General features: G+C 47.4%; 4 protein-coding genes, 2 long non-coding RNA genes and 2 pseudogenes across 20 annotated transcripts; 4 read left to right on the top strand and 4 right to left on the bottom strand.

Annotated features, from left to right (window-relative positions):
• Positions 1-16,750: 16,750 nt before the first annotated feature.
• Positions 16,751-18,009, bottom strand: LOC148001404 (uncharacterized). The gene is made up of 2 exons (XR_015637490.1): positions 17,399-18,009; positions 16,751-17,036 (listed from the first exon to the last, which is right to left on the bottom strand). It is a non-coding gene; the product is annotated as an uncharacterized LOC148001404 (long non-coding RNA).
• Positions 17,587-23,417, top strand: Grpel1 (GrpE-like 1, mitochondrial). Of its 2 annotated transcripts, XM_087584405.1 has the most exons (5): positions 17,587-17,672; positions 20,286-20,473; positions 21,156-21,318; positions 22,322-22,403; positions 22,766-23,417. In XM_087584405.1, the coding sequence occupies exons 2-5, from the start codon at positions 20,373-20,375 to the stop codon at positions 23,110-23,112; spliced, it is 693 nt and encodes a 230-aa protein (XP_087440531.1). In that variant the 5' UTR covers positions 17,587-17,672; positions 20,286-20,372; the 3' UTR covers positions 23,113-23,417. The 2 variants fall into 2 exon arrangements, with proteins under 2 accessions (XP_087440531.1, NP_077813.1); NM_024487.4 differs by lacking the exon at positions 20,286-20,473 and having other exon boundaries at positions 17,598-17,672; positions 22,766-23,405.
• A 1,609-nt stretch (positions 23,418-25,026) lies between these two features.
• Tada2b (transcriptional adaptor 2B) lies at positions 25,027-36,326 on the bottom strand. 2 transcript variants are annotated; one of them, NM_001170455.1, is made up of 2 exons: positions 36,048-36,326; positions 25,027-28,325 (listed from the first exon to the last, which is right to left on the bottom strand). In NM_001170455.1, exons 1-2 carry the CDS (start codon positions 36,315-36,317, stop codon positions 27,333-27,335), a joined length of 1,263 nt encoding a protein of 420 aa, NP_001163926.1. In that variant the 5' UTR covers positions 36,318-36,326; the 3' UTR covers positions 25,027-27,332. The 2 variants fall into 2 exon arrangements, with proteins under 2 accessions (NP_001163926.1, XP_087438682.1); XM_087582556.1 differs by lacking the exon at positions 36,048-36,326 and adding an exon at positions 28,574-30,141.
• A 539-nt stretch (positions 36,327-36,865) lies between these two features.
• Positions 36,866-39,202, top strand: Cfap184 (cilia and flagella associated protein 184). The gene is given in 1 exon segment (NM_001432795.1): positions 36,866-39,202. A coding segment is annotated over 1 exon segment (1,899 nt). The 5' UTR covers positions 36,866-36,911; the 3' UTR covers positions 38,811-39,202.
• Positions 39,203-40,933: 1,731 nt separating this feature from the next.
• On the bottom strand, positions 40,934-41,468 carry LOC134481852 (large ribosomal subunit protein eL37-like; annotated as a pseudogene).
• Positions 41,469-43,585: 2,117 nt separating this feature from the next.
• Tbc1d14 (TBC1 domain family, member 14) lies at positions 43,586-142,875 on the bottom strand. 13 transcript variants are annotated; one of them, XR_015636717.1, is made up of 15 exons: positions 142,546-142,875; positions 141,462-141,516; positions 126,251-126,992; positions 94,731-94,851; positions 74,716-74,834; positions 72,587-72,669; positions 70,001-70,118; positions 68,772-68,878; positions 62,262-62,342; positions 60,503-60,597; positions 56,577-56,648; positions 55,794-55,922; positions 53,131-53,240; positions 47,914-48,188; positions 43,586-46,094 (listed from the first exon to the last, which is right to left on the bottom strand). XR_015636717.1 is itself a non-coding variant. In XM_087583824.1 (15 exons), exons 2-15 carry the CDS (start codon positions 141,502-141,504, stop codon positions 46,029-46,031), a joined length of 2,145 nt encoding a protein of 714 aa, XP_087439950.1. In that variant the 5' UTR covers positions 141,505-141,516; positions 142,512-142,869; the 3' UTR covers positions 43,586-46,028.
• Selenok-ps3 (selenoprotein K, pseudogene 3) lies at positions 110,497-111,297 on the top strand (annotated as a pseudogene).
• Positions 117,778-124,334, top strand: LOC148001403 (uncharacterized). The gene is made up of 3 exons (XR_015637491.1): positions 117,778-118,133; positions 118,443-118,650; positions 120,574-124,334. It is a non-coding gene; the product is annotated as an uncharacterized LOC148001403 (long non-coding RNA).
• Positions 142,876-143,323: the final 448 nt, after the last annotated feature.

Genomic DNA, 143,323 nt, shown 5'->3' with positions numbered 1-143,323 from the left:
CTAATAGCCCTTCCTTGGCAGCACATCTTCAGGCCTACAAATCGTGCAGAGAGACATCTGGAAACCTCTAGCCTCGGCCTACCAAGACAGGCTTGAACAACCGACAGTGCCGCACCCGTTCCAGATCGGAGACACTGTGTGGGTACGCAGACATCAGACCAAGAATCTCAAGCCTCGGTGGAAAGGACCCTATACAGTTCTCCTGACTACCCCGACAGCCTTGAAGGTAGACGGAATTGCAGCTTGGATCCACACGTCTCATGCCAAGGCAGCCCGACCTGAGGAAACGGCAGATCACAACATCAGGCCCCAGACATGGAAAGCTCAACGCACTCAAAACCCCCTAAAGCTAAGATTTTCACGTTGTTGCTCTTAACTGTCTTATGGACTAGGGGTGGGGCGAGTCTGGGGGCTAGCCCCCACCAGGTATATAATATGTCCTGGATAATAACTAATTTAGAGACGGGCTGGTCTCAAGTCCTAGCTAATGGTAAGCATGCTGAAGGAACCTGGTGGCCCTCTTTGATTTTCGACCTTTGTCAACTGGCTAAGGACTCCTGGGAGCATACTGAGTGGACTCCCCACAACTCATACCCACCCTCCAGACACTCTGATTGGTATACTTGTCCCGGAGGTAAGAGGACACGGGAGTGCGGAGGTCCTGAGACCTTCTACTGCGCTAAGTGGGGGTGTGAGACTTACACTCGAGGATGGTAGGGGACCAAGAAGCGGGACTTAGTGGCCTTCTCCCCTGAGACTCCAGGCAAATCTCGAATTACAATAGAATTCACGGATCAAGGTAAAAACACAGACTGGAAGGTGGGGCATAGGTGGGGGATACGGTTGTATACCCCTGGCCAACTAACCCAGGACTCCTGTTCTCCCTCCAACTGGTGAGAGAATGGGTCAGACAAGAGATTGGTCCAAACCCAGTCCTCATGGATCAAAAGCCCCTTTCCCGACCAGCACTGGCACTGCCCCCGGTCGGACCCCCACTATGGCTAAACACCACTCAGAACTCCGGGGATATCTTGACAACTCCCTCCCCGACTAGGGACCCTTCCACACCGGCCCCTCGGCTGCTAGGAACGGGAGACTGGCTAATCAACTTAGTGACCAGGGCATACTTGGCACTCAATTATTCAGAACCTGACAAGACCCAAGAATGCTGGCTGTGCCTGGTCTCTAGCCCGCCCTATTATGAGGGTGTGGCAGTCATGGGGAATTATACTAATCAGATCACGGCCCCGGCCAGCTGCACAACCCTCCCTAGCCATAGGCTGACGTTGCCAGAAGTCTCAGGACAGGGACTCTGTATAGGGACCATACCCCCCACTCACCAGTTCCTCTGCGCTATCACCAAGAGGATCCCCACTGGAAGCTACTACCTAGCAGCTCCTACAGGCACCTACTGGGCCTGTAACACTGGATTGACACCTTGTATCTCCACCGCAATCCTCCGCAGATCCTCAGACTACTGTGTACTGGTAGAAATTTGGCCTAAGGTCACCTACCATGGGCCCGAGTACTCACATTTTGAGGGGCTGACTCGATTCAGGCGAGAACCAATCACCATGACCCTAGCTCTACTCTTAGGAGGAATCACCTTAGGAGGAATGGCTGCAGGTATAGGGACGGGGACCACCGCCCTCATCGAGATGGGCCACTTTTGTCAGCTACAAGCGGCCATGAATGCAGATCTAAAAGCTATTGAGGAATCCGTGAGTGCATTAGAAAAGTCCTTAACATCTTTGTCTGAAGTAGTCTTACAAAATAGGAGAGGGCTAGACATGCTGTTCCTTCGCGAAGGAGGGCTATGTGCTGCTCTAAAAGAAGAATGTTGTTTCTATGCAGACCATACAGGATTAGTGAGAGATAACATGGCTAAGCTCCGAGAACGCTTGGCCCAGAGACAGAAGCTGTTTGATTCCCAACAAGGCTGGTTCGAGGGGTGGTTTAACCGATCCCCTTGGTTTGCTACCCTGGTGTCCACCTTGATGGGACCCTTAATCATCCTCCTCCTAATCCTCCTCTTTGGCCCCTGCATTCTAAACAGATTGATGCAGTTCATAAAGAACAGACTCTCAGTCATTCAGACGCTTGTTCTCACCCAACAGTACCAGAGGGTAAGACGACAGGAAGAGATTCCTTAGAATTCAATTTGAGTAAAGGATTTTACTCAAGTCTAAAAGAAAATGGGGGAAAATGAAAGACCCACCCCATGAGTCTTAACTCAGAGCTGCAACAGGCTTGAACGAGCCCAGGCACACCCAGATACCTAGGGCCGAGTCACCGTTAAAACTAACAGACCATAAAAGGAAAGGAATACAGAACAGACTAGGAGTACCGGATCTGGCAGGAAGGGATAAGCCCCTAGCCCCCGACATTCAGGACGTCCCAGCCCGCACGTACTCTTTTACCATGTTACAACCTCATTCGAATATGATGCAAACCTGCCAATGTGTGTAGCTATACCTTATTACCTCATCATGTGAAATAACCAACCATATGTGAACATGTCTATATGCCTCGTTTAAATCCACCAATCCCCGTAACTATGCATCTGCTTCTGTACGCCCGCTTCTGCTTCCCCAAACCCTATAAAAGCCCCATGCTGGAGCTGCTGGGCGCGCAAGTCCTCCGAAGAGACTGTGTGCCCGCAGGTACCTGTGTTTTCCAATAAACCCTCTTGCTGATTGCATCCGAGTGGCCTCGGCTCGGTCATTGGGCGCTTGGGGTCTCCTCCTGAGGGAAAGGTCCTCTCCGGAGGTCTTTCAGGGAGAGAAAATAAGTTAGTGTGCTGTGTGGGTATCTTCGTTCAAGTTTCTATTGCCTAAATGACACACTACGACCAAAAAGCAAGTTAGAGGAGGGAAGGGTTTATGTTGGCTTAGATTTTTCAAACCCTACTTTAATTAGGGTTCTTAAGTGCTTCAACCCACTTCTAGCCCACTGCCCAGGGGTAGTGGAGAAAGAAGGTTAATAGGAAAGGCGCCTGTGGACCTGTATAGAAGTAGTCCTTCGGGGGAGGTTCCAATCTTCACTGTCAGGATAGCAGCAGTTCAGTCCACTAGCAAACACCAAACACAAATCAGTAGCAGTGGCTCCATCCACTTGAAACCCCAAGGATTTACAGCACGAGTCAGCAGAATCGGCAAGAGTCAGCCAGAATATCATGAGAAGTTTATAGTTGCATTTCTCTCTACAAAGTGAAGACCAGAGAAGATCAGCAAAGCATTGCACAGCTTAGCAACACGAGGGTGTCTTCTCACTGTCTGCGGGTTATATTTATATTCTGCCTGAACACCGTGCATTCTCTCCAGTGGTAGCTTCAGCAAAATGTATGCTCTCATACGCATCTGCTTCAGCGAAACTTCCTCTCTTGTGTCTGCTTCAGCAAAACATCCTTACAAGACAGCATTCAGAAAAACATGACGTGACACAACCGCGTTTCCAAAAACATTCCAGAAATTTCCACTTCAGGTTTATTTGGTTTCCACTTCCACATTGATGTTCATCATAGAAGGAAATCAGGATAAGAACTCAAGCAGGGCTGAAACCTGGAGGCAGGAGCTGATGCAGAAGTCATGGAAGGGTAATGCTTACTGGCTGGGCCTTCCTCCCTCGATCACTAATTGAAAAATGACTTACAGCTGGGTCTCATGGAGGCATTTTCTCAACTGAGGCTCCTTCCCCCCCAATGTCTCTATCTTATTTTGAACTTTCACATAAAACCAGCCAGAAGAGTAAGAAAGAAAAAGTATCTGTCAGTACATAAGGACAATATATAAGTGTTTACTTCTCGTGATGGCTGTGCCTGCCTGTGAGTATAGTAAAAACCACTGGGTTGTATGTGTATTTTTATTTATCTTGCCTTGGGTGGGCAGGCATATGAAGGCCATGCATGTGAAGGTCAAAGGACAACTTGCAGGACTCTGTGAAAAAGACCCAACCTCAGAGAAGGTAGAGACCTGGGACTCAGAATTAATGGTGTGAGATTCTGACCCAGAGGCAATACTGGACTTCACAGGGCTTTGGGAGTGTTGGGGGTGAAGACATTTTGCAATGTGGGAAGGGTGTGATGGAGGGCAGAAGGTGGGCTGTTATAGGGTAAGTGATATCACAGTCCTCTGCAGTCAGTGTGCGTGACTGAGGGAATGGAGTATCACGTGACTGAGGTGGGTTACACTAGAGCATGATGGAAGCCACCTCCACAGACTCATGTGATGTCTGATGAGAAGAGACAGGGTCCAGAGGGGAGAATATGGCTCTGCCATTGTAAGGTACTTGGATCCCTTCCCACACAAAGGCCTGAGCAATGGTAGTGTATCACTTCACAGTGTCAGAAATCCAGGTTCAAGATGTGGACAGCGCTCTGTCCCCTCCTGAACAGTGCCTAGAGTCTTCCCCCATCCCCCAGGCCAGCCTCTGGTGCCTGCTGACCACGCCCGGTGCCCACTGGGTGTGCAGGCATTGGGACAATCTCTGCCTTTATTGGTCCCTTTCTCCCTAAATGTCATCTCTGCCCCAAATCCTCTTCACAGGGAGACCAAAATGCACCTGATGACTTCATCTTAACTGCATCCCCTCAGAAATGTCCTTATCTCCTTGGGTCACATTCACAGGGCTGAGGTGAGGCCATTCACACAGGAATCAGAGGCATGGCTCACCCGTAGCACCTCTTCAGCCTTCAGAATTGGTCTCCATCGTAATTGAACAGAGAGAACAGTGTGGGTTGGGCAAGTGCCTGCTCAGCCTTCTGTGAGAAAAAGTACAGGGGTCATGGGTTTTATGTACTTCCTGTTTTGGTCATTTACTGAGACCTGGTTTCCAGTATCTCAGGGCAGCCTCGAATTCTGGTCCTTCTGCCTCGGCCTCTCAGGTTTGCGCCACTATGCCGGGCTCTGCAAGTGTTGAGTGTACAGTACAGGGCATGGAGCCATCACAGAGCTGGCCATCACCCCCATCCTGCTGCAGAGAATGTCCACCTCCCCATACTGTGCAGGCCACCGGTAAGCACCTTCCCACCCCTGCTGACTGCCTCTGCTCTCTGTCCTGGGTATTTCAGACCCTGAGCCAAGATTTGCCTCTTCACAACCAGGTTGTCTCACTTGGTACAGTGACTTCCAGGTTGCAGCATGCATTACTTTTCCTCCCTCCCTCCCTTCTCAGGCTGACCTGTATCCCTAGAAAATGGCCACTCTTTGCCCATGCATCATGAGACAGACCTGCAGGCTGCTGCCTCTTTCCAACATGGTGCTGTAGAGGACAGAGACCACACTCGATGGGTGGAGCCTAGCGCTTTGTTGGTTTGAAGTGTGTCTGAGGTAGACTCTGTCAAAAGTAGAGCGGGTGTGGGGTTGGGGATTTAGCTCAGTGGTAGAGCGCTTGCCTAGCAAGCGTAAGGCTCTGGGTTCAGTCCACAGCTCTGGAATAAAAAAGAAAAAAGAAAAAAAAAAGTAGAGCAGGTGTTCTTGGCTTTTGTTTTAGCATGGAGCTTTGACTTTCACTTGACAAGCGGGGGGGGGGGGGGGGGGGAGGGCGGAGCCTATTGGTCCCTGTTGATGTCCAATCGGGCCTCCGGAGAAACACAGACCTGTTCCCCCAGGGAATGCACTCTTGCTGCTTGTGTGATCCTGGGGCAGTGATGACAATGGCAGATGACTCTAAATAAGCCTCCAAGCAGCCACCCCACCATCCAACTATTAGACCACAGCAGGCCCAAACCATGCTCTGAGCAAGGACTGATTTCATTTGGGATAAAAAAAATCAACAGGTGTGGGTGTGGGGTGGAGAGTAGAGGAGGGGCTGGCCCAGAAACTGAGTAAAGTATTTGTCCCACAGAGGGTAAGGACCTGAGTTCAGATCTCTAGCACTCACTTTAAAAAGGTGGCCCCAGAGGGGCTGGGGATTTAGCTCAGTGGTAGAGCGCTTACCTAGGAAGCGCAAGGCCCTGGGTTCGGTCCCCCAGCTCCGGAAAAAAAAGAACCAAAAAAAAAAAAAAAAAAAAAAAAAGGTGGCCCCAGAACTGGGACAGGAGGATCTCTGGAGCTCACCGGCCAGTCTAACCAAAACCAAGGAACTCCAGGCCCATTGTCTCAAAAAGTTACACAGTAACTGAGAACTTGAACCGCTGGCTTCTACACTCACGGGCATGCACACACAAAGTCAGCAAAGGGGCAAGAACTCTTAAGGTCAAGAGTGGTAGCCAAACACGGAGAGAACTAGACCTGGTTTATATTTAAGTTGATCATGCAAGATACACACAATGCACAGAGAGAGAGAGAGAGAGAGAGAGAGAGAGAGAGAGAGAGAGAGAGAGAGAGAGAAGAAGGAGGAGGAGGAGGAGAAGGAGGAGGAGGAGGAGGGAAAGGTTTGGGAAAGCATATATGCACACACAGAAAAGGGGTTGTGTGATGCTGGAACCCCAGAATGAAGGTTAGCAGCTAAGCTGTGTGTGGAAGACACCAAAGACCTTCTGTGACTCGTAAAGGGTATGTGGGTTAGAGACAGGAGATGGAAATGGGGTTTAGGAGGTAGAGGGAGGCGACCAAAGTAGCCTGTGACCCTGGGTTCCCCAAGCAGAGAGGAGGTGAGGAGGTGGCCCTGTATCTCACACACACACACACACACACACACACACACACACACACATGCTGACAGCCCTGGCTGACTGTGCACAGTTATCCAACTGTGCTCTCTCCCCACTCAGCCACCAACCAATATTCCTGAAGGGGACCTCTCTATGCCCCCAGGGATGTGGAGAACAAGCCAAGCCACAGCAGCCACTCTCTTCCAGCAAGAGCCTGGCATGACACCATGGTCACCGATGTCCCTCCTATGACTGGTTGTGGCCAGAGACAGAAACTTGAACCCCCTTCTGAAGGACCTTCTTCCTTTTTGAGATCATCTATCCCCACAGTAAACCCTCTGTCCACCTGAACTTCTGCGTGACCTGGGGGCAGAGCCTCAACTTCACACACAGAAGGGAATGTCCTATTCAGGAGTCAGGGTATCCTCTGGTATGAAGGGACAGTGAGCAGCAACTGTCTTCTCCAGCATGCTAGCAAGTTTGGTCAACGTAGGGGAGCACTTCCTGTTTAAAATGCAATCTGGTCCTGCCAGGTTGTGGGGCCCACAAAGGTGGTCATGGTGGCAGCTGTGTTATAGGTGTGTACCACAGCACTTCCCTCTGCCCTGGTCTCCTAATGCCATACACTTCAGAAGCCATAATCCTTCTCCTGGGGGCTGCTGCAAGCTGGCCAGAATTACCCTTCCCTCCCCTGAGCCTGGGATGAGTCACAGGAGAGGGTTCCTGCTCTTTAAAACACAGCCAAAAATCTGCCTGACAGACTAGCTGGGCTAGTTCCTGCCCTTGCTGGGTCCCATCAAGGACAGTCATGGCATCTGTGGGCAAGGCTGTGGCAATGAAATGGGTCCCGAGTAGAAGGCTCTAGGGACGCAGCAAGGTTTGATCATGCCAAGGGCAGCAGCAGACTAGGCAGCTGGTGAGCTCCCCAAAGCTCGTGCCGTGTGTCCCATAAGGGGTGGCTCCTGGTTCAGCTTGCGTCTGTGCAGATAATTGGTTTTAAAGGTCAGACCCCCATCTCTGTGACACGCCGGTGCACGTTTGCCTGCGAGCATTTTCTCGCATGAATTGTCTTCGCTCCTCACCATCCAGCACAGGGCAGGGAAGCTTCAGGGAAGCACTGACCCAGAGTAGCCAGAGCTCTCCAGGGCTGGGAAGAAATCTGCAGTTTGAAGCAGAGTCAGCCTTAGCCCAGGAAAGTGGGGATCACAGCCATTATGAAGAAATTCAATTAAAATTAAAAGTCCACCCAAAAGTTTAATGTGTTCAATGCTTTTTTTGGTTTTTTTAAGATATGTCTCACTGTGTAGCCCAGGCTGACCTCAAACTTACAGTCTTCCTGTCTACCATCCCAGTACTAGGATCACAGGGTGCCCTGCACACTGCATCCAAATAGGAAATAGCGGTCAACTCTAAAACCCCGAGGCCCAGTGGGCTGGAGAGATGACTCAGTGATTGAGAATGCACTGCTCTTGCAGGAGACTTAAGCTCAGGTCCTAGTGCCCATATCCGGCGATTTACAACCACCTTTAACCCTGCTCCAAGGGGTCTGATGCCCTCTGGAGTTCTCCTGTACCTGCACCCATTGCAACGCCCCCCCCCCACATACACATATAATTTAAAAATAAGTCTCTAAGACCCCTACTCCGAAAGGTATCCCTGCCGCCCTCTAAACCGCCTTCCCAGATGAGTGCAAGCTACAGCTATGAAACCGATAACCCCAAATCTAATAGCCTAAGGTGACACCCCACGCAATGCTGCTGTCTGACCTCAGCCATTGGAAGAGCGGGGAGTGGCTTCATCACGATCTGCTTTGCATCCTGTTCACGGCTAATGAAATGCAGCGCTCTTCCACATTCTTTGCCTATATCGCTGAGTGATAGTTTATCCTGCTGTCAGCTTGATGAGATTTAGACTCCACATGGAAACACACTGCTGGGTCTAGCTGCAGAGGGTTTCTGGATTAGTCTACTTGGGGTGGGAAGACCCAGTCTCATGAGTGGTACCATCCACGGACTGGGGTCCTGGACTGAGTCAAAGGAGAAAGCAAAACAGGCACCAGCATTCGTGGCTCTGCTTCCTAGTTCTAGGCACACACTTTCCCCACCATGATGGACCGGACCCTTGAACTGAGACCCAGAACAAACTCTTTTTTTAAGTTGCTCTGTCAGGTAACAACGAAAATAATTAACACACATTCTGAGCCGTGTAGTGTCTCTCCGTGGGGCTGTCTTTTCTGTGAACTATGATTCCGTTTCTGGACACGAATCCTCACATAGGTTACAGCTATAACCAACTAACCCCCACTTTAAGCATTCCTGTCACCCCTTGGTTGACAGCCTGGCTGATAATGGCTCGCTTGAAGAGTAGCCCTTCCCAGGCTTAGGAGGTTTTTGCTCTCATGACCCACACAGATCTACAGCTGTGTGAAAAGCGCTTTCTGAGCAGACATGAGGCAGACGTCACAGTCAGTCTTCCCTAGGTTGCCATCCAGTTCACCTGGAAGCATTCTGGGTGAAGGCCATTTTTTCTCAGACAGGCTTCCTTTATGTTTTTTGCTTTCTATATTCTGGATGGCCAGAAGTCTCTTTGGCACGTCTATACCATTTCTGTAATTTAACCATGTGTACATATGTGGATGTGTGTTCAAAAAGACTTGGAAATTTTTTGTTTGCCTTGTTTCGTTGAGATAGGGTCTTGCTACATTGCTCTCTGGCTGTCCCAGAACTCACTACGTAGATCGGCTAGCCTTGAACTCACAGCAATTCACCTGCTTCTGCCTACCAAGTGCTGAGATTAAAGATATACATCATTATGCCGGGCTGGTAAGGATTGGGAGCGTTTCGAACGTCCCTGGATGGGGGTCAGATGAGCTGAATCAGCATTAAGACAGCAGGGCAGCATAAGCGCCCTTGCAAACCGGAACAGCCGTGAGGGGTTTTGGAAGGAAGAATGAGCAATGTGGTATAGGTAAAACTTGGAGTCTGTGGGGAACACAGGTCTGGTACATGCGCAACATCCCAGAACTGGGAGGTGGTCTGCCTGCAGGTGTCTCTAGGAAATCAAACTGCAGGGATCCTGGGAGGAGCCTGCATGGACACAGCCTGTCTCTGTCAGCTGCAGTTTTACAAGGTAGGATCACACACACACACACACACACACACACACACACACACACACACACGCCTTTATGTTGTACCTCTTTAAAAGTTGGGTATAGCCAAACCCATAGAAAAGAAACCTTGTCCCTACCCACAGATCATTTCTAGGTGACTCCACACCCCACCCCACCCCACCCCACCTTGGGGTGTCATGCCTGGAAGAGCATCATCAGGAAGGATATTGCAGGAAGAGCTTGCCACGTTGCTGCTAACTGTCCTTCATTTCTGGAACATGCTGTTTTCCTCAGTTCCCCACCACAGTGACGAGCACACAGAACATCTTAGAGGGACTATTGGATTTGTTTCCCAGTTCCTAGGGTTCAGACCTCGGCTCTGTTGAGAGCCTGTAGTGAGGTGGAACATCTTGGTGGGTGGAGTTATAGAAAGACTGCTTACCTGAAGAAGTCTGGAAGGAGGAAGGCAAAGAGGGATGGAGGGGAGGAGAGAGGGAAGGGGAAGGAGGGAGACAGAGACAAAGAGACAGAGGGATGCAACGGGGAAATGGGAAGAAGGGAAGGGAGAGAAGGAGAAAATGTGAAAGTGTTGGGTCTGGGGTGGAAGCTGAGAAAACTCACTTCAGAGACAGAGGCTTAAAAATGGAAGCTTTGGGCTGGAGAGATGGCTCAGCCGTTAAAGGCTAGGCTCACAACCAAAAATGGAAGCTTTATTTTCTGCACTTTCAGGGAAGTGGCCAGCTCAGGATTTGAAGTCCCTGAAGGGAGATTGCATAGCTCCCATTCAATATGAACTGAATGTAGAGGACGCTGGGGAAGATGGATGGGCACTGAGTGAGAATGGGGAACAAGTCACCCCACGAGGTGAGTAAATAATAATACACTGTTGAAGGGCTCTATCAGGCCCCAACATGGCAAAACATCCTGCCCACAGGTTTTACCCTTCTCCCCCTTACTAAAACCCCTCAGATTCCGTTCCTAAAGCTAGCCCCCAAGGCCTATTCCCTTAATGACCCCTGACTCATTCCTGAGACAAAACACTGAGGTCTAACAATCAAAAAACACTATTTGGCTAACGTGTCCAGTCAGGATTTAGCAACTTGCCCTAGCACACACTCCCCTTTTCCTCCTCTAAGACCTCACTCCTGCAGAAACGCCTGTTCTTGTGTGCTACTGCCTCACTAAGTCTGCCTTTGCAGCCCCCACCCCACCCCACCCTACCCCTGCCTTCCCCTCCAAAGTTATAAATCTCGTTTGTGCTAAGAATTTGGTGTCTCGGTATGTCCTGAGCTGACTCTGAGGCGGCTAACTTCCCTTGCAGCTATATTCCCCCCCAAACACCTTAAAGGCTTTGAGTTTCCACCACCAAGAATTATAGACATGATAGACAGGCTTATCTCAATCTAATGTCACACAACGTGGGCATGGGTGGCACCGTCACAAACACCCCACAAGTAAGCACAATTTTTATGCATCCAGACAAACAAAAGATTTCCTAAATAAGCTTGGAGGGACGCAAGACCTTGGCCAGCCTGGGCTACATGACAAAATAATAAAGATTTCAATTTGAAGCCATCAACACTGAACAGGCAAATGCAGTAAGAAAATGAAACGAGGTGTAAGTGAGGGAAGGCATGTCATGAGGAAGACAGAGCTGACCAAGCGGCTACTTCGAAAACACCTTTGGGGGGCTGGGGAGATGGTGCGACAGTTGGCTTACTGCACAAGCGTGGGAACCTGAGTTCAATCCCGGAATCCAAAAGAAAAAGAAAGAAAAACGAACAACAAAACTGAAAGCAAGTAGGACCGAGGTTTTAATCCTGGGAAAAGGAAGGTGAAAATTAGCCTGACCAGTGAGCGCCAGGTCCCGGTAGTAGGTCCTGCCTTAAAAGCAAAGGGGTCTATTTGACATCTGATGCCACATGTGGTCTCTACATGCATTCCCATACACAGGACCAGCTCATACCCGGACATGCACATTTGTGTGAGCATACATATACATGTGAGTGCACACATGCACACAAACACACATGGGCATACAATTAATGGACTGAAAACAATTTTAAGTGGCAACAATAAATATTGGTAAGACAAATGAAATGAAGGTGTGGCCACCAGATGGCAGTAGCGCTCAGAGGCTGTTTGGCTGATCTTAGCAGGAAGTAAAGGCATGTGAAAGTAACTACAAAGAAGTACACCTTTCTATTAAAGTATGTATTTTATTGTTTAGATATATTTTTAAATGTAGTGTGTGTGTGTGTGTGTGTGTGTGTGTGTGTACATGCGTGTAAGAGGACAACTCTCAGGACTTGGTTCTATCCACCTACTGCAGAATTCAGGAATCAAAGTCAGATGGCGAGGTCTATCTCTAAACACTGATATCCCTAGTGTGGTGGTGCATAATTTTAATCCCAGCATTCTGGAGAGCACCCTGCAGAGGCAGGGTGATCTCTATGAATTCCAGGCCAGTCCTGACTACATCATGAGAGCCTGTCTCACACAAGAAAAAAAAAAAAAAAAAAAGATTCTACCCCATGTCAGGCTTTGTGCTCATAGCGATTAAGGACAGAGGAGCACTTGGAGAGGAGCCTGAAAATGCAGGGGTGAGCCCACAGGAAGCAGAGGGCCCCAAGGTCCAGCCCCTGCAGACATATCCCCCTGCCTTCCTAGGTGGGCAGGTAGAAAGCCAGCTCCCCACACTACCTCTTAACACACTAAGAAGTGGGGTTCACTCATGGGTTCTGCTGGAGGACCTGTGTGTTGTCCATTTTCCATGGCTGTGATAAAATACCCAAGACAACCAGTTAAAGGGGGAAGGGTCTATTCTGACATGATTTCACCTCTGGCCACTAGGCTCCATTCATTCTAGCCTGTGATGAGGCGAGAATGCATGGCTGGCAGCATGTGGTGGGACAGATGCTCACCTAATGGTCTTCAGGAAGTGCGGGAGGGGGGAGGGGAGCGAGCGAGAGAACAAGAGAGCGAGAGAGCACAAACAAAGTTAGAAGTAGCACCATGATTGTCATCCCCCAACCTCTGAATACTGCTGCCCTAGAAACCAAGGTTCCAACACATACACTTTGGGAGACAGCAGATTGAAACTCTGGTCCTGTCCTCCCTCAGAGCTAAACAATGGTACCCAAATGTGCCCCTATCCTAAGCACTTGGCCTATAAACATGGAACTATGCAAGGTGGTCAAATGAAGGAACTGAGACAAAGACCCATCTGGATCACTGAGGGCTCAGGATAAGCACTGGGCTCTTATGGGAGGGCTCCAGGAGGGCTAGAGGGAGCCATAGGAAAGGGCAGGGGATGGTGATGAGGGATACAAGGGTCACACACAGCTAAGAAGGCCTCATGCACCACTCCCTGGGGCCACATCCTGTCTGGCTCCATTGACTTCTGCCCCCCACCCAGAGTGAGAGAGCAGATGCCAGTTCCTTCCTAGTGCTTGTGTAATGATTGTCTATGCAGCCATCTCCCTCACAATGGGTGACCTGGCATGGCAGGCATGCAGAGACCAGTGACCAAGAAAAAGGGAGCCCACGAGGGAAAAGCTGTCATCTTTACATAATTCCATGAGTCAGTTTCCAGCACTCCCATGGTAACACTATTGTATAGGACACACACACACACACACACACACACACACACACACATTCTGTATGCCCTTGGCACTTTCCCACTTCTGAAATTTTTCTGCCTGAGTGATCCCATCACCACACAGGAGGGTTCACGGTGCATGGGCTTTCAACCAGACAATGTAACCAGTTTTACAGTCAAATGTTCTCTCACACCCACCAGCTTTAGAAGATGTGGTCGTCAGAATCCTGGGACTTCAACACCTCCAACTCTCCTTTGGGCAAGCTAAGGTCACTTGACACCCACTCCTGCGGCTACTCTGGAGTTGTCTGGGAACCCAGATGCCACCATCACTGAAATGTTCCCAGAGAAATGGAGGCTAATGTTGTGTTTGCTCATCTCTAGTGCACCCGCCAGCCCAAATGAAAGACCTCACAGGAAGTCTCTTTCTGCAGCAGGTGACTTGAAGTCACCCGACCATTTGAAGCCTTGCCTCCTCCCATGGTGGTATTTTTCCTACCAAAAGCATCTCTTTCCATTTGGAACCCATGTACCTGGGTGGGGTGGAGAAAGCCAAGTTTCTATGAGTCAGAAGTTGTAAGGGCAACCAAGAAACCAAGGTTTAAGACACATTTCCACGATATGCATCGAAGTCCACAGTGAGGGTACAACAAAGTGGGGAGAAGGCAGTGCTGTGGCTTCTGTGAGATAAATCAACTCTCCTCCCCAGAGTTCTCCAGGCTCTGGGGAAGGGCCCACTTTCAGGCTCCACCTAGTGACTGGTTATTTCCACTCTTCCAGTCCTGCAGGTTTGAAGTGCTCATACTGACTGGCTTCCTCTGGGGGTTGCCGCTCTGCTCCTAGATCACCTGTCTACCTTCCAGTCTGTGATGGGAATTCTAGGCTTTTTCCTGACTTTATCTGGACTTTACTTCTGGCTGCTTTTTAAGGACTTAAACTCTCAAACCTACAAGTCAATCTCTACCTCAGGGACAATGGACTTGGGACAGGGATGCTGAGTACAAGCTCCTACCCAGCAGTATCTTGAGTGTCTGACTGAGTGATGGGAAAGGTGTGGGATGGTCCTTGGAGTCCATCTATAGAACTGGTTACCTCTTCCATTGCTAGGACAAAACAGCAACAAGCACCCTGAGGGAAGAAGGGCTCTATTTTTGTTTTTGTTTTTGTTTTTGTTTTTTTTTTTTTTGCTTCATGAAGGTTACAGTCCATCCTGGTGAGGGAGGCACGCAGCAGTAGCTTGAGGCTGCCTGCTCACAGGACCAGGAAGCAGAGGGAAGCGACAGCCAGTGTTCCTCAGGCTTTCTTCTTCTCCACTTTGGCTTCAGTCCACAGGATGGTGCTACTCACATTTAGAGTGGATCTTCCCTCAGTTAAACCTCTCTGCAGGTTCCCTGTGATAGTGTCATAGACACGCCCCCACGTGTCCCCGTAGGTGATTCCAATCCTGTCAAGTTGATGAAGAAAGTGAAGCCCCCCCCCCCAATCCATTGATTCCTGGATGTTTCCAAACTGGACGACCTCCAAGTTGCATGAGGGGATGAAGAGCCACCCCTGGCTGAGGTACCGCCCCCATGCAGCTGAAGGCGGTAATGGACACTATTGGGAGACAGTGCTCTCCCACCCAGTGCATGCTGGGCAATATGAAGGAATACTCAAGAGCCCTGTCTTTTAGCTGTGTGATTCACCTAACCTGGCCAACTATTCCTCTCCTCAGCAAGTCTTGGGTCTGATCCCTAAGAGGACATCTTAAAGCACCTGGCACCTAGAACATATCATGCTATAATGCATACCATGCCCACAGCCAAGCTGGTGAGTCATCTGCATGACCTTCTGAGGACTGCTTTTCTCTGTAAACACCCCTTCATCCTCTCTGGAACCCCACCCCACGTGTTCATTCGATCTGCTGGTATCCCTGTCTCTGCTGGGCCGTCCATGATCACCGTTGAATGTGAACTCGGACAGCTAATCCAAGTGTTTTCTCCAGGCGACTCCATCTCTGTGTGTAGATTGCTGGCCAGGTGGATGGTGAAGTTCTGGACCTCAGGGGGACCACACAACTGCCTAAGACAGTATTGTCTGTGGTGGCTTCCATTCAAGTAGTTCCCGAGTGGGCCACCAGGTGGCAGCACAGGCCAGTATGCCTCCTAGCGGGAAAACCTGGGACTGAGAAGGTAGTTCCCAGGGGCCTCATCCCTGGAAAAACCCATACCTCCATACACAGCGGCTTGAACTCTTCATCTGTCTCTGCTTACAGACGTGCTGGTACTGGGCATTATCATCTCTCTGAAGCCTTACGGCAAGTGAGAAGACCCAAGATTTAAGAGTAACCATGTTCCACAAAACAGATGCAGTTTGGTGACCCGCTGCTACTACCAGGGAAAGCCACAGGAGGTTTAAGTCTTATCCCAGAAAGCTTCAAAGGAAATTGTACAAGCCCCATGGTATTCATCCGCCGGCTTCAGCACTGTCAACACTTTTCCACAGTCTTACAAGAAACCTCACCTTTTAAAACTAGAGTACTTTTTTTCCTTTTTTTTTTTTTTCCAGAGCTGGGGAACGAACCCAGGGCCTTGCGCTTGCTAGGCAAGCGCTCTACCACTGAGCTAAATCCCCAACCCCAAAACTAGAGTACTTTTAAAGCCATTCCCAAACAACATGACAATTTACCATAAATATGCCCATTCACAGCCCTGCCCATTGGCCCGTATCATTCCCTAACAAAAGGGCCAGTGGCACCGCACTATCATCTGATACCCGTCACACTCAATTTCCCTTTTCACAGTTGGTCTGTTCCATCACCACCGAGTGCCATAGACTCAATCCAATTATGCCTTTTCATTTCGTTAGTGCTCTAACGGTATCCCCTCTCCCCCTACTCGACCCCAGCCCTAATGAATTAACAAATCAGGCCACTTGTCCTACAACACACCAATGAACCAGGATTCCTGGAAACTGCAGCAAAGGCTGAATAAAGAATTAAAACCTCTATGACTGTGGAGAGGCTGAATCGTTGCAGGTGCAGGGCCTAATTGCAATTTATCTTGGGCTATCTTTAGTCCATTAAATAGATTCTTTGCCCCACTCTGTGTCAGACCTAACATCAAGATAAACAGATTAAAATCTTGGTGACGCGTAGTAACAAAACCCTTATTCCCCACCAATCAAAGGGCGAAGAATGAGGCCTGCAGCTGAGGTTCCGGTTTGCTGTAATCACCTACCGAACATTTCCACTAATACATTTTTCGACTTGAATTGTGGCTTTCTTTGTTCTGCTACTATGCAAACGTCCTGAAACTGTTTTCCCATTGGAACGTAGGATTTGGGGTGTCCTAAAACTGTTTCTGCACTCATTATTGGCTCCAGAATTAACTTATTCCCCATGAGGTGAGTGCTGTGCTTTTGGGTGGACATGTTCCCCAGGCCACCGACAAAAAGCAGCATGTGTTGAGGAAATGGTTTTAATAAAAGCGAAGTTAAATAATAGACTTTTTGGTCCTTTTGAGGGCACTCGCAAACTGTAGTCCACAGACGAAGCGTGGAATTCCGTCTCGGAATTTGAAGGAGCGGGGAGAGGAAGGAAGCAGTTGCATATACAAGAAAGCATCCTCAGACATCTCTCAGCTTTGCGACCTCCCCCATAGTACTGACCAAACATCTGCACCAAATCCTCGAAGCTCTCCTGCACACACTGCTGTTAGTTCATTTTCTTATGTTGCATTCTGAGCAAACTGGAGGTGGCAGAAAGCACAAAACTAAGTCATGCTCATCGGGCGGTCCACAGGCAGCCTGCTGACATAGCGTGCTTGCGGCAGACGTAGTAGAGATGGGGTCCGTCCCTTCCCGGGACGCCACCCCCCACCCCCCAAAAAAAAAAAACGTTGGCAGAATGTAGCCGGAGCCTAGAGCGAACACCAGTCAACTGGCATGCGTTCCACGGTCCCCAGCCCAGCGCTCGCCGCCTCCCGCCCCGCCCCGCCCCGCCCCGGCGCTCTTCCTCTTCATTGGCTATCTCCGGGCGCGCCCACGCCCACAGAAGCTCCGTTTCCCTCCACCCCCTCCACCCCTCCCGCTTCACCTTTCACCTCCTCACCTTCCGGGACTCCCAGAAGCCTCAGTCCCCGCCCACCAGAGAAGGGGGAACCGGTACTCTGTCATGACTCGCAATTATTGGTGGAAATTATCTGTCCATCAGAACAACGGCGATCACGGATTAGCTAAACAACAGCAGTAGGTGGGGAAGCCGGTGTAGGGGCTTTCGCGCATGCGCAGTGTGAGTGCAGTGACGCGACCCCGGGGGTAGTCATGGCGGCTCGGTGCGTGAGGCTGGCGCGGCGCAGCCTCCCGGCTTTGGCGCTGTCGTTCAGGTAAGAGAGCACTGCTCCTCCGCGTCGGCCCCACTCTTGGCCCAGAGCTCTGGCGAGGACATTAGCAGCAGGTCTGGTCCCCGCATCGGTGCCCGTGCGCCCTGAAGTCTCATCCTCACAGTCGGATCCCCGTGCCTGGCCTCAACGCGCGGGTGTCCCGGTGTTTGCTGTGCGGCGCTGCACGAACTGGGCCCGAGGGCCGAGGAGTGGGGCCGCTGGGGCGTAAATGTGGGGATCTGGGTGATGCGTCAGGTGGAAGGCTCCGCCATTTGCTTGTCAGGCGACACACGGTACTCTCACCGGCATAGGGGCACCACCCCTCCTGGAATTGCAAAAGACAACAAGCGGGAGACTTGCCCAAGGTCAGGCAGCCAGGCAGAAGCCCGCCTGCCTAGGGGCTGGGGTTACTGATCCCTAATCCAAACCAGAATGTGTGCTGCCTGGTTATGGGCTTTTCCCACTGTCCCTCACATTTTGTCCTCCGCGGAATGTGAAGTCCAAGGAGCAACAAAGACAGTGTGCGCAGTTTAATTAGATAAATGCCCATTTTTTTGGCAATCTTTACCTTAACTCGTGGCTTCCGGCTTTTGAGTCGCACCTCCAAAGTTAGGCAGTGCTCAGTTTCTTTAGCTTGTTTCTTCCTGGAACCAAGTTTTTGGTTGATTTAAAAAAAATAAAAAGAGCGACTTTGCCCGAATCTTGTGGAAACTGAGCGGAATGGGAGCGGGCCTTTTCATCTAGTGAGAGTTAACATGTGGATGATCTCTTATACGTGACCACAAGATGAAAACAGGCTTACATTGTGCAAAGAGCTGGGAGCTAAGCAGTGAGCAGTCTGGAGTATTCCCGTGGAAGCATTTCTTACTTGTGGTGCTTAGAGTTGACAGGAAGGATTCCCATCCGGTCCCATCCCCCAGCTTGGTTCATGTCTGTCTCTTAAATTGTGGTTTTGAAGAAAGGTGCTCTAGTAGGAAGGACAGCTGTATAGCTGCTAGTCATAACTCCACAATATCCCTAAGCTTGGCTTCCCTCTTCCCTGAGGGACCTAGTCCTAGTTCCTTACATGAAAGTATCTGTACAGCAAAACTCTTGCTGAAAGGCTGATTGTCACTCCCAGGGGTGGAGATAATTCATACTGTAGGCAGGCTTCACATGTGTATGGGTGTTTTGCCTGAACATAGGTCCATGCACCATGTGTGTGCCTAGTGCCTTCAGAGGTCAGAAGAGTTACAATTAGCTGGTTGTTACCTGGGAATCAAAGTTAGGTCCTCTACAAGAATAACAAATGCTCTCCACCACTGAGCCAACTCCCCAGCCCAGATTCTTAGCTTTTTTAAAAGCATGACAGAATAAAAAATAAAATTAAGAGGTCACTGCTGGGGCCAGGGGTTGGGGGGGTCGGTAGTTAAACACTGGCTGCTTTTGTGGAGGACCTACCTGGGTTTAATTCCCAGCATCCACAGTGGGTCAGAGCCGCCTGTAACTCCAGCTCCAGGAGATCCCATACCTCCTGGCTGCCTCTTCAGGTTCATGTCGAGGATTCATTAGACTTCTCTTTGCCTTTCCTCTGCACAACGCTCATACTCCCACTTCCACCCCTCTGTCCAAGTGATTCCCAGTTCCTGAAATGCACCGCTTACCCACCCTACCCTGTAACTCACCTGGGCCTGCTTTGGATCTGTGCAGAAGAGCGCACTGCAATCCCAGGACTCAGCACCTGGGAGACTGAGGTTAGAAGATTGCAAATTTATTGCCAGACTCAATCTCGGAGTAAACAAATGCATCAGAAAGAAAAACAGGGGCTGGAGAGAAGTCTCAGTGGCTGAGAGTGCTTGCTATTCTTGTAGAGGACTCAAGTTTAGTTCCTAGCACCCACACTTAGACAGAGCACAACTGCCTGCAATTCCAGCTCCAAAGTATCCAGTGGTTTTGGCTTTCATAGGTACCCAAACTCACGTGGCATACACTTACACAGATATACACATACAAAGGCACACATGGACAGACAGACAAACAAGCACATAATAAATATAATAGCAACACATTTTTTTCTTTTTGTTAAATCAGCTTGCGGTCCACACCTTTAACTGAGGCAGAGGCAGTCAGAGCCCTATTGAGTTTGGGGCCAACCTGTTCTACATATCAAATTCCAAGCCAGCCAGGGCCCTGGCTCAGAAAAGAAAAACAAGTGTCCTGGATTTCCCTGCAGCCATAGGTGACTGTGTTTTGGGTGTTTACTTTTTCTGTCTGATGACAAGATTTCTGCTTAGGCCACTGTCATCAGCAGCATGTGCAGTGGGCCTTGTTCTATGAAGGAGTCTGAGTGTTTGGACTCTAGGAGACACCTTAGAACACGATAGATAAGGAACACAGCTAGGCCAAGCGTGGATTACAGATTGTTCATAGTCACATGTCACTTAATGACAGGGCTGCTTTCTGTGAATTGTCTTTTTGTCAGTTGATCTTGTTAGCTGGTGGGTATCAGAGTGCATTAATACCACCTGATGGGACAGCTAGAGCCACCTATGCCATATACTGTTAATTAAAGACTCTTAGGATAGTGGCAGAAGTAGGAGATGGTTCTGTGGTTGAGTCTTTGCTTCTTTTCTGTAGGACCCAAGCTCATATTGGACAGTTTACAACCACCTGTAATTCCAGCTCCAGGGCATCCCTCTTCTGGTCTCCTCGGACACTGCACTCATGTGGCATACACTCATACTGACACACCTAAAAAGGCATCCACATTCTTTGGGTGGTGTATGTGATGTGAGCACATTGGGAAGGCCCAAGGTCAACATCAGGTATCTTTCTTCTATCCCACCCTCATTTTCATATTTGTTGGGGGCCATAGCAAATGTGTGGAAGTCAGGACAACTTGTAGAAATTAGTTTTCTCCTTCCACCATATAGGTCGTGGGAACTGTGTCATGACTGGCTTGGTGACTTGACCCAATAAGCCAGCTTGAAGCTCATGATTTGACTAAGGTGGCTGGCCAGTGGACTTCAGGAATCTGAAGTGCCTGTCTCTGCCACCTCAAGGCTAGGACTTTAGGTGTGCCTCCATACTTGGCTTTCTTATGTGGGTTCTGGGAGTGCAAACTCAGGTCTTAGTATTGTACTGCAGGGTCTTTTGCCTACTGAGACACTTCCCCAGCCCCATAGCACATGCCTTTTGTATGTCACAATTACCTTTGTGAGATCTAAGTCTTTTCTAGCGAATAGTTTGAAATTACCCAAATTTATAATTTTTGTTTTAAACATTTCCTTTGTTAGGGGAAGAGGGTTGAATATTTGTACAGCAAGTGTGTGTCGAGGATGGGGCAGCTTGTGAGAAATTGGCTCTTTCTACCATGTGGTTGTCAGGCTTGGTAGCCAGTATCCTTACCCACTGAGCCATCTCAAAAGCCCAAATGTCTTAAAAATCTGCTCGCTGTCTTTAACATGCTGAAAGGCTGTCTTCACTTATGTGTGGGCTTTTCCTTAGGCCTTCTCCTCGCTTGTTGTGCACAGCTACAAAACAAAAGAACAATGGCCAGAACCTGGAAGAGGACTTGGGGCATTGTGAGCCAAAGACAGATCCATCCTCTGCAGACAAGACCCTCCTGGAAGAGAAGGTGAAGCTGGAAGAGCAGCTGAAGGAGACCATGGTAAGGACCCTCAGTTGGATGGTTGCCTGCATGATCCATACGGCAGCTTCCAAGTTCACAGGGAACAGAGCAGAGCCATTTAATTGTTTACTGCCTGCTGCAGACCCAGGTAGCAAACTAAACTGCCAAATAGGAACTAGAGTTCAAACCCTCTTGGCTCCGCTACTGACCTGGGAGTTTCTGTGTTGGCTGTACAATTCTGATACTATGGTGTTTTCCATATGAATGAGGAAGACTTGTTATGGCTGAGCTGGGACTCAAAGGGAACCAGAAAAGTTTAAACATAGGAGTTGAGTATGGGAGTCAGTGGTAGCAATTACCACCCTATATTGAAAAGCAGGCACCAGTCAAGTTCCTTAAGGATGTGGGCAATTTGTAGTGTCACTCATATAGCTGTCACTGTGGTCCCTTCATTTCCCAAGTCACCAAGGCTAGACCAGGACAAGCTGTCTTAGAACCTTGCCCCATGACTGCCTGAAAACTGAGGTTAGAGGTATAGTAGAGACCTCTGGAGTCCACCAGTGGACATTAAGCTGAAGATGGTCAGAAATAGCTACAGGGACAGTGGAGAGAGGCAAGGATCGTCTCTGACCCCAGTAATAATCTAGCCAGGCATGTGAGCTCAGCCTCCTTGAGATTTCCTACCAGCTGATCTTCCTTCCTCTCTTTGGAGGCAGGAACTGAGGTTGGTGAGCCCTAGTGATGTGCTTCTACCCCCTCAGGTTGGACAGGAAAGTAACATTCTTCCCCCACAGGTGACAGGTATCGGTCAGCACATAAGGACCTTCTAGCTCTTTCCTATTGTGGGCTTGGGTAGAACATTCCCTGCTTCTTGTAGACACTAGCAGGGATATAAATTACTTTTCTACTGTCCTGGTTTTGTCCAAAACCTCAGCTGATGGCAGGTTGTATTTGTGTTGTGATTTGGAATGTGTTTAATTATTTCAAAATCAGAATGGTTGTCTTACAATTTGTTACATAATGTCCCCCCTTGTCCCCCAAGGAAAAATACAAACGTGCTTTGGCAGATACCGAGAATCTACGGCAGAGAAGCCAGAAGCTGGTAGAAGAGGCCAAGTTATATGGTGAGCAGACACTGTGGTCTCTGAGGGAAAGGAGCAGGGCTGCAGCTGTGAGCATGTGGCTGTGATGGGGCTGCCACCACCTTTACCTGTTGGTGTTGCTCAGCTGGCCGTGGCCTGCCACCTTGGTGTGGGAGCCTCAAGGGCACGTTAAGTATTTCCCTTTTTACCTGTTTTCTTCCTTTCCTACTCATTTTTGCACATGTTAACTGCTCTTATCCCAGAGAAGGCTCCTTTGGATGCTTTAAATTATTAAAGTGCAGTGGTTCTTTGGCATATGATTTGACCAGGAATCATAAACATCCATCTGTGTGAGGAACCCATGCAATTGAGACTAAGTGCAGACCATCTTTTCCTCCATGTAGGCATCCAGGGTTTCTGCAAGGACTTGCTGGAGGTTGCAGACATCCTAGAGAAGGCAACCCAGAGTGTTCCAAAGGAGGAGGTCAGCAACAACAACCCTCACCTGAAGAGTCTTTATGAAGGGCTCGTGATGACTGAAGTCCAGATTCAGAAGGTGTTCACAAAACACGGCTTGCTCAGGCTTGACCCCATTGGGGCAAAGTTCGACCCTTATGAACATGAGGCCTTGTTCCACACCCCTGTGGAGGGGAAAGAACCAGGCACTGTGGCACTAGTTAGTAAGGTGGGCTACAAGCTGCATGGACGCACCCTGAGGCCAGCTTTGGTGGGGGTGGTGAAGGACGCTTAGCTCTCTCCCTCAAGGCTCTGGACTTTGTAGGTCACTTGCTAGAACTCAAAGGGTGGGCGGGCTTGTAATTTCTCATCTGTGAACACATCTGACCCTTGCCCAGCCTTGTTGGAAATCTTAAGTAAGCTAAGCAGAACATGAAGCTGCTTGCACACTGTGTCAGAGACTCTGGGAGTCTGGTCATTGAGTTTAGCATTACCTACTTCAGAAGAGGGCCAGCAGGGCCTCAGGAGTAGCATGCTAACGTTGTATCTGTTCCACCTTGTGATTAAGTACTTTACACAAATAAAAGGTCTTTGGCTACATCTGTGCTGCACAGTCTACCTCTGAGTGCCAAGGCGCTGGTGTCACTCAGGCGGTGGTCCTCCCTGGAAGCCGGGAAGGGCCAGAATGGGAACACTTGTTGCCAGCAAAGCTAAGACGTTCAAGAGCACATTCCTTCCAAATACTGGGCTTTCTATGCCTGCCCTTGCTCTGAAATGACAGAGTCCTGGTGTATTTATTAATGAGCTCCTTGCATTACAGCTGGGCGGGGTTCATCAAAACAGGGTTCTATTTTGACTGTAAAACTGCATGGCTGGCATGCTTTAGACATTTCCACTCAGGAGGTTGTGGTTAAGGGAATTAAAAGGCTCATCTTTTATCTTCCACTTTCTGGTATTGGATTTTGTCTCTAATGGAGATCTGGTGAGAAAGCCTAGCTTACTCAGCTGTAGCTCTTCAAGCTTGGAGCTGCATAGGCCTGGGCTGTACACAGGCCTTACAGAGAGTTATAATACAGATCATAGGAGAAAGCCAGGAAGCCAAAGCCACAACACACATGAGAAGCTGAATTTAGGCTCTCACCAGCCAGACTCTTCCCCATTTCTATATTGAGCTCAGAAGAGCTGATGGAATGGTGATCTAAAGGAAGCCATGCAGCAGCAGTGAGTAAGGCATTGATTATACCTGTGTAGAAGCCAGGGTAGAAGAGGTAAAGCCATAGAGGTGTGGGTATTCTGTTGTGTTGTTAAATTTGAAAGATAACGTAATGTTCCCCAAATTCAAGGTTCCATCATCACTGAGTTTCTCCCTTTAAGCTGTTTTGAACTATTTAGACAAAACAAGCCAGATGAAGGGCAGCCTGACACACCGAGAAAATGTGCCTTTACGTGCTGCATTACCGCACACACTGCCAGACTCCTGTGGTTGCATAGTCAGCCCTTTTCAGCTAAAGCTGCTGAACAGCACAAAGCTCTGAAGGTCTAGTCAGCCTTGTTCATAGGCTCCATGTCAGACTGAAGAAAAACTGTCAGAGGCCAGCAAGGTTACTCAGCCAGTATAGGTGCCTGCTGCCAAGTCTAAAAGCCTTGAGCTGAGTCTCTGGAAACCCACGAAGGGAGAGGAATCCCAAGAGTTGCCCTCTGACCTCCACATGCACTCAAACACAGTAATGAGGTCTAAGAATGGTTGACATCAAACATGAACGGGATTTTTAAGTCTGTATATGGCATTGTGGAGAATGCATAGCTATATGCTATTTTATATAAGCCACTTGCATACCCTGGTTTTAGTTTCCTGGAACCAGTCAGGTATGACTAGCCTGACTAGTGATATTTATAAATCAGTCAGCACTAACAGGAGATATGCACACATTTCCCCTTGAAATTCAGGTCTTGCTCAGCCACATGCAAGTCTAATGACTGGAAGCAGCTGGCTAAGTTGTTGAGTTCGGCTAACCAGAGGCAGCTGGAAATGGGCCCTGCTCCATGGAAATCTTTGGCCCTTTCAGGATCAGACTCCCTGTGATGTGTAGCTGCATGGCCCACAAGGCCTTCTGCTCTGCCGACAGCAGCTTACCACCTTGGGTCAAAAGCTGGTTTAACAGCAGAGTGTGCTATGAAGCTGGAGGATCAAGAAGCAAACAGACACAACTCTGTTCTCAACAATTTAATGTAAAAGAATAATAAAAATGGTAGGGTTTCAGTTCTTAATACATTCTTGGAATGTTGGCCTCCCAGAGAGCATTATTTCAAACAGTTGAAGAATTATCTAACTTTTCTGACTCAAAGACAGTTTGTTTAAATTTGAAAAGACTTGGTTCCATGGGGATGTAGTAGCTAATTTATCAAGAGAATTAAATACAAACATGTCAATGTCTGAGCTAACAAAGAGTAATATGCCAGAAACAGCTGGGGCAGACAGGAGAGCAAACAATCCTAATATTACTTTTCCCTTGTAACAATATTAATACTTGAACATAAATTAATTATACATTCATTATGGTGTTTTAAAACAGTCACGCCCAAATAAATTTATATCATCGAAAGATGTACACACACTATATGCCTGCTTAAGCACAGCTTTTTGTCCAACAGCCCTTGGCCACTTGTTGACAGAATCCTCTGCTTCTCAAGCTAATGTAGGTCTGGCTGTCATTTTGTAGAAGACACACTGAAACTTCAAACCTCACCAAGCTGGGACTGGTGCTGGAGACACCAGGACAAAACCAGTGGTTCTCAAACTTAAGCTTGCATCCCAGCCATGGGAACGGTTTGAAAAACACCCTGCTAGTTCCTGTTAATGAAGCCCCCAAATCTCTGCTTCGAGAGTTACATGGGGTATGACTGTATTTCTGACAGTGCCTGGGGAACCCTACTTTGAGAACCACTGGCTTAACTAGGCACTGAGCACCAACCACCCCATCGCTGTTCAGCAACACCAACTAGGTCCACTATTCAGCTGCAGGGGGCAGTGTGGAGCTGGTCCTGACACCACTGCTCAGCATCTTCTGGTGTCAAGAGGAATCTGGGCCTGGCTCACAGGGCACTCCCCTGCTAGCCCACAATGCACTTTACAACTAAAGCCATATACGGTATATTTGAAATGTTTTATTTAATGCTGAAAAACTTACCCTAGGGGACAGAGGATGTAAAATGAAAAGGCACGTCGTCATGTCGTCCTTGGAAATGAGTTGTTTTCTTCAAAATAACTTCACTTTTACTTCCGAGCCCAAACACTCTATGAGGTAAACAGGCTCTTGTACCTCAGGGACAGGGGGTAGGGGCTGTGGTCACTCCAGGACTCTAAAGCAGGGTCTGGGCGTGAAAGCCCTGAGCAGCCGGAAGACAAACGCCTTCCTCAAGTTTAGAAGGAAGGTACCATGAATCCTTGAAGGAGGCCCCAGAAACAAGCTTTTCAGTAGGGCTGGGAAGGAGCCATTTCTGAGTTTGTTTCAAGATCACAAATCAAAGCAGTGCACAGGCTCCAAGGCACAAGCAGGGTGCTCTGTGCTTCCAGGCCCCCTGCCATGCCCTGATCAGCTCACTGAGCCAGGCTAGCTAGCACATCTTAATAGTTAGTGAACGGGAATCCGCAATGGTGGTAGAAGTCCTCAGCACCTACTGCCCCATCTCAGCACTGCACACCCTGCCTTGAACTCAAAAGGGCCTTCCAAGTCAGGTGTACTCTAAGCGTTCACAGCAGCGAAAGGCAGCCCTCACCTGACCCTGTGGCCCTTCCATTAACTGCTTTCCCAATTACAGGGGACAAGAATGTGCCAAGAGAGCCTGCCCAGGGAGCCCAGGCTAGGCCAGGCTAAGATGAAGCACTATTGAGGGCCTGAAATGGCTGTAGTCAGGCAAGTGGAAGTTCATGTGGTCACTGTGTGCAAACGAAGGGCTCATTCTAAGTGGCTCAGTGGGGAGCGGGCCTGGTGGTGGTCTCTGGCCTCCACAGCAGAGGGTTCTGTGCACAGCCTGCCTCCCGGTAAAGTGCGGTGTGCCGGGGCTGTGCTTGGGGTGTCAGCTGGGGGTGGAGGGGGGGTAAGCAGTGGGCTCAGCAAAGGGGTGCCAACACCAGCCCACCTGAGTAAAAGCTTGTGTCACCAAGGAAAAGCTGATGGTAGGAACACACAGCTCCTGGCTCCCACAGCATAACAGCTTCTAAACCCAAACGGGGAAAGGCTCATGAAATAAAGGGTACTCGCTCAAGGTGGGGGACAGTCTTCAGAGGAACACAAAGGCAGGCTGTCTTCTGAAAGGATTACCTTAGGACTAAGTTAAAAAGACACACGCTTATCTCCCCCATGAGTCAAATTTAAGATTGCTACTATTGCTTCTTCCAGAGGGTTATGAAAAAAATTAAGCCTTGAAAAAAGGATTCGATTTGTTTAAAAGAGCAACAATGTTGGGGGAAGCCCCCGATCATTTGGCTCACAAGCTGCTTTAGCATCGTCTGCCTCAGGAAGCATCCCTAGATATCCACCCACTTTCTGTGAGGAAATTTAAAATCCTTTTCTTTAGGACCTTGTCCAGATAACTGGGAAGGCGACTTTTAGAGGGGATCCCTTGCCGCTTCTGGAGGTGATCTTTAATTATAATAGTCTTCACAGTCACATAGCGTGCAGGACTCAAGTTCAAAGAGCTACAGAGAACCTTCTCCCGATCTGACAGCAGCTCAAACCCTGGAAGATTCTCGATGGCTGCAAACTCGCTGTCTTTGCCATCCTCCTTCCCCCTTTTAGAGCTGGCCAGGTTTTTGTTCTCCTTCCTCCTCTCCCGTTTGTGTCTGGCAGCCTCGTATTCAGCCGACTCCTCCATCTTCGTAATGCCATTGCGCCGGTACCGCTGCAGCTCTCTGATCTTGGCGCGGAGCATCTTCTCTTTGTGCATGTTTTCAAATAAATCGTCAAATTCTTTGCAGGACATGAACTGGTAGAGTGGCCGTAGTTTCAGCCGCAGCTCTTTCTCCTCCTTGGTGATCTTTCTCTTCAATGTCTTCTCTTTCTCCTTCTTGTCCTTGCCCAGGAAGGCTGGTACCAAGTTATAGTCTCGGGCAATATTCTTCCGGCGCTGCCTCTCCTTCAGCTTCCGCACATACATGTCTACATGAGCACGTTTGAGCTCAATCTCCACATCATCATCATCATAGTTCACAGACAGCCCACTGATGAGCGTCTCAGCATCCTGGTCGTACTCGATCTCATAGTCATCTCGCAGCGGCATGTAGCCCAGCTGCTGCTGCTCAGCCACTGAGATGTCCAATGGGGGCAATGGTGTGGTAAGGCTGGGTGAGAGAGGACCTCCACTGGGGCAGGTATGATCTGTCACCCGGTTGGGGATGGTGTCAGGGATACAGGCTTTGCCCAAGTTCCCATGGATATACATACTAACGTAGTGCTCCATCACTTCCTGGGGAGTCCGAGAAGCACCAACATGAGCAGCCATGTCTTCCTATAACGACAAAAGCCAGACCATCAAGCCACTTCACTCAGATTCCTCCCACCATCTCACAAAGCTTTATTTGGGCTACTTACACACAGACACAGACACAGACACAGACACAGACACAGACACACACAGACACACACACACACACACAGACACAGACACACACACACACACACACAAACACACACACACACACACACACACAATTATCCCCTGAAAGATCTTTAGGTATGCATCGCATCCAGATGTACCTGAGTAGGAAGATCCAGACTTGTGCAAGGCGATGGGGGAACTAGTGACAGAGCTGGCTAAAATTCATTCTTTGTTCTTTGACTTCTTAAAGAGAAACCAGACATGTGCTATTGGACATTTTACCCACTGAAAACCCTGAAGAACATTTGAAGACAATCTGGTGTCAGAGGACACACTTCTCACTCAGACTAGAAAGCAGACTTGCCAACTTGCCCAAGGGCAAGCAAGTCCACACAGAATGACTACAAAGGGGACCGTTTCTTTTTGCATTTCTAGGACAAGAGGCCAGAACTCCTTTAGCTTTGTCCCAGCCTTGGGTTCTAGAATGGAAACGTGTTCCTCTTAGATGGCTGGAGATGATGTGTATTCAGAGGCTAACTGCAGTGCCGCCACTGCTGAATGCATTCTCCACTTCTGCCAAGAGAGGAAACTGAATGGCTCCCTCAATCTTTTCCTTTTGCCAAGAGGCCTCTTCCTTAAAGTCAACCACTAAAGCCACTTCAGAAAGTAATTGCTCAAAATGCACACTCATTTCCCGGTTGCTATTCTCAACACCAGTTCCAGAACCAGCAATACCTCTTTTGAACTGCAGGCTATACACAGCTTAGTGGGGTCAAGTTGCTTTGGACCCCAAATGGTCATTCCTGATCCAATTTCTATGCCCTTGATGGCCAGTTGGAGCTGATGGCTGTCCTGATCATAAGCTAGGTACTGTGTGAGGTAAAAAGGCCCAATTCAGCTAAGGAGCCCTCAATCTGGGCCTCCTATGGCACATACACCTGGAACACAGAGCTCCTGGACCCTCCCACTGGCCTGAGTCACTGTAGGTTAACCTTAACAAAGCAGAATGAAGAAAGCAGTTCTGAGACGCAGTGGCGGGTTCTCCTAAGACTCCTAAGGAGGAAAGTGAAGATTATAGCAAGGGATAAACTCTGGTCTTCGGAGTTGGGGGTGGGGGGCTTTACATGACTCCAACTTTAAATGTCACTATTAGCCTTCTATTTCCCCCTGCTCGTTCCTCTTAAGCAGTCTAAAACACCAAGGCATCACTATGGCTGGTGCTGCTGATTCTCACAGAGCCTCTGACCCTGTCCAGCAAAGACACAATCACTCAGGTCAGACAGGGTCTAGTTTTCTCAGAGGTGCTCCTTAGTGAGATATTCAGAGAGTGCACAAGGCTTCTCAGTTGCAAAGATTTAGATACATGTGTGTATATGCATGTGGTGCAGGGGCCAGAGGATGACATCAGGTCTATTCCCTAACCATTCTCCACTTTCTTTGGTCTCTCTTTTTTTTTTTTTTTTTTTTTTTTAATTTATTTATTATGTAAGTACACTTGTAGCTGTTTTCAGACACACCAGAAGAGGGCATCAGATCTCATTACAGATGGTTGTGAGCCACCATGTGGTTGCTGGGATTTGAACTCAGGACCTCTGGAAGAGCAGTCAGTGCTCTTAACCACTGAGCCATCTCTCCAGTCCCTTCTTTGGTCTCTTACACAACCTAGAGAGAGGTCACTGATTTGACTGGATTTGCTGACCACTTAGCTCAAGAACTTGAGATTCTCAGCCGAGGTCCCATTCACAAGGCAGTAGGGGAAGGTCAGATGCATTGGGAGGCACAAGCACAGTACCCAGAGCCAGGCAGTCTTATGATCTCCAACATCATCACTCCTGCTATTAGGAACTATTAGGTTCACTCAAACTGTGAGTATACTTGTGTGTAAGTGGTCCAAGTGCACAGTCTTCCAAAGCTTCCCTTGTGGCTCTACCTCTTCTGTTCCCTTCACTTTTGTTGCTTCCCAGTCTGTGATTGCTCCTCTTAGGGGTTTTGTTGTAGTCCAATTAAAAGTAACAGGTAAGTGTACCTACATACATCATCTCACTGAGACCTCGTAGCTGTACCCAAGAGAGCAGTGTTCTCACTGCCCATAGTTCAAGGTCAGTAAACCTTTGGGTGAGCTACCATAGGCCACATGGCAGGTCAATACTGCGCATCTCAAATTTAGCAGTCTGGTCAGGAGTACTACCTGTCACCACATGCTTGGAGCCTCAAGCCTCTCATGATTGTCAGTGCAGCACATGCTGGCGCGTCTTTGCATTACAGACTCCCTGACACTGTGATCACACATCAAGGCTGGACTATAGGCCACTGCTCTTTCCTGGTTCAACCAGCTCTCAAGCCCCACAGCATGGCAGGCCCCCAATCAGACTGGTGGAAGGGTGCTATGCACACAGTTCCTGACATTTCCAGCACCTTGACTGACTCGGGCGGGCCCCACAGTTTCCTTCCTGTCCTTCCTCTTCAGTAGACAACCCCACCACAACCCAGCTGACACTTAACTCCACTGTTGTCTTTATTCTCCCAGCAACTGGACTGTGAGGCACAAATCAGGCTGAGGTTGGCCATAATCAGGGGCTGGGCTTTCTTTCCTAAAAACTTTGAGGCTGGACTTTGGGGTAGGAAGGACTGTGTGTCCTCTGTGTAGAGGGAGCCCTAGCTCCTCTTCCCCCTCTTCAAATGAAAGCCTTTATCCAAAGGGGCAAAATCGAAAGACAAACCCCTTTCCTGGGGAGGTGCATTAAAAGGCTGCCAGGAAACAGGCAGCATCTACAAGGCCAGGAAGAAAAAGGAAACACAATGCCCTTGAAAGAATTTTGAAGCCACCCAGGGAAAGGGCAGGTACAAAGCACTGATCACAGCGTACCCAACAAAGTGCTCCTAGGCAGTTCTACCTCATTCTCTTTGTCCCCAGATGGTCAGTACTGGACAAAGCTGCTGTCAGCCTCTCAAACCCCCAGTGAGTTCTCACAGCTAAGCCACTGCTGCACCTGCTACCCCATCATGGCTCTGTGCACCCTCAGATCACACCCTCCCAGGGTCTTGAGAGGGGCAACAGAACAGTGTGGTCAGGAAAAAGGCAGGTCAGGCCACTACCAATTCCCTGAGATAGTAGCTAGCAGGCTAGCTCTGCCAGTTAATGCAAAGGGACATCTAGACATGACTTTTCTTCCTGCCTTACAGGGCACAGTTGGTCCTTGAGATGGCTGACTCACACTACTCTTCTGAGGTATTGGACAACTCTGAGACCTCATTCCTTGGGCCCTGCTCCAGCCTCTTTTGTATTTAAGTGCACTCTCCTGGTTGTTCTGATTCAGCTAACAATTGGGAGTCAGTGTTTTACATGACCCCTTAGCTGTTTCCCTACTCGGGATCTTTCTTCCTCTAGTCTGTCCTTATCATGTTTACCAATCCTTCTGTCAGACACATAGGCTGGTGACTCACTCCTGCTGCTAACTAAGAAAGTCTTCTGCACTGATGAAAAGGGTGATGGTCCTACAGCCTGAGAGTTCCTACAGATGACAAGTCAGTACCTGGGCTGGTACCTGGCACCAACAGGTCGGTACTATACTGTCAGTGATCTAACAAGGCATGGGCCACAAAGACTTTCAGTACAGTTGGCTTTTCACAGTAAGGGGGTGAGAGGGTGGGGATCTGCCTCAGAGTGTGGGCAATCAGAGGAATAAGGGAATAGTATAACACACCGGCCTTGAGGCCTGGCACCAGGCAATGAACATCCTCATCATAACCCTGTCTAGCACCTGGCACATGGTTCAGCTTGGGTGTAGATGTGCTACCCAGGGTACTCCATTTGTCCCTAGGGACAAGAACCTTCTCTGCTGGTTTCTCTTACTACATTCAAAACCACATACGTTGGTCTAAGCCCCACTTCCCCCTGATGGACACCCCTGTAGAGGAGCTAGTCCTCTCAAACTGCCTCTTCTGTGATAGTCTGATGTCTTCAGAGCCAAGCTTTAAACACCCCAATCACACATTGGCTGGGGCTTAAGGCTTTTCCACTCATGATTCTATACAAGTTCACCTACACTCCTTAACCATTCCATGGGAAGAGTCCTCGTCTCCAGCCTTCTACTCAGTAAAGCCAAACTTCTGCCTAACCCACAAATACAACCAACTCCTAGATCAAAAAATACCTCCTTCCTCCTGGCTACCTTCCCACCTATGCGGCCTTTTCTTGTCCTTCTCCACACTGGATAGAGTTCTACTCAGTCACACCACAAGGTCACAGCTGACCCAGCAGTGTCTCTCCAGAGGGGTTAGCACATAACTGACTGCAGAACACATGCCAGTGGGTAGAGGAATGAATCTGCACATTGGGCATGGTTCAGCCTTTGGGTGTCAACTGTCATCTAAAGAGTCTACTCCACCTGCCCCCAGGGACAAGTACTTTCTCCGTTGGTTCCTCTACTACACTCAAAACCACATACACTTGCCTGAGCCCCGCTTTCCCCTGATGGACGCCCCTGTAGAGGAGCTGGTTCTCTCAAACTGCCTCTTCTGTGACAGTCTGATGTCCTCAGAGCCAAGTAACAAAATTGATGGCTCATCTACTAAAGCTTAGAGTATCCTGAAGCTCTGAATGTCTGCATATTTGTTCTCATGTGTTCCAGAGTTCACACATCACTGAACCAGCAGAGCCCACCACAGGACAGCTGTCTGGAGCCTCTAGGCCTGACCTGTGTGTGTTGCTGAGGGCCACCTCTTCCTCAGTCACTCTCCCTTCTATGGTATGAGCGCTCTGTGACTTCTCTGTGGTACAGGTCTTAGCTATGGCTGGTATGAAAGCCTTCTGGTGGTACTGCACCTCCACTACTGTATCAGTAAGCTTCTGGTCTCCAACCACATTACTTAATGCTCTTAGTGCTGTAGTGGAGGTCCAAATTATAATCACACCTAGTTATCAGGGGCAAAGCTATGGAATTCTTGGCAAGTAGCTTATATTCTCAAAGTTGCCGTCTTTCAACTGCAAACTAAGACCATAAATTCACCCCCACGGTGCTGCTTGTGCAAGTCACACGACATGTACATAAAGGGTACAACGTAGACTGGCATAGGTTCTATACAGGTCCAAAGTGAGACATGCTTCAGTGTAACAGGATATAAGCTCGGAAAAGAGTCACAAATCCAAGATGTAGTGCTTTTGATGGAGAAAAACAAGGCTCAGAGGAGTAAAGCAACTGGCCTAAGAGAGCACAGATAGAGGGGGTCACAGTGCCTCCTATTCCTGAGGCTCAGTGGCTGCATTCTCAGCCTGACCCTGAGACTCCTGCTGCTTCAGCAGGTAGCAGTCCATGTGCTACACACAGGCAGCCAAGCCCCAAGGCTCTTCCCCTTGGGCTTTACTCCTTCCAAAGCTAAGACTGGGCCTTATGAGAACTTGCATCTTAACTTAAGCTCCTCTGGCCTTCAAGCCTGAAAGTACTGCTTCAGAAGAGGCCTTCCCCATCTAGCCTGTTTATTCATCCACGTTTTACATGCTTTAGTTCCTGAGTGCTGTGTGCTTCTGACTGTACTACATGAATGGGGCACAAACATGAGCCCAGGTACAGACTCTACAGACCAAGATTTCTTTCCTTTTTAACAAAATAAGATAGAACAAAAACCATAACATTGAAGTTGGACAAAGCAAACCAACAGAAGCAAAAGAGAAGGCACAAGAATCAGAGACCCACCATTCACACTTGGAAGTCCCATAAAAAATACTAAACTGAAAAGTAAAATACATACACGATAGCCTGGTGCAGACCCATGCCAGCCCTGTGCTTGCTGCTTCAGCTCTGTTCATTTGAGTTCATCTGAGCTGTGCTCAGTTCATTTAGAGGGCCTTGCTCTCCTGGTGTCCTCCCCTCCTCCCCTCTGGTATCTTCCCTCCTCCCCTCCTCCCCTCCTCCCCTCTGGCTCTTATGTTCTTTTCACCTCCTCTTCTGCAGGGGTCCCTGACTACAGCCCATATTTCAAGAGATAAAGTAAGCTCAGGGCTGGAATTAACACTCTGGAAATAAGTGCTGCGGAGGAAAGAAAGGCCCTCCAAAGCAGTGACATGCAAGGACAAAGATCAGTCAGTAAGTAGTCTTGAGGTGAGAGCACCTCAGGCAGAAGAAAGGAAAAATGATCAAGGCAGTAAGCGTGAGCTCACAGAGAACCATAGACACTGTCAGGCCTTGCAGGCATTGTTTGTAGTGTAATTTAAGAAGCAGCAGTACTGCAAGTTGCTGAGGGCCAAAGAGATACTGCTTATGCTTTTAAAGCCCTATGGTTGTATGTGAGAAGGGCTATGAAACAGAAGGAAGAGGCAGGTAAACCATGAGCAGTAATCACAGGAGGTAATCCGCATCTGGTTCTGGCCGGAATTAGCAGCTACCTTCTGCACATCTTTTTAAACAGATGACCACTGACCAACTAGATGTGGATGAAGGCTTTAGGTTGGCTCTGTGTGTAACTGAGTCTTCACAGGCAATCAGGCGGAGAGGGATCATCAGGTATGTGACAAGCTCCAGGAACAGAGCAAATGAATGCCACACTTTCTGCTCTGAGGCTCTTCTTCAAGGTCCTTCATGCTGCCTGATCTGTACAAAGCAAATGCTCAATACACACCAATAAACACCACTTACAGACAAAGTAACCCATTGTTTTTGGAGAGCAGGAGCCATGGTGTTTGCCACTGGGACGACATCTGTGGAGTAGAATCCTTCCTAAGTGGGGAAGTGGGTCCAGAGGGCCACTCATATGATGATCAGGAACAGGAGGGCAGTCGGCTGGAGCAGGGGAAGCTTGGAGAAGCTAGAGTCAGAGGGTCTTAACATACCAGGGAAGATTCTGGACAGGACAGGGTCGTGCTTAGCTCCCTGCTTCTCTGAAAGCCTAAAGAGGCTACATATTCCTGGAGGCAATGGTGACAATGCAGCCAGATCTCTTCCCTAACACAGGTGAGGAATAGAATGGAGAACTCCTTAGATACCCCTAGAGAACACCCAGGAGCCCAGCACACTATCTGGCTGGCACACACGAAGGCTCTTGTCACCAGCAAGCTACCTCTACAGAAACCTGACAGCTAGAAAGCAGACCCCAGGGTCCATGCCTCCTCAGGAAGACGCCTTTGTTCATTCTTTACTGCCCACCCATCACACCGTGTCCTGGGTTCTGTGGAGACTAAGAATTAAGCAAGACACTTCTACTCATAGAGAACCTTAGCACAGGGCACATGCTGACACCTACAGAAAGCACACGAAGCCCCGAATGCAGACTAGTGCAGGCGGTATGGGCAGCCCAGGCTTCTGGCCTTCCCCACCACTATGCTCAGGAGAACGCAACCGTATCAGGGGAACTCAGCAAGCACCGTGGGATCTAGCTCAATGCCATCGGACACAAGGATAAGCCTGGCAAGGCACAGGGCCTACCCTCCACCCGCGTTCAAAGCACACCTCTTGAGGACGAGTGTGAAGGGCAGACAGCTCCGGGTCGGGGCCATGGGTCAAGGCCCTGCTCTACCAGCTGTGTGGCCGCTGGTGACCAACACATTCTGGGCAGAACCGCCTGACCACCTGCGGCCCTCCGCAGCGTGCACCGAGTCAGCCAGCCATGCCCTCCCCCTAGCCATAGTCCGCCGCTCACCCAGTTGCCGAAGCCGAACTGCTCGATGGCGTCCAGTAGCAGCTGCTCCTCGCGGCTGGTCCAGCCGCCCTCTGCCTCAGGACCCCAGAGTGTGAATCGCCCGCCGTCTACCAGCTGGTAGCCGTGGTAGCGGCGGTGGTGGCCGATCTCCGCGCCGGCCGAGAAGCACTCCGGGCACAGCTCGATGTCCTGGCACTCTGTGCAGCGGAAGCGCAGCGGGCTCACCTCGGCCAAGCAGTACACGCAGTACTTCTTACCCAGCTCCGCCATCTTCCCCCGCTCGCCCGCCGCCCGGCCCGCAGCCGCCGCGCCCCCGGCCGTCAGCGCCCCGCCGCCTGCCGGGCTCGCTGCGCCCGCCGCGCCCGCGCCGCTGCCGGCCGCTGCCACGGCCGCCCCCGCCCAGGCGCCGCCGGAGCCGGCCAGGCGGGCCGCGTCCCGCCTCAGCACGCAGGCGCCCTCCGGCCCGGCCCGGCCGCCGCCGCCGCCGCCGCCGTCTCCCCGCCGCATCGCGCAGGCGCCCCGCGCGCGCCCCCTCGCGGACAGCAGAGCTTTTGCTCTGCGCCTGCGCGCGGGCGCCTCCCGCTGCCTCATGGACTGGAGAAGCCGCAAGGCCCCCCCCTAAGCCTGTCAGCCGGCGGGGCGCGGACCGGAAGTCGGCCACGTGAGCCACGCCTCTCGCAAGCCAGCGTCCAATTAGCGCCTCCCTTCACCTGTTCGCAGATCTTCATTGGCCTAATATTACCGGGAGGTGGAGAGAAAGGAAAAGCAAATGACCAATCGCGGGGCCCACCGCGCGCCCTGGTTGCCCCGGGAAACCTAACAGCAGGCATCAGCGGGGCTCAGACCCGGGCCAGCGGGTCGAATATGGACAGCCAAAACGGGGACACCGAGGGCGAAGGCCGAGCCGAGGAAGGCCTGATCAGGCAGCCGCCCGAGATTAAGGTTAGCTCCGAACCTCTGACTCCGGCGGACCCTACGGAGCCGGAGCCGGAGCCGGAGCCGGAGCCGGAGCCGGAGCCGGGACCGGAGCCGGAGCCGGAGTCGGGGCAGGAGCCGGAGCCGGAGCCGGAGCCGGAGCCGGAGCCTGAGCCGGAGCCTGAGCCTGAGCCTGAGCCTGAGCCTGAGCCTGAGCCTGAGCCCGAGCCCGAGCCCGAGCCCGAGCCCGAGACCCAGCCGGTGGCGGACAGCTTAAAAGCAGAGGCTTCAGACGAGCATGAATACACGCCTGTTGAGGCCCCGGAAAGTCCCAGGGACTCTGAGGTCGCGGGCGAGGCAGTAGAGGCTGCGAGCGAGGCGGTATCCCAAGAGCCAGAGAGTCTGCCACAGACCAAGCCCAAGACCGAGGCGGAGCCCAAAGAGCCGGAGGACAAAGACGAGGACGAGGATGAGGATGAGAGCGACGAGGACGAGGATGAGGACGAGGACGAGGACGAGGAACTCGACAAGTCGGAGAAGAAGAAGGGGAAGAGGGAGAAGACGAAGGAGTCACGGTTCCGGCCCTCTCTACCTCTGACCACGATTGTTGAGGAGGCGGCTGCCCCAGCCCCACGAGCTGCGAAAGAGAAAGCAAAGGGGCCACAGAAGAGAGACAGTGAAGAGATCGAGGTGATAGGTGGAGAACCGCGCAAGAAAAGCACAGAAGAGCATCTTCAACCTGGAGAGGAGAAGGAAGAAGGGGAAGAGAAAGTAGAGAAAGTAGAGAAAGAGGCGGACGCTGATGAGTTTGAGTGGTCGGCGGATGTGCGGAAGCTGCAAGAGCAGCAGCTGCGGGGTGAGCTGGTAGAGCAGTATCACTCCCTGCTGGTGGAGCGTAACCGTTATCAGCGCTACAACGTTTACCTACAGCAGAAGATTCATGAGACCCTACGCAAGAAGGGTCTGGAAGCAGCAGCGGAACCTGTGGACAAGGGCGCTGAACCAGAATCTCCTGAGAAAGAGCAAGCATACTTGCGCTATCTGGCCATGCTGGAGGAACTGAAGAAACAAGAGGCAGATGACTTAGAGTGGTACCGTCATGAGGTGCGTGAGCTGAAGCAGCAGTGCCAGGAGAAGCAGGCCAAGGTGGAGAAAGAGTGGAAGCGTTTCCAGGCCCTCAAGAAGCAGGTGGTGATGCAGGTCATGGGCAGTTGCCGCATGCGCGGTGGGCGCCAGGCTGCTCTGAGAGAGGTGGAACAGATTCAGGCTCTGGAGGATAAAAAGGAGAAGGAGATGAGCGCCGTGCGTCTCGAGAACGTGCAGCTGAAGCAGAGCCTGGTACACTTTGAAACCAGGATGAAGGCCCAGGAGGACTTGGCTGAGGGGCTGCTCCTCATCGACTTTGAACAGCTAAAAATTGAGAACCAGACCTTCAATGAGAAAGTAGAGGAACGAAACGAGGAACTTTTAAAACTGCGTACTAAGGTGACCAGCAACGTCCAGATTATAACACACGTGAAGGAAAAGCTGTCTTTCATAGATATGGAGAACTCATGCAAAAAGGCACAACTTTCGGAGGTGGATGCCAAGGTGGCCCTAGGAAGAGACCTATTGACGAAGACAAAACAAGCCCGAGACAGCCTGCGAACCGACAACGTCAAGTTGAGTCAGAAATGTGGGCTTCTGGGTAAGGAATCACTGCTCCGAGACTTGGAAGAAAAGGTGGAGAAGACAGAATTGCTTAATAGGCGCCTGGAATCCCTGAAGCGCCATCACGCCGGGCTCGCCTTGTCCTGCAAAGGGGTGAAGCAAAAAATTAGGGAAGCCAAATCGTTCCTTCCCTCTTGACAGTCCTTGACAGGACAGTTGGCAAAATGTCTGCAACTCCAGAAACTGTCCCTTACTCTCTTCTGCCTCTTGATTGTCATTCTGTGGAACTTGGAATGCAACTTTTTGGTCTGGCTTCCAGCTTTCAAATTTCTGATGAACATATCCATCTAGCAGTAGGTTCTACATGAGGTTAAGTAAAATATATCTAGAGAGTGGGGTAATTAAATTGACTTCTGATGAAAAGCCTTTATAGCCAAGTAGCCCCGTAGTCTAAAGGAACTGTTTCTTGCCTATGTCTAAGGATGGCTTAAAGGTTCAACGAGTGGGCAAGGTACAGAAAACCTCTATGCACTGATCCGATGACTCGGTTGTCTTTGTACTAATTAAACTTAAGAGTATTTAATCACTGACTTGATTAGCTCACAAAGTATCGTCTGTGTGCAGGTGTGTGTGGGCATATGAAGGCCTGAGGAACATATGGGGCATCTCTTGTACTCCACCTTGATTTTTTCAGACAGGGTCTCTTACTCAACTGTGAGCATGTAGTTTGGGCTACACTGTCAAGCTAGCATGATGATCCTGGGATCTGCTTGTCTCTGTTCCCCAACACTGGGGTTACAGGCATGCAAGGCCAAGTCTGGCTTTTTTATGTGGAGGCTAGGGATTTGAATTCAGATCCTCATGCTTTTAAAAGAAGGACTCTTACTCTTTGAGCTGTAAGCTGCATCAGCAATCTGACTGTTGATAAGACCCTGCTTCCTTCAGATGACATACTTTATTTGCTGAAATATATTGGCTTCGAAGTCAATGAAAGTTAAAAGTCCCTTGTCTGACTTTCATGGCTTGAAAACATTTTTTCTCACACCATACAAATGCATTACTGAGAATAGTTCAAAAAGCTGACTCTTTTCATCACCCTCACTGAGTTGCTAGTTTTAGTGTTTCCTCTACCCTATCCTTCAAGGCCAAAGCAGTTGTCTTTGTGCCTCCAACCAAGAGCAGAGGGACTTACAGGGCTATGTAGCTGTGGAGACTCCCAAGTGAAACACTGTCAGTGGTACCAGAGGCATTTTCACTGGGATGGTGTCCTTCAGAGTTTTGGTTCATTCAGCTGATTCCTGTCCATCAGCTACCCAACTGAATGCTTCATCCTGAACATTGAACATGGTGAGCAGTGGATCGTGTCTGGCACCAAGGTCTGCCTTAAGTTACAAATGTATCCTAAGTAACTTATATAGTAAGTCCCCAGTGAGCCCTTGATCACAGCCCCTCATCCTGAAGGCATTGCACTAATTACCAGAAACTCTTCATTTGATTACCTCCCCATTGGTCTGGTCCTAATTAGATCTCGGATGAGTGCCTCATCATGAGATCTCAAGTAGCGCAGGACCTGGAAAAAATGTAGGTACTGAAGACATTCGGCCTGATATTTTAAGTCTTATGAGAAATATCTCCTTCAATATCAAAGGAGGGTCTATAACTCAGCCACCTACTCAGGGACAGCCCAAGGTATTAGAAAAGGAAACTTTATTTTGTTGACGTGCCACAATTAAGATTCTTAAAATTACATAAGTAGAAATAGATTTTATGTAAGTTCATCTGCAGCTGTAACATGAGCTACTATGTCCATAAAGGATCAGTCAATGTCTTCCAGCCCAACTCATGTATTTAACTTCAGAAGGTTCCAGAGTGCAAGTGACAGAGTACATGAAAGGATAGCACCTCAGAGTTGTGCAGTGTCTAGTCTGCCTCCCTCTCAAAATATCCTTATTTTTACTTAATGACAAAATATGTGCATTAATTTTAATAAAATTGAACTCCCTAGGGGTTTTTTTGTTTTCTTTTCTTTTGTTTTTAAGGTTTTGTTTTGTTGTTCAAGCAAGACAGGGTTTCCCTGTGTAGCCCTGGCTTTTCTGGAACCAGCTCTGTAGGTCAGGGTGACCTCAAACTCAGATGTCTGTCGCTATCTCTGCCTCCTGGGTGCTGGTATTAAAGGCTTGTACCACCATCCCAACTCAATAAAATTACATATACACCTAGAAGACACAGAAATGCCCAAACTTTGATCCTACTGACCTAGGATGGACATCTGTCTAAGCCTCATGAAATGGAGAAGCATTTGAAAAAAGGACGAGCCTTCCTTTCAGCAGTAAAATTACAAATATATTTATATAATATATTCTGGTACGCATGTATTTATAAAATATATATAAATATTATAAAATATTCAAGAGAATATTTTTTTGAAACCAGAACATTTATTTTATGACCGATTGAAATCCTCAAGATGAACTGGATGCTGCAACAGCTGCCCTCTTGGGTTTCGGCGTTGTTCCTTCACAGAATCCATGTCTGAATCTTCAGGAGACAATCTTTAGGTGCCTCATCCGACCAGTCCCAGTAGTGTTTCGCCTCTTAGCCTTGGCACTCCAGTTATACTTCCTCTTGAGCTTGGTAGGGTAGCCACATTTGCCACAGGTCGACTTCTGAAGGTGGTAGGCCTTGGAGGCACAGCGGCAGCACAGCGTGTGCGTCTTATTGCGATGCTTTCCAAAGGATGACGTTCCTTTCATCATCTTGCTTCTACCGGTGAGGCCAAAGAAACCGGAAGAGCCAAGGGAACATTTTTAAATCCATGAATTCACAACCAGAAGACACTGAGAGTCCTGGGGAATATAGCTAAGGGATAGTGTGTTGGCGTAGCATGAGAAGGGTCTTGAGTTGATTCCCCAGTGCTGAACTGGAAAATGTACAGCCACATACCAGAATAAGCTGGGCTTGTTGCACACTTGAAATTCCAATGTCACAAGCTACAATGTGAGTCTACGTCTTTTTCCCTCCCCCATTCTCTCATGTACACAAGATACTAAAAGTTTATAAGCTAAGGACACTAATCTAGCTGCCTGGAGAATAGCCATGGATTTATGGGGCAATTCAGTCTCTTATTAATATTTCACAAGCTAGTAGAAAATAGCTAGGTCTCTCAACCTTTAGTTATAAGAGGAGAAAAAATGGCTTGAGAATTTCAGCAAATTCTCCAAGATCACAGAGCTTCTAATGCCAATGCTTGACCACTGACCATGAGATTCAACTCTAGGGCCCTGCTCTTGCCCTCTAGCCAAACTACCTGCAGCCTGGGTTTATTTCCGGTTAGGAGCAGTGTCTACTGGAACTCTTAAGACAGGGACGAGAAGCTATTTGGAGAAGGTGGGTTCTCTCATGCCATATGAAACTCCCTGCAAGGTATAGAAATCCTGGGGGGGGGGGGGTAGATTGTAAGTCGTCCAGGGAGCAGCACATCATCTCAGTATGAGCAAGCTGTGGGGGGTTATAGGCAGTGCTCACGGAAGATACACACACACACACACACACACACACACACGTATGTCATGGCCATGTCTCTTGGGTAGGGAGCTGGAACACCACCAAATGTTTCATAGCACATTTAGTTCCACATATAAGCATATCTACTCTCTTCCATTCAAATCCATCAAAGTGCTTCCAGGTCTGGATGAGGTTCCGTCTAAGAACTGGTTTTAGGTTCTAAAGCTGCCCTCTGCTGGGCAGTCCTTTGCCCTTATCCACCTGAAAGCTCTGCTCAAGGCTCAGTAATATCACTAATACTCGTGCACAGCTCTTCCCCTCTTCAGACAGGCTTATGATGGGCATTGGTGATGGGTGTCTGAACTGCTGGCCCCACATGAAGGCTTCAAGCAATGCATACTGGAAGTACTGGAAGGTATGAAGAATCTGACCTTACCCAGCCCTGTGCTCAGGTTCCAAAAGGCCCCAAAGCAAGCCGACACTTCTCTCGGGGATGGTACGGATGCCAGCTGTTACCAATCTGCTGCAGGAGCCTGAGGAAGCATTTTGTACTATATTCTTGGAATGGGAACAACCAATCTCTTCTATGGGGCTGCTATGGAGATAATAATTCAGGTATCACCCTTGGCCCAGTCAGCCAGCTCTCAGCAGCCCCACAGTCTATCACCTACAGAACAGTGGCTTGGAGAATGAAGCCATTGATTTAAAGGCGGGCTCTGTGTAGGTCCCTGCTGGAGGCTGGAACACTTTAGGCAATCTCCCAGCAGTCTTGGAAGGTTCAGAAGTGACAGCAGTAGGGGTTTGGAAGGAGAGTGACATACATAAGCATTTGTCCTATCTGGTTCCAAGTAGCCTGTGGATCCTACTACACACACAGCTATTTTCCTAAGCAGCTTACAGGAAGGAGCTTACCCCGCTGCACCCCAGAGTTTAGAAGTTAGAGCTTCCAAACTCTAAATAGCTCCAGAGTTGGAAAAAAAAACAAACAAACCCAAAACCAAGAAGCTTAAAAACCTCATAGCCAGGTAGTATGGTACATATCTTTAATCCCAGTACTTGGGAGGCAGAATTGTCCATCTCTGAGTTTGAGGCCAGCCTTGGTCTAGAGTGAGTTCAAAACAGCCATCTCTACACAGAGAAACCCTGTCTGGGATGGGCGGCAGGTGGATTAAAAGCTCAGAGTGTGAAGAGCCTTGGCTCAGCACTAGTACAGCTTAAATAGATGTGGTTGCCTGCTCTTGTGGGCACATGGGCTTACAGTGGGGAAGCCAAGGCTCAGGTTCAGAAAGTGCAACACACTGGGATGCCCGGCAACTCAGAAAGGACACGGTCAACTCTGGAGTCCCCGAGGAAAGTAAACCCCTGCCCTGCTTTGTGTCTCATAAGCCCTGAGTATATATTCTAAAATACTTTCTGCTACACTTCAAAGCAAAAATGTCAGCTAAACCAAAGTACACAGTGAACATAAGTAACAATTTTACATGACTTTATTTTAATAAAACCACATATTTACAATTCAAAAAGTCCTAGTTTGATACACTTTACTAAACAAAATTAAAGGTTAACTGTACAAGCAATTAAAACATGATATGTAGCAAGTGTTATCAGGAGTTTTCTATTGGCAAACTGTTTAAAAATAGTCACAAACTGAGCAGTTAGAAGTACCTTCGAAGTAAGCACTGCTCCCAAGTGACAGGAAGCCTCTCCCGAAAGCTCCCCTAAGAGTGCCAGCTGCCCAGCACCCTCAAGTTTGGGACTGAAAGTCAATGGCAATTGAGATGGGAGGTGCAGACCTCTGTAGGGTCAGTTTCCAGTTTGCCAACAGGAGTATGAGGGACGCCCTCAAAGTAGAGGAACGTGGAACTGTATAGCCTCGAAGGAGGGCACATTAGGCTCACATGAGCCCCAGTCAGTCTATAAAGACCTTGTTTGGACTAGAGATGCAGTCAGTGCTTGGCTGGCATGGAGTCTTGTTGGAGAACTTCATGCATGCCCACAGGTTTATGTCAAACAAGAAAAAGTTAAGGGCTGGGTTGTGAACACACAGAGAATTCCACGATGGCATTCACAACAAGGTGCCCAAGTCCCCTTGTCACAACACTTTCTGTATGACTTAAGGAATGTCTTTATGTACAGTAAGAAAATATATACATCTTGAGAGAACAGATGCCCATGTAGTGGGAGGAAACTAAGTACATCTGCAAGGAAGGACAGCGGACAGGGCTGGGTAGTGCGATTCTCGTGGCCAGCTGGGCCTGGGCTACATTCAGTATCTGATGTCAAGAATGGCTGGGTCTGGAGGCCATTGGATGGCTGGTGAAGACATCCTCCTCCAAGAGGTCAGACATCAGCCTTTCACACTAAGGCAGAGAGCTACATGGAGGGTGCTCTGTGGCCTCCCTGAAGAAGTCACAGACTACAAATGAGACTCCAAGAAAAAAGTGGGAGCATGGGGTGAATAGCATGAACATGACAGCCTGCTGATACACTAGATGATCACCAACAGGCACACCAGATGAAGGGAACCCATGCAAACACAGCGCCATGAGGCTGACCCAAGCCTCCCTGCCACATGCTGTAGTCAGTCAAGGGCTCCCCTACGGCTATCAGAAACTACACCGATTGAGAGGGTGAATTCTGGGGTAGAAGGTATGGCTGTAGAGGGCTGTGCACTACAGACTACACAGGTGTTGGCTGGAGAATATGTCCTCAGCCCTAGGCTAGGACTGGCCTACCTGTATACCTCAGAGTTCAGAATGCCAGTGGATGATCAGGAGGTAACCCGTTTCCATAGATACTGGACTGTCCTATTCTATGTAGAAACTGTTCACTTCTGTGAATTTGGATAATCATTTCTTATACAAAGTTCTTAAGTCAAGGAAAAGCTAGAACCACCACCACCTCCCCAATGAGCTGAGAGGAATCAGCTGCAATGGGGAAGGGCTCGGGACACTGAGAATGTGGAAGACTGCCATACTCCAGTCCTTTCAGCAGTGTGTGAAGCTCATTTTCTAAAGCCAGATGGGGATAGGGGACAATCACTGGCACTTAGAAGGGATCCAACTACTCAGGTGACAAAGGCAAAAAGGGACATTCAGCTTAAGCAAGGAAACCATCTCCTACACAATGGTGTTTTCAGAGGCTGTCATGCTAGCCTCCCCAGAAGCGAGCGGGTAAGAAGAGGAGAGTTTGCAGTCTCGTCCTACATCTCTCTTTACAGGGCCGGCCTCTGTCCCTCTGCAGCAAGTGACTTCCCTGCTCCAACCAGTGTGGCTCCCAAGATGCAGTGAGTGCTACTTTGAAGAGTAGGATCCTAATATGAACTCAGCCTTCTTGCTCTCATGTGTCAAGGCAACAGGGTCAATGTCAGCACAAAGGTCAAGTGCATTTTCGAAGCCTGTGAGCATTCACCAGCAACTGCCCTCCAAGGGCCCGTCTTCCTTACCCTGTCCTTGGTATGAGATTTAAAACACACCCTTCATCTCTGGAAAGCTTATCTCAGTAACTAAATAATTCCTTTCTCACAAGCATATGAGCCAATAACAACTCTGAGGTTTCCTAATAACATTTCTCATGCATCTTGGCTAAGAAAGATTGTAATGTACCTTCCAGTAGTTGGCATAATAGCATTACAATTTAATTGACTGTTGCTGGAATAAAGGTTCAGAGACAGCCTGCCCTTTCTTGAACCCATGTAGAAAATGCAGCGGCTAGCCATGACCAATGACAGTGCATGGGTCCACTGAGCTGCTTAAGGCTAAACCTGGATGTAATTCTGTTTTGTTGTAAGGCCAACTTGAGCATCAGAAAGCCAACATGGAAAGAGCCCTGTTCATGCCAGGCTTCAGTCTGAAAGCACACAGGTCCATGTCGAGCTCTGCTGTAGTGGCAGGTGGGAGTTAGCCCTGAGCCTCAGTGTCTGAGTGATGGGCTTCCTTTCTCCATTTCCCGGCTGTCTTTCTGCAGTGCAGACAGCACCTAGAATCACAGAGAAGACAACTGTGGTTAGACCCACAGGCCACACTGACCCGAGAATCTCATAGAAACATCGGAAAAGCAGCAGTCATCTCACACCCCACCCCAACCCCGCATGCCTGTCTGTTAGCTCCTGAGCACAGCATTGAGGCCCAGGCTTCCTCTGGGGCACTAACAAGATCTTCTCCATGTTGCACATGCAGCTGGTCTCTTTCACTGGGAAGCTGGCCAGAGGTGTGACAGCCTTGAGGTGACTGTGCTCCCCTCTGCTCCCCCAGCTCTTAGTTGACACCTTTCAAAAGCATCCTGCTATACTGCTGCCTAACAGCAGTGACAGTCAAAGGCTCCGTTGCTACACACCCACTGCATGCCAAGCAGAGCCTCTGTGAGGCAGGGCTGCCCTCACCTTCAACTCAACATCTTATTGACCCAGAGTCAGAAGGTCAGTGCCCCTCTGAGGGTCCTGGACTTCTGTCAAATGCACCGAAAAGCTATCCAGTTTCAAAACCCTGGGAATCCCAACAGCACAGGACTTACCTTGCAACACAAGTGATGGGGAGTGAAGCAGAAACCTATTAAGTGAGGTTCAAGAAAATTGGACAAAAGGAGCAATAGCAGACTAAAGCACCCTTTACGCTCAAAAGAACACAACTGCCAATCTAACCTACATAGTGTCTTGTTGTGAAAAGCTCGCACTACCACACACTCTAATACAGGGCTGAAACCGAATGTGCATATCCCTGCGTGAACTCGCCAGTGCCCACTACAATCAGATTATCTGCTACCACTAACCCACTAATGAGACATTGTTTCATGTCAAATAGCCCATGACCTAGTTCTAACCTAATCCCTAAAACATAAGAAACAAAACCTGGACTGACTCCTTCCTTCTGCACGCTGTGTATGTACAGCAGCCAACAGAGGTGAGGCATGAGCCCTGCTATCTCTGGAAAGACCGTGGAAGACAGGCAGTTGTGGCTGTGAGAGCAGGTAGTCAGGGAAGGGCAGGCCTGCCTCTGAGAAAAGGATCATCTCAGAGGATCCTTTCTCTGGATCCAAAAAACCAGAATAAGTGAAGATTCCAAAAGCCCTCCCACAGGCCTCCACACAGCTTTCAAAGTGACTCTTTCTCTTCAGGCTCTGTTGCCACCATCTTAAATTCTAAGCCTAAGTTCAGAGCCAGGACCCCATGTTTCTATTCACACTGTTCTTTACTAATAAAGAAAGGCTCTCCTCTGTCCCTGGATCGTGGATGACAGCACAGTCAGTCCTGCTCCCACTGTGCACACCTTTTTAATTGCTTTGTGGAACCAGAATTCATAGCCGACTCACTCGCATAAAGCATGCAAGTCAGTGGTTTCCCAGGTTTTCAAAGGTGTGTGCAAACCAAAAGTCAGCTTTAAAGCATTTTCACCTCCTTAAGAAACACCTTGGGCTGTTGAGACAGCTCAGAGGTAAAAGCACTTGCCACCCTGAAGACCTGAGTTCAGCCCTGGGACTCACACAGTGGAAGGAGAGAACCAATTTCCATGAGTTGTGTGCTGACCTAAACACTCTCATGGGGCATGTATACTGCTCCTCCCTCATATAGTCATATACACAGAAAATAATAAAGGGAAAAAGTTAGGGAGGAGCAGAGGGTTTTGGCAGAGTCCTACAGACTAGAAGGGCTGACACGTCAGAATGGAGGTGGTCTTCCTACACATACTCCTCCCTCCAGCTGTCAGAACCAGCTCTGCACCGGGCTGCGCACCTCCAGCCTGAGCACTATTTTGAGCAGCACAGTGCTTCAGTCTCATGGCTGTGCTACAGACTCGCTTACCTGTGCCCATTTCTTGTTGCGGCTTTGCATCTGGACTGTAGAGATAGCTGCGAACACGTCGTCTGCTGGCAGGTCCTCAGGCAGCCTGGTCAGAAACTGGGCACTGTGGATGAAGTCCATCCTGGTCAGGATATCCTCAAAAAGCTTCAGGATGCCCAGAGCTGTGCGGAAGAGAAATTCCTCTCCATCTCGACAGAATACATCCCAGATGCGGCAGGCCAAGTCCAAGGGCAGGGACTTACTGTACAAGGTAAAAATCCTGGGGAGAGATGGAACTTCAGATTTGGGATCAAGTAAGGCATTGCACAACACCCGGAGTCTACATCTTTTACAAACTGTGAAGGAAGGACACTGGCCTGCGTTCACTCAGAATGCCAATTTACGTTTTACACAAACAGCACTTCAGCATCCATGTGTTATCAAACACCGCACAGCTTCTAAATCAGACGCTGGATAACTCCTACTTGTGGCAGATGTCCATCAGTCACCTACTATGTGCTTGCTGATACTGAGTCTAGTAAGACATGCCATAGTAGGACACATGTCTAAGACACCCTTAGTAGAGCTTGGAGTCAGCTAGGAAATAAGAAGAGTGAGAAGACGACTCATTTTCCTAATAGGGGTCAGCAAAACAACAAGGTATCATTCTTTCTGTTATCATTGCTTGGGGTTTTGAGACAGAATCAAGTTACACAGCAGACTAGGCTGGACCAGAATTTACTCCTGTTATAACCTCTGAGTAATGGGATTACAGGAGAATGCCACTATGCCTGGCTTTCTCAATAAATCTCACTGTAAATTACTAAAAACTGACCTTATACTTTAATAATGCAAACCATCAGATGAAAGGTATTCTCTTAAGAATGTGAGAATTGGGAGCTGTGGAGATGACTCAGTGGTGAAGGGAGGACCTGCGTTTGATGCCCAGCACCAGGTGCAGTGACAGGCACCTGTAACCTCAGATGCAAAGGCAGGCAGTTCCCGGGGCTTACTGGCCAGCTTAGGCAGTCTACGTGATGAACTCCAGGCTGATAGGAAACCCTGTCTCTAAAAACAAGTTGAACAGCTTCTGAGGAATGACCCCTGGAGCTGACCTCTGGTCCATACTGTCTACACTCAAATACAAGTGATAATTACAATCTAAAATCCCTAACAACTGTGCTAGAGTAACAGTTGTGTCCTGGGGTCAAGCACTTCTAACCTGGACTGTGCCTAAGCTGGATCCATGTGGATCCAGAACACGTGCTTTGTTTGGTAGTACACATGTGTAGTCTCCCATCCTTAGGGGGCTGAGACAGAAGGATGGATGGCAAGTCCAGGCCAGTCCGAGCTATAAAACAGCACTCTGTATAAGAATAACTAACAATCAGAATGCAGAAACCTAACCACACCTCACACACACAGGTTCCAGACCACACACGGCAACGCTGTCTCCTGTCCCCTTAAAGACTGACGGGGCCAACAAGAGCAACACAAAGGATTCCCCTTATAGTCCCAATCCATGAAGTAAACTTGATTCCTTTCTTTTTCTCATGGAGCATAAAACTCCTAAAGTGTATGTGCATGTGGGTCTTCCTCAGCTCCTCCAGGGAGATACGACCAGCACTGAAGAGCAAGGTGTACCCATCCTTTCTGATTCTAAATACATCAGGTCAGACAGCGCTTTTTCTCCCAAGATTTATTTATTGTTTTAAATTATGTGTACGTGTGGGTATGTGCACATGAGTACAGGCACCTGTGGAAGCCAGAGGCATCAGGTCCCCGTGGAGCTGGAGGTATAAGTGACTGTGAACCACCTGATGTAGGTGCTGGGAATCAAACCTGGGTCCTCTGGAAGAGTAGAACATGCTCTTAATCCCTGAGCCACCTCTCCATCCCCTTGGGCCTCTTTAAAAAGAAAAAAGTAGACCAGTATGGCTTCAAACTTGCTATCCTCCTGTGTCAGGTCTCAAAGTCCTAGGTCATAAATACTTCCTAGAAGCCTGCTATATGCAAGTTGCTGCTCACTGGCAATGAAGATCCCAAGCACAGGGTAGACAGACAACTCAGGAACAGAGGGACAGACAAACAGATGGGGTTTAAGGATAGGAAGGGATTGTCAGGACGCTATGCACTAAGCATGCACAGAGGGCTGAATGCATGCGAATGCTCTACATGGTTGGTCAGGAAAGAACACACTGCAGAGGAGAGACCTCTCCATCCACCCTGAAGAGGAAGCTGGGGGCCAGGAGAGGAGCTCCAAGGATTCCCCTATACCTATGGCGGAGTTCATGACAACTACACGTGTGAGGCCGGCATGATGACGGATCGTGCCAGTGGATAAGGAAAGGGTGCTGGAGAAAAGGCTGTCTGGGTAAGAACAGGGCCAGGATGGGCAGGCTGTTCTACAGGCATTGGACTTTATCCTGAGGGAACTCTGAGGGAACAGCTTACTGACAGCTCCTAGAGATGCAGGCTGGACAAGTGGTCCAGACAGTTGCTGTCTTGAATTTGGGCATGGAGCAGAGAGGGAGCAGGGGAACTGGTATACTTCAAGTATGAACCTGGGCAGTTGTGGGGATGCAAAAAAGAAACCCAAGACTTTAGGTCACCAGCTAAGTTACCCAAAGAATGAAACTGTCATTTTATAATCTGAGTTTGAGACACATTATGTGATGAAAGTTGGACATTCAAGTGATACTTGAATTGACTATCAGTTCAAAGGAAAGTTCTGTGCCAGTAACATAGCTGTGCAAACAGTCTGTGGAAAAAGCACTAAGCCAAGAAAAGACCACCAGGATCGAAAGTGAAGGTCATCAAACTGCTTCCAGCCTACACCATACATCTGACTGAGGCTTAGACTATATCACCTGTGTGTGTGTCTCTCTCCCTCTCTCTTGTCTCTCTCCCTCACCCTCTCTCTCCCTCCCTCCCCTTTCTCCCCCCTCCCCCCCACACTCTCTCTCCTCATCCAAATCCCAGCCATAGTGACTTCCTTGGGAGGCTGTTTCCGACACTAGGGTCAGAAAAGGGTAGGTGTTTGCTTGCTGTTTTGTTTGGAGGCATTTTGCTTTGTCTTGTTCATGCTGAAATATGGACATCTATTTCCATACAATTTGGTGTCTTTGTGGGATTAAGATGTAAGCAGGGATGCCCAGCCTCTTCTGAGACCTTCTACCTGGCTTGTAGAAGGCTTGCTCCTCTCTGTGTCTTCACATGGTCATAACCAAGTGTTTCCTGTCAATGTTCACATTGTACCTCATGCATCCCTTCCCTGTCTGCCATTCAATGCAGCCATGACTCTCTGAGACAGTACAGAGCTGGCAAGGAGGGGACCTATCATTATTAATATCGAGTTATTTCTCTGTGCCTTGCAAATCTTTATACCTTCAGTGCTTTGCAGATTCCAGCAGATGCCTCAGTAACATAGTCTGCTTAGGTCAGGGTCAGGGGCTATCTATGCCATGGGCTCCCCTCCTGTCCTTGCTCTAGGCTGCGAGTGCCCCTAGGGCTCAGACCGGCAGTGCTTGGCCGCCCCTTCAGACTTCCTTCCCCCCAGCTCAGATGCTTGGAGGAGGTGCCCCATTCTCTTCTCTCTTACTGCCAGGAATCTAACTGCTTAGCTAGACTTCAAACCACACTCAGACGCAAGAGTCTCTGAACAGAGACTCCTGAGCAGAAACTTCACGGGCCAGGAATTGATGCCAGATTGGCCCTGGTCCTACAGAACTGGATGGAGTGGGAGGGCTGATCTGCGCATAGCCTTCCCCTGATCTTGGGGCTCAAATTAACATCCTCTCTAGGACTAAACCCTCAGACATTAAGTCAAACCCAGAACAATCTCCAGGTTAAGGCAGAAGCTACACAACAGATATCTGACGCTCATTCCCAAGGATATAGGCAGGTCTGCTCTATCAGGTGGTTTGGCTTGGGCTTTGTCAACACTTAGAATTACCTTCTAGGGGTTCTCTTGCCTCCTGAGGAAAAATGAGGAGAAACGCAAACAAGTCAGCTTTCTGTCCAGAGTAGCTAACATGTTCATTTTACCTCTCTGAGTTAGTGTTGCAGTTCAGATAGCTCCCAAAGAGCCCCTTTTCCAAGACAGTAGTCACCATGAAATGCCCTGAACAGCCAATCATCAAGGTCTCTGCAGGAGCACAATTAGAGATTTCCTGGCCCTTGCAGACCATGATGCAGTATGTCATGCCTGGCTGGGACACAGGGTTCCTGAGGCATGTAATTCCACCACATGACAACTGTTTCCTGCAGCACTCAGGTTTCCAGGTCTGTCACCTGGCCCTCAACCTGGTACTCTTGAAGGTGACCCAACTACTTCTCTCCAAAGACTTAACTGATCTACTGCTTAAGCTGATAATTCTGAAGCCTCCTACTCACAGGTCTCTGGAAACTTCTATTTCAATCTCCCAGAGCCCCTCAAAATTCTCACGCTCAAAGTCCGGCCCCTCTGTGTTTTAGATTTCAGCTGCTGATACCAGCAATCCCTCAGCAGCACCACAATCAACACCACGATCCTCTAGCAAATCCACAACACATTCTTAAAACCTGCTAATGACTCCTCTCCCTAATTTCCACCACCCCTGCTTTCCTTCAACTGAGCTCTCACCCAGGAACTCCTACCTCCCAAGCTGCTTCAAGCTGACTTATATAACAAGCACAAACTGTCAACCATGACTTATGGCCCACAGCTTGGCCTCCTTGACCCAGATGCTCTGGCTTCCCAAACTCCCCACCTTTATCCTTAGCCTTTTGCAATGGACCCCAACACCATCAACCTAAGTGCTATGCTATTGTGAGGTCACACATGTTGCTCTCCACACCTCCATGAGCCTAGGTTGAGGTCCACCGCCTTCTCTCTCAGTGTCTCCAACTGGACAGTGTCCAAAGTTATGAGGGCCACATGCTGCTTCTCCTCAAACCCCCATATTACATAGTGGACTTCTAGTAAAAGGTCTGGCACAGACTTGCTGCCCAGAGACATCTTGTTTAATGGATTGTGCTTTAAGAACAGATAGGTCTAAGACTGAGCGAGTCAAGAAGGCCAGTGAAATCGTAGACTGTGACAAAGAGCCTGGAGGATAAACCACAGGTATTCAAAGCAGAGGGGAACTGGGAAGCAGGAGAGGGAAACTCAGATGAGTCCTCCAAGAGGTTGGCAGTGACAACTGGAAGTAAGCAGGGATGAGAAGAACTCTGGAAAACAGAAAAACTGAGTCTTACCAATCAATTAGGTAGATGTCTGCAGTTAAGTTGTTTTTCTTGAAATGCGCAAACAATTTCGGCAAGTTTTCTTCAAAGAATACCTCAAATGCAGCAAAGTAAGTCAACATCTAGGAGACAATTTAAACACATTAGTAAACTAGTCGTCAGCATGATTTTCCAATCCACAAGAGTCAAGAGTTTTGCACACTTAGAATATAATAACCGTTACCCAGGTAACACGCAGATAAGTTTATCTCTGTCCCCAAGCTTCCCAGAGCAGCTCTGTTCAATCCCTTCATTTCTTCAAGTTATAGGGGAGACACCAAAATCCAGAGCAAGTGCTTAACTTGCCACACAGGGGCAAAGCACAGGTACATGGGAGGTGGGACCTGAACCACGCCCTGTGGCGCTATGAAGGGTGCAGGAGCCTGTGTGAGAGAGCTGGGAAAGCAAGGCTGCCTGCTGCCTATGCCTGGCCCATCCAGAGGGAGAGGCAAGACTAGAGTCTGGAGGAAGGGCAACAGCTCCAGCTTAATCATGCAGGCCTTGACTACAATGAGTAAAGACACAACAGGCCAGCTTCGCACAAGCTTTGTAAGAAAGACAGCAGGGTGGGGAGAGACAGCAGGAAGCAATTCCCCCCCAGAAGGAAGAAGAGCCCCTGCTGGGTGGGAGCAGCCGTGCCTGCAGCTCTACAGATGGCCCACCAGGTGCAGGGGCAGAGCCCAGCCCTGACCTTTTACTCATTTTCATGGCAGGACTATACACTGCAGAGTGCAGGGATGTGAGGCAACGTCTACAGACTTGTGTGTAGAAGCCTCCAACGAGCAGGAAACCCCACAGCAGTCATCTGGCCTAAAGGTCGCCAGTGCTGCCCCGAGCAAAGGTCCCATTCAACGCTACATGCTGCTTCGCCCTTTCTCCATTCCATATTCAGGAGAGTAAGCTGAAATTAGCCAAGGCAGGTACCATTACTGTATATTGAATGGGAAAGTTAGAGTGTGGCGTGTTAGCGCACACCCGTGGCTCCAACAGTCAGAAGGCTGAGACAGTAGGCTTATCAGATAAGACCTTGTTCCAAAACAAAACAAACAAATTGATTCAAAGGTGTGAATCTCTCCTGAAGATTTCGCTCTTTTTCTTGGAGAGGAGAGTTTTCATCTGCTTGTTAAGGGAACCCCTGTAACTAGTCAGCTAAGAAAGCGTAAAGCACAGGAACACTGTAAGCCAGGCCTGTGGTACATCCCGATCCCAGAGGGGAGGCTATGGCAGGGGACCAGGAGTTTGAGGCCAGCCAGGGCTACACAGTAAGACATGGCCTCAAAATATTTAACAAAACAATGATTAAAAACACTAATTCATTCATTTTTCTTTTTTTTTTTTTTCTTTTTTTTTCGGAGCTCGGGATCGAACCCAGGGTCTTGTGCTTGCTAGGCAAGCGCTCTACCGCTGAGCTAAATCCCCAACCTTTTTTTTGGTTCTTTTTTTCGGAGCTGGGGACCGAACCCAGGGCCTTGCGCTTCCTAGGTAAGCGCTCTACCACTGAGCTAAATCCCCAGCCCCTAAAAACACTAATTCATGAAGGTCCATAAGTCATAGTGGTTATGAGATTAATCCCCTACTATTACGTGGAGTGACTGCCACACGAGGTGTCCTTCATACTGTCTAAGTGTGACATAGCTGTGCTGGGGGTCTTGGTAGATTTCACTTACCGTCCCATTTCCCCTTACCCCATTTTAAACCCTTCTAATAGTTACAACTATAAATAATCATGTAATAACAATCTCTTTACATAATGCTTTCTTCACAATTAGGACTTTTCTCAGAACCAATTCTTAAAAGAATTTTGTACCAAAGCCACTCTCAGCTACAGAAGTGGAATACCAAACGGTCCTCCTGAAGGGCCATAGCTGACCCTCCCCTAACAGCCAGAGTGAGCAGCAGCTTCAGAACAAGGAATGTCTGAGGAAGAAGTGCCCAGCTGACGTGCACCCTCAGACCACTGAGGTATGGACAGGCAAGTGGTAATGACCAGGACTTCAAAGCAATGCCAACTTAAAGGCTGATGAATTAGTGAGTTTTCTTACAGAGAGAACAAAGGGTTCAGGACCTGGAACGGATTCAAACCTCAGCTCTCCCATGTACCAGATGTGTCTTGGACAAGCCATTTCTTTCCTCAGTCTGTCCCCACATCTGGACTATGCAGAGGACCCAGCTGTGAAATTTGTGGGAGGTTCTTAAAGGCCACCAATGGTAAAGGCCATCTGCACAGCATACTAAAGCACTGCCCCATATGGGAGCACGGTCAGGAGCACACCTTCCTCCTGTGCACGAGTTCACTCTGACAGTGAGCGGCGTAGTCAGCCCTGGCACTCAGCAGCTAAGGAGAACACTGCTGTTATACCTCCCTAACCCAAAGAGCATGAGCTTGCCCAGAAATCACCTTCCACCCTCATTTTAAAGAGTACAGTGTTTCAAACACTCTCTCTCTAGCAGATTGCATTAACCTGTCCATGTGAGAGGTGATGGCCGTGTGCTTCCACACAAGTTCAAGTGTTCCCCTCATTATGAACAGCCCATTAGAAAGGGCATATACATTTCCTGCCTTGAAAAGACAGAATGGTTGGAGAGCTCTTGCTGCGTAAAGACATGGTACTAAGATATACAGACAGCATACTCACAAGGCCATGGTCCACTCGGAAAAACGCCATTTGACAGGGTTTATTCAAAAGATTAGAAAAAGCAATAAAGGCATCTGCAGTATCGAGGTTCAAGATCAACACTGCAGCTATAAAGGACATGCCCTGAACCTGAGGAAGGAGAGAAAGGTTATGTTAACTAATGTGGCCATAAAGGTCAGAGCAGTTTTTATTTATGAGAAACCAGCTTTCCACTAAAAAGGCCCACACAGCTACCCTTTCACCACCTGAATAAACCCTGTCGAACCAGACCCACCCTCTGCAGAGCCACAGCTCTGGCTATCAGCCACCTGCTTCCCCTCTATCCTTTACCCCCTCCTAATGAAAAACCATAAGCCAACCCCACCATAGGCCTTTGGCATCTGAAATATTGCCCTCTGGTATGTGCCATACTGGGTGTGGTGCTGTGGTCACACATGAATTTAGCAGGCTTAAGACCATGCACACATACACATCTGTTAAACCACAGGAATAGCAGCAGCACACTTTCGAAAAATGGTTAATGGTAAAGCTTTTTCTATTTAATGTCAGGAGTAAATCGCGTGCAAAAAGTAAGCATCACATCTAGTTAAAATGCGATGCATACCACAGAGCAGCTGCTTCAACCCAACTTGGCCAAGGAAACTGAAACAACTTATTTATCTCAAGATTTTGCATAGTCCTCAAAAAGCCACAATGAGATTCGATATAAAAGATGGGTAATGTTTTGACTTTTTTTTTTTATAGACGATAACATCATAAAAAAAACTGGAAAACATCACTTACATAACCCACATCCGGCCGGTAACAAGTATAAGCGCCCAAAATACTGTGCAACATGTCATGATATGGACCACCCTAAAAGGATTGACATACAAGATCAACACATGCGTAAGTACTGTTAGTTAGTCTCAGAACATCATCTGGTAACACTGCTGCTACTTCTGCTACTGTTACCCTGCTGGACACGCACGAGGGACTTGGCTGAGCACTCTGCTGGTAGCTCTAGATGCATTATGCAATTAATAAATGAGCTAGTAACTTGCTGTTAATGAAGAAGTCTGCAATTCTGTCTATGAAGCTGCTCTACAAAAGCTGAAGGGTCGGCTGTGCGCAGGACCCTTGTGAACTGCCCTTCCTTTGGCCCCTGTCATAAGTCATGCTCCATTCCGAGTTCAGGAGGTAAGCCAAATGGCCAGGACTCCTCAGAGCATGTGGCCTTGTGCCCACAACAAGTATGGCCCCTCCTGTCTCCCTTCCCTGCCTGTCACTGTTTCCTCTGCATCTTTCTGAACAGCGGCTTTGGAAAGCATGTTTTAAGTCTTAGCTCCTAGTAGATGCCATTTCATTTCAAGCGCTCTCCCAACACCCTCCCCACAGCCTGCTAAGATCTCATTTGTTCTTGTAATTTGTTGCAAAACTGTCTGGTTTCCCCCACTTAATTAAAAAGGGAGACAAGCCCAGGGCTGCCCCACACTGCTTTTAGTGTGTCAGAGACACTCTAAAGGGACGAGCTGGACCCACCTGCAGCTCCAATCACCTACCACACAGCCTCAGTTAATGCAGGAATAAATATGCTTTCTGGCATACGACTAGGAAGTCACTCCACAGGTAGCTCTGGGTGGCTTACAAAGGAATGACAGGAACCAGATGATCACATTTTTTGTTTGGTTTGGATTGGTTGGTTGGTTGGTGATAGGGTCTCACTGTATATCCCAAAATGGGCAAACCCTACTAATCCTGCACTCAGCCCCTTAAGTGCAGGATTTACAAGTCCCAGCACAGACTATTATATTCTCTTCTATAAAAAAGCTATATCAAAGAAGACATACTTTCAAAACACAAAGAGCCAAATAAAGAAAATACAGTGAGGTGGAGGAAGGGCAACATTCAGGGCTGGAGACAATGGTGGCAGATCCATGAGCTGACCTGAGGGCTAGAGTGACTACAGAGATATTCTATGTGATCTGAGACTGAGAAAAACTATACTGATCTTTCCTTAGAGAATTTTCCACCTTGTCATTCCATCCCTCACAGTGCTGCCAGCTCCTTTTCCTGAGTGCTCCTTCTGCTAGGCTCTCAGGCTCCCTCCCCAGCCTTCACATTTACTGTTCTCTATTCCCAAGAGTCTAAAAACCTCGGGCCCACTGACCGAGGAAGTCTCACTTAAAGGAAGCCTGAGAGAAAGAACAAGCTACCCAGAAGGGACCACGGCACTTCCATGTCCCCTTCTTTGAGCTCACCCTGGGCTCTCAGGTAAGCACCAAGGGACTGTCCATTTCAACACTTCTGAAGTATAACTCGGGGACCATGTTTCAGGAGAAGCTCCCTCAGACCCCAGGAATGCAAAGGTGGGCCCTCAGCCTCTGCAGAGCCTTTACCGGCTGTTAGGGCTCCAAGACACTGAGGTGTGGCCCACGGCAGAGAAGGACCTTCAGGAACATGCAGGGAAGCCTGTCCTGCTTTGCTCTGAGTCCCACTTGCTTCTTTGTCTCAAATTTCTAGTTTTACCTCTGCTAATGAAAAAGGTTAGGAAGCCTCTCTCTGGCAGGCAAGAGAACAGGCCACAAGCTCCCCCTGAAGATTCCCATGGTTCCATTTCTGGCTGTCTCTAGTGAAAAGTCTTTAGCCTTTTAGCTAAATGACCTTGCTGTCATTTAGCTTCAAATACAGTCCAGGATAATCAATAGTCGGTACATCACTGATGGCTTCCCTCTGTGCATTAAGTACTATGAACAACCCCGTAAGGCTGTGGAGACCATCCCTAGTCACACATGACAGAAGAAGGGGCAGAGAATGAAATGTTTTTCCTGAGACCAACTACTGGCAAGAAGGCAACTCACTGCAATCAAACCCAAGTCAACCCTCGTAAAGCAGCGCTGCTGATCCCCTTCAAGACCTGGGGCCACAGGAACCCCACTGAGATGGGACAGCCCAAGCATTCTGGACACAGAAGGCCTCCAAGGAGATGACCAAGAAGTGGGCTGAGGCCTACAGACGCGAGCTAGGAGGAGAAAGACAATCCTTCAGAGAGAGTCTTCTGAAGAAGACTGCGCAGTACTCCCAGCGGTTAGACACTCGGCCACAATTCTGGACTTTCTCCATCACCTCGGCTGCAAGCGTCCTGAAGACTCAGTGCAACATTTCCAAATGTATTAGGATACAGGAAGCCAAGAGAAAACAAAGGCCCCATCAGGTACCACGAGGGTCCTCATCTTACCCTCTGATCCAATCCAGAGGCACAGACGCCAGAAGAAACAGTGAGAGAATGCAGGGGGGGGAGCAAGGCAGGCAAGGGACAGCTTATGGTCACTGGCAGCTGACGGTACCCAATGTCTTAAGCTCCTCTACACTTAGACATCGGGTCCCTGCTCTGTAGAATTACTGAGACAGCAATAACCCCATCACTGGAAGCACCCACAGCACTCAGCATGGCGCTACTCTCGAAGCTGGCTAGTCTCTGATGCCTGGCCAAGACATGCCCCCTGCCTGCTTCTTAGACACAGCCAAAGTCCTAGAACTCTGCCCTCTACATTCTCTGCTCTAGTTGAGGAGCAGTCCTCACCAGTGCTGCATTTACCACCACTGGGAACCCCTCTAGGAAAGCTGCAGGGACAACTGTGTCTTCCACACTCAATCTTGCACAGAACCGGGCCCCACACTTCTGCCTGGCACCCACTCGCTGCCAGACTACAGTACTTAAACCCAGTGTATGCACAGACAAGCCTGCTCCCTTCCTCCCGGATACGACCTGACTCTCTTGTGCTGTCAAGGCTGTCCAGCCCAAGCCCACCTACACTCTGTTCTGGGCCTGTTCATTCTGCAGCCACTTCACCACCTCACTCCAGTTTGCTACACCACCCTTTGCTAGTGAGCCTCTGTGTATGAGGCATGTCAACAAACTGGGAACCATGATGCATGACTGGAGATTCCAATAGGATCAGCAAGGTGAGTGGAAGGACACAGGGCAGTCAGGAGAGGTGAAGGAAGCTGCAGTGGTGACCTACAATGCCTAGGCTCGCGAATAAAGCAGAGAACAGAGAAGGGAAAGATGGAGCAGTATTATGAAGGAGAGCTGGTGACGTTCCTAGCTTACAAGAGAAGCCTCAAAGGACACCTCTGGATGTACATCTCCTGGCTCAAAGAACACAAGGCCTTGAGAAGAGGACTCTAAGTCCAAACCCCTCTCATCTGTGCCCAAATGACTGAGGAGAGGCCTTTTTGATGCACTAACACCCAGACAAGAATCCATTTCCAAACCCCGTGGCTCGTCATCTCAGAACCCCACCACCTCTGCTCAGCCACCCATCCTGGCTACCTCAAAGCTATGGGGCACTACTTCCTGACACTCCTTTCAGCACATCCTGAAACCTCACTGAGGCTCCTGCAAAATGAAGACAGCTACCTACAGTCCTCAGAACAGAAAAGCACCAAGACCTCTGACAACACACTACCCCTAAGCCTTCTGCAGTGCCTGTCAAGGCTCGGCATGCACTTTACAAAAAGAACCAATAGCTTTTAACACAGAAGTGCGACCAGGAAGAACCAGCTACACCCATTTTAAGCATCTAAACGCATTGTCCCTGACCCCCCCCCCCCATCTTATTCCCCCTAAAACTCTAACTAACCTTTCAAACACGACTACAAATACATGCGGCTCAGTATTCATAAAACTTAAACAAGGCACACTTGTGACGAACCCCACCACTTACTTGCTGGAAAATGCAGAGATTAGGAAATGTTCTAGAAATGTCCAGTTTAATAAGCTCCAGACTGGCCTCTCTGTCTGCTGCTGAAAACCCAGCATCTGTCAAAAAAAGCAGAAGTCATTGCACCAGGCTCTGACGCTTTAGAACATGACACCCAGAGAGAGGCCTTCCCAAGTACAATCAATTACGCCTTGCCTACAGTGTCCACCATCATAGTGTGTGCACGGCGAGTACAGAACCTCTCACTCCAGGGATCTAAATGCCTCACAGCATGAGCTGGAACATCGAGTCTAAAAATCAAAATCTAATTGATAGTACTTGTTATCATCGACAAGCTGAGAAACACACGCAATGAACCCAGGAGTGGGGAGTCATAACAAAGAGACCTTCCACCTAAACAATCTCTGGTGAAAATGTTACGTATTGCCTCAACATCTTAAAAGCAAAACTACGCACAATCCAGCGATCCCACCCCTGGGTGTGCAACTGAAGGAAGCGGGAGGGTTCTGCAAAGACCACTGCGTGTCATGTTTGCTTCAGCACTATGCATGGCAGCGAGACACTCATCAGCCTACTTGTCTGTCTGCAGGTAAACAGATGAAGAAAAGGTGGCAGATATGGACAGCAGATGAGCTGAGGGGCACTGTGACAAATGAATAAACCAACCCCAGAAAGATACGGACTGTGTGACAGCATTAGTACATTCAATCTAAAAAAAGCTGAACTCCGAGTAGCAGAAAACAGAACAGGTTTACCAGAGGCAGGGGAGGATGGAGCAGGAAGGAACCGGGGAGATACTGGTCAAAAGATAACAAACTTTCAGATAGGAAATCCCTACAACATGATGGCTATAGTTAGTTATACACTGTATCCTTGAAATAGGCCAGAGGAACAGAGGTAAAGTGCTTTCCCCATTAAAACACCCTAAGGAAGGGGTTCAGTTAGGGACACAGGTCAGTAGTAAAATGATGACCTAGCATCTAATTTGATATTACTTATCATCAACAACAATGAGGAAAATATGTGCTGAGATAGAAAGAGGAGCAATCTGTGGGAGGTAATGCATATTATCTTATATAAATTACCTAAACTTATACTTTCATCTTAAATACTGAAATCCCTAAAGTAAAAAATCCTGAAAATAGAATTCTGAATTTTTAAAAACATATTTAAAGGCATTTACTTACATTTTTATCATGCTTCAAAATATGTACATGATAGGTACACACGATCCCGTCAATTTATAAAATAAAAATAGGATCAGCTTGTGTTTAAGTATTCATAACGACAAGACAAGTCACACTGCCTAGCCACTGAGGTATTGCTGTGTCAGTGGACCTTTCCTAATCTCACAGCTACACACTGGTACCTCTGGAAGCTAACACTCAATGAATCAGGCTACTGGGCAACTTTAATTAGAAACAACTGGTTGTGAAGAGACACAAACCCTCTCAGGAGCTGTGGGGTTCTAGTTCTTCTAAAAGTTATTTCCTTTCCATTTTTGTTTTTTATGTATGTGAGTATATTGCTGCTCTCTTCAGACACACCAGAAGAGGGCATCAGATCCCATTACAGATGGCTGTGAGTCATGTGGTTGCTGGGATTTGAACTAAGGACTTCTGGAAGAATAGTCAGTGCTCTTAACCACTGAGCCATCTGTCCAGCCCCCATTTTTGTTTTTTAACAGTCCCTTTGCCACAGGCCACACTAGCCAGTGAGGAGTACGGCCGTGAGTCCCCACTCAGTGAGGGAAGAGCGGTACCTTCATTCTCCACTTCTGAGCCTCCAGTGCTGAGGGACCGCCACCGCTCCTTGGCCCGAGCAAGACAGATGTCAAAGAGCTCTGAAAGAAAAGGTTCTGGTAAGTCTTACATGTACATGTTCCTTCGACAACACCAGAGAACACACAACTATCTCTTTCTCTAAATAGAGTAAGGCATTCTTCTGACAATTCCTCCCGGCTTAGCCTGAAAGAGAGCCATTTACAAAGGAAGGCCACGCACACTGCCACGGGGCTTGGTGCCTCTTCTGCTACACAGCTACCTATTCATATCTTGCTCTGACCTTCTGTGACTGGCCCACTGCCTCTCAGATGACCAGTCTCTTGCTTACCTCGGTATCCAGACTAATGGCCTGGGGACTGAAGAGAACAGTCAGTCAGTGTCTCATCTTTGTATTAAGGGGTGGGTGGACAGAGTCCATCTGGATTCTAACAAGATTGAATCATAATCTTAAAGAAAAAAAAGCTTTAATCTGAAATCCTTAAGACTTAAAATCCTGAAAATATGATTCTTAAAAAAAAAAAAAAAAGACAATTACTTCTTAAGAGATTTGAGAAACACAAAAACAATGGAATACTTCATGTATTGATTTGTGCAACAAAACAGGCATCAATGCTACCTTAAGTGTCACAGTGGATGGAGGACATTATACACCTAAGTCAAAAGCAGATGACCTATATAGACAGAAATGTGCTGAAAAGCAAAGGATATGAATAGCTATCATTATGGTTCATAACTGTGCACTAGGCTTCCTAACTGTGGCCATGTGAAACACTGGCCAGGAGACCTGAATCTTTAATCAAAACTAAGATGGGTTACCACTGCATACACAGTCATCCAAAGACCCGAGACTTTAAAGAATGTTCACAGATGCAGATGTCCAAAAGGACATCTCACTCCACTGTGCTTGCACACAGGGGCCTAGCATACATGTCCTCTGAGAGGCCCCACCCAGCCGCCAATGGAAACAGATGCAGAGACACACAGACAAACATTAGTCAGAGCTCAGAGAGTCTTGAGGAACAGTTGAGGGAAGGACTGAGGGACCCGGAGGGGATAAGACTCCACAAGACCGGGGTTGGGGATTTAGCTCAGTGGTAGAGCACTTGCCCAGCAAGCGCAAGGCCCTGGGTTCGGTCCCCAGCTCCGAAAAAAGAAGAAGAAGAAGAAAAAAAAAAGACTCCACAAGACCAACAGAGTCAACTATTTGAACCCTTAGGGGCTTCCCAGAGACTGAACCACCAACCAAAGAGCAAGCATGGGCTGGACCCAGCCCCCCCCACATATGTAACAGATGTGCAGCTTGGTCTTCATGTGGGTGCCCCAATAACTGGAGTGGGGGCTGTCCCTGACTCTGTTGCCTGCCCAAGGATCCTGTTCCCCTAACTAAGCTGCCCTGTCTGGTCTCAGTGGGAAAGATTTTTCACCTAGTCCTGCAGTGACTTGATGTGCCAGAGTGGGGTGATACCCAGGGGCTCCCCCTTTTCACAGGAGAAGGGGATGGGGGAAGAAGCTATGTGACAGGGGGATCAGGAGGGGGGCTGTGATCAGATGTAAAATGAATAAATTAATTTTAATGAATGAAAAACAAAAGGACATGTCTTTACGGACTAAGAAGATTTTTCATGCATGCACACAAACTCACACATCATCAACACCATAGTAACACACTTTCACATGGTCAAATCTGCAAGAAATTTGTAAAATGAATCACAGTGATCTGAAGTTTATAGATAATTTCTACTTTGAACACTGAAAATGGCATGAAGACATTGCACAGAGCACAGGGGCTGAAGAGATAGCTCAGAAGTTAAGAGCACTGACTGACTTTCTAAAGGACCTAGGTTTGATTCTTAGCATCCATACTGTGGCTCACAAGCATCTGTAACTCCAGTTCTAGGGGTTCTAACACTGCAAATGTGGCTCTCAGACATACATGCAAGCAAAACACCAATAACCATAAAACAAAAATTAACAAAATCTTAAAGCTGTGCACACGCACACACACACAAAACAGCACAACTGCAAAAACAAAACGTTGATAACTTGGGTTACTTAAAGACAAAAGAGAGTAAAGGACAGGAAACCATTTTTCAGTGGTAGAATAGGGACAGCTCTATGAAGGTGGCCCACAGAAGCTGACAGCACATCAAGTTGCTCTGTACTATAGGCCATGGCTCTGCGTGTCACTGCTCCTTCCACACACAGTGGTAAATGTTCCTGCGACCCTTGCTGCATGGCCTCCAGCACATACTTCCCGCACCCACTCCACCTGCACTCAACAAACCACAGAAGCAGAAGCTGCAGAAGCAGAAGCTGCAGAAGCAGAAGCTACAGAAGCAGCACCACCCTCCAGCCTGCAACAATGTTGCCAGCTTCTAGAAGTATCCCAACCAGTAACTGCTGACCTCTTCAGATAAATGCGGCTCGAGTTCCTTAAAAGCTTCTGGATGTCATTAGCTTGGAGAAACACCATCGCTGACAAACACTTAAAAAACAACCCAGGCATTTTAGACCCTGCTGCTTTGCATCTTCCAGAGAACTTGGGTTTCTACCTCTTCTCCATGGGAATTGCTTTGGATTTCTGTTTCCAGGATTTCAATATTGAAATTTTTAAACTTTCAGGCCTATGACTTCTGGGATTAAGATGAGTGCTGCCTTCAAATAAGGACATGGGGAGCTTGCTACACACATATGGCACAGGATTCCTCATCTCGCTGCTGAGGGAGAGGCGTAGAAACTAGTGCTCTGAACAGGCCGAACCCTCAGAGAACAATGATTTCTGCTGTCAGAGAATTGTCACAATAGTCTTGAACTCTCTTCCACATTCAGAAGCCGTGTTATCAGCAGCTTTGCTCCTCAGGCAGTTGCTAATAATCAGGTAACTTCAGCTTCCAAATAACTACCGCAGGCCGGCAGACTGGGCCACTAGAGGACCATAAGCCATGCTCATGACTCTATAGGGCATCATGCCCCATGCACTGGGTTTACCTCTTAGTGTCCCAGCTCCTCCACCGCCCCCACGCTCTATACCTCCCTCTGGCTTGTCTATTCCCAGCTGCCATATGCTGAGGACTGCTAACCAATCACTGCCATTCTCTGAGTGTTTGCCACGTTACCTTTCACATCATTTACTCTGCAGGGTAAAGCCAAGCACAGCTGCCTTCATGTATCTTATTAAGTGTAGCTCATCCTAATGATCCCGTTCTGGCCTTATGACAGCTCTAATGTACATGCAACCTATGCTGGTGTGCCATGGCCAAACAGCAGTTATGACACACAGCTTATATTGTTGTCCTCTAAAGAGAAACACAGAGTGCTCAGGGCTGGGGTCTAGAGCATGACCTCTGCCCTCAAGCTCCGGGTGGGCTGGCAGATTTAGAAGGACATGTTCAGTTTGAGAAAGCCCAGCTTTGTTCTTCTTAAAAGCTGGACAACTGGAAATTTGCTGCATCTTAACCTAATCAGACTATTAAGACTTCCTGGAAAAGTGAGGCTCGGAATCCAAAATTAGGGCTTAGGTCAAAACATTTTGTCACTCTCAGAGGATGCACACAGGACTACTACATGGAATGTTTATTGCTGGACTTTCTTGAACCTGCCAGTGCGCCTCCAAGCACATCAGACTTCCTCTGCATCCTGCAGGAGAATCTTCCCGCCTCTCAATTCTTCTCCCAGAGTCCTTATCTCTGCCTGGAAGTTCCTCCCGCCCTTCCTGATTCAGCTATTGGCTTTATTAAGCCAATCAAAAGTCGAGGAATGTGATGTTTACAAACTATTGAGGCCAGTGAAGGTCCATAAGAATAACAACACCAGAATCTGGACAGCACACTAGAGTAATACCAAGACAACCTCCACACAGGGTATGAAAACGTTACCCCAACAGCACATGCCCATTAGGGCTCCACCTCACAAGTGAAGAACTTGTTTGAAGGAGAGACCGGGTGCCTCAGAATAAAATTATGTCTGTGTCTGAGCCCACAGAATCTCCGCCACAGCCACGGTTTTACTGTCACATGTATAGTCATGGTAGAAAGGCGATGCTTCTCTCAGGACCCCAGCTCCAAACTCTTTTTAAAATTCAACTTATGGGCTGGAGAGATGGCTCAGCGGTTAAGAGCACTGACTGCTTTCCCAGAGGTCCTGAGTTCAATTCCCAGCCACCACATGGTGACTCACAGCCATCTGTAATGGGATCTGATGCCCTCTTCTGGTGTGTCTGAAGACAGCTACAGAATACTCATATACATAAAGAAATCTTTAAAAATAAAATAAAATTCAACTTATTATTATACATACACAAGTGTGTATTGGGGGAAGAACTCCCATGTGCCCCAACATACATATGGAGGCCAGAGGACAATTGGGGTCAGTTCCCTCCCTCTATCCTTCTATGTGTTCCAGGGATCAAACTTATAGCACTAGGTTTGGATGCAAAGTAAGTGCCTTTCCTGCTAAGCAATGCTACCAGGCCCCCAACCCCAATTCCCAAGTGCAAGCCTGTCTTCTCTAGGTGTGAGGTTTGGATGTTTTGCTCTACTGGGGAGAGGGGTTGTTTATGTAATTGGATTTAGTTGTTGTCAACTCCTCCCCCACAACCCCACACCTACACACATCCACCTCAAGGGCCAAGATGAAGGCACGAGCACCACACCCGCTCCAGAGTGAAACTTAGTAGTGCTACTGGACCCTGGGTCTTCAGAACATGTACTTCAGAACCAGCCAAAAGTAGAATGAGAACTTTGACCCCACACACACTGGCCACAGATATGAAACACAATACCTAACCTTTTTCAATAAGAAAATGAGGTCCCAAGAGCTGCCTGAGACCATCACAGCTGACATTTAATGAGACATGAGGTAGTGAACAGCAGCTGGTGCTTGGCACCCAGCAAACCAAAATCACTGTCTCAGACTGGCTGGGACAAACAGTAAGGTGAGGTCAGAAAGGTGCGTTCGTTCACTCAACCAACACTTCAGAGGGGCCTGCCACATCCAGAAGATTAGGCTGGGCACAAATGACAGAGCAGACAGCAGTGCAGTGAGGCCACTATGGTGGGGACAACGGACAGGACATAAGCTACACAGAGTGAGCCTGGACCAAGGCACAGGTCCTGGGCAAGATGTACACACAATTAGGCAGCTGCTCGGCACCATCTCCTCAGCATCTAGCTCTTAACTGAAGTGAATTAAGCCAAGTTAAATACATACGCACTACGTGGGGCATCCAATTAGCCACAGGACTGTGGTGGTGTTGAGAAGATCCTTGAGCACACAGATCTTTGCATGTTCAGCAACTTCTCACCTCTTCTTCTCAGAGGCTAAGAGCTACTTCGACATTACACATCTTCTCACACAAAGATCTTACAGTGAAATTTTGGCAGCAGATTTTAGCCAGAAAAGGAGTTTGGAGAAGAAGGTTCCTCACCCAGCCATCCTCCTTGAAGGAAGCCAGTCACCACAGAGCTGACAGCTCTGCTATTCACCATGGAGACATTGCTCAGAACAAAGCTGCTGCCGTGGCAGAAGCTATGCTGTCAAGATGAACACAGTAACCTAACTGGAGGGGTCAGGCACACCAATCTGCCTTAAATCAGAGTAAAAGCAGCTTGACCTCCATGAGGGGAAGGAGAGGCCGGCCCGCCTGCCTGCCAGAGCAGCTCACTTTCAACAGGAGGAAATAGGGCTCCCCTGCATTAAGGCTTCACCCTTGACCTACGTGCTTCTAGACCTCTGACACCCAGCGCCTGCTGGGAACTACACGTACAAGAGTCAGTCAATCTAGGCTGCTGTGGCAGAGCACACAAAGGCTGAGTACCTGAGAGACTTGAGGATTTGTTTTATCTTAGACACAGGGTCTCACCCTGTAGCCCAGGCTGACCTTGATCTCGAAACAACCCTTTTGCCTTAGCCTCTCATGTGCTGGGATTACAGCTGTGCACCATCACGCCCACTTGTTTTTCTTCCAAGTTCCAATACTGGAGACTGAACCCAGGGCTTTGCTTATGCTAGTCAAGCACCCCACCATGATGCTAGCTGCTTGAGAAGCATCGTAAACAGCTTAAAAACTGGGGGCAGAGGTCTCCCTGCCTCCCTAACATGCTAGCTTCACATGCTAATGCCTACAGATACCAACCCTTGCCTCTCTAGGGCTCAAAACAAAACAAAAACCACCAAAGGGTATCCTGACCAAACACCTCCACTTTCCTGTCCGACTCTGAGGACAGATTCTGCCTACCCCACTGAGCCTTAGAGCCCCGTGTGTGCTGTCTTTCTCTTTAGGAAGCCTTCTCTGACCTGTTGGGAATCTGGAGCAGCCAGCACTGAACCCACTACTCAGATACCCTCTCAGAGAAGACAGATTTACCTGGCCTTTCCACCAGAGCTTCATAGCAGTGGTTACCATACTCTCTAATGTGGCAAAAGGGACAGAAGGGAGTCCCAGAACCCCAGGGTGAACCTCAATGCCTAGAATCACACAAGCCACTCACCGTGAGTGATGTTCAGCTCGTTGCCAATGGCCAAGCTCCAAACTTTGCCTCTTACACTCGGAGGGATTCCCTGCCACCACAAGTCTCGAACCTTCTTAGAGCACCACCTGAACAGAATGGAAGCGAGAGTTTCTAAGTTTGCTCTCAATGGAGGAAGGCTCAGCTGCACACAAGCCTCACCCCCACTTACCCTTTTCCCTCAGGGAGCTTACCCTCCTGACTACTGACATCCAGACAATACTGCTGTGACAGGTACTGAAGGCACAGCACGGAACACCACAGACCAAAGAACAAGAAACCTTCCAGAACCAGGTTTTGATTGATTAGTAGAAGTTTACACACATGAAGAACTGAAAAGACTTTCTGAGCAGAAAACACAGACAGGGGAAACAGAGTGGACTCCTACAGGACTGCAAAGAGCTGTGCACAGGCGAGCAGCACAGGGCTTAGGTCAGGCGTGCTGGGCTCAGGGGAGGCATGCAGGCCGTGCTCTTCTACAGAAATGTAGTGGGAAGGGGCCTCAAAGGGCAGCCACACACTACCACACACTGCAGACAGGATGCTAACTGGGGAGCATCTAAACAACACAGTCATTCAAGACTGCTGGTCACAATGACCATGCCCGTACTGGCCACACAGGAAGAAAACAAGATGTACAGCAGATCCTCAGAACTGAGGATGCCACAGCTGCCAGGCACTGTGGGGTGCCACTCTGTACTGACACTGCAGGTTGACATCAAAGACAAGTGGTTTCCACCCTCAGAAAGAGACAGATGCTCAAGCAGACAGTGCCAGGAGACTCAAGGGAGTCTTCCACAGGTGGGGGCAGGAAATTCTTCCCTGTGAAGACTAAGCCAGAAAAAAACAGGATTTAGGAGGAGGAAAAGGTTCAGGACACTGTAGACAGGGAAAGGGCAGGCAAAGATCCCGAGGTTACAGATTAGCAGCTCCTACTGAGTAATCTTAGGAACAGTCTGCAGAGACAGGGCAGGCCACCTCACACAGAAGCCTGTCCCTTCGGGTACAGAGATCAATTTCATATGGAGACTGACTCACAACAAGCTACCAAAACTTTAAGTATGGAGTGACATAGGCATAAGCTTTACAAACATGGCTCAGGCTCTCAAAAGATAAACTGGGAGAGGCTGTCACCATATCCAGCAACTACAGCTACTGCCCACAGACTCCAGAAAGGAGTGGTCACACAGCACCAGTGAAGCAATGCTTACATGGTTTCCCAGTTAGGCAAGATCTCATTATTCCAGGTGAGGACGGCGTTTCCAATGCTCTCTTCAACCTTGCACCTTTCCTCCAGCTGTTTCTTCCGCCGCTGGGCTTCTTTAAGCTCTATAAATCGTGATTAAAATAAAGAAAACACTGAGCAGAATGCCAGGTTCACCATGCCAGAAAACTAACAGTGAGGGAGGAGTTGGAGATGTGACTTAGTAGTCAAGTGTTTGCTGCAAAAGCATGAGCCTGGGGTTCAGATCGCAGCACCCACATAAAGGCTAAGTATGACTGCATGCCTGTAACCCCAACACTGGGGAGAGTGGACAGGAGGATTGCTGGCTGCCAGTCCAGTAAAAAACATAAGCTTTGAAGTCAGCAAGAGATCTTGCCTCAAAGAGTAAGATGGACAACAGGACACCTGATAGATGCCCCCTCTGGCTTGGGCGCATGTTTTCGAGAGTATACACACACACACACACACACACACACACACACACACACACACACACACACACACACAGGTGGGGGGCTGGGAGGAGGGAGAGAGACAGAGGGACAGACAGAGACAGACTGGTGGTGTGGGTACACAGCAAATGTCTACTCTTGATACTCACTTCAAAACCTATGGGTTTACTATGTGAACTCGGGGTCTTGCTATGTAGTCCAGTTTGGCCTCAAACTCAGTATTTTCCTTTCTCCAGAGTGCAGAGATTACAGGTTTAAGCTATGATAGCCTACTCCTCATAGACTACAGAACATTCTATCCATCCTTCAGTAAATGCTTTAAGTATAGCTTGCTTTTTTTTTTTTTTTTTTAAGATTCTATTTATTTTATGTGAGCACACTGTCGCTGTCTTCATGCACACCAGAAGAGGGCATCAGATCTCATTACAGATGGTTGTGAGCCACCATGCGGTTGCTGGGAATTGAACTCAGGACCTCTGGAAGGGCAATCAGTGCTCTTAACCACTGAGCCATCTCTCCAACCCTAGCTTGCTCCTTTAAAACAACACACAAAGCCTATGAAAGCATCCAATCAAACCAACAGAATACACAAGAACACTGAAAGCCCATTCCATTCCATTCCCCACCCCACTCTTTCTGAATTCAACCCCTGAGCTCACTCTCAACATCCTATGCAATGCTCTTTTTTCTAACTTTATGTGTACAGTATCTTGCCTGCATGTATATTTGTGTATCCTGTACATGCCTGGTACCCTCAGGGGTTTAAAGAAGGCCTCAAACAAACCCAGGAACTAGAATTACAGATGATTATGAGTTATCAAGTGTGTGTTGGGAACCGAGATTGTGTCCCCTACAAGAGCAACAAGTGCCCCAGCCCCTTGTGTTTACTCTTCATTTACCAGCAGCAACAGCAGCAGCAGCAGCAGCAGCAGCAGCAGCAGCAGCAGCAGCAGCAGGGCCGAGGAAAACTAAGCACATCTGCTTAGTTTATACCACGGTAACCTCTGCATTCCTGGGCTCTCTCAGCTAACCAAATCATGTCTGTACCAAACATGTGTAAACTGTCTTCTTGTCATTGTTCCCTGAGCAATCCTCTGATAAGTATGTACATGGTGTAAAACTATTGTGGGTCTACAGATGACCTGAAGTACAGGATGGCGTTCACAGCTTATATGCACATAGAATAGTGCCGTTTTATAAACATGCCAGTGACTAAAGGACAGATCATATTGTGAGCATCTTTAGATGCTGGAACAGCAAAAGGTTCTGCAACCCATTCACTCTGGATACTTGGGAACAGTTAGTTTTTTATTATGGAGAGACATAACACAGAATTTACTATTTTAACCTCTAACTGTATAACTTCATAACATTTATTCTTACTGTGATACACTCCCATCACTATCATATCTAGAACCTTCTCATCTTCTCCTTGACTAAACTTGTCTAACTCTTTGACTAAACCACTAACTCCCTGTCTGCCCCTCCTTAGGTAGCCCTCTGCTGAAAAGACTCTCAGCACACTACCTCATGGCACCCAGAGAAATGACATCGTACTACCTGTCACTTAGTCACAGGCTTGTTTCACTTTGGATTGATCACGTTCAACCATTTTGTACTGTGTTAGACTTTCCTTCTTAAAGGGTGAATGATATTCCATTTATTTATTGTACTTTAAAACACTCCAGAATCACAGCACCATCTAGCTTTTTAAATGCTGCAAAGAACTTATCTAACCCCTCACATCTTATGAAGAGAAGAGTCAAGGAGGGAAAGAGCGGCATGTCACTGTTAGCTGCAATTCTTTCTAGCACACACCTCTTACCCTAGTCTCTTCTCATGTAAATCTATGTCAAGGGGTCTTGTTATATAGTAAAGACTGGCTTTGAACTCATGATTCTCCTGCCTCAGCTTCCCAAGTGCTGGGTTAATAGGTGTGCCTACCACACCTTGCTCTCATGTAAGATTATTAAGCTCCCAGGAGTGGCAACGTATCCTTTTTTTTGTCTGTTTAATGGAAAAGTCATTTATTTCAAAGTATGAATTTGCCTTTGTCAAGGTTAAAGCTAACAAACTTAAACAGAGTAGAAGAGAACAGAGCTGGCTGGCTGTCACAGTACCTCGTTTCTTAGCCTGCACCACCATCTCTTCATACTGCTGTCTGTGCTTTTGAGCTTCTTCAGCTGGCTTTGCTGGGAGATTCCTTGACAGGAAATAAAGAGAGTTGCACTGTTAACAACTAGATAAAAGTCGGAGGGAAAAGCAACACCTGAAGCATTATTGCATAAAATCTCTAAAACCCAAGGTTTAAAATCCATTTCTTAAAGCTACAGTTTTTCAGACACTGAAACTACATTTGTTTTGTTGAGATTTACATGGCCCAGGAGACCCTGCTACCTTAGTCTCTCAAGTGCTGGACTACAGGTGTGTGCTACCTTGCTCAGCTGGGCTCTGAGCATGGGGCCTTACACACACTAGTCAAGCTAGGGCTCTACCACTGAACTATCCCCCCCCCCCCCCCAAAGACATTTCGGACAAAGCAAGCTCCTCAGTGTGAAACACTGGGTTATAAAGATTCATAAAAAGAAGTCAACTTATTCTTCAAAGAAATGGTTCATACTGCAAAGCTGTGTCAACATCTGATCCCTGCATCAGGATGATCTCACAGTGTATATTATATGGCAGCTTAACTGCTTAGCTTCTTTCAGATCAGCTCCTATGATGGTTAATCACACTGCCAGCTACAACCCCTGAAGAAACATTCCCTGGGTGTGCCTGTGAGGGTATTTCCAGACTGGTTTAAAGAAAGAATGTGGTGACACCATTCCAAAGACTGGGAGGAAGCAAGAGAAGTACCAACATTATCTGCTTCCTGCCAGCTGATACCATGTGACCAGCACCTCCTGCCGCCATGCCTTCTCCACCACAATGGACTATATCCTCAAACTGGGAGTCAAGTTAAGCCTTGTTTCCTTGAGGTTTTTTTTCTTTTGGTCAGGTGTTCATCACAGCAATGAGAGCAAAAATCTATATAGTGCTGTAGTTCCTTTGTTCTGTTTTATGCAAACGCACACAGGAGCTCTATGGATCCCATAGAGAATGCCAGTAGACTCTGGCAGCTGACCTAATGGGATGTGATGGCACCTGGCCTGCATTCCTCAAGTACTATAACCACTTTCCCTGTGAGAGACTGCAATACCGACATCTGCCAAAGGTGGCCAGCCTGGTCTACCTTTCAGCACACTAAGAGAGCTTGGTCTCTTTACCCTAGAGTTCCAACCTTCTCTTCAGGGTTTTCTACAACCCTGAAGATATACTCATTAGACTTCACATTTTAATTGTTTAATTACATTTTCTCTTCCTTCTCAGTCCTTCCTCCTCTCCATCCTCCTCCGTGTGTGTGTGTGTGTGTGTGTGTGTGTGTGTGTGTGTATGTGTGAATGCATGTGAGTGTGTGTGTGTATGAGTGCGTGTGTGAGTGTGAGTGAGTGTGAGTGTGTGTGTGTGTGAATGCATGTGAGTGTGAGTGTGTGTGAGTGAGTGAGTGTGTGTGTGTGTGTGTGTGTCTGTGTGAGTCAGAGGCTAACTTGCAGAAGTCAGCTGTCTCTTTCCACCATTCAGATGCCAGGAAGCAGGCTGGGCAGCAAGCATCTTTCTTTACCTACTGACCTTCATGGTTTTCAGTATCAGGGATGGACAGGAGGCTGGAATGAACTAGCCCAGGGCAGGACAACCTGTCGTTCTTGTTCTTCCCCAGGTGGGAAACCTTCTCCCTGACACACTGTTGTGTGTAAATTCAGTAATGAGATCATCTATGAGTCCCATCTCCCAGCATGATTGCCTCATCACACAGTGGGGATTCTAGGCCCAGAGAGGAATCCTGACTCAAACTACCCAAGAAATTCCGCAGGCAAGTCTAAGAGATACCGAAAACAACCAAAAAAGGCACCTCCAAAGCACTACTATGAAGCATGCTTGCAGGGTTCCTGGTACTCCCAAACTAGCCTCACCCTTACAGCAGCTACACAATGCAAACCTGGACAATAAACTACAAGCAAATACTGCCTGAAAGGACGAGTCTGGTTAAATTTCTATGACACAGGACAGTTTCCTAAATCACCATGAGATGTCACACTGAGTGAAAGCCAATAAGGAGGTAGTAAGAGACACTCTTCTCCCCTCTCCTGCCTCCAGAAAAGGAGCGTGTATCCCCACAGCAGACAGCACAGAGGCTCTTCCTCAGACTCACGCGGGTCTGTCCTCAAGGATGAGCGCTGTGGTGGACAGTGGCTCAAAATCCAGGTTCTTCCTCACATTCTGCTTTGGAGAGGGCGGCCTGCTTGGTCTTCCAGCCTTGTCTTCATATTCCTAGGACAAAGAGATCAAGGTGACTTTGAGCCCAGCGAGTTCCGTATCATCAAAAACAGAGCTACTAGGAGCTGAGTTCGTTGTAAGGGTGAGTGCACTTCAAGTCTCCCCTGCTGTTCAGAAGGAAAGCCTTGGGCAGAAGGGGCCACCAGCTCCCTGCTGTGCTGATGCCTTAGGACAGGCCCACACTCCCAGCTGTGGTCACAAACTTACAGGGGTCGGCAGTCCCTGAACCACAATTCCCACATAGTGACAAGCCTGTACTTCTTTTTTTTGGGGGGGGGGGGGTTCTTTTTTTTTTCGGGGCTGGGGACCGAACCCAGGGCCTTGCGCTTCCTAGGCAAGCGCTCTACCACTGAGCTAAATCCCCAACCCCAAGCCTGTACTTCTTAGTAAGAGATGAATGGCTATTGTGATGGCCATTGCTGTGCAGTGACCATCGCTGCACAATGTCCTGTCAATAACTCTACCGTGCCCTGGAAATCTAAATGTGACCTCCAAACCCACTGAGTCACAAATTAGATCCACGGACAGCAGCCACAGCAGCTTAGTCACGCCTAGTGACCCAGATTCCAAACACCCAGTAGAAGGGTTCAGGAGAGTCAGCTTCTGGAATAATGTATGATTTGGGCTCCCTGCAAAATCAAAACATGTTCATCGCTGGTTCTCTGTCACAGGTGAGAAGCATCTCTAAGGAAAATGATCCAGTTGGGAAGAAAGGTAGAGTTGCCACAGATTCATAGCATTCTGGATGCTGAGAGCTATACCATCCTGGGAAAAGGATTTATTGACACTAGCTAGAAAAGTTACTTCACAAGCAATTATTCCCTCACCCAGAAAAGACAGCTACAGCTTCTAAAAAGTATGACAGCTCCCATACATTGGGTGCACAGAGTTAGGATCCTACCTTGCCTAACGTAAGCTGATCCCCACTGAAGAGGGAAATCCTTTTCAGTTACCTAACTCTCTAAAGTTGAAAGACTGATGCTGGCTCATGGACCATCTGCAAGGCTGAGTGGCGACAGTACAGTGCTAGCAGCAGGATGTTCAAGTTAAGTAGGCCTCAACATCTTCATCTCTACCCGAAGCTCTAAGCTGACGGGGATTCTACTGCAAGTGCATCTGGCAAGAATCAGTAACAATCATCCCATTGGGTGCTACCTATCTGCAGAGCCTGGTCTAGTGTAATTTATGCTAAGGCCAGCAATCTTGTGGTAACAAGTCAGATGCCAGAGTCTGGATGCGTCTTCCCATTTGCTGTGGCTCTAGATACTGTCTGTCCTGACCTCCCTAACAATCAGCATGTCACCCCGCCTTACAGACAGGATGCTGCAAGTTCAAAGTGCAGGGTTGGGGTTGCAGGTCCTCTGCACTGCCACTCTAAGGAGACCTAACCTCCTTCGAGACTATACTCAAACAAATGTGTAGTTTGGGAGAGAAAACACCAAGTCCTCTACGGGTTACAGAGGTGCAACACCCAGGTCCACTAATCAGCAGCTAAGATTCAGGCAAAGAATGTTCTTAGAATTCTCAAGCCTGGTTCCCACAGCCACCGAGTGGGCATGAGCACTACCAGAGCAGGCTGCTGCCAGCAACAGGGAGACAGACATACATCAGTCAGTTTAGCAAGTACAGCCCCTGCAGCATAAGGACAGGGCTGCACGCACCACTACATTTTCCCTCAGACCTGAAATGACTGCAGAATGCAAAGGAAAACACTGCAGTTCAAAACACCGATCAAAGAGTCCAGCAAAGTCTGCAAGCCCAAGATATGGGACACAGAAGCAAAAGGAAGGGAATGCCTTGATTCGAGGCCAAAACACCAGATTTTGTCAATAAGCACTTGTTACTAACTCAAGCGGCAGCTGATCAGGCTAATGTACCAACGGCCTCCCAAGCAGAGCTGATTTAACCTGCACACCAATCCAGGGAGGCAAAAGATGCCACCATCACCACCCCAATCCTAAGGGAGATTGGAGGTCCTCAGATTTGCTCTGCAGAGAATGGGGAAATTGATCAGACTCTAAGCACTGGGTTCTTTAGGGACATTTCTCACCCACTGAGTGAGCTGCTCACGGGTAAGACTCCATAGGAAGCAACCTCATTGCATTCAGCCTCAGCAAAGCTTCCATCCCTGACAGAGCTGGTAATATTGAGTCAGTCAGTGCCAAATGGGGTCAAATAGCATGGTTCATTACACAGTGATGCATCATTAAATGATGGTGTCTGGCCTGCCGAAACCTGAAATCCCAGGCAGAGCCTTTATAAAACCCAAATGGGGCTGGAGGGAAGGCTCAATGGTTGGGAGCACTGGCTGTTCTTCTGGAGGACCCAGGTTCGGGTCCAGCACTCACATGGCAGCTCACAACTGTCTGTAACTCCAGCTCCAGGGGATCCAACACCCTTACACAGACATACATGTGGGGAAAACACTAATGTACATAAAATAAAAATATAAATAACTTTAAAAACTCAAACAGTACTTGTAAATACAAGTAGAATGGTACAGCATGGTCACAAGCCCCAAACCTAGTTTTTTCTATAGCCACTAGAGATGTCCACAGTAGGCTCTCTGTGCAACCAAACCAGCTCCAGATACAGGAGGACAATACTCACTACTCTAGGGCCTGAGAAAGGACGCTCGCTACTGGCTAGTGCCAACTAGGGCCATAACAATGCGGCAGGAGCAAAGCCTCAGACAACCAAGATCTAAGTCCTTTTACCTTAGGCAAGTCTGGACTACCTCCTGCTTCCACTCCATCATTATAAACAGAAGTGACTGGTAAGACAGACCACTGTGACAGTTAAACAGGGGAGGATACTGTAATGTCTCCCTGTTCTCTGATGAACTGAGGTCTTCCTGTAGGGTAGGCAAAATCTGTGGGATCTGTCCCGCCTAACTTGTCACAGGATGGAAACAAGTGAGGGAGTCTTTCTGCCTCAAGTTGAGCAATGTGTCTGTGTACCACTGGGCTTATCAAAAGCCCTGCAGACTAATGAGTAAAATAAACTCCCCATACAATCAACTGTGGCCTCACCCACCCTGATCATCCCAGCAGAGAGGAATTTAGAACAGTATTCTTCAAAGTCCTAATGCAAGTCAGTTTAATTGGTTATGAAAGACTTAAAAATGTTGCAAGCCCCTGGTTTGGAAGTACCTGGATGAAATTTCTGACCTGAGCATTTGGTAATAAATCCCAGTGAGGAGGATGAGACCTGGACAACATAGCTGCTAACCATGGGAGAAGCTGGAGGGTGCGGTCTGATAAGTGAGTAAATTCAGAGAAAAAACATCAAGAAGCCGGAGTTAGGCCTCAACTCTAGGCAGCGGCTACGAGCAAAGCAAATTTAGCAGGGAAAAAGGGAAGACCACCACACAAAAGGAGAAGCTCGTTTGTGAAGAGACCATGAGGACTCTTTAAGAGACCCTCACCCACAGCCTTGCAGGAACCCCTCACAGGAAAAGTAGGTATAGGCACAAGCTACTGCACGGCGCAAACCATGAGAAATGCAGAGGGGTAAGAAACAAGAAGGAAAGGGCCAGAAGAAACAGGAGACAGCATCTCAGTACCTGTACCATTTAAGCAAAGACAGGTAAGGTTTATGCCAGAGGCCACAAAAGAGAGAGACCTTCTGACAAGACAAGCAGAAGCCAAGGGGCACACAGTGCTGGTGAGGATGGCCCTCCCTGGACACAGCAGATCATGGCAGGCCCATCCCATGTTGTCTGTCTTCTCAGGTTAGTTTACACTAGCCCAAGTCTCTCCTTCATGGGATGGCCTACTTCAGACACAGATCCTAGTCAGTGGGTTAGTAAGAGCATTTTAAACATTGATACTGAGTCAAAATTGTCCTGCCTAGCCATCATGGTCTCAACACACAGCTACCCACCGCTGGTGGAACAATCCAAAGGAGAGGAGTAGCGTGTGGATGTGGTTAGCCCTTATCTGTATACTGCCTAAGGCTAAGAACCAGGAAACAAAAATCAGTAGACAACAGAATTTGTTTTAAAAAGAGAAAAAGAGAACATGTGTACACGTGCATATATTCGACACCCAGCAACAGAGGAATTTGTATTAAAAGGGAGAGAAGATCAGATCTGAAGCAATGCAAGAATGTCTCCCAGGAGGAAGAGAAGAGAGATGGCTATCCATCAGTACTATCCCTAGAACTAGAGTCATACTAAGAAGATAGCCAAGAATGTCGATAATCTGATCAGACCCCCACTAGCTTCCTCAATTAGTCCACTGAAGAAAGGGCCATCAATCAGGCCTGTGCTCACATCTGACTCAGCCATCTACAGCAGCAGGATCTGTCTGCTGATAAAGTCCAGGGTTCAGGACCTATGTCTGGAATAGGTTATCCCATGGGTACTCGGGCTAGCATAAACTAACTTTCGAGAGAGAGCATAGGGCGGTTCTGCCAACAGCAAGGCAGTGCAGGGAGGAGCTGCAGGATGAGCCAACCCTAGCAGCACTACCTCCCTGGGCACTGTCTTCCCCTCCATGCCTGCTCCTTTGTCTGTTAAGATTAAAAGAGAACAAGTAGGCATGAGACATGTACCCAAAGGAGAGACCAGAAATGTCAGGTGCATGGTTGTCACTGTGTTGCTATAAAAATCACTTCCTGCAACATTTCTCTGAAAGGGTTGTAAGAAAGACAAAGGAGATTCAAGCATGGCATGGCAGACTGGTTTTACTCCTCACGGGCTGGAACAAACGTTTGAGAGACAACTGCTGTTCTAAGACAGGAAGCTGTCCCCCTTCAGGTTTTACAGAGGCTCAGCTTTCCAGAAGACAGTGATGGTGCTCATTCCTTGACCACGGGGCAGGTAGGTAAAGGCTCTAAACACCTGGGAAAGCTCCTCTTCCTCCTCCCCGCTAATCCCCCCCCCCCCCCCCTGGCCGGGACTCTGGTCTCTACCCAGGCACAGTATCCTCCCAGAAGGCATTCTCTCAAGTTCCCAGGAATGCTGGCACCCGGAACAGCAGCTCTCAGGAGACCTTCCCTGGTGGTCAGATTACTCACAAACATCAAGAACACAAAAGTTAACACAGCCACTAGGAACTGAAATGTACCAAAACTGCACTGAGTTCTGAGAAACCCAGCTCCTGTCTGTCCTGAGTCTCCTGTTCTCCAGACGCCTCAAACAAGACTATCCTATCTCTAGTTGGCCCCTGGCCTAAACTGACCTGACTCTGGAAAAGGAGCAGCGACTCTAGGAGTAAGAACGAGGGCTGGAAGGGTGAGTTCTCTGAAGCAACACTGAGCCCTGAAAGAAAATCCTTCGTGCAGCAGACACAAAGAAGGCCATGGGGAGGAGGTGCCTCACTGGTGTCCCCGGCAAGCTCCAGCTAGTGGGTAAAACAAATGCATGTGATGTGCGCTCACCTGCACTCAGGCTTACAGCACACAGCCGCACACACCGCGCACAGGACCAAGCAGGCCTTGAAGGGCAGGCCGAGACTCTAGTGAAGGCCAAGCTGGGCGGCAGACCCGCATAAGACTCACCATGAACGCCAGGCCTCAGAGGCGCGTGGCCGGAGGCTCCATGCCCAGTGAGTGGAGGCCAGCCTCACTCCAGCGTCTGGACCACGGATCTACACGCAGCTCCACACTGGGCGGGTGAGGCGGGCTGGTGGCCGGGACGGCAGGACACTCAATCGCTCACAGATGCAGCGATTCCCGGATCCCTGTTCAGTGTTCCTAGGTTGGGCTGTGCTAGCTGTCAAGGACCTCCTCCACAACAGACGGGGCGGGGCTGGCTGAGTCAATGCTCAGGGGCCTCCGTGCCAATTTTGCAGAGCCCAGCCCCACAGAGGAACCTTGGGGTGCTAACTACAGAAAAGGGAGTTAGCAAAAGGCAGCATGTTAAAGAGAAAGAGCTAAGTTCTACTTTGTAAGATTATAGGAAAAAAAAAAAAAAAAGAAATATGTGTCACCAAAAGAAGCTCCATAAACATAATTAACACTTCTTGGAAGCTGGCCTGGTTATAAGCATAAAGTACATACTGACGGAGTTCATGGTACAGCTTCCTTCTGGAAAGTTACCTGGAGAGTCATCTGACACCTTCCAGAGTGGCTGAATTGTTATCTGAACATGCATTCATTAAAACTGACTAGTACCTTTAGATCAGAAGGTTCCACTGTAAATTATACCTTATAAAAATTTTCACAAATCTGTATAAGGGCCAAAATTATTTCTAGTGAGTAGGCCAGTCCAGTGCACTAGAATAAAGTCAGTAAGAGAGCCACATATTCCTGGACACACACACACACCATGCAGACGCACACATGTATCCTGGACTAGGAATCACAAGGTACCTCACCCAGCACTGGTTTTCTGACAATTCAGCACTTAATTATTCATTCACCAGTAGGAACCTCCTCACAAAGCAGGAGCCCTGGAGATCCACCATTAAAGGAAGCACTGGCAGAGCACACGGTGACACCATGCAGAAAGAAAAGCTGGGCTTCTCTGGTGGCAATACAAAACAGGAGGGCCACTTTGGAAGCAAGTTTCTTAACAGTTCAACATACACCAGCCATACATCTGAGCAGCTCTCTAAAAGAAACCACCCATAAAAAGCCCCATGTGCAAAACTTCACAGAATCTATGTACCAACCAAACAGTAAGACAATCCAAATGTCCGCCAGCTGAGGAATGCATGAACAGCTCTGAGCCAGCAACAAGAGGAAACTACTGACACATGCTGCCGGTCGGTGTGCCTCAGAAACACTGTGGTAAGCAAAAGCTATCAGAAGGAAGCCAGCCAGGGTGGGGCCATGTATATTAAATCTCTTCAGAAGACAAATCTGTAGAGAGAATATTTAGCTGGTATTTGTCTGAAGAAGGGATGGGGACAGACTGCAAACTTTTGAGGATGGAAATCTTCAAAGGTATCATGCAGTGGCAGGTGGGCAATTGTACATTGGGAACCACTAAGCATTTATGTGGATACCATGGAGGCCATGGGTAGCATGCAGGTCCAGTGTGGGAGGCACTGGGATCGGTTTTACTACTTTAAAGGGGGGAGGGGTGTGATTTTTCTGTAGAAGTGCTCAAAAAATAATTTAATGAACACATACACATGCTCCACCCAGAACATAAAATGTTACAGTATTCACCTTACTTACTTTGAAAACATTTACCCTTTGAAAGAGTTTGCAGATATCATGGCTGCTCCTAAAAGTTAAGACGAAGGGGAGAAAGAGGGGAGGCTGGGTACTGCGTGTACCATTATTGCACACCCTTATAGAAATACTCCAAGTATTAACTCAGCAAGGTCCTGCATCCTGGTTTTAGTGACATGTACAACTGTCATTCCATGCTCAACAGACTCACCTTCTCTCACTGATCTGGTGAGGGTCCAGTGAAGCATGTGGCAGAGGCACACAGAACCTGTGGAATCAGTATGCCATCACAAGAGGCCATCTGTCTGCATGCCTGCCTGTCATCCAGCAAGTACACCAAGTGCTTGGCCCTAGCAAAGAAGCGGAACAAGGCCCTTGCCCTAAGTCACTCACAGACAAGCAAACAGGCAATGTCTACCCAGTGCTAGAAGATATGACAGAAAACGGAGGTTGGAAAGGAAGTCCCCACCAAACACTAACATTATCTCCGGGAAGGCAGCCTTTCTGGGAACAATGCTTGTGGAGGAACCCTCTGGTTAACAGTGTGAAGCTTAGTTCTCAATGACAAGAGCAAGTTCTTGGCCTGTCCATACCTGCTATTTGGGTCTCAAAGCTTAGTGCCCACCCAACATTTTTTCAAGTTAGCCAACTGGGGCCAGAACTGAGTACTCGAATTCACTCACATTAAATCCAGTCAAGATGGACATAAAGCATGCCCTAAAATAGTGTTGGCACCTGTGACTTTTGTACCGTATTTTAGAACTGAAGATCATTTATAAAGTTTTGACTGTATATTATACCAGGAGATAGCGAGCAGGGTGACTTCTACTCACATGTGAAACATAAATGACCAAATACATCTTTCAAGGTTTTTTCTCCTTCAAACACTGGCATAGAATCCTGTCTTAACCAGAGCTCATTCCCAGGCTTCGTGCCTCCCCGTTAGTGTGTTTGGTCTCTCTGCTGCTTAGTTTGTGTATCTGTAACACAGACATCTCTACCCACTGAGGTCAGGAAGGCGAGACTGACTCCTGTTCACTTCCTAGCAGATCAAAACCTCAAGGGCCCAACAGGACACTGAACACCATAAGAATCAAATGATGGTTGTAAGAAAAACTTCAATGTCCAATCTAGGGTGCTGGTCAGTAAATTATTAAACAGCAGCTTCAAAGGCCACTATAGAAAAAATGAAATCATGCAACAATATGTAAAGCTATAGAGAAATATATATGTCGTCAAACAGTAGAATTTGTCTTAACCGCATCCTAAAGCTGAGCATCACCCTAAGCCACCGACGAGCAAAGGCGATGTGACTTTACTCCTGAGCGTATGCTGGTGCTGCCTGAGAGACACGCAGTGAACCACAAACGAATGGACAAGGGTCCCAATTCAGAAAAAATGCTGTAGGGGCTGGGGAGATGGCTTAGAGTTAAGAGCACTGACTTTTCTTCCAGAGTTCCTGAGTTCAATTCCCAGCAACCACATGGTGACTCACAACCATCTGTAATGGAATCCAACGCCCTCTTCTGGTGTGTCTGAAGACAGCTACAGTGTGCTCATATAAAATAAATAAATCTTTTAGAAAAGAAAGGAAGGAAGGAAAGAAAGAAAGGGGGAAGGAAGGAGGGAGGAAAGGAAGGAAGGGAGGGAGGGAGGGAGGGAGGGAGGGAGGGAGGGAGGGAGGAAGGAAGATGTTGTACGGGAATACTTGTGAAGCCTGATGGAATCCCTTTAGACTAGGTCAGGTTAACTGAGAAGACATACCTGAGCTGTGACCACCCCTTAAAAACCACACCAAAGGAAGGGCACAAGCAAAGGGGAAGGGAAACAAAGAAAGTCAGGAATCCCAAACGGGGGAAGGAGAAATGTATGATGGGGTGCACTGGGTGGAGGTGGTCCAAGTTCATATTTGGCCCAAATGTGATCAGCAGTCATGAGACAGCCTGTACTGACAGACTTTGTATCTGGAGTCTGCACCAGGATGGACATTAACTTCCTAACAAGAGGTGGTCAATCTGCATTCAGATTCAACCAACTGACTGCAGATCAAAAGCATTCCTCAAGAAAGAAAAACAAAAACCAGAAAACAAAGTTGCCTGGACTGACCACCATACTCCCTGCACAACACAATGCTTCCTACACAGTCGTTACACGGCTATGGAAATGTAAGCAATGTAGAGACAGTTCAAGTGCATGACAGGGTTAAGTTACCATTTTACATGAAGGACTCGAGTGTCCAAGGATCTGAAGCCCCATAGAAGGTTCTGAAACAAGTCTCTCACATGCCACTAAGACAACTCTCTAGGTTTCGTGCTGTAAGAAACCCCACCATGGACATGGTCCTTCCCAGCTGCTGCAGCTGTCTTTGTAGCATCCTCTACCAGGTGAAAAGTTCTGTTTCTACTTTGCTGAGTTTTATCAGAAATGAATGCTGAATTTTGTCAAATACTCTTTGGTCCTCCACAGGACCATGTGGTTTTCTAACCACACAAGTGATGACAGTTTTTCATACATCATGCCACCCTTGCATTCCTAGGACAAATGTTACTTAGTCCTGTGTTGGCTTCAGTACGTTTCTGAGGTTCAGTTTGCTAATAGCCTGCTGGGGGTCATGGTCACTGGCTAGGGTTCAGTGTCAGCAGCATCAAGGATGAATTGGGAAATGTCTTCTTCCTTCTAAACTTGGCAGCATTTTAAGATAATCTTTAAATTTCATCAGTGAAGGGCTGGAGAGATGGCTCAGCGGTTAAGAGCACCCGACTGCTCTTCCAGAGGTCCTGAGTTCAATTCCCAGCAACCACATGGTGGCTCACAACCATCTGTAAGGAGATCCGATGCTCTCTTCTGGTGTGTCTGAAGACATCTACAGTGTACTCATATATAATAAATGAATAAATAAATCTTAAAAAAAATTCATCAGTGAAACCATGTGGGCCTGGAGTTAACTTTTCTGGAAAGTTATGTCTTACCATTCTCCTTGCTGTGCTCAAATTCCCTGACAAAAGCAACTTAAGGAAAAAGGGTTTGTTGTGACTCACAGTTGCAGAGGGATGGAGTCCACCATGGTGGGGAAAGCACGAACAAGAGCAGAAGACCAGCTAATGACACTCATCGACACACAGGAAGCACAAAGCTAATACGAAATGGAACCCCAGCACCTTAAGGCCCACCCAGGGATCCACTTCCTTTACTGAGGCTCCACCTCTGGAAGGTTCCACACCTTTCCCAAACAGCTCTCCAGCAGCTGTGCCCAAGTCTTCAAACACTTGAGCCTGTGGGGAACACTGCACATTCAACCAGCACAGTATTTAGCTGTGATTTCCTGTCCTAAAACAAAAGAGTAAAACTGTAGGAGGAATCTCAGTTCTACCCCCTTTGCTCATCCCTTTTATTGAAAATGTGCCTCTCCTTTCTTGGCAGTTCAGCTAAGGTGCATCAGGACTCAGATCATTCAAAGAGCCCACCCTGCTCCCACCCACACCCTCTACCGTTCTAATTTCACTTCTATGCTTCTGTATCATTCGTTTCCTTCTGCTTTTTAGAGTCTTAAGATAGAAACCTGGCTTACTGATGTGAGACCTTCCTTCTCTCATTTGAATGTTATATATTTCCTATCCAAACTGTATCTTCCAAGCTTTGGTATGTTGTATTTTTATTATGTCAAAATATTTTCTAGTTTTCCTTATGGCTTCCTCAGAAGTTTGCTACTACTTATCCACATTTAAGGAGAAGCTCTTAATATTTGTTACTGCTTTGTTTCACTATGATGAGTAACATATTTTACTTTAGTCCTTTTGAATATTTAAAGTTTCTTTTATGACCCACACATGAGCTGCCTGGTGAGTGTTCCACACACACTTGGGATGGCCACTATTGAGGGGTGGAATGTTTGGCCAGGTCATTCAGCTTCTCCAGGTTTGCTCTGTCTGCAGCTGGTTCTTCTCACGTGTCTCCTCCATTTGTGAAGTAGACAGGTCTAGTTTTGCGCATCTCTGCTTGGATTTGCTGCAGTCGCTAGTGTAGAAAAAAACCCTCCAAGCTATCTGGTCTTCATTAGGCAATAACCCTTTTTATTCCTGGGAACTGCCTTTGAAACCCAGTTCTTACTTTTTATGGCATTAATATCTACCCTAAGGAAGGTGCTGAAGAATGGATCCAGGGCTCATCAAGAACAAACTCTACCACTAAACTACACCCTCAGCCCTATCTTTTCCTACCTCTTAAGTGTTATCTGACATGTTTTGTATTTGAAGAATTCCTTGGCAGTAACAGAACTGGGCCATTTTTTTTTCAAGCCTCCTTAGCACTTGTGGGGGAGTGTGGGGAGCATCTATAGCTCACATAATTTATAGTTTGGTCTGAGTTTAAGGGCCATCTTACTTGCCTTTTTCTTCCCTGTTTCTTCTTTTCCGCCTTCATTTTGAGATTACTGACTTTTTAATTCCATTTTAATTCATCTGTCATGTCACATTTCTGCAGAGTTCACTGATTGGCCTAGGAACTGAATTATATATTTAATTTTCCATGACCTAATTGAATCAGTATTTTATCGATTCAAGTGAAAACCCATTGGTCGCCCTTGCCTTGGTACATGATTGTCTTATATGTTATTTCTACAAACAGTTAAAGACCCACACAATACTAACTTTTGCCATTAACCTATTTTTTAAAGAACCCACTGAGAATTAATTACCTATCTGCAATTATATCTTCTGCCCTACGTCTACCATTTCTATTTCTCTTTCTTCCTGTGTTCCAAGGTTTTTGCTAATGACCCTGCCGTGGCCAACTCTCATGACCTATACAGAAATGATCTCTGAAAGCATAGTCTTCGGCCAACTCTCTTACAACAAGGCTCCTGGCAGCAAACACTTCAGTCTCCACCTGGGAGCACTTTCCTTCCCCTTTGTTCTTGATATAAGATGCTGGGTTGACAGTCCTCTTCTGTTAACAGTCTAAAACTATGGATTCCCTTGGTGAGTTTTTAAAAAGGTTTTTGTTGTATTCTGAACTGTGTGTATGTGGGGCTATGAGCAGGTGTCTGTGGGCACCAGCAGAAGCTCACAGGGGGCACTGGGTCCTTGGAGCCTGAGTTGCAGGCGGCTGAGTCTCCCAACGTGGATGCTGGGAACTCAAGTCTGGTTCTTTGTTAGCACTGTAGCTGCTGATTGTTGGGCTATCGCCTCTCCAGCCCCTCTGGGGTTTCTGATGAGAAATTCACAGACATTCAAATTATTATTCCCAGTAAGCAATGCACTGTCTTTCTCTTGATGACAGTAGACTTCTTTGCCTTTACTCTCAGCAGCTGGGTTATAACTCGTCAGGCCATGAACTTCTTAGGATTCATCCTGTTATAGAGCCACTAACTTGGCTTGAATCTGTGGGTTTATGTCTTTTGCCAAACTTGGGACATATTCCTTTACTTATTCTAACAATTTTTTTGTTAATGAATTCTTCCTCCTGGGATTTCAGTGACACAAATTCAAACGTCAGTGATTCTGGCTTCTTTTTTTTAATTTTTGTTTTATTTATTGGGTATGTGACTGTGGGTGAGTACAGGCACACTCATACAGAATCTGGGAATTCCTCTCAGGTTGTTAAGACCACATACAAGCACCTGGCCCTGCTAAAACTGTCTCCATCTTGTTGGATTTTAAAACATTTTAGTAGTGTCTCCTATGTTCAAGATTATATTATTTTATGGACTTTACTTCGATCTGTACTGGTAAACTGATTGCATTCAGTTGTGCTTTTCTGTTATAAATGTCCATTTCTTTCTTATATTTTCTATTTCTCAACTAATTTTTTTTTTGTCTTTCACTCTTAAGAGTATCTACCCTATTTGCTGTAACATTCTTCTAATTGCTTCTTTAAGGTCTTACCCAATCCAACATGTGTTGATTTTAGGATCAGTGTCTACTGATCATCAAAAGACAGTCTAGTTCTGAAATCCAATAATTCTGAATGGTATTCTAGACCTTTCTTTTTAATATTTTTTAAAGATTTATTATATATATACACATATACATATATATATATATACATATATATATATACATATATACCATTGATGTTTTCACACCAGAAGAGGGCATCAGATCTCATTACAGATAGTTGTGAGCCACCATGTGGTTGCTGGGAATTGGAACTCAGGACCTCTGGAAGAGCAGTCAGTGCTCTTAACCACTGAGCCATCTCTCCAGCCCCTCTTTTTAAAAATTTTAAATATTATTTTATTTTGTGTGTATGTGTAGTTTATTTGCATGTATGTCTGTGCACCACATGTATGTCAGGTGAACCTCCATGTGGATGCTGGGTATCAAATCCAAGTCCTTTGTAAGAACGAGTATTCTTAACCACTGAGCCAATTCTCCAGCCCACAGACTTTTCAAACATTATGTTCCAAGACATGGCCTTGTGTAAATGCTGACAATGTTATAACCTATTCGGATTCCAGACATAAAGACCTCCAAGTGCCAGCCGGCTTTTTTTTTTTTTTTTTTTTTTTTTTAAATCAAATTGATGTTCAGCACTTTGGATTCTGTCTTGCATGTGCACCACCCAGTGGCCAGTCAGAGATTTGCATGTGCTCTATCTATCCAGTTCCTTAAGTTACATGTACCCAGACAGACAGTGGCAGGAAATTCAGGAGTCATAACAACCTTAAAGAAATCACTTTCCGGCATGTCTCTTTGCAACCACCAAGTGCCTCCTAGTTCCCTGAGTCTCCCTGTTGTGGTTAAATAGCCACGCACTTCCCGAAACTGTGTTGAGAGAGGTGCAATCTCCTTTTCTCATCAGCTTCCCCTCCCAAGAGTGTTAGGTCCTCTCAGATACCGTAAGAGCCACCATGAGACTTATGAGGGCTGGAGATTTGGCTCAGCTAAACCAAGTCCAGCCCCCAACACCCATAGACATGGCTGCTCAATACTGTCTGTAACCCCAGCCTCAGAGGTTCTATTACATCTTGGACACCTCCTTGGGCACCAGGCACAGATGTGATACACATACATACAGACAGGCAAAATACATATAAAATGCATACAAATACACAGAAAATAACAACAATTTTTTTAAGAACAGAGGGAAAACAACACAAAGGAGAGTTTCTGCCTATCTCTTTTTTTTTCTTTTCTTTTTTTTCTTTTTTTTTTTCTTTTTTTTTTTTTTTTTTTTTTTTTTTTCGGAGCTGGGGACCGAGCCCAGGGCCTTGTGCTTGCTAGGCAAGCGCTCTACACTGAGCTAAATCCCCAACCCCTGCCTATCTCTTAAGTATTGGACCCACTCTTTCCCCACAAACCCCCTATTGCTGCTCTCTTTGGGTTTGGTCTGCCTCTGTTCAGGCTAAAAATGTCAGAAGGGGAAAATCCATGAATTCAGTTTCAGTCCAGCAGCACTGTGAATCAGTCTTCTTGTGCAGCCCCACTACCACATGCCCTCCCGCACCAGCCAGCGGACGCTCTGCGCACTCGGTCCACAGACACTCTTCCTGGGCACGACGAGGTGCCATATGCTCACTCTGCTTACCTAGAACTGGGCCTGTTCCAAATACTTCTCTTCTAAAATCTTTACATTGTGTGTGTGTGTGTGTGTGTGTGTGTGTGTGTGTGTGTGTGTGTGTGTGCGCGCGCACGCGTGCCTGTGCACATGTGCAGGCACGTACCATAGCTCCCAAGTAGACGTCAGAGGCCAACTTGTAGGAGTTGCTTCTCTCCTTCCAACATGTATGTCCAGGGGTTAGAATTCAGACTTAGTAAGTAGAGTTGATGAAATGAAGGCTGCATTCATTTCTTAGTGTTTTAAACTTTGTAGATTTTCAGCTACCTCTGTTGACCAAACATATCCTTCCTGTAATGTGTGATCTTTTGTATCCCAGACCTCTCAGAAACCAGAGTTCAGGAGAATGAATGTCATTCTAAGCTGCCCTGGATTTACCACTTTCTGGGGTTTTCTAACATCTAAAAACTGACTTGATTCTGTGAAACCATCCGAGATGTTCCTGGGAAAACAAAGCTAACAACAGACCTGGAAGCCTATGGTTGCCGGAACCAGCAGCTGCCTCACCGAGAACCAGCAGCGAGCGCTTCCGCTTTCTGCTCTGCCTCACTCCCAGAGAACCGTGCTGATTCCTTAACAGACAGCAGTAGGGTGCACAGAACAAGACACCCCAGCTTATTCACTATTGACAAGGGACAGGACCGTCCTTCTGAAGTGCTATCACCGCCCCTGCTGAGTGGCCACAGCCCTGTCACTCAGGCCCAGTGGGCGGAGAGCTGAGGGCAGCACTTCACTCTCCAGCTACAGAGCGCATGCTGCTGAGTGAACTCCTGGCCCTGCGTGGAGCCGGCCACAGGGATGACCACCTTCCTCCCAGCAGCCAACGATCTCACTGCACAGCCATCATCCTTAGTATTATCTCCAGTTACTAGAACATGGCTCTGGGTCCCCCAAACCCAGGTTTACTTCAGTGAGCTGGAGATAACGAAGCCTGCAGACTTGCGCTTCTTACATACAGGTAACAAAGACATACCTCATCTCACTTCAAGAATCACGGCTTTAGTTTTATTCTCTATCCTGGGTCATTTTTCATTCCCATAAACAAGTGTCTCTAAAGTCATCATGTAAGCTGATGAAAAAGCAAGACAATTTTCAAGGTTTTTATGAAATTTGAGAAAAAAAAAGAGTAACATTTTAACATCCCTCTTCTCTTCCCCCCAAACCCCCACATGCGTCCAAAGAAACTGAAGTCTCTAAGGCAAAGCCAAGAAATGTGACTCAGATTGAATGAGGTCAGGTGACCTGGGCAAAGCACAGAGAGTTACTTTCATGACAACGTAGCCTATTTATTAGCTGGAAATCACAACAGCATCCCTTGACCAACTCTGGGCAAAATATACCACATACACTAACTATGTCTTATGTTAGAGCAATACTGTATTCTAACGCCCAGTCCACACCTGAGGAGACCCAAAAAAGACAACTGCTCCAAGGCCACACAAGCGCAAGGAATCCAGCTCATGACTGGTGTGCACGCCTTCCCTCTGCTCTACCACAAAGTCGGCAGCCGCATCAGCACACACGCTCTCACGCACCTGGTGCCTGGGACACCACCTAATGCAGCACAGTGCGCACTGTGTGCTGGTGCACAGCATGTACCAACAATGCCTATGTGCAAAGGTCAAAACACAATTCACAGGAGTCAGTTCTCTCCTCCACTGTGTGAGTCTCATAGACTGCACGCGGGGAATTAGACTTGGCAGCAAATGTTCTCTCTCTCTCTCCTTCCCCCCCCCCACATAGTTCCTTCACCTCACCCCCCCCCCATCAAGACAGAGTTTCTTTGTGTAGGCCTGGCTGTCCTGGAATTTGCTCTATAAACCAGGCTGGCCTCGAGCTCAGAGATCCGCCTGCTTCAGTCTCTCAAGTGCTGGAATTAAAGGCATACTTCACCATCACCTGGCCCAAGTTATTTTTTTAAGATTTATTTATTTTATGTATGTGAGTACATTGTTGCTGTCTTCAGACACACGAGAAGAAGGCCTCGGATCCTTTTACAGATGGTTGTGAGCCAACATGTGGTTGCTGGGAATTGAACTCAGGTCCTTTGGAAGAGCAAATGTGCTCTTAACCGATAAGCCATCTCTGCAGTCCTCCCCCCAAGTTATGTTCTTGCAATCCTTTTTTTTTTTTTTTCAGAACTGGGGACCGAACCCAGGGCCTTGTGCTTGCTAGGCAAGTGCTCTACCGCTGAGCTAAATCCCCAACCCCCCAAGTTATGTTCTTAAAGCACGATTTGATGATGCTTCTCCACAGAAAATAATTCTAGAAAGAATGGGGCATTTTGAGAATCCCTGATTATGTTTTAGCGCTAAACAGAGTTACTGTCCCTGTCTCAGATCACACGTGTGGACAATCAAAGACCCAACTAAGGCTTCTGTAAAGTCAGAGCTACCAAGAGTGACAGAAGCCATCTCAAGCCAGTGGTGCCCAACGTATTCACCCCGACTCTTCCTCTCTGGCTTTGCTAGGTTGGGGTCAGACGTAAGATATGAGAGGGCCAGAGACATACAACATATACAAACAGGTCCCAGGCAGGACTGTGTGACTCATGCATGGGGTACAGTTACTCTCCTTCATTAGTGATGGGTAAAGCCAAAGGTCTCTCAGCAGAACCGGTTCCTGAACAGCCAGCTGGCCTCCACAGTCCGTTCACCATAAGACTCCAGAGCAGACAATACAGGAAGCAAGTGATCTCAAGAGCCACATGGATGCCTATTAACTGTCACTCCTAGGTGCGATGAAATAACCTTACCCTATCTCCTAGGAAAGTTACAACTGAGTTCTGCATACATACGCGTATTTAATCGTATGCTCTCTTAATAAGTCTCCATAATGACTAAAAAAAAATCAAAATGTAATTTCTAAGTGAGGTGGTGCACACCTTTAATCCCAGCACTTGAGAGGCAAGTCAGGAGAGTCTAGAGTGAAATTCCAGACCAGCCAGGATACACAGAGAAACCCTGTCTTGAAAAAAATGTGTTTCCAACACCAATAACCTTAGTGAGTTTCCCAGGGAAATGGTAAGCAATATTCTAACAAATTCAATTTGCAAAGACCTTAAAATGCACTGTGTGGAAACCCATCTTATTCTTGCATACCCTACATCTACCTACCAGTCATCCGTCCTGTCCTTTGCACTCACGACCTGAGCCAGAACAGGTGCCTCTTCTCCAATGCGGACTTGCAAGTGAGCTCAGCACACTCAGCTAAGAAGGGGTCAGCCAGAGAGGCACCAGCAGACCTCTCAGGTCACAGCCTGGATCCCCAGGCTCAGCTCTCAGGGCTCACATCAGGCATCACCTGTCCAGCCTGGCTCCTGACTACCTGGAACAGTATTCCGGCCCTGCCACTCTAACGTTGTGACTCTGCACAAGTCACTGAACCTTGGCACCTCCATGCTTCCCCAGTCAGCTGAAGACAATCACCATGTCTTCCTTATAAGGTGGGTGGTTATACGGGCAGGAGAAGGAAATGCTGTGGGAGAAGGGAGAGCTACAGTACTAAGAATAATAGAAAAAGCAATAGGGGAACATGTTATGTTTACTTAAAAATATGTGTGTATGTATATACATATATAAATAATTTAAATGAAGTTCATTTGAGGTGATAGTGCTCTCCCTGACAACCATAGACTAACAAAGACCCCAGTGCCAGATAGGAGAACCCTTCCTTCAAATTTTGAGTCAGGGGAGTCCATGAGACTTCCCAAAGAATAAAAGCTGTTCCCAATGCCTTTGGTTGTCTCCCAAAACTTGGAGATAAGACATTACTAAAGGCACCACATACTCAGACAAAGAACAGTCGGAGGACTCTAACTGGAACTGAGCTGTAAGCCTGAGGACCAGCACTCATGGTATTTCAAAATGCTATGTAAGCTGCCAAGGGAGAAAAACAAAAGTCCTACTCAGCTGCAAAGCCTACAAATGACAACAATGACCACATGGCAAGATACACCCAAGGTCGGATGGTGGCACTTATATCTTAGAAGTAATCAACAGCCACCCCACTGGACTTAAGGCCCACTTCATAGGAGGGAATTTCTGACAGCCTTGTACACCTGGGCAACTATCCATGTCTGGTAAGGTCACGGACCCTACAGGTCAAATACTACTGTCATCTTCTAAACCAGCATAGCTCCCAGTTGAATTCTAAATACCCATCTTTACACCCACGGGTAAGTGTAGACCTTACTCACAAAGAATCTTTTTTACAGCAGGTGACACCATTGCAAAAACCAACACTTAATCAAAATGCAGAGAACAGCTGATGGTAGGGAACATCTATAACGCAACCCACACCTAAGGCTTGGGAAACATCATGGCTCATTATTTAAGATAAACTAGAAGCACAATGCTACAGGTTAAAACTAGCACACAGTAAGCCCTCAGCACACAATCCCCACATCAACATGCCATCTTAAGGAGAAAGACCTGTCTACTTTCCATGCTCTGCCTTAGGTGGGCCATGTCTTTTCTCAAACCCAATGTCAGTCATGAGGACTAGCACTTAGTTGGTTCCCAAGATGACTCAGAGACTCAGCTAACTGCCAGTGAACAGAGCTAAGGTGGGAAGAAAGCTGCTGAGGACAGCTACTTGGCCAACAGTGGACCTTCAAAGTAAGCAGATTCAGAAACTCAGAGAAGTTGCTGGTGCTAAAAGCCAGGGCTGCCTAAGAGCTGTCACCATGTGGCCTGGGCTCCTCCCTGAGATGATAAGCAGGTGCTCCTGCTACAGACAAGGAGCAAGGAAGTCAGTGGGATTTTCGTACAGGCCTGACCTAGCCTAGGCTTGAATCTAAGCAGACATCTAAGAAACCAAGGAGTAAGATCCTCCCAGAGCCTGGGAGCATGGTAGCCTAGCCTGCATGTTCCAGAGCAAAATGAAGGATTAAAGCTCCAAGATAGTGGAGACTGCTTTAGTATCAAAAACAATAAACTTGATTATAAAGACATCTGTAACTGTTACTGGAAAGACTGACTAAAATTTATCAAGTTTAAGCATCTAAAGCCCAGCTGAACTTCCCTGTATGCATGATACAATCTGTCCAGAGGTGAAGAGAGTTAGATCCCAGCACATGCTGTATTCAGATTTGCGTTTAAGATCCCAGGCACCCAATGAACACAGAGAGCTTTCCAACTTCAAGCCTCAGTGAGGACTACCTGTGTGGTTAATGGGCACATGCTGCCCACATCAATGGCTTACCTTTTGTGTTTTCTTTGAATCTTTCTGAGCAGTCTCTCGGAGTGGGACTTTTCCAAACAGCTTCCATCCCAAATCTCTCTGTCTATCAAGTCTTGCATTTTGCTTTCTAGCAAGCAAATTCCTATAGAAAGAAAAGAAAAGGGCTAGGCCATTTCTGGGTGTTTATAGAGACACTAGGAAGGCCAAGGCAGGCTAACACAAACAAATCAAACTTTGTTTTGTTTGAGAGGGACTCTATGCAGTGAGCACACATTAACACCTCAGACTTGGTTTGCACACACACAGAACTACACAGACACAGATCTTAGATACAAGATTGCTATAGTCAACTAGATGTATACCAATTCCACTTTTTAGAAATTTTAAAATGTATTCAATAATAAAGTAAATCGGCAAAGGTCAGCCAAAGCAAGCTGAATGCCTGGCTCTGCCATTCACGAGTTGTGAGTCTGGACTAGGAGGGTGGCCTGAGTCTTGGTTTCCTATGAGTGAGAGATCCCATATGTGACCCAAAAGTTCATTGATAAACTGACATTTCAAGGTCAGCAGTCTTTCAGATCAGAATTGCTTTAGTAGTCACCCTCTAGCTTAAATTATCTACAAAGTGATCCATACAGCCTCCAAGGACCAGAGAAAATCACTCGTGAGATGGTCACGAGGTCTTCTCTACCAACAATATGTAAACAAAAGGCCCCAAAGTACAACTCCTAACGGGCAGTATAAACAAACCTGGGCCTCAGCTCTACTGTACAGGCACAGTCTGGCACAGTCATTAATGGAAATGGCTTCCAGGGTGCCCCCCAAAAAAGACATGCCTGTAGTACCATTCTAGTAAGGTTTAAAAACATATCAAAACAAAATCACAAAAGCTTCCAAAAATATCAAATAACCAGCCATACCACACACCTATAATTTTGGATGTTGAGGCAAGAGGACTACTCTAATTCAAGTTCAAGGCCACCTTGGGCTTTATGATGAGTCTGAGGCCAGCTTGGGCTGCATTATAGCAAGACCCTGTAAAAGAAGAGGTAAAGGGAGGGGAGAAGAGGGGAAGGGGGGATGACAAGACTATGAGAATGAACTGGTTTCATGTTTTCTTCCCATGTTTCTCTCATGACTGTAATAGAATCCATTTCAGAAATTGTTTTACAGCCCAAAATATTTGTTAAAGCAAACAAACAAATGAACTTTGGGCACTCTAGAGTTTCAACACATTCACCATCTAAGAATAATTTATGCAATTTAAACCAAGAAGAGCCCCAGGCACCCACAGATACTGAGAACATGGGATACCTAGAACCCAAATTACTGGAAGGGTTACGTATGCCTGAAGAGGAGCTGGCAGAGACGGTGAAACAAGCCACGGGGGAGGGAAGGCTGCACACTGGCAGCAGCAAGGACAGTACTGAATGTTCAGGGAAAGACTCTGAGATCTCAGAGCAACCAAGGTATGGGATGTATAAAGGGATGGGAACCTAGGCACGCTGAGACTGTGCAATGGAAGTGCAGGCACAACTAAAGAGTATCCAGATTCAAAGCTGTTTAGTTGATGCCAACCTAAGATCTTAAGCTCATAAACAAACCAAAACTTGACAGATTCATGGAAAGCATCTTGATTATATTATTTTTTTAGTTAACACCTTGAAAACCCTAGATCACAATGCTACATATAAAATGGTACTGCACACAAGTGCTCTCAGCACACAAGTGCTTTTCAGACTAGTGTGCATCACATGGCAATGCCAGCATCCAGCCAGGCACTGTGAGCACACAAGGAACAAGCAGGCACGAGCCAGAACCCTGTAGCACCTGGGCAATCCTCCTTCCAGGGGTCTAGTAGCACCTTCGGGACATCGTTTAGAACCCATACATGTAGTACCATTCTTGTCTAGTATTCAAGAGCTCCTTTCCAAGACTATGTCACCATCTGCCCACACTGCCCATGGGACAGAGAACTGGGAGCAGCCCTATTCAAGCTTCAGGCGGCTAGCCTCTGCCTAGCAATAGACCCTCACACTTGTCCAAGGCTCCCAAGAACTGTTTCCATAGTACTCAATACTTCCTGCTGTCTTCAACACAGGCTTAATTCCCTCCCCCCTCTGCTTTCTGTCCCTAGCAGGAGGGTAGGGGAGTCGCCCCTATATTCCCAGAATCCTCTAGCAAAAGGTAGGTGCTCAGCATGTTTGCTGGCAACTAGAGTGGCCACATGTGTGTCAGCAAGGAGGAAAGGGCAGGGGGATGAAAAGGCATGGCTACCAACTCTGTCTGAGTTTAATATTAAGTGTCTGCCAAAAGGTTCATGTGTGGAAGGCTGGTCTCCAGCTGGTGGCATTACTGAAAGGTGACTGAATTCATCAACGGGTTAATCCACTGTTAAATTCATAGCTGAATGGACTATTCATTAGGAGGTGGGGCCTGTTTAAAAGTAGGTCAAAGGGGGTGTGTTCTTTTTTTTTCTCTATTTTTATATTTTATATAATTAATAAAATAGTGCTTTATAAAAATTCACACAAAGTTGCTAGAGAGCATACAAGTTCCAAAAATGTCCTGGGTTTGTGGTACACTCAGTTTTCTAAGGGTGCACTCAGATCAGTGTAACAGGCAGACATGACGTGGTATCTCATTCTCTTTGGTAAAACTATTCTTGTTATCACTCCTCACAGTAGTCACTCTGATATCCACTTTGTGCAGGGTCTGCGCTTCCTGGGATGTCAGACATTAAGGCTGGATCTACAAGAGGCAAGGGCTGCCCACAGCAGTGAGTGACAGCCAAGGGGGTGTGTTACTGAAGGGTGTGTCTAATCCCCACCCTTCTTGCTATTCTCTCTGCTTCCTGCCTTATCACAGCCCAGAAGCAATGGAGCCAGTTGGACTTGGAAGCAAAGCCTCTGAAACTCTGAAGCAAAATAAATCCTTCCCCCATGCTGTTTTCCTCAGGCATTTTGTCACAGAGCCTGAAGCATGACTAACATACATGTACACACAGCCACATACGTTAAAGAAGTCAGCAACCCTGTTTATATCACAAGATCAACAAAGACCTCAGGGCAGAGGCAGAAGAGCCTAGGAAAGAAGGGGCAGTGCAGGGCTGAGGGGAGTACTTAGTAAAGTACTTGTCATATGTCTTAGTCAGGGTTTCTATTCTGCACAAATGTCGTGACCAAGAAGCAAGTCGAGGAGGAAAGGTATTTATTAAGCTTACACTTCCACATTGCTGTTCATCACCAAGGGAAGTCAGGACAGGAATTCACACAGGTCAAGAAGCAGGAGCTGATGCTGAGGCCATGGAGGGATGTTACTTACTGGATTGCTTCCCCTGGCTTGCTCAACTTGCTTTCTTATAGAACCGAAGACTACCAGCCCAGGGACGGCACCACCCACAATGGGTCCTCCCACCCTTGATCACTAATTGAGAAAACCCCTTACAGCTGGATCTCATGGAGGCATTTCCTCAAGGGAGGCTCCTTTCTCTGTGATAACTCCAGCTTGTGTCAAGTTGACGTACAAAACCAGCCAGTACAATCAACAACTTGACACGCACACTATTAAGCCTCAATCCTTACTTTCTTATTCATCCCCAAGATCTAAATAACTTTAAAAGTCCCACAGTCTACAAATTCTTACATATTAAAATTTCAATTCCTTTAAAATATCCAATGTCTTTTGAAATTCAAAGCCCTTTTACAATTCAAAGTCTCTCAACTGTGGGCTCCACTGAAATACTTCCTTATTTCAAAAGGGAAAAATATCAGGGCACAGTCACAACCAAAAGCAAAATCAAACTCTTAACTGTCCAATGTCTGGGATCCACTCAACAATCTTCTGGGATCCTCCAAGGGCTAGTTTCACTTCTCCAGCTCTGCCCTCTGTAGCACTCTAAGCTCAGGTTGATCTACTCCACTGCTGCTGCTGTTCTTGGTGATCAACCATGGTACAGGCATCTCCAACTCACTGGAGTCTCTGCTGCAACGAGGCTTCACCAATAGCCTCTCACAGGCCCTCTTCATGGTGCCAAGCCTCAGCTCCTTTGTATGACCCCTTTAGTCCTGGGCCATCAACTGCAACTTGAGGCTTCTTCACTTTTTTTTAATATTTATTTATTTATATGTAAGTACACTGTAGCTGTCTTCAGACACACCAGAAGAGGGCATCAGACCTCATTACAGATGGTTGTGAGCCACCATGTGGTTGCTGGGATTTGAACTCAGGACCTCTGAAAGAGTAGTCAGTGCTCTTAACCACTGAGCCATCTCACCAGACCGGCTTCTTCACTTTTACCAATGGCCTTCCTTGGCCTCTTACAGTGCCCAGCCTCAGCTGCTCTTCATGACCCCTTCATGCCTACAAACCCAGTACCGTCTGGGTGACACTTAGACATTATCAAGTGCAGCCAGCCTGAGGTACAACCTTGGCTATCTCTGGAACACAGCTTCTTTGTGCTCTCAGAAAACACTTCCTGGAAGATTTTACCTCAATGATGCTAGTCTCTTCTTAATCACCACTAATTTCTTAGTTCCAGCTGACCACCATCAATAGTCCCAGTAATGCAAAGGTTTCGCTTTAGTAGTTCTGGTATCTTGTTAATCACAGCTGATTCTTCAACCAAAACCACAGAATCTTCACAATCAAAACAGCAATGACCCTGATAAGCATCTGTAATCTTCCCTCTGAAACTTCACAAGCCAGAAACTCCATCTTCTGCACTGTTCTCAACATTGTCTTCCAAGCTCCTACAGAACATCCCACAGAGCTCTTAACATCCAATGGCTCTTCTAGCCCAAAGTTCCAAAGTCCTTCCACAGTCCTCAAAACTTGGCCAGGTTGTCACAGGAATGTGACACATGTGCCTACTACGTGTGTACTAATTTGTCTTCGTCAGGATTTCTGTTCCTGCACAAAACATCATGACCAAGAAGCAAGTTGGGGAGGAAAGGGTTTATTCAGCTTACACTTCCACATTGCTGTTCATCACTAAAGGAAGTCAGAACTGGAACTCAAGCAGGTCAGAAGCAGGAGCTGATGCAGAGGCCATGGAGGGTGCTGCTTACTGGCTTGCTTCCCCTGGCTTGCTCAGCTTGCTCTCTTATAGAACCCAAGACTATCAGCCCAGGGATGGCACCACCCACAATGGGCCCTCCCACCCTTGATCACTAATTGGGAAAATGCCTTACAGCTAGATCTCATGGAGGCATTTCCTCAAGGGAGGCTCCTTTCTCTGTGGTAACTCCAGTTTGTGTCAAGTTGACACATTAAACCAGCCAGTAATGAGGACCAAGCATGAGGACCCTAATCAGATTCTAGAACCTAAATGAAATGCCAGGCATGAAGCGCACTGGGGAAGCAAGGTGGATAGCTCCTGAGGTTGACTGTGGCCTCCACAGGCACATGTGCATATACACACAAAAGATGGGGCAGTGGAAGGTAAGGACTGGAGGTGCCAGGAGAGAAAGAGCACTCACTAGGCTCTTGGGGAGAACAGAAAGGTGGGGGACAGTTTGCAGGGGATAAGTGTCCACTACAGAGAAGTACTTGAGAGAAAACAGTTCCCATAACTGCTGGACTCCTTGTTCTGTATCCCTAGAAAATTATGGCTCCTTGGTGAAAAGATATTTTTGTGACTCAAAGAGGAAAACTACCCTCTCCTTGAAGCATTAGGGACAGACAGCCTCAGGGGCTACCAACATGCAGTCGGTGCCTGTGGCCCTGGCTTCCAGTCCATGCAGGCCTCATCACACTGCCTACAATGGCGTCCTGACCACTTCCGACGCCAGATCACAAGTCCTGTGTGTTCATGTACACACAGTAATGTGGCCCTCCTCTGCCAGGTGTAAGCCGGTCTCAGTTCCTCACTACTCACTTCCCAGATGCTCCCTCAAATCCCCCTTCCACAGAGGAGGCACAGAACCTCTTTCTAAAGGCATCAGTCTGGGTAAGAAGCAGCCTTCAGGCTTCACTCCTGCCTTATTTCCTGGGACTTCAACTGTGTACTCAAGGATAGAAAGTCCCAGGTGAAGGAAGGCCTCTTTCTAGTAGCCTCCTTGCCTAGGACCCAAGAAGAGGCCTGTCCTACCTATGTACATACAAGTCCTGGCCTTTTCTTCAGCTACCCGTCAGGCCCTGGACCCAGGGCCCCAAATACATCTAACAAGCACCACACTCTGAAGGCAGAAATGGCTCACACTAGCCCTCCCATCTTACCAGTGATTTGACCCTGCTTTTAGGGGCCATGTGGCCTGGCTCCATCTCCATCCCTATTCCACAGTCTGCTCCCCATGCCTAGTGGGGGGGGGGGTGTTGCAAATAGGTGGCATGAATGTTAAGTGAGGTGGAGATCACAGCTCAGTATAGCCATATCCTTGGGCTGCAGGAGAGCTGTCCCCACCCATCCATGTTTCCATGGTTCTCCACTGAGCAGGCCCCAGACAGCAGGGACTCCATGCCAAATCCACCACCCTGACTGCATCAGTACTCAAACTCCCAAAACAGATCTGCAGAAAATGATCTCATGACAACAGGATGCTCCCGAAGGTACTCAGAGCTTCTCTAGCAGCCCCAGAAGCTGCCTGCACCAAAGTAATTGCAGAATCCCACTGAAGCTGTTTCAACCTCTCAGACTGAAAACTAGGGCGGCGTGGAGGAAGTACCAGTGATGAAGCCACACCGAGTACAAGGGACTAAGTAGGATTCAGCGGGAAGTGAGGGCTAAGTAACCATGGGCAGGCAAAGCTGAGCTGCAGCTGTTTTATCCAGGGGCTGGGAAAGTCATTCTTTTCATCTCAGTGCATCAGTAATGACTCAGGAAAAGACACAGACACCCAAGACAAAGTAATGTTCGGAACAGTAGTGTGTCAGCTTCTGGGAAACCAGGAAAAAGTTCATCGGTACAATGTGCGAAACACACAGAGAATTGGGAACTAGAATTGAGAACAAGACAGTTCCTGACACATTTTACCAGGGGTTGACTAGGATTCCAGCATGAAGATGTAGGACCAGAATCCCTGGCACCTTACTCTTAGGCCACCTAGGGTACCCTGTATAGCAGGAAGTAGATATAACACAAACACCGGCAAAAAGACAAGGGAGACTAAGAGCCAGGTGAGGGGACAGCACCAAATCTGAGAAAGAAACTCTCCGTACCTACAGTCAAAGGGTTTGGGTGCAGCACTGTACAACAATGGAGTCACCACCCACTGTTTCTGCTGAATACCTTAACCACAGAAGGCACTGCAGTGAAGTGTGCTCACTGAAACACAGTGTTATTTTTTAAATAAAGAGTGAAAGCCAAAAGTTTGAGACATATTTATATAGCTTTAAGAAGGATAATGGATATTTTATTAGGGACTGAGAATTATCTGTTGTCACAGCAAAAGCCAGAGTCTTAACAGTATTAAGTAAGACATCTGACCGGGTGCCAGCCTCTGCTTGTCTGGGGGTGGTCTCCCTGCTAACAACCACCCCTCCTCTGAAACAAGTTACTAGGTATGACATGCAACTTTCCACCAAATACTCCACTGTACTCTTTGAATTGTGAACCATGCAAATATATCACCTGTTTAAAGTGTATAAACAAGAAAAAGCCACTACAAAGCCACTAGAAAACAAAACACTTGCATTTCTCCCCAACATCCCTCCCCCACAGCATCACTCCCTAATATTGCACCTCTCTCATATTGCATCCCTGATACTGCACCTCTCCCCACTGCATCACTGCCTCACTGCATCTCACACACACACATACTGCATCACTGCCTCTCTGCAGCTCTATACATACACAGTATCACTCCCTCACTGCATCTCTCTATATACATACATACACACGTACACACACACACAGCATCATTCCCTCACAGCATCTCTACACACACACACACACACACACACACACACACACACACACACAGAGCATCACTCCCTCATTGCATCTCTCTCTCTCTCTCTCTCTCTCTGTCACACACACACACACACACACACACACACACACACACACACACACACACAGTATCACTCCCTCAATATGTCTCTCCCTCTTAAAAAACTGCCTAACTCACAGGCAATCAAGTCCCAATGAAGCATTTGAGTTTTCCGCAGCCCTGCCACAAACCCTTGTTAGTATAAATGAGTCCATGATGCTCTGTAGAAGAGGCCTTAAACAAGGGAGAAGTTAAAGGCAAAATGAAATTACTCAGAGACACCCCACTGGCACCACAGACCAAAGTCTTTTGAAAGAGGAACTGAACAAGCTTGCTCAGCTGCTGACTTATAAGCTTTGCCTCAAATCACTCACTCAGGCTAATCCTTTGCCCTGCATCTGCATCATGGGCAATGTGAGCAGCCTGCAGAGGAGGCTCGATGAAGAGCACCTCAGGAACTTTTTCCTGAGCCTTTCATGCTGTACTTCCTGGAGGTTGAGCTCCTGCCCAAATCTAAAAACACTAGTGGCAGGATGAAGGCCCCAGCCTTCATACCACAGTCTAGAAAGGGATGGCAGGGACCAAGGGCAAGGCATTCAGTGGGGCAGATACAAGAAAGTCAAGAACATTTGAGCGTTAGCCAGAGGCCCTGTACCCTAGCTCTAACCTTTCTCTTTTCCATCATCCACACAGGGGAAGAGAGGGAGGACAAGACAGAGGTCATGACACCTAGTAAGCTATCAATCAGTTCTCTCACTTCTCTCACTGTCCATCCCCAGCCAGTGTGTGTGTGTTGTTTTGTTTTTGTTTTATTTATGTGTAGGTAAGACACATCTATTAACCTCTATTTCCACCTCCTAGAACCACTAATATCAGGATGTTTAAGAGATAATAACCTATCCAGATCCAGCTACAAATACAAAGCAGTTAATGCTGTGCTGGGAAGGCAGCTACCAGGGTGCCTGCAGGTCCAGCTTAAAATACAGGCCCCGTGGAGGCCACCTATGGCAGTTATCTGGACAGCAGCACATCTCAACAGATGTGTAGCAGACACTATGCTCAGCTGCTGGTGAGACAGAGCATAAGAAGCAGTATCTGCCCCCAGGGACCTCACAATATGGGAAACCCACAGGACCAGCCCACTCTGTTCAGATTCCCCATTAGCTCTGAGCCTCCACCCCTTGACTTTCCGAGATCAGACTTAAACCACAGGTTCTTCTCTCCCAGGAATGCACCAAGCACTCGCTGCTCCACCAGCAGCCTGGATTCCTCCAAGATGGCCAAGGAGGCAGTATCCAAAGACAACAGGGGCCAGAAGCCTTGCACAAGAACAAGAAAAAGGATCACAGCTTCAATAGGATAGAAATGCCCATCATGGTATCAGAAGGAAACCTGAGTCACATGCAAGTTTCACCTTCGTCTGTCTAAACACTTCCTGACTGAAATAGCTGTCCAGATAGATACTGACCTTCTCTGTGTGCTCCTCTAGCATGGACCTGCTGCCCCACAGAAGTAAACACCACCTGTGGCTTCTGGTTAAGATTAATGGTAATATTCCACGGTGTTAGGTAAACTAAGACCACCCACCTGGCAGTCAGGCCTCCCCAAGTCAAGTGAGGAAATAAATAGCATTGGACATGACCCACAAGTCTGAGTTTTCTTTCAGTGCGTGCGATAAATGGCTGACTCTTATCAGAGGAGTGGTTTGCAGCACAGGGACCCATTCTCCTGTTCTGTTCCACTTCTACGACAGAGGAAAGGGGGATGATAAATAGCTTGCTCAACTGTCCACCTCATTCATGCAGATACCCTCATTCTTCTATCTCCTGCTTGCAGAATCACACGGGTAAGGGATGGTCTTCCTGGTAAGAACCCAGCCACACTAACTCAAGCAGTTCAGGCACCTATCTACTTCAAGACAATGGTACAGTGAGAACAAGCTCTGTTTTCTTTTAGAGTGCTCTTCAATGTCAATTACTGGTTGAATATTGTTTGTTTTAGAAATCTCTCTCACACACAGAAAAAGAGAAACATACACACAGACACAGACAGACACAGATACAGACACACACACACACACACACACACACACACACACACACACCCCTACCTACCTACCTACCTGGGTTTCTGGCTTCTCTTGAATATCCTATGTGAGCACAGTGGCAGCCCAGGGAGCCAGAGCCATGGCAGCCTGAAGCATATGTTGGCCTGTAGCACCCAGCCCTGCCCCCACATTTATCACATAGCTAACAGCAGCATTTCCATCATCTGGTTTTAGGGAGGGCCTGACCCAGAGTTTTAGGGACTCTCTAAGCTTTGATAGCTTAGACAGGAGATTCTCTAAGAAAAAAATTAATTATGAACACAAAATTAGGGATAAATGAGAGCTTCTGGAGACTAAGAATCATTAGCATTGCCCTACATTTAGTCCCAGCCCTGTGGCTTGTGAAGCCTGGAGCATGTCAGCAGCCGGGGAGACTCTAGCAAGGACTTAGAGCCAAAGTCCATACCCTGTTGTTAAATGCCTCTGGCCTTGGATTGTTACACTTGTCCTCATTAACTTTTTGGATAGACTGAAAACAAAAGATGGCTTCAAAAGCAATATGAAAAGCTCACTGACAACAAGATGTGTGCAGGGCTGCACCTGGCCCCTGCCCTCAGAGGGCAGTCACAGAGAACACAGGGACTATGTCAATCTAGTACTTCACCAGGGTGTAAAGCTCCCAAGGCTGCCTCTGCCAGTCACTGCTTCATCTCTAGTGCCCAAAGCAGGTCCTGGGTACATTACAACACACTTTCCAAGGCACTGAGGACACACAGTTCAGGCTCCATTAACCAAGGCACTGGAGTATGCCTGTAATTCCAGCACTCAGAAGGTGGAAACGGAGGGACCAGAAGTCTAAGTCATGTTTGACCACATGATAAGTTCGGAGCCAGCCTGGGCTACATAAGACTGTCTTAAAAACAAAAAAATGTAAAAATCTCGACCAAGGGATTTTTATAAGGGTTACAGAAGGATTGCTACTGGACACTACTATAGAGGAAACCAGGCTCTAGAGCACTCCAGGAGACATCCAGCCACATGGAACTAGGAGCAGTTGGAGGAGGAGGTTGGCTGAGTGGGTGGATAGCAGCCCCTGGCCTGGTGGAGCAGGTTCAACCAGCCAGGCACTCCTGTGGGATTTCTAAAGCTGCTGAGGTGTCAAGGAAGTGAAGCTGTGGAAAGGCCTCCACCCTCGGGGTTCTGCACATGTGAGGGGCATGCAGCTTGTTACTGGATCCCGCCATCATTCCTTATCCCTTCCCTCCTAGGGCTCAGGACATCAGAATCCAAAGCTGAACTGCAGCACTCATCTCCAGGAGAGCTGCTGGCCCATTTCCAGTCACCGCTGCCTGTTGCAGGTCACCCTCTGACAGCCTGGAGCTGACCAGGCACTTGTCACACATTTTACATTCCCTTCCCAGCATTCAGCCACCAAATAAACATGAAGAGGCCAAGAAGAACCTAGGGAAAAAGGACATGGCTGATCCTCTCCAGTCCATCATAGTGTACTTCTACCCTCAAAGTCTGGCGTGTATGTGCATCCAGTTAGTCGTCTCTAGTCTAGCTTTGAGAAAGCAAGGAAACAAAGCTAGCCCACTTCAACAGTTACAGGGCTCTACACAGACACATTTTCCTCAGCAATCCCACACTTACACAGAAACCAAGTCAGGACACTAGTAGAGTTCTAGGCATGTCTGCACTAACACGCCCCAAAGAGCTATATCCCCAATATCCTCCCTAAACACAAGTGAGTATGTCCATTTTAAACAGAGCTACCCAAGGAAACATCCCTACTGGATCAAGGGCATCAAGTTATCTCACACCAAATCCTCCACCACAATGAGAAAGACCCTGCCCTGGCTGTCCCCAGTTACACAGCTAGAGAGGCATAACAGCCACTCACCTGTCCATGAGCAGAAGCAAAGAGGAAACAGCCATGATTCTACTGTGACCACACAGTTCTCAGGGACCAGCCACAGACACTCTGAATCTCCTGGGGCCTCATACCTGGCAAACACAGTGTCAGAGCCACACCAATGTCCTCCTTCTACCTGTTCTGAAGGGTGAAGACTTGCAGGATGGAGTAGATCAGCTGGAAGGGCAGGGGTGGGGCACCTCACATGTCACAGGAAGGGTGGGAGCAGAGAGGCAGGCAAAGCAGAGCAGCAAAGCCTGAGTGCTTAGGTTCCCAGGCCAGGACACGGTTCTAGCACAAGTCAAATAAGAAGGGACAGGCAACTTTCTGATCATAGGCTCACTGTCACTTCACACTCAGACGTACTACAGCACTGTGCAAACTGCCACCCAAGCAATTCCTGTGACCACACTGTGCTGGACGGAGAAGGACGGTAAGTGTTAGGTAAGCAAGTGGCTCAAGTCCGGTGTCCTGTCCAAACGCACCTTTTAAAACCAACACTGGAGAAATTCCCTCTCATTCACAACTGCAGGTATTGGTTTTTTGTTTGTTTGTTTAGGTATTTTTTTCTCCATCTTTATTAAATTGGGTATTTCTTATTTATATTTCAATTGTTATTTCCTTTCCCAGTTTCCAGGCCAACATCCCCCGCAGGTACTGTTTTAAAAAACAAAACACGAAGACGGTGCTGCACACCTTTAATTCCAGCATTTCAAAGGCAGAGGCAGGCGGATCTCTGTGAGTTTAAGGTCAGCCTGGTCTTTGGAGTGAGTTCTAGAATAGCCAAGGCTACAACAAAGAAACGCTGTCTCAAAAACAAAACAAAACAAAACAGAAGCTGGAAATGACTCAGTGGTATTTAGCACTTCCTGCTCTTCTACAGGACTTGACTTTGGTTCCTCAACTCCGGCTTCAAGAAATCTGTCATCTTCTCACCTCCATGGGTGAAGGAGTTCAAGGTCCTCCTTGGCAGCATATAAGTCTAACAGCCTGGGCTACTGAGACTCTGCCTTAAAAAAACACAACACCCTACATGTGATGACTCATAAACTCAACACTCCAGAAGCTGAGGCAGGAGGGCCAAGCGTGTGAGACAATCCTGAACTACACCAAGATACCCAGTGAGACCCTGGTTCAAAAACAAAAAAGATCTAACGACCTCAAGTTCAACAAGTACCTAAACTCTAAACCCACCAGCACTTACTACAGGCTGGTTCTTCCGGGGGCTGCCATCAACTTAAATGCCAACTGTCAGTCCCGTAAGAGCCCTTCCACAGGCAGTTGTCAGTTCTTCTCTCAGCACTTCAGAGAGATTCTCTGTCTGTAGCTACACCAGAAACATCTGTTGAACAGCCAGTGACCTTATCTGGGACAAGGAGGTAGTGACTCCAAGGAAAGCAATGTCACTTGATACATGTAGAAAAAATGTGGGGAAGTGAGGTTATATAGTATAGGATAATAAAAATGTTGACTCCAGGGCTGGAGAGATGGCTCAGAGGTTAAGAGATCTCTTCCAGAGATCCTGAGTTCAATTCCCAGCAACCACATGGTGGCTCACAATCATCTGTAATGAGATCTGATGTCCCCTTCTGGTGTGTCTGAAAACAGCTACAATGTACTAACATTAAATAAATAAATAAATCTTTAAAAAAAATTCTAAAAAAAAAATGTTGACCCCATAATTTTAAAACTAAGACACATACAAAAATACAAGGTTCAGATGGCCTCACGGGCAATCTTCCAAACATGGAAAGTAGAAATACAGACACTTAAAAGAACAAGCCTTTCCCAGTCCTCCTTTCCAAGGCTCATCCCAAGAAATTTATTAGGTCACTCAACAAACCCATTCACTGGCATCATTTACTAAGAAAAGCACCTCAGTGACAATCCCTGCCTGGGCTACAAGAAGCCCAGGGCTCGCTCTGTAGTGATGGAGAAGGGGGCAGGGTATAAGTGGAGTATCAACAAATATTAAAAGTCCCTACATTGCACTGGAGTATTTTACTGTGGAATTCAGAGGCAGTCAGACTTTGGGGGCATATATAGGTCAGTAAGTTTTAATATATCCATAGCTTCAACTGCCAAAAAAGATCTTTTTATTACATTTTCATTTATTTTGTGTGTAGAGGAAGTGTGTGTACCACAGCATCCCTGTGGACATCAGACCTACAGAAGTCAGTTCTCTCATCACATTAGAGGTCTCTGGGACTGAACTCATTATGTGTAGCAACCACCCATCAGCTGAGCCACCCAATCAGCCCCAGAGAAAATCAGAGGAACTATCTGAGAACACAGAATAGGAAATCATTAAAAGAAAAAAAAAATGGCGCGCGCGCGCGCGCACACACACACACACACACACACACACACACACACACACAATAGAATAAGCTAAAGGAGAAAACACAGCCATCAATGGATGGAGAAAAGCCATTCAATAAAGTGCAAGACAGGCATGACTTTTTTAAGATTTTAAAACTAGGAATAGGGGCTGGAGAGATGGCTCAGGGGTTAAGAGCACTGACTGCTTAGGGTCCTGCATTCGAATCCCAGCAACCACATGGTGGCTCACAGCCATCTGTAGTGAGATCTGATGCCCTTTTCTGGTGTGCCTGAAGACAGCTACAGTGTACTTATATATAATCAATAAATAAATCTCTTTTAAAAACCTAGGAATAAAAAGGAATGTCCCAGTTTAAGTAAAGATAGCCAATAGAAAGCCATCCATCTGATCAGAGCTACAGCAATGCTGACCACACTCTCAGGGATCAGGACCCTGGCAAGGACTTTGTTAGCAGCACCTCAATGCACTGCACTGGAGAGGAAGTGAGGAAGCAACAAGATAATAAAAACAAGATGAGAGGTAACAAACAGAAAAGGAGTCATGCACAGACAGTTGTGACAGTCTAAGAGAAAATCCAAAAGAGTTTACAGATAAGCTATTAGAGTAACTGAATTTAGCAAGACCACAGGACTCAAATTGTATACATAAAAATTAACACTACTCAGAGTCACAACTATATATTATATTATAAAACTATCAAAAAAAATAGTATCTTAGAATTTTTGACCCTTCATTCATTCATTCATTCATCCACGTGAGAGCACGTGGCACGGTGCACATGTGGAGGTCAGAGAACAACCTGTGGAACTCCAGTATCTTCTTCCACCATGTGGTCCTGGGGATGACCTTGGCTTGGCAGCAGCAGATGCTTTCATCTCCTGATGCATCTGACCAGCCCATTTTTTAAAAAATAAATTTAATGATACATAAAGCCTTTACATTAAAAAAACATAACAAACAAAAACCCAAACTAACACACTAAATGGAGAAACTAACACACTCAAGGTAAGAAGTCTTCGTTGATCTATGTCAATAAAATTCCCAACAAAACGCTGGGGAATTTTTTCAAAAGGAAACTGCAGAACTATAAAAACTGCTATGGGAATGCAAAGGGGCAAAGCTGCCAAGGCAATGTCACAGAAGAGCAAGCAGGAGAGCACAGAGCCACTGAAAAATACCACGCTGCTAGTGAAGGAGAAAGAAAGGGCGGGAGACACTCGTGGGATCCCTCAAAGATTCAGGGGGAAGAAAATCTGCATACTGCATGGAAGGGCTCCTTCAGACAATCACAGATCTATTGGCAATGGCAAACAACAAAGCCACCAGAAGACAGCGACAGTCCTACACGGGCACAAGAAATCGCACCTCATAAAAGGAAGACAGGTAAGGTAGAATTGGTTACAGCCTAAAATACCTTTGTTCATAAACAAAAACAAAACAAACCAAACATTAGGAAAGTTAAAATAAGATATGAGTGTGGGAGTGTATATCTCCACTTCCAGTCACTTGGGAAGAACACTTGAATCCAGGAATTTAAGACCAATCTGGCAGAGGCTAAGTATGGCAACATCAGGGTATCCGGTCTTCTCTGTCACTAGGAAGTGGGCAACCGGAGGGAAGATGGTTTACATCTCGAATGGTCAAGTGTTGGACAGCCAGAATCATTCCCCATGGAGATTGTCTTTCATAACAGATTTCTTCTGGGGAATAGCAAAATTTGTGGTTTTTTCCCCCCAAACTCTGCTTCAGCAAGATGTGAAGAAAAGAAAAGGCTGTGGGAGCCCCTCTGATTCCAGATGTGATGATGGAAGAGGACCACCAGGAAACCCGCCATGAAGAATGGGTCAGATCAGTCACCTCCGTGGCCCCAGCTCTCCACTGATGGCCGGTGGAGGAAGGTAAATGTCTGCTCTGAGAAGCAGACAACTAGACATACACACGTATAGAAGGAAACCATCAAGAGGTGAAGAGCGGCTCATGTCAGAGAAGATGGTCTATGTCCAAACAAGAATTGCTCTGTCCAGGGGTTGGGGATTTAGCTCAGGGGTAGAGCGCTTGCCTAGCAAGCACAAGGCTCTGGGTTCGGTCCCCAGCTCCGAAAAAAAGGAAAAAAAAAAAAAAAAAAGAATTGCTCTGTCCTCACAGATAAATGAGGACCTCTCTCCGCAGGATCTGGCCTGACTGATGTGCAGTTCTATAAATGTACATGTGTGTCTCCTTGTCTTTTCTGTAAAGTTTACTAAAGTATTAATATAGATTTAAGAAGTAAACATTTTTAGGTTCTTCATCTTTATATATGATTATACCCAATCTTTGATCTGGAAGAAATAAAACCATGTATTTAGTTCTGGGGGTGGGGGACCAATCTGGGCAACATGATAAGTAGTGTGTGTGTGTGTGTGTGTGTGTGTGTGTGTGTGTGTGTGTGTGTGTGTATTAAAGTGAGCCACGGCAAAGGACAAGTTATCTGTGGCACATGAATCTGACAAGGGATGCTTATCCTGAATATACAAATCAATTTTTATGGGTATGTAGCCCAGAGATGGAACACGTGCTTAGCATGTATAAGGTCTAAGTTCCTCCCAGCCTTCTGGGAAAAACAGTAATAAACAACAAATAAAAACCACCACAAGGGGTTGGGGATTTAGCTCAGTGGTAGAGCGCTTACCTAGGAAGCGCAAGGCCCTGGGTTCGGTCCCCAGCTCCGAAAAAAAGAACCAAAAAAAAAAAAAAAAAAAAAAACCACCACAAAAGAAATTCCAAGTGTCAAATACAATATAAAAAGATGCAGCCTATTATTAGAATAAAAATGTAAATTAAAACTGGCACAGCCCTATCCTGTCACCAGGATGAACAATAAAAACAACATTGGCAATACCCATATCCAGAGAGGCTACGGACCAAACAGACTCCCAGATGAGCCAATGAAGTGTGAAATGCTATAGCTATACTTGGGAAGGGGCCTGGCGTAGACAAAGCAGCCTCTGGGATTCTGCCTAGGTATGTGTGCCTCAAAGCACAGGCACCAAAGTATTATGATCAACATCACCCCTCATTGCTGAAACTCAGCAAAGTACCATCCACAGGAGCACACACACACTGTGAGCAAAGGATTCCAAACCCAGGGGTGCACACTGGGTTACTCCATTTATCTCAACAGTGGTCACCCTCTTCAGGACAGATATTGTGAGGGAAGTGGTCTCAAAGAGGCTTCTGCGGGTTGCTAATCCAGTGGCATTGGTATGAATGTGCTTACTCAATGCCTAAGACCTGTGTGCTTTGCTGTACACTTCACTCCAGCAAAGTGAATTCAGCTCTACCACCGTCCTCTGTGGCTCAGCTGGAAATCCCTCCCCACACAGCCCCTGCATGCTCCCAAACCACTTCCACCAGACATTTACACAAAGAGCTGGCAGCACGGGTTCTAGTTTGTCTGTCTGTCTGTCTGTCTTTCTTTCTTCCCTTCCTTCCCTTTTCTCTTTCTCTCTCTCCTTCCCTTTTAAAGGAAATATCTTTTTGTTTGTTTTCAATTGCATGTGGAGATCAAAGGAACACTATGTGGATCATGGTAATCAGGCTTGGTAGAAGGCAAAAGCCTTAACCTGCTGAAACACCTTTCAGGCTCAGGATTCTTGTTTCTACCTCCTACTACATGGGTGAGACTTTCTACTTGGTCTGTGTATCCCAAGGCCTGGCAGGAAACCTCCTGGGTAACTCATTAATCTAATCCCGAAATGGCTCCTCTGCAAGTCTCCAGAGTCCACAAGAGCCGTATTTTCTTTATCCACAACTCCCAAGCCTTCCAAACACTCCTTAACACGTAAATACAGGGAGGAGAAAGGAAGCAGGGACTCCATTCTAATATCAACTTAGATTTTTTTATAAAGAATAAAAGAAAGCAACGCAAAAGGAGCTAGAGAAATGGATCAACCATTAGGAACACTCGTGCTCTCCCTAAGGGCCCAGGTTCAGTTTCCAGCATCCACATAAGGCAGCTCACAACCTTCTGTAACTCCATTCCAGGGGATCAAATGCCTCTGGCCTGTGGCCTCCACAAGAACTTAAACTCAGGTACACATATATTCACATACAGACATGTACACCTATACATAATTAAAAATTATCAAACTAAATCTAAAAAAGGAAACAGCATGAAAGTGGCTACATAAATATAAAATGTACATTACTAAAAATTCGTAATCTAGTCCTAATCTCCAACTGAATACTAAGAAAAAGAGAGGGGAAATCAGTCAATAGTCACGAGTCTGTCCACATAGTAGTCATAAGTAATCTTGGAATTGCAACAATCTCAGGGGAGCCATGAGAAGACTATGCTCCCTTAGCACTAGAGAAAAGAAAAGTCTGACTAAAGGTGGAAAGTGTATTCCTGGGATATGGACTCCAACAGAATGTGACTCAAATCCCAGCTGCCTAGCTTGCCTGACTCTGGGCAGAAATGAGCCCCACCACCTTCATTTATGTTACAGTGAGGTCACCATTCAGTTCCCAGGACTGTATTTGTCAATGTGCTTATTAACAGACAACAGTTGACTGATTACATAAGGCCAAGCATCTCATCTCATTTAACATGAAACATAATGATGAGTTATTTTTTTCATTCAACATATGCATATTGGATCAAGTATGTACAAACTATGCCAAATACTGGAAGTGATTATTGACAACCACAAGTCTAGGTCTCTTCTCCAAGAGGCTTTGCACTGGAAGGCACTTTATTTATATCATAATGGATGACATTCCCCAGAGAGGAGACAATGTGGAAGCCACCTGCCTGTCGCATCCAGAAGAGGGAAGAGCTCTCTAAGCACAGCCTATACTTGAGAGCTGGACTTGCTTGCACTACATTCCAGATTGCCCTAGGAGAGCTTACAAGTTCTGGTGCATGTGTCTCACCCTAATCCAGTTAAGACTAACCTCTAAGAGTGAAACTTGGTTGTTCTTTCTCATTAAGTGGTGTTTTCATAATTATTATTATTTTTCAGTGCTAAGGACTAAATCTAGGGTCTCCACAAGCCGGAGACACATGTTTGGTCACTGAGTATCTCCTGCTGAACATTTTGTTAATGTGTCTCTGACACTTTTATTGAGCTAAGAACTTTGCTCTTTAACCAATAAACACTTCCTACTTCTTTAATTGATGTTTTACTCTATGTATTTAAGATAACTGTGTTTATGGAAACTGCTGGAAAGAAGTTATCTTTAGACTTTGCTTTAAATCTGTGCCCCATTTCTATTCACTAAAGCAAAATTGATCAACAAGCCCTGTACTGCAGTACATGTACTGTCTAGTGTCTTCGAATTCTTCTAGCCCATTGATCCAAGTCGGAAGTAATTCCTAACCCAATGGGCTTCTAAAACACAATGTGCCATTGCTGTACCCCAACAAATCTGGGTCCCTTTCCCCATAAGCCAGCAGATCCCCTGTTTTCTCTCATACAGCAAACACCAAGCCATAGAGTATCACTTACACTGGCTCCAGAAACACGAGTCTATTGGTATGGGTGAACAGAACCAAGCCACTATATGCTGTTGATGTTAAAACACTGAGGAACCTCAGATGGGAGGAGCTGAGATCAGGAATGACTAAGACTCAGGCCCAGTCCTGGGAGAGCTCACAGAGAAAGCAAGGCCATATGGCAATACTAGACTATAGGAGACCTGCAGAAGACAGGACAAGGTGATAATAACAGACTACAGGGTGCCTGTAGGAGATAGGGCAGAATGACAGAGTGACAGTTCCAGTCTATAGTGCCCTGTAGGAGGCAGGAAGTACTGTGCTGTGGTAGCAGCTGCCTCTGGGCTAGAGAAGCTTCAGAGAAGGGTGTCTGTTGTGCTATCTCTTAAGAATGCTGCAACTGAGGCTGGAGAGATGGCTTAGTGGTTAAGACCACTGACTGCTCTTCCAGAGGTCCTGAGTTCAAATCCCAGCAACCACATGGTGGCTCACAACCGTCTGTAATGGGATCTGATGCCATCTTCTGGTGTGTCTGAAGACAGCCACAGAAATCTTAAAAAAAAAAAAAAAAAAAAAGAATGCTGCAATTGGGTAGAAACAAGGAGTAGAAGGGAGGGAGCACCTCAGGCAGAAGCACAAAGTCTGAAGCACAGCACTGAAGCCACAGTCTATAAGGAAAAGAGAAGGCTAAAGAAAGAAGTCCTTTCCACCATATCATACTAATCAGAAGGCAAAGAAATGGCAAATTCCAATAGCCACTGCTACGTGTACATTATTCATAAGACAGAGTCTGGGTGTTCACTATTTGGAAGCTTTCCCCAAGAGCTCCTGGCACATAGCACTGTGCCCTCAGCAGAGAGGGGTGGGGAGGGCAGTCAGAGGTGACACTGATCAAGGACAATGTTCATGAAGTAGCAATTCTGGGGAACCAATCCCCTATTTCATTATCTAAAATGTGGACCGGAGCAGGCTGTAGTATACACAGCGGAAACGAAACCCATTTCCTTATTGATAGGAAAGTAAATGACTCATAGGGAGGAAGACCACAAAGATACTATACTATACATTACTATACATGATCACCGTACCTTAGTATACTAATAAATATATGAACAACTTTTAATTATGTAAGAAACTGTTTTCTCTATGTTAAAATGTAGGACACCAAACCATAGAAAGAGTCAGTGAGTCTCTGTTGCTGACACTGTTCTTTGATTTTTACAGTGCTGAACACAGAGCCCAGACCCCACATATGCTAAGCATGTGCTTTACTCTGAGGCAGGACAAGCAGCACTAAGTCTATTTCATTTTAACATTTAAAACTCATAAAAAATCTGTAAGGAAATAAAAAGTATAGCAGGTATGAAAGTATAATGACGCCCAAAGCCTTGCTGCAAATTTTTAAACAAGGGGAGCTTGTTTAAATAGTATTTAGGGGTTAGAGATGGCTCAGTGGTCAAGAGCAATCAATGTCAACATGCCCCTGGCCCTGTGCATGGTTCTTTGCAGGTTTTTCTCAGCTTCATTATTTTACCCCCTTTATTGTAATGTGCTGGTTAAACAGTCACTCTGGGTTGCATTTCTATCAAAGGGACAAATTTAAAAATAAAGTCACAGGCTGTCCTCTAAACTAGGCTGGCAACAGAACTCCCCCCCACAATGGAAATGTACCCATCTGAGCTACTCATTACAGTAGTGGCTGACTCCCACGTGGCTATTGAGTGCCTGACTGTGGGTAGTAAGGCTGAGGATCTCAATTTCCCACTTTAGGTTATTTTAATTGGCTTTAATTAATGACTAACACACTGGGCAGCACAAGTCCAGACTGCAAAGCAGACTCCTGATAGCCAAAAGGAGTGAATGTGCTAACTGAGCGCCAACTGCCATGAGAGCCCAGAACCAGGAGCTGGTAAGCTGCTTAGCAAGGCTCTGACGCAGGGCCTGAGCAACTGAAAGAGGGATAGGAAATAAATAAGGGAAGCCCCACCCACCAGCCTTCGAAACACTGTCTCCGCAATGATATCCTTGGAGAGACCTCCCTTACCCAAACTCCAATCTTTACTTGAATGCTACCTGTCCAGCAAGCCCCAGCACCCTATCTAAACACAATCTTTCAGCTTTCTCATCCCCATCCTCCCTGACACTGCCCCCCCCCCCCCATTGCACCTATGGTCTGGCAGCATGGGCATCACCACTCTGCAGATGCTCTCAGACTACACAGGCAGAATGAGATCTTAGGTGTGGTCAAGCAGGTCCTGCCTACTACAGAGCTGGGTCCTCAGGTGAACATTCTCTCTGGAAATGTATGATGGCAAACACTGAGTTCCTCTCTACTGCAAGCACCGAATGAACAGAAAGATGGTTTCTCGGTGTAGTAGAGGGGACCCGGTCAGTCAACAGTGCCACGCCATAGCAACAATACACAAGTGAGGACTTGCAAAATACCATGGGGGGAGCCCTCTGATCCCAGAGGCTTTCTTGTTAAAGTATGCATGCAGTAAGAAGTAGAAGGAACCCATTGCAGGAGGGGTCTCCAGACCTGCAGAAAGACAGGGGCCATAAGCTGAGATGTGATTCAGGAAAGCTCTTAGTCATGAGTGACTCTGAAACCAGCTGGGCCAAATCTCTACCTAACACACAAGAAAACCATGTCTACAAAGCAACTTCTCCATATATCACAAGAAGGGATGGCATGGTCGGACAGCTTCTGCTACTAAAGAAGAATCTGTCATCAGCCACCTGGAGCGCTTCAGTATGTCTCTTCAGCCCTTACTCCAGGCAAGTCCACAGAAGCTCAAGAAAGCAGACATCCTAGTCATTCAGCCAAGGCATCCATCCCTCTTGCAGGTCCCATGCTGTCTGTCTGTGAAGGGTTCCAACCAGCAGAGATAATCTGCTGAGTGTTGCCACAGGGAATACCCAAGGAACTAAACACAGAGCCTGCCAATACAGCTGAAGCACTAGCATAGAGCAGCTTGGGACGACATGCACTCCCCCAGCATCCTCCATGGACTGGTCTATTGAAGATAGGAACTACTTGGGACATACAGATGATCTCCACGGCTGGACAGAACATGCTCTCTGGGTTAAGCATGTGCTGCACACAGGACTCTGGGATGTGGCCTCTCAAGAGAAGCAAAGAAACAGTGTCACTAAGTCCTCTGCAGGCTGGTCTTAGGGAGGAGTTGCTGTATAGATTCTTACCCAGCAGGGAATGTGAAGGGAACATCAAATATAGACAACCAGCTGTAAGGGTGGGGTCCCTGGAGAGAAATGAGGAAGTAGCACGTCATACCCACATGGTGATGGCCCATGTTCCTCGGAGCATTTCCTCTTAGCATTCACTTCCCCTCTTGCCATAGTAACCTGGACCTCTCTAGAGGACAGTGCTTGGTCATGCCCACCAGAGTGCAGAGCACATGGAACAACCATGGCCCGTATACTTCCTAAGTACTTTAGTCACTAGTGGGCCCTTGACAAGGGGCATCTGCATGGCCTACATTCAGGGCTATTCAGAGTCCTGGCCTTCCACTAGACAGGAGCCATGCACCAACCTCTACCCCAAACCAACCTCGGCCTGAAAGATAGGTGCTACTCATAAATGGAACCTTCTTAAACCATGGGAAGGTCTCTTTTATCAAGGCCAAGTGTGCCTATCAGAACAAGGAACTTGAGTTGACATCCTGCCTTCCTCATCCTCAACATTTAAGGGTGAGTATATATAACAAGGGCACTTTGCCTCTTTTCCTCAACCTTCTCTGCTAGCATCTCCAAACACAACTTAAACCACCAGTCGAATGGAATAGGTTCAGAGAGGAAAACCTCACAGTCGCCACGGAGCTCCTTCTGACCTCCTCCCTTCCGAGTACCATCACCTGCAAGAGGCCCGTGCTGCCTAGCACAAAATCAAAACTTACCTCTGTGACCATACCTACATGTATCCCCAATTCCTACTTCTTTCTTACTTCATTGTAATAAAAAAAAAAAATGACAACACTGGTTTGTATATGCTTGGCCTAGAGACTGGCACTATTAGAAGTATGGCCTTGTTGGAGGAAGTGTGTCACAGTAGAGGTGGGCTTGAAGACCTTTCCTCCGAGCTGCCTGAGTCTGTTCCTGGCTTCCTTCAGATGAAGATGTAGAACTCTCAGCTCTGCCTGCACCATGCCTGCCTGGATGTTGCCATGCTCCTCCTGCCTTGATGATACTGGACTGAAGCTCTGAAACGGTAAGCCAGCCTCAATTAAATGTTGTCCTTTATAAGAGTTGCCTTGGTCATGGTGTCTGTTCATAGCAGTAAAACCCTAAGTCACTGCCCCACCCAAGTGCCTTTGTTTCAAGGGAAACAAAGCTGGGGCTGAGAAGTTAATAGGCATACTGACTAGCTGGCTTCCAGTCACTCAGCAGTACCCAGCTGTTTCCTTCCCTGCCCAAATGCATACTTGTCAGGATGACCTCAGCCCCACCCCTTTCCTCAAACACAATACTCCACCCTTGTGGCTAAGGCCTGAATATTTGTGTTCTCCGCCCCCAAATTTACATGCTGAAATTCTAATCCCCAGGTTGACAGTACTGAGTGACAGACAGATTTAGGAAGAATCCCAGACAAAGGCATCATGGCTGACTGGTATCCACATACAAGAGGCCCCAAAGAGTTGCCCCTTTAGCACGTGAGGATACAGCAAAAAGATGACTACTGGGGTGGAGACATGGCTCAGTGTTAAGAGCGCTTGCTGTTCTTACAGAGGACCCAAGCTTGGTTCCCAGAACCCACATCAGGCAGTTCACAACTATAACTCCAGTAACTCCTGTAACTCCAGTTCCAAGGGATCCAACACCTTTCTCTGGCATTCATGCTCCCAACCCCCATAAATATTAAAATATTTTTTAAAAGATGGCTGTCTGGGATGATTAATCTTGACTGCCAACTTGATAGGATTTAGGATCACCATAGAAATAAATCCCCAGTAGATCTATAAGGGCATTTCCAGAAAATGGAAAGAAGGAAAAATGGAATTAATGGAAGAAGGAAGAGCCGCTCTGAATGTGAGTAGCACTGTCCCATGGGCTCACCTGTCTCTGCTGCCTGATGTCGGATGCCATATGACCACCTGCCACACGCTCCTGTCACCATTACTTCCCTGCCACGATGGACTGTATGAATAAGCGTGAGGCACAATAAACCCTTCCTTCCTTCCTCCCTTCCTTCCTTCCTTTCTTCTGTTGCTTTTTGCCACAGCAACAAGAAAAATAAGTAAGACACTATCCATCAAAACAACCTTGCTGTGTCCATGGATACAAATCTACTGACACCTCTATTCTGAACCTCCCAGTCTCCAGGATTCACTGTCCAGACATCCACTCAATGGTATTTTGTTGTACCATTTGTTATCTTACACCAGAGCATTTTCAGCTGAGGACCCTACATCCTACTTGACCAAAAACAAAACAAAACCACCAGAGTGATACAAGAAGGGATGAGAGCAAACACTGGTGAGGGGACAGAACAAAGGGAATTCTCATCACTGCTGCTGGGAATATAAAAAGTGAAGCCACTGTAGAACAGGCAGTTTCTCTGCCACTGAACAGGCTTATACAGTATAGCAACTGCGTACCTTGGGATGTACCCAAAGATTTGAAAACCCCCCACCCACATGGCTCTTTACAACAGCAGCTGTTCAGATATGCCAAAACTCGGAAGCAACTGCGATGCCCTTGATGAGCAAATAGATAAACTATGCCAAATCCATACAGAGGAATATCACTCAGGTTTTAAACATGAGTTATGCCCTCTACAACAACGGGATCAAAGAACAGATAGACTCACAGAGACTGAGCACCTGCCCAGGTCTATTCCAGATGGAGTCATAAGAACTGAAAGAAAGGGACACATGTCCCCATCCCTAACCCAGAAACTATCTCCAGTTGACAACCACTTGCAAATGAAAATTTAGTTTCCTCCCAGGCAGGCAGGCAGGCAGGCAGGCAGGCAGGCAGTTTGGGGAACAAACTCCTCTTAAGGGCAGGCTGTGTGCCCAATACTAGATGTCAGCAGGCGACAAACAGCCTCACAGGAGTTCCTTGTCCAGGTCAGATTTCTATTTACTTTTACTTTATTTAAATACATTTTACCTCTCCTTTTACCCTACAGGTCCTCTGCATATATGTGATGACACCCAGTTTAGAATTCCCATGGGATTCCCGAGTGTATGACTAAGTGGCCTCTACATCTGGAACTGTTTCATGGCCCTTTTCACAGGCCCTTTTCCTTCTTTTTGTTTTGCCCTATTCCAATCTATTAGCTTTTCTCTTAAGTTAGATTATGTCTTGTTTCTTGTCCTCGTCCCACAGCAGAAAGATTTAACACAGTGACCTGGGCAGCGCCTGCCCATCTTGGAATGTCCTTCTCTTCTGCCTAGCTCTTGGAGCTTAACCGCTGATAACATGAGATGGCTCTCTCATTCTCACAGACCCCCAAGCAGGTACACCTCGGCTTATCTCACGGACAAGCACACAGACACAAAGTCTGAGTGCCTGCCTAACCCAAGACCACAGGCCAGCACACCATGGCACAGCTAAGTCAAGAAACCATCACCCAGCCTTCCTTGCCAGGCTTCTCAGCCATGCACAAGCATGTGCCCACACCAGCAGCAGCTCCAATTCACAGCACGTGTTCTGGTGCGCATCAAAAACTAAGACAGGACAATAGCAAACAGATTTTGTAAGAAAGTCATAATTATAAATCAAATGTTATCTCTCATTTCCCTAGTGCTAATTCTAAAATCATCGTAACATTAGAAAGTAAGTCAACAACATAAAACTGAATCAATATTACTGTGCTGGCTACACACCTCCCATTTTGCCCAACACCTAAGTGTGAACTTTTCCTCTCTTGAAGATCATAAACCTAAAGGTCAGAGACCCCAGCCCTGCATCATCTTTGAATCCCCTGGCAAGTTAATCAACCTCTGCATAGTTTTCACACATAGAAGCAAAATTACCAGCATGTTCCTGAATCAGTTAAGTTCCCAGTGCAAGATACAAAAACATTCTAAGTGTTTAAAGCAGAAATGGATTTAACACAAGGAATAAGATGGTCTCAAGGTCATAGGAAGAAGCAGATTCTGATGATTCCCTGACTCCTAGAGTAGGTCACTGAGCAACACGGAACTGATTTACCTGAGGTGCAGATGTGGCTGGACTCGTTCAAGTCAGCAAGAAATCAGTATCACTGCCTTTGGGAGGGAGCACAGGGCTTTCCTGCACGGCAACTGCCCTCGGCATCCAGGAAGCTGAAAACAGACACTGTCAACACTGCAGGAAAGCCTCCAACCTCTCCAACCTCAGTAGGCACCAGAGAGCAGCAAAGAGAAAAAAATGGCTTGCATCTTATTTCTGCCTCAAACCTCCCACAGTGGGAGGAACTGGATGACCCTAATCCATGTCCAAAACTCTAGCAGCAAGAGGCTAGGAATAGACTTCTGCTCTGCAGCTAATAAAGTCCAGAAAAGCAGCTACAAGGAGAGCAGCCCAAAGGATAAACAGGCAGCCTGGTCCCACCTCATGCTACCTCTCCATTACCATGCAGCCTGAAAAAGGAAGCCACACAAATCAAAGAGCAGCACCAGGCACACAAAAGTGCACCCTCATCCTGGTAAATGAATTCACCTCCTCTTTATAAGCTGCCTCCAGTCCACAGATTTCCTATTTATCATACCCTATGATCACCAGTCAATGGGTCAAATCCCAAAAGCCCAGCTCTGTACAGGAACTAAGACTGTGGTTAGACACATTCATATCATATCAAAGTATCTATCTGAAGATTCACTTTTAAACTGGTGGTGGCAAATATCTTTACCCGGAGGACAATTTTTAAAAATAACACTGAAATCTCATATGAAACCTCAACAAAAGGAGAAAAGCAAGCCAAAAGCAGCATATGTATGGAGCTCACTCTGCCTTGTGAGTTAACTTCTATTTCCTCACTGAACACTTGCATTATTAGCTCTTCGCTTGCGTGCTTTTTGTATTTGTTTTGCAGTGCCAGGGATGGAAACCAGGGCCTCACACACACCAGACAAATGCTCTAACCCTGAGTTATGGCTCTGTCCCTCTCGTCTTAGCTCTTCACTAGAGGAGCAATTAGTCCCAGGTCACCCAAGTACACGGTAGAGGCTGCAAAGGTTAAATGGCTTTCTCAGGGTCACATAGCGCAAAATGACAGAGCTTCTGAGGCTCCCAGCCCTATTCTCAAACCACCATGGTCCTTGCACTGTCTTTGAATTACAAGTAAAAGTCAGGCTAGCCAGACAAAGACTGTGCCCCGAAAGGGTTCTCTGCCAGGTCAGGAAGCAGACTAGAAAAATCCATCATTCTAGACCTTTAAGCACAGCCAGGCACATCCCCAAAGGCTGTGTCTGCCCCCATAATTATTAGCAGGAAAAGCTAATTATTACTTCCTAGACCATGTGGATTAGCAGATTAAACCTTGGGCTTCATGGAAACAACCCCATAGCCTGAGGGAAGTGGCCACACCACAAGCATTGCTACTGAATTCCTCAGCCACTGGACTGTCACCCTGGACTCAGAGGATCCCCTAACACTGCTCTCTTCCATGTAAGATGAGGAATTCTGCTCAAATTACACTAGTAAATGAGCTTCGAGGAAGCTATTTGGGAGCAAAGTTGTCATCTGTTAGTAAGCCCAGCGCATCAGAAAGGCTTCATCCATTGCCATCCCAGAACATGTGGCAATGTCCAGAGACACTTTGGTCTTCACAGTTGCAGGATGGTGCCAGTATCTAGTGGGCAGAGGTCAGGAATGTTGCAATACACTGGACAGCTGCCCACAGAAGTACAATCTCAAACATTAACAATTCGTGGTACAGAAATTCTGCATTAAGTTACTAGGCAATGGGTTCAACTGAAGAAATGTACAGTATGGGGTCAAAAGCTCACAAAAGCATTAAAAAATAAAATATGCTCTGGTCAAACCAGAGAAAGCTACTACTTAAATAATCCCAGGAAGCCAGGTGCCTTAGCTATTTGATCTTCCTGGAGCCATTTTTCCCCATTAAAGCTATACAAGGTCACACAGCTATTAAGAGAGCTGACAATAAACCTATGTCACCTGAGCCCTGACCCAGTGTTCCCAACTGCAGGGCCCACCCTCCCAGGATATCCACCATGTCTAGGAGAGCAGGAACCAGTGCAGAGCTCAGGGTAATGTGATGCACGGGTGTATGTTACAAAAATAAAGGTAAAACAAACGGCAGTGACACCCCCAGTTTCCATGGGGCAACACGAGACTCCATGCATTGCTGTCTCACTTGGACTCCTTTGTTTTTATATCCCCTGCTTCAGCGCTTCAGTGTGGCTCCTTGTAACAGGTCAGAGCTGCCAACCAAGAATACAGAAGCAGGAACCAAGAAATAAGAGGGTCTAGAAACTGCAAAATGCAAAGTATTTTCTCCAAAGGGGAAAAAGTTTCAACAGGCAACTCACTTCTACCCAGTTCCCCATAAGACAAAGGTAGCAATACATCAGGGAGTAGCCATGATCACCCAAACTGCTGATATGTAAAGTCATCTGTGCTGATCTTATGTCAACTTGACACAAGCTAAAGTTACCTGAGAAGAGGGAACCTCGATCAAAAAAATGCCTCCATAATATCCAGCTATAATTGTTAACTAATTATTAACTGGTAATAATGGGGAGAGGGCCCAGCCTATTATGGTTGGTGCTATCCCTGGGCTGGTGGTTCTGAGAAAGAAAGCAGGCTGAGCAAGCCACCATAAGCAGCATCCCTGAATGGTCTCTGTATCAGATCCTACTCTGTTTGAGTTCCTGTCCTGACTTCCTTCAATGATGAACAGTGCATGGAAATATAAGTCAAATAAACCCTTTCCTTCCCAAGTTGCTTTTGATCCTGGTATTTATCACAGTAACAGTAACCCTAATGAAGACCTCATCCATGTGTCAGGTTATCTATATTAAGCCTTAAACATATTAATCCACCTAATTCCACAGTCACACAGGAGCTCTTCACTCCAATTCTGGGGAAAATAAGCAGAGACAGCAAACACTGTGATGATGGGGACAACGAGGTAAGTGAAGCAAAGCCAATGACACATCAGGCTCCCACGGCCCTCCTCAGTACTGCTAGGGACTCAGTAACCTCAGTGAAGGTAAGTGATTCTCAAGGTCACATAGCTAGGATGTGACTGACCTGTAAACCAAGCTGTCCCCACTGCACTACTTCCCAGGCACCCCTACTTCCAAAAAGTCTCCAGGTTTGCTAAGGGTCCCTGTCTCCTAGGTGACTATGAAAACCTGTGTATTGGCAAGCTCCTCCCCTGAGATTGACCTGAGGAGTCACTCATAAGGCCCTCTGGTAACTCCTCAACATGGAAAAACTGCAAACACTCATCCAAATAACAGGACCCAGCCAGCTACACAAGAGGAGACCCCCCAGCACTGCTGGATGGGAGGCCTCAGAAGCACACACAAGGGCTTCAGACACTGAATAAGTTCTCCAGCAGGCACATCAAGAACAAAGGTGTCCGGAGAAGACGGCAAGCCATGTGAAGACCATCTTACTGAGGACTGGCCTTAGACTGACTGGGAATACTCCACATTTGCTTGATGAAGCAACTGGGGAACCCTAAGTAACTACATGTCTCTGGTTAGCTCTAGACAGCATATCACACCAAGTATTGCAAAGTCCAACACTGACTTGCTAGAAGCATGTGCCTTATGTTCCTACTTGCCAAGTTCATAGCCCAGAAGCCTCCAAAGAACAAATGTGGGGCAGATTACAATTCTAAATAGATAATCCATAAACCCACACCCTCTGTAAAGGACCTCAGCTTCTGTGACTGGTGGAGGCACAGCAACCCCAGATTATAAACTCTCCCTCCATCGTGACCTAAGATCATGTCCATCACCCTGTGACTCCCATATGACCTGCCTAGAACAGAGCCTTAGACACTCTTGCTGAACAAAAGCATAAAAACAAATCAGAGGAAGAAATAGAAGCAATACTCCCCAGAGTGCTCTAGGGACACACAGGAAGCCCAGAAGGCTTGTTGGGGACCTGGGTGACAAGGCATCACATAGTACATGGTAGGATCAACACATTAAGAACTGTGTGGCTGCAGGGCAGCCAAGGCACATGCCCTCAATAGCATGGCCAGGACCAGAATACAAGAAAAAGGCCCTCCAGACAGGTACTGGCAGCATGACTAAAGCATTTGGAGATGGCAGCCCCAATGTCTGCCACTAAGAGCAGGATTAGAGGGGCTGGGGATTTAGCTCAGTGGTAGAGCGCTTACCTAGGAAGCGCAAGGCCCTGGGTTCAGTCCCCAGCTCCGAAAAAAAGAACCAAAAAAAAAAAAAAAAAAAAAAAAGAGCAGGATTAGAAACAGAGTTGCTGATGCCAATCTCACCAGCACCCTTTTGCCTGCCCTAAGAAACCATTAGTTTCTTAGTGAATTAGTGTAACTCGTGAATGACAAAGTAAGGGCACTAAGGGCCTGTGGGTGACCCCACCCTCAAAAGGCAGGAGGCCAACAAGCAACAAAGACTATTCACGTGAGCCAAGGACACAGAAGGGGAGAGGGCAGTGAGAAGCCAAACCGTTGAGTCAGCAGCCAACCTGGCCACAACACACTACTCCACAGTACCGAGGTGCCAGGAAAAGGCACAGTTGTCTGTAGGACACAGCTCTTACTAACAACGCACAGGAGACATACAATTAAGACAAGGAGGCACAAGGCAACAGGTCTGCATCTGTTGCCCTGTCTCTGCTCCAAATAGCAAAGGCGTTACCTTGTGAAGAAGTGGCTGAATGGTTGCAATAGCCTCAATTTCCTCCCCTCCTCAGTCTCAGCAACACAATCCTGCTGGTGTAAGTCACTGGTTTCCTTGATGGAGCTCAGGGTGACATCAGTAAACTGGGGGTCATCATCGTTCTCCAGCGTCACAATGGCACTGGAATTGCTCGTGACCATGAGGTCCAAGATGTCCTCATTGCTAACCGACAATGTGGTTGACAGTTCTGTGCCAAGACTAGACACACTGCAGACAGAGACATCGTCACTTCGGCTCAAGGCTTTGGAGGTGGGGCTGTAGAGTTTCACTGAGTCATAGCCTGTCCTGGGAAAGGTGGAAGACTTCCGCACAGCTTGCTCCCGTTCGCTGCCAGTGGGAGCTGAGGGTGTACAGGATGGCAAGGGGCACGCACTCTGGAAGGCCCGCTCCGGGATGATCTCTGACTCAGACTGCTTTCTCTTCACATGGACCACACTGCAGGGAACAGGCTCTGGGTTGCCAATCTCCAGGGTAGGAATGCCCGAGTCCACTGACTGAAGGCTGTGTCGATCTTCCAAAGCACCAAGTTTTAGTGTAGGTCCATAGTCAGGCACTGAAAGGGATCTGGGCACTGCCTTGATACTAAGGTGTTGCAATTCCTGAAGGGAGTCTCCTGGCCGACCATCTAGAATGCCCATCAATGCTACACCATTCATAGAGGTGGAAAGGTTTCCATCAGTCATCTTGGTCCAAGAAGAAACTAGAGAAATACAGACATGGGAATTAAAAATGTGTATATAGATCCAAAGATGCCATTCCTCAGATATCTCTGAACACAGAGCTCCAGAGGCTGGATGATCCTGCTTAAAAGGGTGCCTTTGAAAGAGAAAGTTGGATGTGGTGGCACTCACTAGTAAAACCAGCACTGGGAGACAGGCAAGACTGAATTTGAGACCAGCCCTCGTGATATTCAATGTCAAAAAGAAGTTAAAAAAAAAAAAGTCCTATACACTCAAGTTCTAATCGAGGCTCTGAGCAAAAACTTGAACACACTCTCATGACATGAAATAGCAGGACAATAGCCCACACAGAGGATCATCTAGAGAAAACAGTTTCACCATGAGCTCCCGCACTCCAGTCACATCTCCTGCATCCAGGCCAGCAATGGAGGTAAAATGTCTGTGCCAGGCAGGAAAGACATTTTCTTGTAGAAATAGGCTACATTCTAGATCTTGTATGCCCATATGTTGAAGGCTTGGTCCCAAGGCCGTCGTGCAACTGGAGGTGGTGCCTTTAGGAGGTTGGATAAAGCTAGATTATCTTGTTTCCTGAGTGCTATGAGCCAATCAGGACTCTTCTGTCACCTGCTCCTATCATGGCATTCTATGATAGGAGCCAAAGCAACAAGGCCAAAACACCATGGATTGAAGAACTCTCTGAAACAATGAGCTGAAATACTCCTTTCATTCTTACAAGTTGCTTGTCTCAGGCCTTCTGTAACAGAGGTACAAAGACAACACAGGGGGCAAACTGTCAACAGAACACCTCTGACCTAAAGCTGTGAACTAGGGCAGGAGAACATTGCGTAGTAGTGCTACTTAGCTAGAATGAGCAAAGCCATAGGTTCAGTCCTAGTCATTGTAGTACAGCATTAAAAACAAGCTAACTTCATTAAGATAGAAAAATAACCTGAGAATAGACCCCCATTGAAGGAATCAGAGAAAGAACTGGAAGAGCTTGAAGGGGCTCGAGACCCCATATGTACAACAATGCCAAGCAACCAGAGCTTCCAGGGACTAAGCCACTACCTAAAGACTATACATGGACTGACCCTGTACTCTGACCTCATATGTAGCAATGAATATCCTAGTAAGAGCACCAGTGGAAGGGGAAGCCCTGGGTCCTGCTAAGACTGAACCCCCAGTGAACTAGATTGTTGGGGGGGAGGGCAGCAATGGGGGGAGGATGGGGAGGGGAACACCCATAAAGAAGGGGAGGGGGAGGGATTAGGGGATGTTTGCCCGGAAACCGGGAAAGGGAATAACACTCGAAATGTATATAAGAAATACTCAAGTTAATAAAAAAATAAAATTAAAAAAAAGATAGAAAAATAACAATGTAAAGTATACACTTACAAACATGCCATCTGCAGGAAGACTGCCCATGCAAACCCCAACTGTCCACTCCCTTCCACAGCATTACCATGGTCACTCAAGCACAAGACAGGGTATGCTTTTCCTTCACAACAGAAGCCAAACCCTCAGAACAGTCCAAGATCAGACTTAGCTAGAGAGGTAGGATTTGGGGGTCAGAAGGAAGGCCATACCTAGGTTTAAATGGCTTGGAACAGGCTCCTTAAAGTCCAGGGCAGGAGGTTAGTTCAGTGAAGATATGTTAGTAATAGAAGAGCAAAAGCCAGGGCTTGAGGGAAGAGTCTAAAGCACTGGCCACACACACCTCAAAAGCCATGCCAACAATTCTCTGACCAAGAGGCAGGCACAGGCCAGGAGAAAATTCCAGTCTGAAGAGCCCCTAGCACACAGTCACCCTCACTTGGGAAAAGTTACCACTTGTTTTCTTTTGAAATGTCAAAACTAGAGAAGGGATGGTGCACCCTAACCTGACCACAGAGTAGAACCTAAGGACCAGAACTCCAGCCTCCAGCTACTTCCAGACTGAAGCCCAGCTCCGCTACAGACAACCTTGGGGAAATTAGTACCAAGGAAAGCAACGAGCGGGCACCTGGCCCAGGAGGAGCATCGGCTCTCATCAAACAAGAAGTGGCAGGAGACGTCAGGGCACAGCAGACACAGGAGTTCCCTCCTAAGATGTTAGGCTAGCTTCTACAAGAAGCCCCCTGCAGCCCTCAGGTAGCCAAGCTCCTTAAGTGCAGCAGAAGCAAACTGATTAAAAGCAGAAAGGGGAAGGCAAGTAATCTCCTCCTCCCAGAAAACTGAAGAAGCCAGTCAGACAGTGCAGCAAAGAGCAAAAATGGAGACAGAAGGGAGTGAATGGAGAGGCAGAATTCAGAAATAGCCGAGCCACAGAAAACTATGATCCTGCAAGTAAGGTTCATTTAACTCCAGAGCTGTTCTGACTAATAACCTATTTTTCTTACAAGTTAGAACCACAGTGTACCACAACACAAGAAAAACACAGGCAAATTTAGTTGTTACAGAAACAAAATTATATAAGGGCTGAAAAAGTTTTTAAACCTACAACAAAAACTCAATTCATTCTCAGGGAGTTGAGCGTCCCTTCGGCAGGTGTTGGCACATTTTAATTTGCATGGCTCGCCCTAATGTCCACCTTGAGTCCAGCAGCCATGTGTCCCTCAAGGACATCACACACCATCTGTGTTCCGGGCTGTGGGAAAACCTAGCCAATTGTTATGTTAAGAATCACGAAAAGATGGGGCTGGGGATTTAGCTCAGTGGTAGAGCGCTTGCCTAGGAAGCACAAGGCCCTGGGTTCGGTCCCCAGCTCCGAAAAAAAAAGACCAAAAAAAAAAAAAAAAAAAAAAGAATCACGAAAAGATACAAGTAGATTCAAATACTCACAAATTGGAAGTTGCACTCTTTAAATTAAAGCAAGAATAAAGAAATATGTATCACATAGTTAAGAGCTAATCTTTGACAAAGGCAAAGGTTACTATATTATCAAAACACCATCAGACTCCAGCAGAACAAATGGGCACAAGGCCTTAGTCGGAAGAGGAAATCTTTACAGCTGAAATTCTGGCTCTGCTACTTATCAGCTGGGGTGACCTCAGGAGAGGTGCTTAACCTTTCTGAGCCTCAACTTCCTGCCTCCCCAGCGTGAACAATACTATACTACAGGTTGGTCTGAAGACAAAAGAAACAAGGAAGTGTGGTGAAGCCAGACACCAGACCTCACAGGTGCTCCACAACCATATTTCCTTGTTTTCTAGCTGGGTCTGGAGTGTTTGCAGGAGATGCAGTTCAACTGTAAACAAGAGATTCTGCTCTTAAGAGTGCACATCAGGCTTATTTATAATAGCCAGAAGCTGGAAAGAACCCAGATGCCCTTCAACAGAGGAATGGATACAGAAAATGTGGTACATCTACATAATGGAATACTACTCAGCTATCAAAAACAATGACTTTATGAAATTCGTAGGCAAATGGTCGGAACTGGAAAATATCATCCTGAGTGAGGTAACCCAATCACAGAAAAACACACATGGTATGCACTCATTGATAAGTGGCTATTAGCCCAAATGCTTGAATTACCCTAAATGCCTAGAACAAATGAAACTCAAGACGGATGATCAAAATGTGAATGCTTCACTCCTTCTGTAAAAGGGGAACAAGAATACCCTTGGCAGGGAATAGAGAGGCAAAGATTAAAACAGACACAGAAGGAACACCCATTCAGAGCCTGCCCCACATGTGGCCCACACATATACAGCCATCCAATTAGACAAGATGGATGAAGCAAAGAAGTGCAGGCCGACAGGAGCTGGACGTAGATCGCTCCTGAGAGACACAGTCAGAATACAGCAAATACAGAGGCGAATGCCAGCAGCAAACCACTGAACTGAGAATAGGACCCCCGTTGAAGGAATCAGAGAAAGAACTGGAAGAGCTTGAAGGGGCTTGAGACCCCATATGTACAACAATGCCAAGCAACCAGAGCTTCTAGGGACTAAGCCACTACCTAAAGACTATACATGGACTGACCCTGGACTCTGACCTCATAGGTAGCAATGAATATCCTAGTAAGAGCACCAGTGGAAGGGGAAGCCCTGGGTCCTGCTAAGACTGAACCCCCAGTGAACTAGATTGTTGGGGGGAGGGCAGCAAGGGTGGGGAGGATGGGGAGGGGAATACCCATAAAGAAGGGGAGGGGGGAGGGGGATGTTGGCCTGGAAACCGGGAAAGGGAATAACACTCGAAATGTATATAAGAAATACTCAAGTTAATAAAAAAAAAAAGAAAGAAAGAAAGAAAGAAAAAGAAATTAGATGCCAAAAAAAAAAAAAAAAGTGCACATCAGGGGTTGGGGATTTAGCTCAGTGGTAGAGCGCTTGCCTAGTGAGCGCAAGGCCCTGGGTTCGGTCCCCAGCTCCGGGGGGGGGGGGGGGGGGGGAGTGCACATCAGTCAGGGCCTGGGCAAACACCTAGCTAGTGCTGTCTGTGGGGTGAGAAACCATCTTATTCAGACAATGGCACTAGTCAAGAAGTGGGGAAGAAAGTAGGGCTGCCAGCCCTGAGCCATGGTGTTCCCTGTCTCTGGGGCCTCTTTCAGGGAAAAGCCAAATGAACTCTGAGGCCTCTGGTGATTCATTAAGTCTCAGGAACAGGGTGTCTGCCTTTGAGGAAATAAGCCTAAAAGGGAAAAAGTGCTCCACTTGCAGCATATTTGTGCTGGCTACTCACTCTTATGTCAACTTAACACACAAACTAGAGATAACTGAAAGGAGGGACTCGTGACAACAATGCTTCCATAAGATCTAACTGTAGGACATTTTCTTAGTTATTGACAGGGCCCAGCCCATTGTGGGTGGTTCAATCCCAGGGCTGGTGGTCCTGGGTTCTAAAAGGAAACAGGCTGAGCAAGCTTAGGGGAGCAGGCCAGAAACAAAACCCCTGCATCAGCTCCTGCCTCCAGGTTCCTGCCTTGTTTGAGTTCCTGTTCTGACTTCCTTTGATGATGAACAAAATAAGGAAGTGTGAGCCAAATAAACCCTTTCCTCCTCAACTTGCTTTTTGGTTGTGGTGTTTTGTCACAGCAATAGTAATCCTAACTAAAACTATACTCTAGAGCCAACTCTGCAAAGGGCTAAGGCCACCTGCTCCTTGGGCCCTTCCACCTGGTACTACCAATGCCATAAAACCAGAGGCCACACTCCAGGCCTCCTGCCTTCTGCCAGTGCCCCCAAAGGGGGAGGTTGCACAAACAAAACACATGCTTCTGAGACAAGGCCGTAGGGTGATCTTTGGAAGTTGGCCTAAGGAAGGTGGCCTGCCTCCAAGTCACATGCTTTCTAAGCACAGACTGAGCCCGAATTCCCCACACTAAGCAGATACAAAGGCCCTCCCGTCATCTCTACCTTCCCCCACTTTTCAACATGCAGCCCAACTGGGGCCACTGTACAGAGCAAGGAGCTCCAGCCCAGCAAGGTCATCGGGGGTTTTGGGCTCTAGCCAACTGTGGCATGGGAAGCTCCAACTTGGGGAGCTTACCACCTCCTTCCTCCTCTGTCCCCTCCTTGGCTTCTTCAGGAAGCTATAAAGCTCTTTCTAGACTCTTCTACCACACCCCACCTAAAATGATGAGATTTTACAACTATTCTCCTGTTTACAACTGTTCCCTGGCCACCAGGTCTCAAACTTTAGGCAGGAACAGTTTACTCATTTCTGGACTTCAGCATCTACCATAGATTAAGGATTTTTAAAAGTATGTGCTGAATTAATTACTAACAACCAAGTCCTCAAGTGGGCAGGTTTCCCAGACAGCCCCATCCATGAGCATTCAACTGAAATCTGGGTCATATTCTAAGAACAAGGCAATGCTAACAGAAGCAATACAAGTGGCAGAAAAGCTGACTGAGTCCTGGTAACATGTGCACACACCAGACACTGCAACTGGGCAATCCACTCAGAACAACAGCAGGTTACATGTGGACCTGACAATGGGAACCACTCTCCACAGTGATAGTCATTTTCTGACATCTACATCAGAGCAACACAATGTGCCTACAGCAGGCACTCTAACCTGGGCAGACTCAGCATTAACTGAGTCCATTTAGGGAGGAAGAGCACACTGCCAGGGGAGGGACAAAATGCAGGGTAAATGGTGATTAGTCACCACTTTCCGGACCAGAGACAAACACACAAGATATGAAACAGGCATATGAGGAAGGCTGTTTTTAACACATAGCAAGACCACGTAAGTTTCATGTGTTCTGCAGGAAGCAAAGAGGAAACTGCCTGAGGTTTTGGAACAGCCCAAATCCATCCCATAGGGCTGTTCTTTGTGTAAGACAAGTAACAAAGAGAGCCAAGTTCTACTAATAATGTAGACAGGGCTATGTGAGACAGTCTAATCCAGTCGCAACCACTTGATTTCCTCCTCCCCAAATCCATGGCCATAATCTTCACACACACACACACACACACACACACACACACACACACACACACACACACACATCACACATCACACCATTCTGAAACACAGACCAAATGATTAGATTTGTCCTTAGGAAGTGAAATCCCCTCCCTGGTGGTTGCAGAAGGACAAATTGCCCTAGCTAGGACCATTCCTGGGGACTTTCCCCACCCCCAAAGGTTATGGGCCCAAGTATCCCTTCTTGACGCAGCTCCTCTCTGATGTTCCTGGGGAAAGGGCATTCCTGGCACCACCAGTAAAGGAATACTACTGTTTTCTCTCACCATCAAAGGACAGGACAGTACACTCACCTTAGCTGCCACGTCTCCCCTCAGCCCAGTTCTACCTGATTTCCAGGTCCTTATTTTAAGGGCAAAATACCCAAAGCTTGTTTCTACTCAGCCACGCCTGAGGGCACATACATCAGTCAGTACCAGGGGAGCAGGATTACTTGTAATATCTTCCACATGTATAGCTACCAGTTAATGCAGACCAGGCTTCTCTAAGCTGAACAGGCCCCACAAGTCTTCTGTATCTAACACCCACAACATCCTTGAGAAAGCCTCTTGGGGTGCCCCATGTTTAACAGTAAGGGTTCTGATGAGGTCTTCTGCTTCTTGAAGCAAAGTTCCACCAGGCTGCATCTCAGCCCAGAACACAGGGTGTTCAGGATAAACTTTAGCTCAGGACAGGCTACCAATGAGATCTAACACCAGAATTCCTTAGGTACATTCCGCTTGTGTGAATTCCCCTGTACTGCAGAGAGTGTCACAGGAAGTAACTGGGAGAGAGTCTCTCTTTTAGTGCTCTTTAAGTCTTTAAGTCTCTTTAAGTAGGAAGGTCAAAGGGACCAGGATAGTCCAAGAGCATTACACCAGTTCACAGGAGCGGCTACCTGCCAAGAGCACAGAGCCTGCTGGGTGCTCAACCTTCACACCCATCTACTTAGATAAGAGCCAGAAACCTCAGCTCCAGACAAAGAGCCAGGGCTAAGAAAGCAGCCATGCTGGGCTAACCTGGATCTCACTCAAAAGTAGGAGGCAGCCCACTGCTCACTCTTTGTACTGTCACTGTACAGAATGGAAGTCAATTATAAAAGTTCTTTCTTAGGTTATTCTTAGGGCAAAAACAGTCCTAAGACAATTACCTAAACTCATACATCCCTCTGGAAGGCGAATGGCAACTTACCTGAAGCTCTCACATTCTGGGTGAACTATTTCACCCGTATATTTCAGCATACCAGACTTCAAACTATTGAAGATCCTAAAGACTCCCTCGGGGCCCTAAAGACAGACACTTAACTTACAATTTAAAGGCCAGCAGGAGACCCTTTAAATTAAGGACAGAATATATGGAGTGTTCCTTTCTCTCCCAAATGTTTCAGTGACATTTAATGACTAAACAGGGAGGTGTGAAGTAGCGATGGATCAGGAAGATATGCAGACCACTTCACAAAGGCGACATAATTCTTTACTTCTTTGTTTGAGAGAAAGAGTCTCTTTCACTAAGTAGCCCTAGCTGGCCTGGAGCTCACTAACTGACAAAGATGGCCTCAAACTCACAGAGATCTGCCTGCCTCTGCTTCCAGAGCTCTGGGAGCAAAGGTGTGCTTAATTCTGAACAGAAGCGACCACTCTGAGCACTCACCACGTGCTGTACATGTGAGGGGCCATACAGCCCAGTCACAAGTGTGCTAAGTACACCGCAGACACTGAAATGTAAAGAAAGCAACTTGCGGGGCTGGGGATTTAGCTCAGTGGTAGAGCGCTTACCTAGGAAGCGCAAAGCCCTGGGTTCGGTCCTCAGCTCTGGGAAAAAAAAAAAAAAAAAGAAAGCAACTTGCTCCAAGTTGCTCAAGGTATGGCGGGTGTGACATCAGAGCCCCACACAAGGCCTGCAGGAATACTTAAACCAAACACTTAACAATTTTTACTATTTCATATGGTAGATGCGAATAGAAATGAACATTATTATATCTGTATGAGTATTTTGCCTCCATGTATGTCTGTGTACTAGAGTACCTGGTGCCTGCTAAGGTCAGAAGAGAGCACCAGGTCCCCTGGAACTGCAGTTACACAGGTGGACTGCCATGTGGGTGTTAGGAATTGAACCTGGACCCTTTGGAAGAGCAAGTGCTCATAAATGCTGAGCCATCTCTCCAGCCCCGCAAAACATTTAAAATTAGGGCCAGTGGGTTCAGTGGATAAAGGCACTTCTTGTGCATGCCTGGCAACCTAAATTCCATCCCTGGAACTCTCATAAAGGTACAGAGAATTGACTCCAAAGCTGTCCTCCAACCTCTACACACATGCAGCATAGGCATGCTCAACCACACACACACACATCACAAAAACCCAATAGTAAAAATTTATAAACGTTTTTAAGGCCATAGTAATGGCTCAGTTCATAAAGGTGCTTGCTGCCCAGCCTAGCGACCCGAGTTCGATCCTTAGGACCCACAAGTTAAAGGATAAAAAACTGACTAGAAATTGTCCTCTGACATGTACACAAGTAAATAATAAATGTAATTTTACAAGGAAGTTTTAAAATAAGTAGGGTAGGAGGAGCTATAGACTCTGGAATAGACTACCTGGATTCAAATCCCAGCTCCTCCACTTACCCATTATGTAATTTAGTTTAACTTCATGTGTTTCTGTTTCGCTGCAAAATGAAGTTAATAGTAACCTTAACCTTATCAAGCAGTTAGTAAGATTAGGAGAAGAAAGTCACATGATGCTTTTAGAACATGCCTGGCAGAAGTTAAGCCTTAGAAAATCTTGGCTAGTGTTAGTCTTCTTGGCACAAGATGGACAGCCAGCTCAGGCCCACTATTTTAACACCTTTGCATTACAAAGCCCAGAAATAGTCAATCTGTGTACACAGGGCCTCTTCCTGCTGCTAGCAACTCTCCTCATGCATGTGGCACTGACTGAACTCTGGGCCTCAATTTTCCCAAGGGAAATGAAATTACCCAAATTGACCTACTCCTGAGAGTCTTCTAGCTTGAGAGTCAAAAAGTTTCAACATTCCTGGCCTAAGACATTTACTTTATATCTAGTCCTAAAGCAAATATCAGAAGATGAGACAATATGCAATTCCCTAAACTTTTTTATATATATAAATGTCTACTCTGATGAATCCTCTCCAAGGTCTCAAAACCCCACCTCATGTGACAAGGACGCTCAGTGCTGGAGCTGAGAACATGAAGTTAAGGATCTCTGACCCATCAGGAGTCAGACTCTAAGACAAGGCTCCCTGAGACCATGTCCTTCTCACTGTTGGAGAGGCTTACACAAGGAAGTAACCCACCCTGGTAAAGGGGGGAGATAAGGAACTCACTCCCTGCACAACTGGAGTCAGAGCTAATTGAAGGTGCTAAAGAGACACAGATCATCCCCAGGAGCCAAGTAAGATGCTGGATGTGAGGGGACAGGATGAGGGCAGAGGACAAAAACTTTGCTGCTCAAAAAGCAAGCAAGCATAACTCACACAAGAAAGGTGCTCAACAAACACACACAAGGGCCAGCTGGGGCTACTGAGGACATCGGGATGAGCACAGCCTCGTCTTGTGATACGCCTGCTTCAGTCTGCATTCCACCTGTCTCTCTTGCCTAATCTCCCACAGTCATGCCTCCTTCTCTTAATGTTCTGGCAGAGTGCACCCAGTAACCCTAAGCAGCAGGTATACACCAGGTTCTCATTACAGCTGGATCTCATCAGGATCATGGAGCTCAGATCTCAATGGGCCAAACCCATACATCAGAGAAAGCAGTGAACGAGCTGGAGGAGGTGAAGGGGGTACCAAACTTGAGACTTAGTTTGGCACTGGTAAGTGTTGCCAGAACTGATACAAAGGCTAGCCAAGTCCCTTTAGCAGAGCTCCCAGCAGCCAGAGGCAATCCATCCTCCAAAAGTCTGCCCCCCAAACACTAGGACTCCCTCCTCAGCCAGAGGACGCAAAATAATCATAGACTAGCCAGAGTCTCCGGAAGTGACAAACTGCAATAGTGCACACAGATTCTTACAGAACAGATCTAATTAATTCCTCCTGGAAGATAAAGGTCCCATCTATGTTACTTTCAGACAGAGGCAGTTTCGAGTTTCACTGGGCCTGGTCAGGAGGTATCTCTGACATTCTCAGCCTCACTGGAGTCTGTGCTGACTAGCACCCTCTGGAAATCTAACCAAGGCCTGGAAGGAATGGCAAGATCCTGAGTAAGGTAGAAGTCAGGTTGTTCCTCTAGACTACCAAGATGGCCAATACTGAGTGTCTCTACAGATAAAATGGGTTCTACAGCTAGAGAGTAGAAGAGCTGAGGAGGACATGGCTCAGGAAACGAGTCTGAGGGAAGTGAGGTCTAGGGTTCTCCCTGAAGGACCTTTTGCAGTCCAGAGACCAGGGTAAGGAGGCCCAACATGGGAGAAGACCCAGTAAGTCAGGGGATTTAAGGAAGAGGTTTTGGCAGTCTGAGAAGAACTGGGCATGGGGAGGAAGAAGATATGAACACACAACAAAGGGCTGAGGAGGAAGGAATGAAAGGGGTCAGAGGTCTAAACCTGTCAGAGATCTGAGGAAGATTCAGGCTTAGACCCTCAGAGCAGACTCGGTTTGCAGCCCACAGCCCCGCGAAAGTCAGATGAGCCAGTTGCAGCCTCTGGTCTGTGAAAACTTTAGCAAGTTTTGAAAAAAACGTCTTAGCAGGATAGACATCTGAGACACACCAGGGGTTTGAGGAGCACTAGGATCCGAACAGGAGAGGGGTTTGGGGAGGGCAGAGATCTGAATACTACAGGGTCTGAAAAGGAGTAAAAGCAGAGATCTGAACCGGACAGGGGTCCTAGGAGGAAGGACCCTGGCTCAGGGTGCGCAGAGCAGACACCTCTATGGCTCGTAGCACCACATCTGAGGAGAAAACTTTTCACCAAGTTCTGGAAAAGACTCAAGTCGAGACAAGCTCTGACCGAGGGCAGTCGCACGTCAGCCGGACACCAGCCCTCCCACCCCCCCTCTCAGGCCGCCCTGCCTGGCCGACGCAGCAGCAGGTGGCAGCGGTCAGCGTCAACCCTCCGCAACCTGTCAGCTTGACCCTGCAGAGCCCCTCAGTACCCGAGCTACCGCAGCTCCAACGCCATCTCCGGGCCTGTGGCCCCCAGCCCAGGCCCCGTGGGGCCGGCAACTTGCTGGGCTAGGAGGCTAGACACTGCAGACGCCGGGCCACAGCAGGTGCCTGTCAGCGGCCCGCGGCCAAAAGCAGCTAGCGCCAGACTCCACCCCCACCACGCCCGCGCTCCATAACCACGCCCCCACAAGTCCATCGCTCTTCCGCCGAGCCTCTTCAGCCCAACACCCAACTCCAAACACTTGCTCCCCGGGCCTCAGGCGTACCGCCACGCCCCGTGCCCCATAGGCACGCCCCCTAGAGCTCACTAGCCACGCCCTACGCTTTTCCGTACCGACTCTCCAGCCAGGCTAGCCACACGCCAAGGGACAGGAGCGTTGCCACGCCCCACGTTCCCTATCCACGCCCTCACGCTCCCTAGCCCCGCCCCCGCCAATCTTCCGCTGCTCTTCCGCCCGGGCTCTCGCCCCCCGCCGCGGCTCCGTAGAGCTTGGAGCCTGACATTTACTGGCGCTGGTCCTCCAGCCTGCCAAGTATTCGCCCTGGGTTTCGGGAGTTGTGTCCCCGGCCCTTTTCTGTCCTCAAGGCCAAGCGGAGCTGCGAAGAAATCTCTGAGAGAGTCACAGTGTCCACACCGGCACCACAGACGCCCGGCAGGGGCCCCTTACCTGGTCGGCTCCGCCCGCGGCCATCTTGGAAGTGGGAAGCAGAGGGAGGGGGAAGAAGCGCGTGGGGCTGGTCCAGGCGTGGGGAGCCGAGCGGCGGAGCGCATCGATGGGGCGCCCCTGTCCAGTAGTTGGGGAGTCTTCACAGCCCACGGGAGTATGCAGGGGCACACCTGAGCGCAGGTTACGGATCGTTGACCTTGGAATGTCCGCCCAGTATAGCCTTAAGCTCTTTACCTGTCTAACGGGCTTTTCTGATCTCTTGACTGGTTGCGCTTAGTACCTAGAGCGCTGTAGTTACCAAACTTTTGTCTTCCCTTTAGTATTTCCGTACACAAAGCCCAGCAGGCCGGACTTCGGAAGATGTTGTACAGGGTTCATCGATGTGTTTTTTAAGTTGTGTGATGTACTCGCTTAGGAACTAGACGAGGCTTCACTAGATCCACCTGCTTCTGCCAATGGATTAAAGGTGTGCCAGCACGCCTGGCTTTATGTACATGTTTCCTTTTTAAGTAGCAAAAATTACAGAGATACAGTCTATGAACAAGTATGATTCAGGAGGTAGAAGTCAGCTATAGCTGAGAAGGGTAAAGCCAGATACCTATAGAAGATGTCTCCTTCTAGGCCAGGTTACTGAACTCACTGTTTCCCGAGCCTCAAAAAGCCTAGAGACATGACTGTCTGTTGGATCCATACTAAGGGTACTTGGCATGATTTGGGTTTATTCTAGGAGATGTCAGACCCCGAGGAATTGCAAACACAAACAAGCCCCTTTAAAGCCTGACTACATCTCAGCCAGGAAACCTCACATCAGGCCAGCTGGAAGCATCACAGGTATACAGGGGGAAATTCATTTGTCTTGGTTACAGTTCTCAGTTCATGCTAGCCTCAAGGTTGCAACCTAGAAAGAGATGACTTTGAACTCCTGATCCTCCTGTGTCTACCTCTGGGATTATTATTACTGTTTTGATTTGTACATTCATTTCAAAACATTAGGCGATGGTTTGACCTCTATACAATTCTCTCAAATATTTTTAAATATTTCCACAAATCTGAACACAATTCAGAGGAAGGGTTTACAAGACCCAGGTTATGATCAAAGGCTATGAGATGCACACCATCCCTGGGGATGAATGAAGACACAGAGAAGTATGGGGATAGCTCAGTGGCCTGAGTTCCTTGCCAAGGGGCCTGGGGGGAGGAGAGGAAGAAACAGCAGACTGAGGGCCAGGCCATATCTGAGTGTCTTGGGTCTGCACATGTGTTGTTAACTTAAACTTCCATGTGGCATGTGCTGTTTCACAGGAAGCAATGCTGGGTCCCACATAGCTACCTGATGCCATGAGACTGAGGCTCTCAACCCATCACACCAGAGCCTTGAACTAAGCAAGCCCAGCCCTGTGCCTGTTCAATGCCCAGGAAAAAGGTCTATCTGAGAGCCTGACAGCATTGGCTTCCGTTGTGAGAACCATTCAAGCAGGGTGACTGCTGGGCTGTAGTACTCCAGACTTTAGCCATTCTAGGAGCCTACAGACTACTTGAAAGCCTTGGACTTTCAACTTCCCTCCCTGATCATGACTGTAATTACTCTTAGCTCCAACTTACAATGGCAAGCGGGTAGAGACTTAACTAGGCAGTCTTTTGTTTGCAGAGAGTGAGAGACTCGCAGGGCATCCCTCAATATTTGTTGCATAATAGCAATTTCAAAGGTGCTTAAGTTGCTGGCAGTTTTACGTGAAAATAATGCCAGGTTTCCATCACACCCCTTGGTGCCCTCACAGCTGGATTTAAACACTGACTAGAAAGCAGAAACGTGCTTCAGTCCCATCTCACACTGCCAACACATTGGATTCGTATGTCTGTCGGCACAGGAGTCCTCATGACTCTTCACCTTCCAACCCCAATGCTGAGTATCAGTTTAAAAACTTTGCAATGAGGGCTAGAGAGATGCCTCAGTGGTTAGAAGCACTGTCCCTTCTTCCTGAGATCCTGAGTTCAATTCCCAGCAACCACATGGTGACTCACAACCATCTATAAGGGGATCTGATGCCCTCTTCTGGCCTGCAGGTGTATATGCATTAGGGCACTCGTACATTAAATGAATAAAAATGTTTAAAAAAAAAAAAAACAAAAAACCACCAAACCTTGAATGACAAGGGACCATTGTCCTATTTCCAGAATGGACAACTCTTTGTGGTGCACGGTTTTGCAGCTGCCACCCTCTGACTGCCTCACCCTCAGCAGCCTGGTGCCAGAGCCCAGGTGTCCTCCTCACTCCCCATCCCTTTGATTTGACCCATCTCTTACCTTTTACCATCAGTCCCCAGAAGCGGTCTAGATAAAGCCTCATTGTAACTTGAGTCTGAAACAAAAACAGAATGAACAGCACTAAAGGGGTGTGGTCACTTTCAGGACCTTACTCCCTGAGAACCTAACACTTCTAGCTCCCAGCTACAGAAAAAACAACCCTATCAAGCTGACAGCCCTCCCTGCAACTGTACTAGAACCCTGGGGAAGCCATTCCACCTCTTTTTCCCCTTTAGGCTCTGCTGGAGGGTTCCAGAAGGACTGCCCCTGTGCATGGTTTCTTCAATGGCTGTAAACCTCTCAGTTGTAGACAGAAATGCCAGCTCCTAAGAGACTCTGGCTGGCTAACTCCTCAGATTCTGTCCCCACCCCCATCTCTGAAGCACATAACCCTTCCTTCCCTTTCTCACATTATTTCGAGATTGAAAAAGTTCAAATAGTTGAAGCAACGATCATGTAAGAAGGGAAAGTTCAACTTTGTCAGTTTCCAGCATTCTTGGAGCCTTCCTAGAACGGTCTGACCCACCCCTAACAAAGAATGCTAGCTACCCAGCCTTGTGGGAGGAGGGAGACCTTGCCAGGGATGACTTCCATGTGCTCTGCTGAACATCTCTTTAGAAAAGCAGGAATGCTTCAAGATGTCCAGTATCCATAGAAACCATCTCTGTGCACCTGCTATACACCCAGGACACACCACTCAAAACAACTGCTTTCATGAGCGCTCCCGGGACACACCGAGGCAGTGCTCTGCAATCTGTAGCCATGTCTTCTTCTAAGGAAAATGGTTATCTGAAGCTCCAGGAGCGTCCTCCTTAGAACATTAGGTTAACCCTCTGTGTTATTGGGGAGAAAGTAGGTCAAGAGAGAAGGATGGAGACTCCTCAGACAGGTGAGAGGTGGTAGGCACAAAATAGCTGTTCCGTTAGGACCACTGACCTCCCTTTCAGAGATAGAGGGATCCATCTCCTGCACGCATAGATATCCCCAATCTCTGTGAAAGCCACCAATACATTAGCTGCATGAATGAGTCATACCCACACCTGACTTTACCTGGAGTCATTCCTGGCAATGGCTAGCACCTCACCTCTGTGACAGAAGTTGATCTCCACGACCTGCCAAGCTCACTCAGTGCCTCGAACCGTACAGAGGAGGATAGGGCTGGGAGGTGAAGCAACACAGCCTTGGTGTCACCAATCTATCCCACTGTCCCCAGGTCAGGTCCTGCCCAACCCAAACCTGCCTCCCATGCTACTGGCTCCTGGCATGGCATGGTTACAGTCACAGTAGGTTCACATGCCAATCCCCGGGACTTTGCTGTCTCTGTCCAGCGTCTTAGGCCAGGGGGCCCTCAGAGCCCCTCCACAGCCCAGTCCTTTCCCTCTCCATTCTGTTAGAGTGTTACCTCCTACACCATGGAGACTACAGTTCCCATTTTTAGGACACAATGCTTGGAATTTGGATTCCTCTGGTTGGTTCTTAAAATTATACAAGGAAAAAAAAAAAGACAGGAATCACTAGTGAGCTAGTGGTTAGCCACCTGAGGCAGGCAGAGCGTGCTAACAGAACAGCAGTAGGCAGCCAGAGTAGCCACAGCGATCCACACACCTCTCTGTACATGGACTCTTACACCAGGGCTATCAACTAGAGTATTCCTTTTTCCCCCCAGTGGGAGGGGGAGGTGTTGTCCTGACTGTCCTAGAACTCACTGTGTAACCAGGCTAGCCTTGAACTCAGGGATCTGTCTGTCTCCCAAGTATTGGGATTAAAAGTATATACCACCATTACCAGCTTTTTTTTCTCATTTTTTTTAACCAGTATGATTACCAGCTTCCTGGCTTGCAACAGATCTAAAGCATGGAGAT

This window comes from Rattus norvegicus, chromosome 14 (assembly GCF_021556685.1).
Source record: "Rattus norvegicus strain SHRSP/BbbUtx chromosome 14, alternate assembly SHRSP_T2T, whole genome shotgun sequence".
In the NCBI taxonomy this organism is placed as follows: domain Eukaryota; kingdom Metazoa; phylum Chordata; class Mammalia; order Rodentia; family Muridae; genus Rattus; species Rattus norvegicus.
Note: the sequence above shows the minus strand (reverse complement) of the source record. Positions and strands in the feature narration are given on the sequence as shown.

Coding starts and splice junctions, on each gene's coding strand:
- Grpel1 (XM_087584405.1), top strand. CDS start 20,373: ATGTGGCATACACTCATACTGACACACCTAAAAAGGCATCCACATTCT. Junction 20,474..21,155: donor AGGCCCAAGGTCAACATCAG/GTATCTTTCTTC, acceptor GCTTTTCCTTAG/GCCTTCTCCTCGCTTGTTGT. Junction 21,319..22,321: donor AGCAGCTGAAGGAGACCATG/GTAAGGACCCTC, acceptor TTGTCCCCCAAG/GAAAAATACAAACGTGCTTT.
- Tada2b (NM_001170455.1), bottom strand. CDS start 36,317: ATGGCGGAGCTGGGTAAGAAGTACTGCGTGTACTGCTTGGCCGAGGTG. Junction 28,326..36,047: donor AGTTCGGCTTCGGCAACTGG/GTGAGCGGCGGA, acceptor TTGTCGTTATAG/GAAGACATGGCTGCTCATGT.
- Tbc1d14 (XM_087583824.1), bottom strand. CDS start 141,504: ATGAGGCTTTATCTAGACCGCTTCTGGGGACTGATGGTAAAAG. Junction 70,119..72,586: donor GGTGCAGGCTAAGAAACGAG/GTACTGTGACAG, acceptor CACGATTTATAG/AGCTTAAAGAAGCCCAGCGG. Junction 48,173..53,130: donor GACATCTACCTAATTGATTG/GTAAGACTCAGT, acceptor ATCTCTCCCCAG/GATTTTTACCTTGTACAGTA.